Source organism: Asterias amurensis, chromosome 3 (assembly GCF_032118995.1).
Source record: "Asterias amurensis chromosome 3, ASM3211899v1".
In the NCBI taxonomy this organism is placed as follows: Eukaryota; Metazoa; Echinodermata; class Asteroidea; order Forcipulatida; family Asteriidae; genus Asterias; species Asterias amurensis.
The window spans coordinates 26,098,195-26,223,411 of NC_092650.1; the positions used below are offsets into that span (position 1 = coordinate 26,098,195).

The 125,217-nt window shown below is 39.0% G+C and overlaps 2 protein-coding genes across 3 annotated transcripts; both read right to left on the reverse strand.

Annotated features, from left to right (window-relative positions):
- Positions 1 to 15,522: 15,522 nt before the first annotated feature.
- Positions 15,523 to 46,731, reverse strand: LOC139934801 (uncharacterized). The gene is made up of 10 exons (XM_071929204.1): positions 46,584 to 46,731; positions 45,089 to 45,153; positions 39,674 to 39,952; positions 39,003 to 39,188; positions 33,961 to 34,023; positions 32,322 to 32,375; positions 29,944 to 30,033; positions 27,666 to 27,767; positions 16,627 to 16,638; positions 15,523 to 15,666 (listed from the first exon to the last, which is right to left on the reverse strand). The coding sequence occupies exons 1-10, from the start codon at positions 46,726 to 46,728 to the stop codon at positions 15,523 to 15,525; spliced, it is 1,140 nt and encodes a 379-aa protein (XP_071785305.1). The 5' UTR covers positions 46,729 to 46,731.
- Positions 46,732 to 47,679: 948 nt separating this feature from the next.
- Positions 47,680 to 55,160, reverse strand: LOC139935368 (iroquois-class homeodomain protein irx-3-like). Of its 2 annotated transcripts, none has more exons than XM_071929915.1 (8): positions 54,848 to 55,160; positions 53,405 to 54,020; positions 52,646 to 52,885; positions 52,114 to 52,175; positions 51,130 to 51,476; positions 49,896 to 50,504; positions 48,993 to 49,083; positions 47,680 to 48,304 (listed from the first exon to the last, which is right to left on the reverse strand). In XM_071929915.1, exons 2-7 carry the CDS (start codon positions 53,438 to 53,440, stop codon positions 49,061 to 49,063), a joined length of 1,317 nt encoding a protein of 438 aa, XP_071786016.1. In that variant the 5' UTR covers positions 53,441 to 54,020; positions 54,848 to 55,160; the 3' UTR covers positions 47,680 to 48,304; positions 48,993 to 49,060. The 2 variants fall into 2 exon arrangements, with proteins under 2 accessions (XP_071786016.1, XP_071786015.1); XM_071929914.1 differs by having other exon boundaries at positions 53,405 to 54,023.
- Positions 55,161 to 125,217: the final 70,057 nt, after the last annotated feature.

The window sequence follows — 125,217 nt, forward strand, 5'->3', positions numbered from 1 at the left end:
AACCTCTCCCCGTTACTTGTTACCAAGTAAGGTTTTATGCTAATAAATATTTTGAGTAGTTACATGTACCAATAGTGTCCACTGCCTTTAATCATATATAAATGTAGATATATACAATAAAATCATTCTGTGGGAATTCCATATCAAATGGTGGTAGCATTTTTTTGAGACATTATCGTAATTGGAAGAAAACACAATCTGAGAAACGTTTTATGCAGAAACATTTCTAAGATTGAAATCTTTTTTAATCCCTCTTTATAAAACTACATGTACATTCCTTTGAAGGGTAGTGCTTCTTAAAATAACATACATTATCAACATACTTCTTATCAAATGCGTTTTTATGGTCATTCATTTTTGAAGAGAATTATCAAAGGTACACCTGCCCTTTAAAAACATTTCACGAAAACTTGGAAGTGTTTAGACCTACCCAACTCAATTAAAGGTTTTTGTGTCAACAGAGCTGCATTGACCACTAACGCTTAATGGCAAAAAAAAAAAACTTCAACATGACCCTGGTCCCCACGGTGAAATTACCTGAAAGCGAGGTCAAGCCAAAAGTCAAGAATTTTATCTGGGGGGTACACATAAATGAAGACTTAGGAAATAAGGGGTGACTGGGACTGTTTCTTTTCACACAAAGAAAGTTATAGACTTTGACCTAAAAGTTTTGGCTGACTTTGATGTGAATTGGCGCTGACAGTCGAGAGGAACCAAATGGGAAGAGAAGGGGGCTGGAGTTTAACTCCCCCCAACAACAAACCAAAGGTAACCAAGGACATGTGTGTAGACTTAGAGGGGAGGGGGAAAGACAAATCCAATAAGGCAAATGCAGTGTTGTAATCATTAAGGGATCGACCGAATTTCAACTTCAACTCTCAGTGTACCTCAATTACACCCACTAAGATATAGGATTCAAACTGCCTCTAGCTACTGGGCACTTACTAAGTGGTCTAGTTGGTATAAGACTGCTCTAAAATGTCAAAGGTCGTGGGGGCTCGAATCCCACCTGAGTAATGTGCTTGTGATTTTTTTAAACAGAGCTCAAGAAGTATACAATGCACACATCGGTGTAAATGGCAATATATGGGGAAAACCTAAACTAATACATTGCATGACCTTTCTCGAGTCTTGCACACAAGGGGGGGGGGGGGTCAATTCATTTGATTTGTGCTCATCTTTCATTTTTCTGTCACAGGTATGTTTCAACGTCTTAATATTTACTCCATCGTTTCACCGGCAAAGAGCAAACCAAAACAGTCTTTAACAGCGTAACATTTTAACCGGTGAAATATTACACCTTCATCAAAAACTAATGTAAGGGCTTTTCTAAATTTAAACAGGCCCGACACTAAGGTATGTTGCGTGATATTTAGATAGAGAGTCATTTCATACGCAGAATCAATCATCATGACACGATGGGTAAGCAGTGAGAATCTACATCCTCTCTCAACAAATGTCATTCCGCCAGGTAGATTTTGCAATCAGGGAAAGACAACATGAAAGGCCTCACCGAGATTCATTATTACCGTTACATCCGTTACTACGCTCAGTCAATCATCTTTATGTCATAACAATTCCATGTAAGAATAATTTGATAAAACGCAGAGTTGTAGGTGTGACATCCTAAGTTGAATCACTAGAAAGATTTGATACTTGGTGGCAGCAGATATACTACGTAAATTCCCAGTGTTTTATGTAGTTCTGAGCACGCGCAAAATATCAGGAAGAAAAATTGTTAGCGACTGTGACACGCTCAATCATTTTGGGTTCAAAAGATCAGCATGAAAACACTGTATCATCCAAAATTCACACAACATCAACTCCCAAAATGGCTCAAGATTAGAGGTGTACGTTATACTGCTTTTGTATCTGAACCCATCCAAAGGGTGTTTCAACAAATGAAAAGAATGGCAGCTCAGTTAGCAGAACCATGGAGATGGCAGAGCCGGGCATGTAAACCTGGTGGTCACAGGTTCAAATCCTGTCTAATCAATGTTTCACAGTTCACCTGTCCAAACAAAATCTATACATGTACATGTAAGCTTTGGTATGAAACTTAAAATTTACTTCAAATGTGCTGTATGTACAACATACTGTAGGTGTACATAGTGACCATAATCAAATATTCAAATTAACTAATATTAGTACTCGTTTCTTCAGAAAATTATTTTTTTTTTTCAAGGGGGCGGGGACGCGCGGGAGGGGGGGATATGAATGAGAGATGTATAGCGGATTTACAGATGTAAAGCACATCTTCACGAGGGAGTTTGACAAAAATTTTGACATTACCATTAATTACCCACACTGGTTAACAGCAGCTCAGTTCACGCAACAGACATCCACAGATCAATCAAAATTCTTTGAATTTCTACTAACGCCGTCGGCCGAGGTTCATTGTACTTTAACACTATTCGGATATTCCAAAGTCCGTAATCTAATTTCATCTCTAATACTGGCATCTGTATGACGCTGAAAACCACAAAGCCTGACAATGTTTGGTAGAAGGATCAAGGATAATGAGTTCGGACTGCCCCGTTGCCCGCCCCTTTTTCCTGAAGTCTGGAAAACTCATCTATATGTATTTCTATAACCCATGAGATTTCCTATCATAGTGCACAGCAACCCCAAATAAAGTCCCTTTTTACTTCGGTCCTATTGCGATGATTCTCATAATAAGGTGTTCCCCGAAGTGCAACCGCCTTTTTACCCTCTAAATGAACCCTCTTAACTCAGACTCCTAAACATATATGGAGCCATGGAGGAAGGAAACGTCATAGAACCCACCTCTGTTATTCACTCAAGTTTAGAAACACCTACACTAGGCATGATTATTGGTCAGTGAAAAAAGGTAGGAACATTTTATCAAGTACAAGAGCTAAAATACATGTGAACATTGTGTAGGCTTAAAGTCACCTGTGGTCGATTTCACAAAGAGTTAGGACTAGACCTAACTTAGGACTGGTCCTAGGAGATATACAAATTTCATGGATAGTCCTAAGTTAGGACGAGCAACTGGTCCTAACTCGAGATAAGACTAGTCCTAACTCTTTGTGAAATCCACCCCTGGAAGTGGTATTTTTTCAAAATAAAGCTTTTGTCACTAATATATGTGTTTTTGATGAGTTGATGAGTGGAATGTGAATAAACTAAGGTTTAAAAAAATCAGTTATGTTATTTACAAATTTAAGAGTAGACCCCGACCCGAGAGGGCGCTGTTTGTGACGTCAATCGAGGCAGACTTTGCCTGTAATGCGTAGAGTAAACACAATTGCAAAGTACATGTACGGACCAAGGCGTGAGTTTGTACGTTTCAAAAAAAAAAAAAACCCGACCAGGTGTATTGCTGCTGAATGCAGAAAAACACTTTTTGAAATGTACCAACTCACGACTTGGACTTACATGTACTTTGCACGTGTGTTTACTATACGCATTGCAGGCAAAGTCTGCCTCGATTGACGCCACAAAAGGGGTAGGCGGAGTCAGCCCCCCAAACAACTTTATATATTTTTTAAACATATAAATTGTAACAAACAATTACTAAAAGAATTGTTTTATTGTTCGTAAGCATATACTCTTATGTTTGAAAGAAAAAAAATTCTATTTCCAGGTGACTTTAAATAGACTTCTCAGACTATTTAATCATAGTTTTCACAATTTATCCAAGGGCCCCCCAAACCAGACTCAAGTCGGAAAAAATATCATGCCTGGAAACACCCATGAGAAGCTCTCCTTTTTTGTGTACACACCATCCATTCCCACAGGCAACGATCGAACAGCACTGTGCCATCTAAAATCTCATGAAAAACCAACTGGCAATACATATCCTAGGGTCGATTCACAAAGGTACAAATGTACACATGTAGTCCTAACTTAGGACTAGTCCTAGGAGTTCTGGGGTCGATTTCACAAAGAGTTAGGACTAGTTCTAACTTAGGACTAGTCCTAGAAGATATACAAATTGCATGGATAGTCCTTAGTTAGGACGAGTAACTGGTCCTAACTCAAGATGAGACTAGTCCTAACTCTTTGTGAAATCCACCCCTGGGGTCGATTTCATAAAGAGTCAGGACTAAGAAATATCAAAAACTCAAGGCTAATCCTAAGTTAGGACTAGTAACTCATCCTAACTCGAGATAAGACTAGTTAGTCTTAACTCTTTGTGAAATCCACCCCCTAAACCATAAGCCATTTTATGAATGCAATATCACACTAGTACATGTAGCAGGAATGGAGTTACAATGAGACCACTGCCTCTAAGTGAGACCACTGCCTCTAAGTGAGACCACTGCCTCTATTGCCCCATATCTTGGCCTTGGTGCCCCTTCAGTTCAGGAGTTTCCCATAGACTTGAAGCTTTACCAAGGAAAGGTGCCCTTTGCAAAAGGTTTAACAGCCTTGTCCAAAAAATGTAATACAAAAAATAAAAAACCATAAAAAAACCCATAATAAATATATAAACATAAATTCAACTTTTTTTTCGTTATTAAAAAGATACAATAAAAGATTCATGTCAATAAAACCCAATTTCTGCTCCCGTGGTCAAACTTGCATGAATAATTGTGGAATTGCTCATTGACTGTGTCTTTGCAGCCTGCATTCAACATGACAGAAAGAAGTCTGGCAATTTATATGTCTTTATTTTGCGGCGGGCAAAAATTGGTTTAAAGTTTCCACAATAGGATGGCAACATTCGTGCACGTGTCCCAGAAGTTGATGCAAACATTTCTCACCCCCCTCCCAAAAAAATATATATATAATAAAAATAATAGTAATAACAATAGTAATAATTAATAATGAAAGATTGGAAAAAAATCAGGTGAAATGGGGGGAAAAAAAAGGATAAGTAACTCCACATTCAGAAGAAAAAAAAATTATCTGAACAAAAAGGCAGTGAAATGATGTTTGCAACATGCATGAGTTACTTCATTAAAACATGGGGGTGGGTGCATACAATTAACAATGGAGCTTCATTGCAAGATACATGAGTTTATAATCCGGTAATAATGCCTTTATAATACGCCAAATATCAACATGAATAATAACAAAGAACGGCGGTAGGGAGGGCAATGTCATACGCACCCAACTCATGCTGGGTTACCTTTGCCCCATTATCACTCGGGCACAGTGGGTGTCGCAACCCACAACAATAGCCCGGGATTTGTGACCAATTTCAGGGCTGTATGGGGGAACAGAACGAAGGGCGTATGGCAACTCCAAATCACCAGACACAAATTGCCCTGCATTGGTGAGCGAAACAAGTGAAATGGTGGATAGCATGCTGGGTTGCCATTGTGCGCTCCTTCAAATGTTTATGCACAAAAGGAGGTTTGAATCAGGAAGAGCTAGCTGCGGCTCGTGGAAAGAATGGCCTGTCGGGACTCACGCAATTAAAATTCAATTTATGCCATTTTTATGAGGCCTATATTGTCAGTATTTATTGATTTTTTTATTTTGGGCAAGTTTGGTGAAGGAAGATGTTTGTTTGAACTGATCGTTAAATGAAGAGAATGGATTCTGTGAATCAGATTGGCTAGGACTTTCTTACAATGCAAACCAAGACATTGCGAAGCAGGCATAATATCGAGTCCTTGAAAGAAGGAGGGACGTTTGATTGAGTTCAAGTGCTGACCTACATGTACATGGTGTAGGCTTTAGAAGAGTTTCCAGGCTATTTAATCACAATTGTTTCACATTTGTTCTAGGTAAAATTGGAAATCAGATTTGAAGGCAGTGGACACTATTGGTAATTATACTCAAAGTAATTATTAGCATGAAACCTTACTTTGTAAGGAGTAATGTGGAGAGGTTGATAGTATAAGACATTGTGAGAAACGGCTCCCTCAGAAGTAACGTAGTTTTCGAGAAAAAAAGTGATTTTCCACGAATATGATTTCGAGACCACAGATTTAGAATTTGAGGTCTCGAAATCAAGCATCTGAAAGCACACAATTTTGTGTGACCATGGTGTGACAAGGGTGGTTTTTTCTTTCATTAATATCTCTCAACTTTGACGGCCGATCGAGCTCAAATTTTCACAGGTTAGTTATTATATGCATATGTTGAGATACACCAACTGTGAAGACTAAGTCTTTGACAATAACCGATAGTTTCCAGCGTCTTAAAGGTTTTCAATATCTCCTCCTTACTCTCTGTGAAATCGACCCCTAGTAGAGTTAGGCAAACACTACCTCAGAGACAGCAATGCAACGGATGGAGTCAAATTAGTTAGGCAAATTACAGCTCCTTGCAAAGTCAGAGTCTGCGGTTAGGCAATTTATCAAACCACTGATAAAGTGTCTGCTGAGGAGACTTCTCATTGACAATATTATTATTAAAGGCAAGGTTTACCTTACTTTTTTTGAACTACTCAAATGTTTTATTTGTATATAAATGTATCTATACAATAAAACTAACATGTGAAAAATGAATTTCAAAGGGTGGTCATGATTTTGCAATGTCGCCGAAAATCCAGAAGCAAGTGGCATGTCATGGCCGAGCGGTGAAGAGCATCGGATTCAAGCTCTGGTGTTTGATCAGCAGAGTGTGGGTTTGAATCCCGGTCGTGACACTTGCTACATAAAATTGGGGAGGTAGTGCTTTCTGCTCTACCGCCACGCAGGAAGAATAATCCGTTATGGTAATACAAAACCTGTTTCAGATTAGAAATTTGTGCCATAAAAAAACTTTTAACATGAATACAATGCTTTGAGTGAAGTATTTCTCCAAATGCTTTTAACTATCAAAAGCTGATGTAGGTTATTCTAACCCGCAGTTTTATTGCCACTATTATTAAAAGTGAGTACCCCAAAAAATACCTTGCCTGAACGTGAACAAACAATTGAAAAACAGAAAAGATTATGTTCCTTTAATAGAATAGATTGGTCAAAAGAAAGCTTTAGTTTGACTTCATGTCTAAAACACTGGTTCCCTAGGCCTTAAATGTATAATAAAACCATCATAGATGTTTAAAAAAAAGAAAATCAACTACTGACGTCCTCTCCCATGTTTATCACTAGTCAATAAATCTTCTTATTAATTTTATTTAAAAAAAAAATGAAAAATTAAGGGAAGTTCCCAATCACAAGTCTGTAAAAACAGGTCACTCAAGGCAATGGCTTATAATTGGGAACGGAACAGAACAGGAAACCAAAAAGTAGAAATATTGATATTGCGTTTGATTTTTTGATATGTCATAAGAGCTGCAGGGAAGCAGGAGACAGGAGTTTAATTCCAAAGTACGTGGCAGTCCGTGGCAAGAAGCTTGATGAGTACCACGGCAAATTAGTTTTGCTGTTAGGGTGGGGGTTACATCAGTGATCAGGCATTAAAGGGAAGGGTGTACTTTTGATAATTACTCAACTAGTTGATGACCATAAAAAAACTTATTTTGGAAAAGAAAACTTGAGAGCTGTTGATGTTATAGAAATTTAAAGTTTAAAATGATTGTAAGAAAAGACACATTGTAAGAAAAAACCCAAATTAAAGTGATTTAGTTTTAGAGGAAGATGTAATTTTTCACCCCTTTGAATCACAATAAAAGGCTTTAGGCGTTAGACGTTTTGTTCAGTATGCTCTGATCGTCTTCGGGGATTCTAGAGAAAAGCGAAACAAAGTTGATTTACTTTTATCCCTGGAGTTAAAAGGAAATATCTTTTTACTTATTTTTTTTATTAATAACGTTCTTTAAAGCCATTGGACCCTTTCGGTACAGAAGAAAACAAAAAAGTTCACAGATTTACAAATAGTTTACAGACTTTACAGAAGGTAATGGTGAAAGACTTCTCTGGAAATATTAGTCCATGAAATGCTTTACTTTTTGAGAAAACGGTAAAACAATATAAATTCTTGTTAGCGAGAATTACGGATTTGTTATAAACACATGTCATGACACGGCGAAACGCGCGAAAACAGGAGTGGGTTTTCCCGTTATTTTCTCCCGACTCCGATGTCCGATTGAGCCTAAATTTCCACAGGATTGTTATTTTATATATAAGTTGTGATACACGAAGTGTGGGACTTGGACAATACTGTTTACCGAAAGTGTATAATGGCTTTAAAGCCAGTGGACACTATTGGTAATTACTGAAAATAACTATTGGCATAAAACCTTACTTGGAAACAAGTAATGGGGAGAGATTGATGGTATAAAACATTGTGAGAAACAGCTCCCTCTGAAGTGACCTAGTTTTGGAGAAAGAAGTAATTTTCCACGAATTTGATTTCGAGACCTCAAGTTTAGAACTTGAGGTCTCGAAATCAAGCATCTGAAAGCACACAACTTCGTGTGACAAGGGTGTTTTTTCTTTCATAGTTATTTCACAACTCCGATGACCAATCAAGCTCAAATTTTCACAGGTTTGTTATTTTATGCATATGTTGAGATACACCAAATGAGAAGAATGCTCTTTGACAATTACCAATAGTGTACACTGTCTTTAAAAAGAAAAGAATTCAGCATTGAACTCCAAAATCCGATTAGCAGGTCTAGACTTAATGGCTTGCCTCTCAATCGTAAATTGTCTCAGAGTATGTTTGGATCTTGCCTTCATAATATTTGTGGGGATACTAAATAATTCAACTGCAGTTACACATAGAGCAATGCAGTTAAGGGTGTTTATAATGCTGTGATGATGGATGGGTGAATTGCATGCAGCCATTAGACGGTAACAATTTGCGGCTATAAAGAAAGGAAGAAAGTTACAAGCAACTTTACATGACAATTAAATTATTTTCTATGAATGATATTACACAATTGAGGAAAGTGTATATTATTACAATATGTATCTAGTGAATGTAACAAAATTACTGTCAAATTTCTCTTCATACAGTCAAGCATACTCAATCATAGTTTGTCCAAGAAATTTAAAAACATATAATTTTCTATGACATCACACAAATTTGCATTTTTCTGTTGTTGATGTTTGAGAAAGGCTTCAGGCCTGAAATATTTCTCAGGTTTAAATATTTTAGTGAGAAATCAACTCTTTCTCACGACTATGTTACTTCAGAGGGAGTCATTTCTCATAATGTTTTATAATTATCAACTGCTATCTGTTGATTATAACCAAGTAAGTTTTATGCCTATACTTTGAGTAGTTACCAAACATTTCCAGCAGCCGATTTCAGAAAAACAAATAGGAATAATCCTAGCTCGAGTTAAGACAAATAATATGTCTTAACTTAGGAATGTTTCAATGCGTCTTAACGTCTATGGAAACAGCACATCTTAAGTTCGGAAGAGTTTGGTGAAATCACGGAAGCAGAAATCCTCAATGGTGAAATCAACAGCAGTGCCTTTAAAATCTAGGCCCTAGGAGAAGGTTTCAAGACTGTGTGTATGTGATAGAGGCCAGCATTCATAGCATTGTTGGGCAGTATGGTTTGTAGTATCTGTATCAAAATGCCTCCAGGGTTAGGACTAAACTATAAACACTTTGATCCGACTAGGCATAACAACACTGGCATGCTTGACGTGCTTTTGGGTTTGGGTAGGGCTCTTGTTTTAACATCCCAATTCTTTATTGTTACTCTGTCTGGTCAGTGAAAACAAAACCAGATTGGGATGGGGAGGGGGAGAGGTGATTTTGTGGTTTGAATTAACAAGAAGAGAATCTTTCAAGGGTTTGGGTAGTTGTACAACACAAATCGTCTTACACATTAAACTTACACGGTTGACTTGCTGAGTCAGTCTCTGTAGTTTTTGAGAAATTAGTATAACCCTTCCTCTATGGTATAACAACTTCACACAAAAATTTGTGTCACATTGAGAAACAAATTATTTTAGCACGTACAACGGATTTACACGACTCTTGTGAAAACATTGCGATATGATTTTCACTTATATTTTTGCAAAGCCATATTTTGACAAATGTGGACGATAAGTGCTAACTAATCTTATCTAACCTACCCCCAGTAATAAGTTCATATTACTAGTATTTACTTGTTCCCATGTAATTTTGACAGCATCAAGCACGTGTGCCTCACATAAAAACTTTTTATTTTATTTTTTACTGCGCCTAGAACACCCAGCAGGGTGGATACGTGCGCATTACAAGTCTTATTATTATTATTATTAAAAAGTTTAGGGTTTAATTCCATGAATTGCTTCTTTTAAAATGTTCTGAAAAACGCAACAAGAGAGGGTTCTAAATGGAATGTCTGCTCAAGGAAATCTTTGAATCTCTTACTTCACACAAAACCGTCCAACCCTAACCATAGTTTTGACAAATCAAAAGTGACTATTTCCCAAAGCTGACCACACTTTCTGCAACCCCAGTCTGCTTCATTCTCCCACACCAAATTCCATGACCAGACAGCCTGACAACCCCCCCAAAATAAATCACACACATGTTTTCAATTTGGTCCAGCCAAGAAAGACAAGAGAAGAAAAACATTATGGAAGATATTTAATCCCAAGGAGCAATACAACAAATTAAATGCTCAACTTTACACATGTTTCCCCTTGGAGATAATAAGCGATTTCCTTTCAGGGCACCATCTTATCTTCAGAACTAACGCTTCCATACCCTTGGTTGGTTTACCTCACAAGGCCACACTGGTGTTGAGTTTACACCGAACAAGGGACCCACAAGATGGTCTATGTTAAGAAAACTTGTGAAAACCTGGCACCTCATGAAATGGTATCCTTCCCTTAAAAGCGCCGCCCAAGCTTTAGCCGCTGGGGGTTTTGGTGAGGTATCTGACATGTACACCTGACAGGGGATTTAAAATAAACTAAAGCTTCGCCACCTCAGGGATCAACTGAAGTGGATAAGGAAGTGATTGGGATAGAACTTATTCTGGGATAACATCTCCGACACCCCAAGCGCCTTTGGAGTCATGCGCCAGGGAGGAAAAACGAAACAAACTTATTGACATCAAGAGGTACCTTCAAAAGATGGAGTTCAAATATCTAGGTTGTGTAACTGAGAAAAAGTTGACCCAGAGCAGTAAGGACATGTTAAGGTCCTTTCAAAAACTTTTATTATCATAATTTAGATTTGGTTCTGGGAAAAACCAGCAACATCCGTCCCCCAAAACACCAATGATTGTCAACTTGTCAATGTCAAGGATTGTCACTGTTCTCTTCAGCCCCCCTACAGAATTCCTTGTGCTGTTGGCCGTATCGATACCTCTCATCACTCACCCTTGAAAGAAAAGCACTGGAAAACAATGCCAATTGGCTAACCAAACTAACTGGTCATCGCACACGCTTCTTAAACACTTTTAAATACTTGTGCAGTGAGACAAAAATTATTTTACACCACTCTCCTGAAAACTTTTAACCACAACTGAACAACTTATAATTGAAGCTGACTGAATTTTCTAAAAACTTGATCTACAAAGGTATCGAAACCCAATAAGTCCTCAGTGTGCCTATAGATGGTTAGACACATTCACACTAAACAAAGCAAGTCTCTTCTCAAAACTTGTCTTATGTCACAGGTTTTCAATGACTAATTTTGTTGTGTCTGTTTTTCTTTGTGTTGTGTTTTGTTTTTTTGTTTTGTTTTTGGTTTTACTGCGCCTTGAACACCCAGCAGGGTGGATATGTGCGCATTAAAAGTCTTATTATTATTATTATTATTAAAGCCAAACTAAACTCCTGGTTTCGCTTTTGCAAGTAACTCACCCCCAACAACTTCTTGGTGTAAACATAGTAACCTTTGCGCCGCCCGAGGCAAAACTTGCCAATAATGTGGAAGTGTTAATCGGTGGCCGCATGTACCATGTATGTGCACATGATTGATAACGACTGCCTAAGGAACATTTTCAGGAAGTTGATGCATGTAGAATGCAGATGACTTTCACACATTCATGGTTTGGTGCCTCGCCTCTTCAGCTTTGCGGCACCAAACTTTTGAGAAATAATCAATTCAAGACGTGATGATGACAAACTTGAAGGGACACAATGAAACAAAAAAGAAAGGTCTAATACTTACAAACTGTTGGTCGAAGACGTTCCAGTTGAAGAGTTGATGAATTCCAGTTGCATACACCGCAGAAATGGTTCCAGAAAGGTCACGTTTGGAGAGGGGGGGGGGGGGGGGAGAAACGATAAGAACAAACTAAACTTGAACCTGAACTCTTTGATGATGTAAAAACCTTTGGGCCTTTCTTTGGCCCCTGGCGGCAGTCCAGATGGTTGAAATCAGTTAATAAAAAAACTTTAAATTTATAAAAACCCAAAATGGCCGTGTGGGATTTGTTCCCCTCTTTGATGACAGGGAACGAATGTCAGGAATTTTCTGGCAGGCTAAAGCCTACACTGCTCATATTATGAGAATTAATGCGGTTTGTATCATAATTCCCACATCAACTGGAGATGGAGAAACATGGGCTGAACACATTTTTGAGATGTGTCCTCTTTCTTCACTGAAAGTTGATAAAAATCATTCATATGAAACTTGAGTTCAAATTTGAAATGGGGTGCAAGTGCCATGACTGCATGTCTATTACCCACACTCTGCTGCTGACAACATCAGAACCAGAACTAGATTGCTTGTCCATGACTTGCGCTGCTGTGATTTGTTAATGGCTGAAGGTTTGAGCAACAGTGGATTTGAATTGATCCTTGTCTTCTTATGTCTTTGTTGCAGTGTGGGAGGGCGATTCAATCAAGTTGGGTTCTTCTTGGCGTGAGTGGGGAATCATAAAGAAAAATTTGAGAAAGTCAATGTGGCTTACCCCCTGTGGTGATGAGACCATGAATGGAGTACAGAGCAGCATCCAGAAGGAGCGAGGAGCCAGGTCGGAGGAAGGTTCATCAAATGAGACAGGAAGAAAGAGGAGAGAGTTGGTTCAAGACAGAAGGAAGAGGGGGAAGAGGAAGATTAAAAGGGGAGGGGGGATAGTTCAAATGAAGCAGAAACATACAGGATAGGTTGTTGGATGGATGGGAGAGGAGAGAAAAACAGAAACAGTTAAATAATTACTGGAAAGTTTTCTCAAATATTTTTTCAAGGTTTTGGGAGTCTAAGGGTAATTTTTGTTGAAAGGTTATTATGAATAAAATCCATACCTGCTTTGGATATTGAAAAATAAATGATTATTTAAAAGATAGTAGTCTTAAAATTAAATATAATGTTAGCGGTGAGTAATTCTGTTTGCCTATTTGCTTTGAAATTATTGTTTCATTTTCAGTATTGGGTTTGCACACTTAGTGCAAACCAATCTGGATCATAATTTGGCTTGTCTAAAGGCTTTTTTTCCCCCTTCTTCCCCCCCCCCTTTTTTTCAACCCAAACTGAAAGTGCCATTCACCTTTCCTATTGAGACCACACGACCATGTGTACTTTTCCAAGCCCCCCAAAAAATATACTTTAAAAAAGAGAGAATAAAAAAATCAACAACATCCACGATAAAAAAGGGACCTTTTGTCAGCTGGCAAATAAAAAGTCATGTCCAACAAGCAGCTGGTTAGTTTCCCACATTTCAGACTGAAACGAAAGTACATGAGCTGATACCGTGTTTACTAAACACAAAGTCACAGGGATTAACACACACACACACACACCTCCAAACCCTAACCCAGACCGCCTTGCCTCAGGGCCCCATCCCCCTGCCCCTGCTTTGTCCCTGTAAGTGTGGATTAACACCTCTACGCCACTAAAGCAACCTCTCTTAGATCCTTTAGAGTTTCCGCCAACGCTCTGAATCCCCTCACTCCGTACCACCACCTTCCTTCCCTACACACACTCCCTGATACCATCAGCCCTGAGCCCTGGTAGAGATACCATCACTGTAGTGTTTGTGTTAAGCAATGGGGCGTACAGACATTATACCCTTATCTATGACTAGGTGCAAGCGATCTATGTTCGCAGCCCTTCAGTTGCCTAAACTACAGATGTTGCGCCATTCAGAAGTTGGCTTTCTTTTGTAAGTCCACTCCTAGGACAATATTTCATAAAGCTGTTTAGCAGAAAATATTTCTTAGCAAATTTGTTTTCTAAGCAACAAGTGAGTGGGGCACCAGTTGAAAAAATGTAATCAAACTTTGTTGAATTTTGGCTGGTCACTAGTTTCTGCTGCTTGATCCAATTCTCCGCTAAGCAAAAATTTAGGGGGGGGGGGGCAACAGCCACAACAATGCAAACTTAGTACAGGTTTTGGCTGGTAACCTGTTTGTGCTATTAAGCAATACTATTCTGTGCTTATGGAATTGGGCCTTGGCTGGTATAAACCAGATTCTGTTTTGCAAGATTTTTCTGCGCTTAGCAAGTTCGTATGCTTACTGAGTTTATGAAATTGAACGAGAAAAATATTACTGTGAGCCCACGTATACATGTAGGGTTGTGGGCTCTAAATAACATGTAACATGGTTCTCTGTGACATAAGGGCCCAACAATTTCATGGCTTTTGCTTTTTACCGAAGGCAAATAATTAACGGTACTGGAAGCGGATAATTTTGCGCATACGTCCAGCGTGTTGCACAGGCTGGCAGGGAATTTTTGCTATTGCACATGCTACTTCAAGTAACTATATAAGGCATTCTTTGCTTACACAGCTCGCGCCGAATTTCAGCGATTGCTTAAAACAGAAAATGACGATTGTAATTGCAGAATTCCACAGTAAGAAGAGCCAAGAAATTGGGTCCAGGTTTTTTTTTTTTTTTTTTTTTTGCATTGTGTGCAAACAGAAACAAAGAGTACATCAAAACAAACAGTTGCAAGCATGTCATTACAATGTACACACAAGCAGCCTTGTGTCTGGTGCACCTGAACATACACTAGTTATTCATTTGTGACTGTATATTTAATATACACTGACTCTCTACGCTTTAAAGGCACTGGACACTATTGGTAATTACTCAAAATTGCATAAAAACTTACTTGGTAACGAGCAATGTAGAGCTGTTGATAGTATAAAACATTGTGAGAAATGGCACCCTCTGGAGTAACATACATGTATGTTTGAGAAAGAGGTAATTTCTCACTCAAATATTGAAACACTGCAGGCCCGTCTGAAGCCTTTCTTTAGGCATTTGAAAGCACACAAATTTGTTGAACATTGGCATGTTTTCGCTGATTATCTATTGCGACTTTGATGACCAATTGAGTCCAAATGTTCCCAGATTTATTATTTTATGCAGGTTGGGATACACCAAGTGAGAATACTGGGCCCAATTTCATACAGCTGCTTAAAGGCACCGGATCAATTGGTAATTGTCAAAGACCGTTATTCTCATTCGTGGTGTTTCCCAATAGAAATGCATAAAGCAACAAATGCGAACATTTGGACTCAAATGGTCATCGAAGTTGCAAGAGAAAAATGAAAAAACAATTCTTGTTGCAGAATGTTTGTGCTTTCAGATGCCTAAAAAAGGCTTCAACCCTGAAATCTTTTATCTGATTCAAATAATTTGAGTGAGAAATTACCGTTTTGTCTAAAACTATGGTACTTCAGCCGTTTCTCAGATCGCTTAACACTCAACATCTCTTCAACGCTTGTTACCAGTTATAAGTATTTATGCTACTAATTATTTTGAGTAATTACCGATAGTGTACAGCGAAGTAATTACTACACCCATCTAGTTCCTGGACTTCTGTCAGTCACATTGATTGGCATGCTACTAATGAGGTATATGATGAGGTTAACTGCAACCTCATACTGAGGCACCAGGGCTTGAGGCAGTATGTGGTTAACACCAGGTGCACCTGGAGGCTCTAAGAATACCCAAATTCTTAGAATTTCACGATCTAAAGACTCACCTTCTGACCCCCCAAAGGGAGGGTCATGAAAGGGTTCTTGTCAACGTAATGAGGATTTTAATGCACATTACTCGTTAAAAAATTTGACAATTTCGCTTTACTTATTGGTGAAGACCATGTCGCGTTGGGGTGTTTAACTGGATGATAAAGACATACTGTTTTAAGACCGGCTAGATTTGCATTTTGGCCAATTTACTTACGCGGAACACAATTTATTTTTTAATTTATGAAAATGTACCAACTTCAAACATTCACCTCAGTAAATGGGTGTTTGAAGCTTTGCATGGTGTGGAGAACACGAGTAACTATAAATATGAATAGTAAACTTGCGGGTACAACCATGAGTAAAATCTCTTTTGAAGAAGTGGTGGCTCTGAAAAAAGCCAGTTTGGTCTCATGGACGTGCCCGCTATAGTTTACATTACTATTCATGTTTATATTTATAGTTACTCTTAATAACTACAGTATCCACAGATTGTCTTTTTTGTCTACAATTGTAATATGTGTTGTTTGCTTTGTAACAAAAGAGCATTTAACTGGGAATAAAAGAGTAGTGACTTGTACTTAAACGAATGTTGAGAAAATAGAATTAGTTGTTGTAAACAACTTACCAACCAAATGGACCGAGAGTATAAATGCATAAAATAGTTAATGGCCTGACGTTTCGACCCTGACTCTGCTAGGGTCGAAACGTCAGGCCATTAACTATTTTAAACGGATGTTGTTAAAAGAACTCATCGCAACTCTTTTATTCCCTCAATTAGGGCCCATATACAAAGATACAATCAAAGTCATGGGTGAAAGTTTCAACTGGATGAGAAAACAGCAACACAATTCACTGTATATTTTCAAGAGCGATTTATTTTTATACAAGTAGTTTAATGCAATCATTGAAGTAGAATAAAACACTCACCGTGATGAAATCCTGGCAGAAGAAGTCCGTTTTTGACGAGTAGAGGAACACAACGAAGTGATGGCGTTTGTTGATGGCAGGGAAGTAGCAAGAAATTGGTTGAATGATGCAAAAAGAAATCAAAGAAAAGGAAAAGTTTAGCTATCAATTTGAGTTTACATTTTTTTTTTTTTTTTTTTTTTTAATGCGAGTTGCCCGCCGAATGAGGCCATTTAAAAGCCACTCTTGGTAAATGGAAAACAAGACGAAACATTTTTAAGTCTAAAAAGTAACTAATGGGATTTGAAGCTAAGAATTGACAGTCGAGATTGTAGGATGGAAGGAAACATGCACCAAAGAGATGTAGTACGAGAGTAAAGGCCCGGTCCCACTGCAGCGATAACGAGAATGATATCCTTTAAAATACCTAGAGTGCACATTACACTGATGAGCAAGAAAATGAAATAATGTTATAACATGCCAATGATATCAATCTTTGATTTGATGTATAAATTACTTTTTAACCTTTTATTTGTTTCTGGGGAGGGGTGGCAGTTGGCAAAGCGAAGTCACCAATGTAATATTTTGTTAACATTTTCACAGAGTGCATTGACATTGAACAACCATGTCGAAGTTCAATGTAATATTTTCATAGCCAGGGATGTGATAGGCTGTTGAGAAAAAAAAAAAAAACTCTAAGCGCAAAGCACAAAAGCACGCGAGCTAAACAAACTTGCATAAAGCCAAATTGAATTATTCTAAAGCCCTACTCTGCAACATGGGGCCTTATTATATGGTTATGTGTATATCTCCATTTCACTTAGAACTTGATCTTAAAAAAAAAAAATGGGGGGGGGAATAAAAAACAAAACAATTTTTTTTTTAAGGGACAACAAAAAATGGAATTCCGTTTTAAAGCCATTGGACCCTTTCGGTAAACAGTATTGTCCAAGTCCCACACTTCGTGTATCACAACTTATATATAAAATAACAATCCTGTGGAAATTTAGGCTCAATCGGACATCGGAGTCGGGAGAAAATAACGGGAAAACCCACTCCTGTTTTTGCGCGTTTCGCCGTGTCATGACATGTGTTTATAACAAATCCGTAATTCTCGTTAACGAGAATTTATATTGTTTTACCGTTTTCTCAAAAAGTAAAGCATTTCATGAACTAATATTTCAAGAGAAGTCTTTCACCATTACCTTCTGTAAACCCTGTAAATTATTTGTAAATCTGTGAACTTTTTTTTTTTTTCTGTACCGAAAGGGTCCAATGGCTTTAAAACTGAGAACCACATCCCCGCACAGCACTAGAGATCATGTTCCGCTGAGCACACTACACGCAATTATTACTACTGATGATTTTGCAGTTTTGTCACTATTTGGTAATTTGACACAACCGCTGATTTGTGCACAGCCATATCCACCGTGTCATCATGACCTCTTTGATTTCCGTAGCGACCGAATAAATGTTAAAGAAAATATCACTATGAGTTGTACTGATGTAACACAGGCGAGCAACAAATGCCAAGATCACACACACGAAAAATGATTTATGTTCCATAGAAATTACCCTAATAATAAAAAGTGATGTGGTTATTTATTTTTTTACTTAAGGTTAACATCATGTTACGGCTGACAAGATGGGGGCCTGCTTATAATTTTGTTTGAAGGAGTTCCAAGTGGGGAGCTAGAATGGGGGTTGCCCCCACCCCCAAAATAGCATTTGCAAGGGGTCAATGGACAAAGCCCCCTCCCCTCCCCTCCCAGGGATGCAAGAGGTCCAATTGAAATATCTACATAACCCAAACCCCTATGGGGATCTCAAGGTGCCAAAGGTGGACAAACGCCTGTTAGAAATGCAATGGACCAACAGAACATGACAAATTGTCATGCCCCCCACCACCTCGGGGGTTCCCAACCCCATGGCCTGCCCCACCCCCAGATAGGAGCGCCAATGGTTCAACAGAACATGACCAACTTTCATGCCCCCCCCCCCTCCCTCCGTCCCCGGTGACAAGATAGCTTCAAGATGGGGGGGGGGGGGGGTCTACCAGGAGTCAGTACCCAACCCCATGATCCGCCCCACCCCAAGACAGAAGTTGCAATGGATCAACAGAACATGACCAACATTCATGTCCCCCCTCCCCTCCCCTCCCCGGTGACAAGATAGCTTCAAGGGGTCTGCAGGGGTACTAACCCCATGCACCCACCCCACACCAAGTTGTTGCAATAGATCAACAGAACATGACCAACATTCATGCCCCCTCCCCTCCCTGATAACAGGAGAACTTCGGGGGGGGGGGGGGGTGTCTACTAACCCCATGCACCCACCCCACACCAAGTTGTTGCAATAGATCAACAGAACATGACCAACATTCATGCCCCCTCCCCTCCCTGATGACAAGAGAGCTTCGAGGGGGGGGGTGTCTACTAACCCCATTCACCTACCCCACACCAAGTTGTTGCAATAGATCAACAGAACATGACCAACTTTCATGCCCCCTCCCCTCCCTGATGGCAAGAGAGCTTCGAGGGGGGGGGGGGTGTCTACTAACCCCATTCACCCACCCCACACCAAGTTGTTGCAATAGATCAACAGAACATGACCAACATTCATGCCCCCTCCCCTCCCTGATGACAAGAGAGCTTCGGGGGGGGGGGGGGGGGGGGTGTCTACTAACCCCATTCACCCACCCCACACCAAGTTGTTGCAATAGATCAACAGAACATGACCAACATTCATGCCCCCTCCCCTCCCTGATGACAAGAGAGCTTCGAGGGGGGGGGGGGGGTGTCTACTAACCCCATTCACCCACCCCACACCAAGTTGTTGCAATAGATCAACAGAACATGACCAACATTCATGCCCCTCCCCTCCCTGATGACAAGAGAGCTTCGAGGGGGGGGGGTGTCTACTAACCCCATACACCCACCCCACACCAATAGATCAACAGAACATGACCAACATTCATGCCCCCCTCCCCTCCCTGATGACAAGAGAGCTTCGAGGGGGGGGGGGGTGTCTACTAACCCCATGCACCCACCCCACACCAAGTTGTTGCAATAGATCAACAGAACATGACCAACATTCATGCCCCCTCCCCTCCTTGATGACAAGAGAGCTTCGAGGGGGGGGGGGTGTCTACTAACCCCATTCACCTACCCCACACCAGGATAGTTGTTGCAATAGATCAACAGAACATGACCAATTTTCATGCTCCTCCCCCACCTAACTTCAAGGGGTCACAGGGGGGAACCAACCCTATGGATCCAAAAAATATCCCTTCATGAGGGGCTAATATTGTTTCCCTATGAATCATACCCAGATAAGCCATCATAAATCAATCACACGTCACAACCACCCATCCTTAGTGTAATAGAGTAGTACGTGAGGAGAACCATTCCCCCCTAGAGTGGCCTCAACAACTGTCAACCAAATTAACTTATCAGTGTTCAATATCTGTAAAGTGAAACCCAACACGCAGATATTAATTGAAAAAAGCACACTGTATCCAAAATAAACCACATGTATCTGGTCGCTAGAACAAAACGTACATGTAATGCACTAAATAAATTTCTTCATAAAAAAAAAAAACAGGAAGAAAAGAAAAAAGACTAGTGGGACTTTACAGTTTTTTTCTTTTCTTGTCATTCTCCAGCTCTTTGCAACATTAGGAAAAGGTGCTACAATCAATGGTGTTATTATTATTAATAGAGCAGAGTCTCATCAGGTGTTCGGTTCTGGACTACAACACTGCTTTTTCGAGGGTACCTTCACATTTAAAGACACTGGACACTAATGGTAATTGTCAAAGACCAGTCTTCTCACTTGGTGATAATCTCAACATGCATAAAATAACAAACCTCTGGAAATTTGAGCTCAATCGGTCTTCGAAGTTGCGAGATATTAAATATTGAAAGAAAAAACACCCTTGTCACACGAATTTGTGTGCTTTCAGATGCTTGGTTTCGAAACCTCAAGTTCTAAACCTGAGGTCTCGAAATCAATTTCGTGGAAAATTACTTCTTTCTCGAAAAATACATTACTTCAGAGGGAACCGTTTCACCTCTCCCCATTACTCGTTACCAAGTAAGGTTTTATGCTAATAATTATTTTGAGTTATTACCAATAGTGTCCACTGTCTTTAATAGCCCTATTTTACTTGTGTCTTCCTTCTTGATAAAGATGGAAATAAATGTTGCTATGAATCAAATTGAAGGCCCACCATTCTTCAATACAAATATTTGTGTACATTCACCGATGCAGCTCTTTTGACACTTGTCGCAACGAATCTCAAATCAATCACGACATTCCTTCCCTCCCTCGTCCCTCTCCCTCTCTCTCTGACTTCAGGTAACGATTTGATGCAGTCAGGAAAGTCAGAAATTACCCCCCAGTAGTCGCTAGTACACCACGACACGTGTTTCCACAAGCCCTTTGTGGTGATGTCTATCACAAACTTCAACCGTGGTTCACCCCCTTGCAAGACTTTAAAACCGAGAGGAACTCGTCAGCGAGCCAGACGAGGGGACACTCGAGAGAGAGAGAGAGAGAAGCCCGGTTTATTGATCGGATTCCCGCAGTGAAAACGAAAATCTCAATTCAGTCTATGGCTTAATTTCCTGTTTTACACTGAGAGGAGGGCTATTCCCTTTGCCTGATTTGCTCATTAATGAGGTGAAATGCTTAGATTAGAACCAATCGATTAGCTCAGAGGCATCAAAAAAAAAAAAATAATAAAAATCATTTTCATTTTAACTGGCTATTTATCCAAGGACACCAAAGCAATCTATAATATACCACTAGTCTGGACTTATCAACACAAGAAATCCTGTGTACTGTGTATCATGCCTATAAACCATGCAAAATCAATAGAGGGCGCTGCTGAATGGTCCACTCGGGAGTCAACAACTGGGTCTTAATTAGGGCAATTTTTAGTGGTCTCAGGGAATACAAATATTGTCGGCAGCTATTGTGAGTAGATTGTTATTGTGTTCCTATTGTGCGATGGCAACGGACCATGATAAAGTGTGATGCCTACCTCAATTACGTGCTGCAATTCTGGTCTGGCTGTCATGACCCTTCAGACCTAAGATGGTGCAGTCAGCGTCGTGGTCATATTTTGTGATAATATTATTAATAATAACAATCATTATAAGCTGGTCATATAGAGATCTTTTTTTTTGAAAAGCGTGAGGATTTCCAACACAAATTACAGAAGAAAACAGAAAAGAAAAAAAAACATGGCCCAAAATAAAAATGAATGTCGACAAAACAGGTGGGGTCTTTTTTCAGCAGTCTCTGCATTGATTTAAGTGAATTTGCTTTTTTTTTTTGCAGCTGACATTAAGTGAACTTAAAAACAAAAAACCTAAATTTATAAGTACACGAGTTGTGTTGCGGTGTCAGACAAAACCAATGACAAATATTTAAAGACCTGCTTTTTGTGAGACAATCATTTTGGCTTTGAAAAAAATATACGGGTACCACTTGCAAACGATACATACATGGCATTTTGGCTGGTAATTTTTTGTTCACGATTCAACCCAATTTCTTTGTGTTCGCTTTAAAGTTGATGTGCTAAAGAGCTTCTTTGGTTTAAAAGGCACTGGGCCTGTAATATGTTTCTGAAACTAATGTATGTTCTAAAAAAGAAAATTGAAAAAATGTATGGCACTTACAAAGGAGCACTAACTTAAAAGAAAATGGTGGGGGGGGGGTCTGGTGTGGACCGATGATGTATATTGTGACCTAATTTAACTGGTCATCTCTATTATCATGCTAACCCCCGCCCCTCCAGCAGTAACACATATGAGAACATGTTATACTTCATCACTTCACTTAAAATTCCCTTATCAGCGTGTGCCAACACGACGCAATTTGCCCGCACAAACGGGTAAGCCGGTACTCAACCAACAGTGTCCAACCCACGAGGAACAACGGCAAATATTGCACTGGTCCGCCCCCGTCCAACTGGCCTGATTGGATTTCAAGCAACCTGGCCCAAAAAAACCTTCAGATTAAACCCCCGGGTCAAATCTAACCCCGCTCTTTGTTTTCCCTTCGTATGGGTTAGTCCCCAGCAATCCACAAATGAAGACTCAGTCAATAAAGGTAAAGTTTGAAGAGTGGATTACATACGTACATTCTTTCCTGCGATAGTACGTTGTAAAACTCAAGGGACTTCCAACGGGCTGATATTGAGGAGGAGCCAAGAGATTCTTCAGTTGATGATAGCCTAGACCCGTCTAATCACGCTCGCTGGTACAAAGAATGAACGCATAGCTTTAATTCCCAATCCGCGGCGGCAGGGTTAAAATTCCTCGAGACCTAATATTTACTCTTTGAAGTTTCAGACAAGGGCATGACGGGATGTCGTTCGTTCTTTTGATTATTTGCTGGAATGGAAACCAATAAGCGCCTGGTTCTTCCTGTACTACAATCAGAATGTCAAGATTCCCTGAGGAGTCAGGGATCCAGACCAAATATTTGCTGTCCACCTCCCCCTTTGACTTTATTGTCCCACCTTGTTTAAAAGAAAGGAACGTTCTGGTGCTGGTGGACAAACCTTCATCTGCTCAAAAGTTCAATAAGGACAAATCAACATCCGAAATAAAATTCAATGAAATTTGAGAAAACAATCAAATTCAACTCACTACCACAGAAAATGTGTAAATACAAGCTTTTTTTCTTATTTATTTATTGTAACTCCCCGAGGATTGTTGGTGAATTTATATGAACCCTTTTCATCGGGTGTTGTGGATTTTTTAATCTCCTGACAATACATGGGAGTAAATGATTAGGACGCTCAGTGGAAAGATATGGTTGCTGAGTCTTGTTTGTAGGCCTGGAATTAAATCAAGGCACCCTAGGGGATTAACGTATCTCTGATGATGCAAGGCCCCTTGCTTTTTGGTGCCCACAAAGTAAAAAAAAACACAATATTTTCCTTACAGAAAAGACATTAATTGCTGTACCCCTTCAGGACCAAGTTTAAACCCTGTTTCTGTCTGGAAAAAAAAAAGTTCCCAAATTTTAAGACCTTTTAGCAGGCAATTTGGAGGCAACAAACTAACACTTCGATTGACATTTTCAAAACTCAATTGTTGTGCTTTCGGATACCTGCGAAAGGCTTCATGCCTGATGGATTTTTCAGATTTTTATTTGGTTTGAAAACAAGTACCTCTTTTTTCTAAAAGTACATAAATCAACGGTCATTTCTAACAATGGTTTATATTATCAACAGCTCTCCTGTGCTCTTTACCAAGTTGAGATAAACAATCAGTAACTTGTGGAGTATTTATCAAAAGTACACTCTGCCTTTAAAGACAGTAGATAATATTGGTAATTGTCAAAGACCAGTCTTCTCACTTGATGTATCTCAACATTTCTGCACAAAATAACAAACCTGTGAAAATTTTAACCCAATTGGTCATCGAAATTGCAAGATAATAAAGGAAGTAAAAACACCCTTTTCTCACGAAGTTGTGTGCTTTCAGATTCTTGATTTCGAGACCTCAAAATCTAATTCTTAGGTCTCAAAATCAAATTAAGGAAAATTACTTCTTTCTCGAAAACTGCGTTACTTCAGAGGGAGCTGTTTCTCACAATATTTTATACTATCAACCTCTCCCCATAACTCGTTACCAAGTAAGGTTTTAAACGCTTATAACTATTTTGAGTAATAACCCATAGTGTCCAGTGTCTTAAGGTGCTCAAGTTAACTCATAAGTGTTATATGTTGTCACAGCCCATGTTTTGCCCCCGACCCATGGATGTAAACACTCAAAACTTACTCCCCATGGAACTTCGCTCTATGATTTACATCAATTCACTTTGCTAATTTATAATATTCCTGAAGGTCAACTCAATATCCTGTTCTAATCAAAATCTTGCTAGTTTCCTTGGAGTCTAAAACCACTGGCAGGATATTGTCAGAAAAATCTAATTATGTAACCATAGGTTTGCTTTTTATGGAGATGTTTTTTTTTAAAGAAATACATACTTTGCAATATTTTTGACGAATTTAGTTCAACTGCTTTATTTCTTCATAGTTTGCCATTTTAGTTCTAACATGAACATGTATAAAGCAGAGTTATGCCAAATTATGTTGACGACTTCAAAATTTTGTAGTAACCAAAAGTAAAAACGTTCAAAAGTTAAAACTATCTTATCATCTCCAGCATCACTTTCAACCTAAAAAAACATTCTGAGCAAAGTGTGAAGGGGGAAAAAAAAAATAAAAAATGTGTAATAGGAAACAATCACAGTTTCAGAGTATTTAAAACACAGCAAATCATAAGGAAAACAGTGTACGGTACATCATTGGAACATTGGCCCCAAGAAGACCTTCATGGGGCTCGCTGGAGTTCAGCGATAAGGGAAAACCATTTGGGAAGGGGGTAATCCTGTCTAGAGTCAGGGAGTCTAGCACTTCACACTGCCGGCTTCCGTTAGCGTTTTATACAATTACCACTCCGTGACACAAGTCATCAAGCATGGCAAGCAAGACTTTGATGAATGTGATGAAATGTTGTGGTCTTGTCTCATGTCAGATTGGCTCACATTCTACGCCTGTATTTTCAACCCCCCCCCCCCACAAGATCCACAAGAAACATCTTGGAGGAGGAAAAAAGGGTGGCTGCACTATTAACACAGATGGTGGATCTTCTAGAGATGATCAGATGTCATTTTTTATGATGTTCACGAATAAGCCATTTCCAAGTTAGATTTGAATAGTATTCGGTACAATGGCTTCCTTTAGGAACAACCGAGTAACAACTGGATATGTTCACGAATGAGCCATTTCTGGGTTAGATTTGAATAGTATTTGGTACAATGGCTCCATTATGAACAACTGGCAGTTTCAATTTGAATTCTTAACACTAACCGCTTTATATCAAATGGTTCAGATGGGCAAACCCTTGGTACCACTGCGCCATACAAAATGTTGCATGGTTGTTCGCCATCTCTTGCGTAATAACCCAAATTTTATATTTAAGGGTAACTTGTAACTGAAGCAAGTCGAAGCACCAGACTTCATTAAAAAAATAAAAAATATTACAATTACCGGTCAACTTTACGTTGTTCAATTATCCATTTTATATTTCAGAGAAACCAACAGCTAAAAAGTACAGCTGCAGAGTGATATACATCATTTCCTCATCATCAAATGGCACTAAATTGAAATAGCACGAATGGATTCATGTTGGACGACGACTTAATCCCTTTAGATCTGGATTAAGCATTAATCTCCTCCAATATCTCACTGATCCTTCCAAGATATTCGCAAGAAAATACACCAGGGAAATTTACCCGATGCCCCCTCGCAGGGTGTTTACCCAAAACAGGTCCATAAACCGGAAATAAGGGTCGTGAATAATTAATAAGGGCAGCCAATCCGAAGAGAGACTCCCCATGAATAATTAATCCCCTCATGAATAATAAATCCATTGTTGCATAATGGGACCAGCTGATCAATGCATTCATTTAATCTATACCATTCAAGTGGTGTGTTTTTGTCTGTCACTTAACTGCGTGTAATGAGGGTTGATGCTGGAATGCACGTTCAACTATTGATCGGAAAAAGGGAACTTGTTTGTCAACTCCTGAATTATTTGCCGCTTAACCAAACTCTGGCTTGAGCCACATTTTTCTTTTAACAATAAATCCAACAGGTTCTGATCTGTGAAGTGTCTTTATTACAGTTTAAGCCCATTAGTTCATATGACGGCACACACTCTGTATTGAGCAATGACCAGTGATGTAGCTAGACACCTTCTAGTGCTGGGCTCTAAATCCAATTTAGTCCACCAAGGGCAAGTGGTTCAACAGAAATTTTCATGTTCAGATACGGGGGCAATCGTTGTTGAAGTGCAATCTGGGGGAAATCTGTGCTGGGCACCAGCACAGTGCAGAGAGCTGGGCAAAACTATAGAGTTCCTGAAGGAGCGGAGCAATTACTGTTTGAAACATTGAGACCACACCGGTTTTTTTTACTCCCTCAAAAGAAGTTTTAGACATAGTAGTTGTACCCGCAAGTTTCCTGTTAAGTACACATGTAGGTACTTCTTGATAGTTCCCCCGCCGGCCTGCCCGGCACTGCCTATCGTGGCTGTAACACTGGCAATGACCACACTCCCATATATCTATCATTTTAGCCTTCGAAGACTCTGCTAGGGTTGAAGTGTCAGGCCAATAACTACTTTTTGAATTCATACCATACATAGGTCCTTGTAGATGGGTGAGCAGTTTGCAAACAGCTAATTCTATTTTCTTATCTATGATGATGAAAGGCCTTAAACTGTTTTCCATCGGCGCCAACCCAAATTGTCTTGGGTTGTTTGGTTCTATACACTGTGCAGTCCTGACTAAAAATGATCGCTTCGGCAGAGGCTTTCACTCCTTACATGTAGGTCAGATTGCTGAAAAGTGTTCTTCTTCAACATAATATTGTTGTCACTGCAAATCTTAAAGTCTACGTGAAACATTTGAAGGGGCACCAAGGCCAAGACCAGGGCAATGAAGACCATAGCCTCCAAGTAATTCAAGTCCTGTCATCTACTTTGTTATTCTTATTTTAAAGGCAGTGGACACTTTTGGTAATAACTCAAAATAATTATTAGCGTAAAACCTCACTTGGTAACGTAATGGGGAGCTGTTGGTAGAATAAAACATTGTGAGAAGCAGCTCCCTCTGAAGTAATGTAGTTTTTGAGAAAGAAGTAATTTTCAACGATTTTGATTTCGAGACCTCAGATTTAGAATTTGAGGTCTCAAAATTAAGGATCTGAAAGAACACAACCTCTTGTGACAAGGGTGTGTTTTTTCTTCTTTTATTATTACTTCGCAACTTTAATGACTAATTGAGCTCAAATTTTCCCAGGTTTGTTATTGTATGCATATATTGAGATACAGCAAGTGAGAAGACTGGTCTTTAACAATTACCAATCGTGTGCAGTGTCTTTAAAGAACCACCAAACCCGTCCATCAAAACTATGAAGAAAGGGAAGACTTCAGGGGTGGGGGCTGTACAAACAATATTTAATATATTACCTTTTTCCCTGCCAAGGAAATGTCCTGTTTGAGCAGATTTGATAATGCAGTTAAGTTTGCCTTGGCAGCTTCCATCATCCATTGGTGTTCCAGGGGCTCCAACTGTAAATAGTTAATTAAAGAAGCTCTTTAGCACACATGGATTGGATTAGCCACAACCTCATACCCAATTGGGGGATGAGATAATAATGGCTTGTGCGTCACTGTAGAAATTGGTTACAAATATACTTTTATCGAGGTGCGGCCATCTTTTTTGTTTTCCCATTCAAACAAATTTTTCCCAAATTGAGGCTGGAATGAAAATAGTCTGGTAACTTTATATGAAATGAGAATTAAACCATCAGTGTCATTGTGGATACAGGGAATCCGACAAACATAGCTGTAGTATGATAAAGTTCCACTGAAAAAACAGAATCCAAATAACTCACTAACAACAATTTTGAGTCATCGAAAAGATACCCGGACACGTATCAGAACAAGTCAATAAATAAACCCATATCAAGAATCGATGTAAAAACAAGATTAATGTTTGGCATCCCAACTCTGCAAAAGCATAAACTGCAACAAGCTGGTGGAGCTTTTTGTTATTAAACAAAGCAGAAAGTGAAAAAGTAAAAAAAAAAAACGGTGTCAGGTATGTCGAACTCCAGGACTTGTAGATTCTAGAGTCACCTGACACCAATGATAGGGCAAAAATCCTACAGAAAGAACCACTTATTTCTTGGTGTATGTTATTCAACTTTAAAGGAACACGTTGCCTTGGATCGGACGAGTTGGTCAAAACAAAAGCGTTTGTAACCGTTTTGTATATAATGCATATGGGTGGAAAGATGTTTCAAAAGTAGAATACAATGATCCACACAAGTTTGCCTCGAAATTGCGTGGTTTTCCTTCTACTGTGCGAACTAACACGGTCGGCCATTTATGGGAGTCAAAATTTTGACCCCCATAAATGGCTGACGTGTTAGTCAACGAGGTAAAAGGAAAACCACGCAATTTCGAGGCATGTTTGTGTGGATCATTGTATTCTACTTTTACAACATCTTTCTACCCATATGCATTTTATAAAAAACGGTTACAAACGCTTTTCAAAGACCAACTCGACCGATCCAAGGCAACGTGTTCCTTTAAGGAATGTACCAATGCAAAGTTGCTTCTCACTAAAGCCTGGTTCATACTTCCTGCGAATGTGAATGTGAAGCGATTTTTGGCGTCACATTGATGTTTTCGCAGCGAATGTTTCACAGGAGCTTAGCACAGGTCAACTGACGCGAATTATTCCTTGCGAATTTGTGGCGTCAAAATTCACATTGCATACACAGAAATTATAAACCGGGCTTCACTCAATTACAAAAAATTTGAGAACACCTTACTTGTGCAAAATTATTCACCACTATGCAAGCACAATGAAAGAAAAGTATACAACACCAAAACAAGCTTGATGATACAGTATCGGCAGGTTTCAGAATCACAAGTTCAACACCCCATCTGCAATGTTCTCGATTGTCCTTTCTGTGAACATCCATTACTGATTATTGTTAGATGATTATTTGCAGAGGAAGAACTAGGGCAATGCTTGCTCTGATGTAATGAATGATGAAATTATGAGCGATGAATTATGAACGATAAAATGAAGCAAAGTCAAAATCTTAAACATAGAGGTCACACTAACATGCATTGTTTATACCTAAGCGATAACAGCATGTACATGTAGCAACAATGGATGGAAACTTGCATGCAGTGAACAAAGCGATTTAAGACCTTATTGGCGTCATAATGCCACTATCTTAGATAAAACAATAGAAACACAAAGATACAAGTTCATCTGTACACACAAATAGACCAATGAGTAACCTCATTTGGAGCTCGCAGTTAATCCAAACTGCAGATACACCATGTGCATGTAAGGTCTATGAGGCCTAAGTAAACCCTGGTTTAAATTCCTGCGAATGCAAATGCAATGCAACTTTTTACGACACATTTTTGCTATGAACAATTTGGTGCTCAACTCTTCTGAAACATTCGCAGCGAAAACAAAGCTGTGACGTCGAATCCGCTTCGCATGAATCATTCACACGAAAAATGAACCAGGCTCAACAATTTTATTTATTTAGTAAACAAGAAAGCTAGAAAGATTTGCTCAAAATGAACAAAGAGTACAAGAACAGCTTCGCATGCAAACACCTTAAAAAGCTAAACCAAATGTGGAGGGGGGAGATGCAGCCACAAAAAACATGGATGGGTGGCAAGTTAACAGTGTCCGAATACACAGTTTTACCTGTTGCCAATGCATTATGGTATCAGTACTACAAGATGTGCTGGCTTCACTGCTAATGGATTGCATTGTACCACTGGACTGGAGTCCAGGCTACCACAATAGGTAACAGGACAGAAAAAAAGAGAGAATGGTTATGGGGAACAATCTAAAATGAATCATTAAATGGGCCCAATTTCATGACACTGGCCTGTACATATGCTTCGTTTCAGTGCGCATACAGATCTTAGACTTTCACAGTGTTGGCTATAGCAAAATATTTTTTTCGCTTCTACGTCTGCCCCTCAAAATTTTGCAATGATGATCCGGAAAGCAGAGCATAAGTACCCATGAAGCAAGAAGTGCCACGAGATTGGGCCCTGGAATTAGATCTACACAAATGAAGGAAATTAAACTACTCTGTAAAAAACAACCAGTTAAGATTAGAGAAAATAATATTTCATACTTTTACTACAAAAATAAACAGCAAAATGCATTCTTCATTTTTGTAAAAATGTTGACAATATGTACAATGAACAAACACATACATGTACATAGAATGCCTGCTAAATGAACAGGCAAATAGACCACAGACTGCACAAATCTCACACATTTATGGACCCTTCTCGGCACCATGCGTAACCCAGCACATTATTTGAAGTTCTAATTCAGCTTTGCGATGCACTCATTTTGCACTCAAGTTGGGAAACAAATTACAATCAAATGATGGAAATTATTTGATACCCTTTGAGAGCAAAATTTGAAGAACAAAATTGGTCACATTTCAAAGAGGTATTAAAGCTCAAATGCAGTTACATGGTCAAATCCAATGCAGTTTGATTGGAAACCATCAAAATAATATAGGAATTAAAAATGTTCCCACACAAAAATGTAGAAACAATTATTGGATTGTTATTGTAACGTTATGACATTGACAATTTTTTTATTAAAAAGCTACAAAGTGGTTTTTTTTTTACACCAAAGTGGTATTTTACACCATTAGATCAGAGGCTCAGAGCCTTGTAAATTGTTCTCATTTTCATGAGTGGATCACAAAACTCAATTTGAGCTTAGGTCGCTCTTTAACGCCTGAAGGAAACAAACAACACTTTAAGTGATACTTGACAAGCAGTTTCAAGGAATTGAATCTTATGATGTATGCATGAATATGAATTTTAGACATGCAGCATCAAATAGTTAAAGGTTTCAAAGCCGTTTGAATGTAATGTACAGTTTCTAAATGTACTGTCCGACTATGGCTGTGGCTAACTATGGCTAGACTAAAACAAGTCTATTCTTTAGCATTACCAACGCTGAACAGCAACAGCCGAATAGGCAGTCACTTTAAATCATATTTATGCTAAATTTGCATTGGAGAACTGGTTTTTACTGATTTACCCATAATACAACTGTGTTTGCTTGAAAGAACTACTGATACTCAGTACTTTCCCTGTGAAAAGAAACATCACAGCTAAGCTTGTAAGGTGGGATTCGAACCCACAACCTTTGCAATTATAGAGCAGATGTCTTAACACTTGACCACAGCGCTTGCACAGGGTGTTTTCCAAACCTTGGCTTGGGCTCAGGCTCCATGATACATTTAGAGTTTGAAACACTGTGCAAAGTATACACTGCTTAAAAGATTTCAGACAGATTTCAAGCTGGAGCTGGAGCCCAAACTGTGGTTCCGAAAATGCCGATGTTTGTCCAAAATTCCAGACCATTGCAATGAAACCGCCAAACAGACCAAGCAGGAAATGTTATACGTAATGCTCTGCTACATGTAAACAAGGAACTGTTAACTGTTGTGTCCTGTTTACTCATTTGTTCCAAATAAATATGTTGGACGAGTTACAAATTAACAATCAGCAGTTTTACAATTTTGCATGCACCAATTGAACACAACATTTCGATGGGTCTTAAAAATAGGCGGGAAAAGTTATAAGGTACAAACAACTGGATCACACTTTGGTAATGACCCCGGAAAGAAAACGTTTTTATCCGAAAGCATAATGTACTCGTTTTAAAGACAATGGAAATAAGCATCTTGAAAAAATGGTTTTGTCTGAAGTGCCCCATCGGTAAGAAGAAATCAATAAAAGTATGTCAACGAATTTGAATCTCCAAAGATTACATGCACGGGTGTCTTTTGGAGATTTCATTGGTGTACGTCTGAATGCTGGGCTCAATGCAGCATGAGATGTGGTTGGTACTCACTCTCACTGAGATTAATATTACATTCTTTAGCTGTTTTCTCAACAAATAAACATTCTATTGTATCTTTCTTGACAAAAAAAAACGAAAAATGATCAAATCTTTTAAAACATCAAAGTTAATGAACAAACACTACCACAACTATAAAAACACTATGATTATGAAGAAGTTGCATGCTACTGTTTTACCTGTGGTACTAATAATGCATCCTCACAGTTAAGGCTGTTTCTGGAAGAGTCGGGCTTTTTTCACAAAGGAAAAAGTGGTAACAATTCCATAAAAAAGTAAGTTATCACAGTTGGCTGATTGTTTTCCTCTAGGGGCTTGTGTTACCAATCAGGCTTTGGTGTTTAATTTGTTGAGACAATCTTAAGACAAAATATCAGTTTTTATTTTTGGGATTCTCTGAATACGTAAGCCATGAGAGAAGATTGTTTGCTTACGACGCGCAGATCCATAATATTGGGCCCCACTTAACTACGGCTGCTTCCGTAAGCGCAGATTGTTTGCTTACGGAGCGCAGGGCCATGACATTGGGTCCTGATTAACTTGAGATGAACTTTGTGGAATGACTCGAAGAATCATCATCAACACTTGAACATCACACTTTCTGAAACTCATCAGCGTTCCTTCGAGACCCAAAAACTTTCTAACCAACAAAATAAGAATACAAATTCCCCACTGACAGTCTGATTTCATACTAACATCGTCTCAATCTAAACAAGCCGCTCCTAACACGTGTTTCGGCATGTTCTGACAAATGACGACAACCCGTGAGGTCCGACACATCAGCGATGCCGAGGTGGCAATTTGAAGTAACGCTAAGAATTGAAAATCACGCGGTGGGCCCTGGGATGAAGGCACTGGTACGAATCGAATTAGGATACAAGTCGTAATCAGAAATCGCTGGAGTGTAACGAGACAGATCTAGGTGGACTCCACCACCGGGTCCCCCGATTATGACGAGAGAATGAGAGAGAGGATGAAGTCAGACCTACAAACCCGCGACTGCTTCGAGAATGGTGTGAAACTGCCACCATTAATCTGAGTGTGTTCACTTCATTATGGCTTATTGGGACAGTCATTTCATTTCGGACGAGAATAAATATACAGTTGGAACATCGAATGAATACTAGAGTGCCTCGTAACATTTCCCATGGGGGTCTCATTATGATTCTACAGTGATAGAAAAGGAAAGGCTTAGTTGGAAAGTTATTGGTATTTCATATTCAGAACCTCAGGCCTAATTCCCTCGCTCGGTCCCAGCGCTTGAACCCAAGGCACTTGGGATGGGCTGCCTTAACGGCCTACTCATGCTCATTAAACCTTTTCCCATCATACAAAAAACTCTTGTCGCCTGTTCCTGCTTACAAAAGTTGCGACCACACTTTAAGTATTTAAGGATTTAGGTTTTTCTTGAAGATCAGCATTTTACCACGTTGGCAAACTGGCTCCATTGATTGTCAAAACCGAAAGGCAAAGCATTGAGCTAGCTACATGAAGCAAGGAGGATTCTTCCTCCATGCATGAAGCAAGCCTTTGAGTAGTGAATAAGGTAATTTGTGGACTTATAAGTTATCAGAACTATAATTTTTTGTCACAAATCTCAGTTTCATAGTATGCATGTACGTGTATGAATGATGAAATGGGTGATTAAAAAATGTGTGTATTTTAACATTATGTTTCACTAAAATAATACATAAAATAAATTGCTTGATGTACATGATGTATTATGGTGCTTAATCAGAAAAAATTGTTTAACAATTTCCCACTTAGCAGAAAACGAGCAGGATACCGGTCATAAAAGAATTTTAAAAAGTAACTCACCGAGATAATGGCCGCTGTATCGTCATCCTTTAATGAGCCTTGCCCTTCCTCTTGCCTCGTTGCCTGAAAAATAAATGCGGACCCCAAAAATGTCAAAGTCTAAATGTTTAGGTGATAAGAAAAGCCTCTTAAGATTCCCAGATCCTTTATATGAAGACACAATAGGGGGAAGGGGGTACACCATGCCACATAGTGTAAAGTGTAATTTAACAGAAATGCACAAATTTTGAGTAAATCTACCTGAATGTCGTTATATGAAATCATGTCCAGAACACGTCCAGCCCTGTTTAAGTTGTAAAGTGCTTCCTGGTGTGACTATTTTGTAACTTCTTTATGTAGGAAGACCACGCCGTGATTGTAATAAATACACACTGGAAATCATATCATATTATAATTGCAACCATTGCGGACATAATATGTTAAAGATATACTCAACGCAGATTTTTAAAAGAGTAAATCAGTGTGCCATTTAATAGTGGTCCACTGTGGATTAATTACCAGAAGTACACCCTTCATTAATACATTTGAAATTTTGTAGGTCTTCAAATGCAATTTTCTTGACTTTTACGGCACAGGCCCAGCATTCCATCTTTGAGACGGCATGTCCATTTTCATTTTGCAAGGGCATTTCCATTGGAAAATCTCACAAAGTATGGGTAACTTTTGAAAAGGCACCAAGGCAAAGATCAGGGCAACAAAGGCCATTGCCTTTTTTGCTCTGCGTAATTGCAAGCGCAGTGGGACAATGGAAGTATTGTTCTACACAGGATTGGTCTGAAAGTTTATAATCAGTCAGCTTTAAAGGCAGTGGACAATATTGGTAATTACTCAAAATAATTATTAGCATAAAACCTTACTTGGTAACGAGTAATGGGGAGAGGTTGGTAGTATAAAACATTGTAAGAAACGACTCCCTCTGAAGTGATGTAGTTTTCGAGAAAGAAGTAATTTTCCACGAATTTGATTTCGAGACCTCAAGTTTAGAATTTGAGGTCTCGAAATCAACCATCTAAACGCACACAACTTCGTGAGACAAGGGTGTTTTTTCTTCCATTATTATTTCGCCAGTTCGATGCCCGATTGAGCTAATATTTTCACAGGTTTGTTATTTTATGTGTATGTTGAGATACACCAACTGCGAAGGCTAGTCTTTGACAATTACCAATAGTGTCCACTGCCTTTAACATTAAAACTACATGTAACATTATTTAGTTATTTGATTGTGTTGACAAGTTTAAACACGGACATCAATCCAGACGCAGGAAATACAGACAGTGAATTGTACCCAGTTTCCTGAGCTAGACCAACCCACCATCTGAACTGCACACCATCTGCGTCTATCATCACGTCAGGTTACTGCACTCTCTCCAACCGATCACTATCACTTGTTACGTCAAACCCGTCATGCATACATACAACCCTGCCAAGCGCTGCATGCAGTGCCTAGGTGTTTATTAATTCAATAAAAAACGACTTCTAACTGTATAAACTAATGATTACTCAAACACAGAGCCTTCGCAAATAACCCCCCCCCCCCCACACTGGACTGTAACTAAGAAAATACAAATAGCTTTCAGGAATCTCTGGGGATAAGCAGTTCCCTCATTTAGTATTCATAAGATTTCACACCGTGTAGATTGTGCAAAACTCCGAAACGACCGATCCATCTCGACATCTGGCTAGCAGAGGTAATGGCTTACCCTTCTAAATTATTATTATTATTATTTTTTTTTCTTTTTTTTTCCTCCTCATAAAGATTCTTTTTATGCATGTCTGGGAAAAATGTCGCAGGTAATTACATCAATAATTACAAATTTTCTGGTGTTCTGGTCTTCCCGAGTTCATTATCTGTGTGTGTTAGGCCAAATAAAAAACAAAAACATGTTTAGCATCCTTTTAAAAAAAAGGAAGGAGGGCCTTTTTTTCTTTCAAAATGACCGCCCGACACATTCCTCAATTACAAACAGCTGGGCTAATTTTCAAAATGATTTATATTGCTGATAAAACATTTTTTTTTATCAGAACAAAATATTTTTTTTTTGTAAAGAAAACAAACCCCAAAACAACCTTTTTTAAAGAAAGCGGCCTCTAAAAATGGACCCGGACGAGGAAACTAAACATACTTTTATTTTTATTTGGCCTTATCTGTGCAGTTGTGGTTGAAGTCACACAGAGTGACTTGCAACAGCTGTGTTAAAGAAAGGCATCAAAGATTTATGTTCACTGGAAGAGGTCCGCCATCAATATTTGATTGGGTTGTTGACGCTGAAAGATACGCAGCTTCATCCTGCATACATATTATGGAGCAATCCACTTTGTGCAAAGTGTTGATTTTTCTACTAAAATATGGAGTAGAGCATCACACGCTTTTCCCATTAGCGGCATATGAAGAAAACAAGAGATCAAACTTCTTTTGTTTCAAATGCCTGGTGGTTTTAATTGAGAAGCTTTGATTAGGGCATTGAAGCTGAAAGAGGGTGGTTGCTTGGTGTGGAGCAATCCACTTTGTGGAAATTGTTGATTGGCTAGAAGAACAAGGAGTAGAGTGTCACATGCTCTTCCTATAGGCCTAGTTATTTATAATATTTTGTAACACCATAGCGCCAACAACAGGAGTATTGAATATGACGTCATCGTTCAAATATCTGCCCTTCAAGATGGCGTCTGTGTGTGTGTTTTGTGTGTGCGTGCATATGCCGTAAATATCAAACCGTTACTTCAGAGGGAGCCGTTTCTCACAATGTTTTACACTATTAACCTCTCCCCATTACTCATTAACAAGTAAGGTTTTATGCTAATAATTATTTTGAGTAATTACCAATAAGTGTCCACTGCCTTTAAAGGACTGTCCAGCCCAATACATTGCACTTTACTATTCAGCTGGGGTGAACCCTCCTCTTGGTGAACATGTGGCAGTCACATTAAATAGTCAACTAGTAAATTCAGCTGGTGACTAATTCTGAAACTAAGACATCTTTGTGACCTTACGAAAAGTATAGAGCACATTGTAGATGAACTCTAGTGTGGTTGCAAAAGGGTGGATCCACGGATTGTATACAACTGAGATTGCCTGCAGATGTTACCTTTTTACTCTATTCTATACCTCCCCCCCTCCCCACCGATCAAAAAACTAGTTTTCTCACAAAAATCACACCACAAACACAGAACATGGTATATCACACGGAGTGATAAAGAACGAAGAAGAGAAATAATCAAATTATTCCAACGACTTTGGAAGAAACCGTTTTATTTTCCCCCTCCCGCCAAATCAATCCACAAGATCCTACACTGAATCTTTCAACCCCTAACTACCCCAACCTTCATAAATCTTCATGTAACAACATATTTTGTTTGAATCTGTTAAACCATAAAGGAAGAAAGAGAAGGAGCTCGAACGACCTGCAAAACCGCAGAGTAACAAAAGAATACCTTGACAATGCCCGTCTGACCAGTGGAAAAAGATAAGAGACCCCTAACTACCCCAACCTTCATAAATCTTCATGTAACAACATATTTTGTTTGAATCTGTTAAACCATAAAGGAAGAAAGAGAAGGAGCTCGAACGACCTGCAAAACCGCAGAGTAACAAAAGAATACCTTGACAATGCCCGTCTGACCAGTGGAAAAAGATAAGAGACCTCCAGCTGGACGGCCGATTAACGAGCAGGATTAGATCTCTTTGTACAGAAGGTGTGGTACTGCCAGACTGCGCCGTTGCCTTCGTGTAAATTTGAATCATTGGAGACAAGAATTGTGAATATACACGTTTTCATTTACCGTTTGTGGTGTTTCACAGAAACATCATGGCATATTTTTACATTTTTTGCAACTTTCCGGTCACTAGCAGTGGATCAACATTTGGGTATTAGCACACGAGGGTAGTTGGTATTCAATTGTGTTTTTCGATTTGGTGGGCAAATGTGTACACAATTTTTATCAGGTCTCCAAAAATGTTTGTTTTTTCTGTATTATATACGTACGACATACGACACCATAGTTGAGTGAAGAACCAAGTGTGCACCCGCAAACTCACATACATGTACACCAGGTCGCCCATTGTCTGTATCAAGCAGGCATGCAACTGCCCGTTGAAAAAAAAAGAGGAAAATTTTCAAAGGCACAACGCAAGTGCGGAGCGAGGCAGCCGAAACGTCACGGGACATGATACCCACAATGGTACCCTAGGAAATGTTGAGGTTTATTATGCTCTTAGGTGCATTTTTAGCATGTACTAGGCTTATTTTATATGATTGTAGCTGTACACTGTTAATGCAAGGCATATATTAGGCTTAAAAAAAAAATAAAAAAAATAAAAAAAGTTTTTTTTTTTTTTTTTTTTTTTTTTTCCCCCGTTTTTTTTTTTTCACGTAAAAAAAAAAAAAAAACGCGGAATTAACGCGGAAGAGTTGCATGCCTGATCAAGGTATGTGGGTGATTACGAGGTGTCGTGAAACGACCGCGGTACGACAGGTTCGACTTTTGAATTCCCTTCGTTCGAGCTCCTTCTCTTCCTTCCTCCATGATTAAACTGAGGACTGCCACACTAGTAAACTGATTATACTTTTAACATGGGATCAGGCATAATCACCAGAGCCTAGCAGCTTGGGTAATGAGATCAGACACAATTTCATGGAACTGCTAAGCACACAAATTTGTTTAGCAATAGCATGAAATTTCTTCCTGGATAAAAAGAGGATTACCAACCAAATTTCCATTTGTCGCATATTGCTTGTGTCGGGTATTTAGCTGTTGTTTGCTTATCCTGAAAATCACGTTAAAATTTGGTTGGTAATCCAGTTTTATCAAGGCATAAATTTCATGCTAAGCTAATGTTTGTGCTTAGCAGCTCTATGAAATTGGGCCCTGGTGTTGAATCTTGTAAGAACGAAAACACAAGATCTTTGTAAATCACTCAGAGGAAGAATAGGGATAAAGCAGATATTCTGTTGATCCCTAAATGCTCCAAAATGCACCAGCACAGAGAGTAAAGTACTGAACAGCCATACACCCATAGAGTAACAGACACAAAACACAATACTTACACTGACCTCCCCGTTTTGTTCAGATGTTTCTCGTTTGTCCGCCGTCTTCTGAGGAGATCTCATCGGTGACTTTAACCGATCCACCTCCTCTTTCTTTGATTGCACCTCTTGGTCGAAGATATCGGCAAAGCTCTTCACGCTCTGAATCTGCCTCTTCTGGTCAATAATCCGCTCTCCTTCTTTGGTCTGAAAATCAAATTAAATAAGACAATGGATGTTAAATACACAGCAGCCGATTTCACGAAACGCTAGGATTAATCCTATCTCGATTTAGGATGAGTAACTCATTATAAGTTTGGATTAATCTTAAGGTCTGCATGCTACAGTGTAGGTTTGGGACTCGTCCTAAGTCCTAAATAGTAAGATTAATCTTAAGTTAGGAAAAGTTTGGTCGGGTGAAATCGACGGCTGGGCACTTAAGCCTCTGATTCCCTTCACCTTGGTGCCCTTTCAAAATTTTCCCATAGACTTTGGGATTCTCCAATGGAAGTGCCCTTTGCAATATGAAAATGGACTTGCCCTGTCAAAATTAAAATGGCCTTGCCCTGTCAAAAAAAAAAAATGAAATTCCAAGCCTGCAAACTGGACCAACTATTCAATTTAGAAACTGGGAAAAACTACGACCCAATAATTCTTCCTTGGAAAGAGAAGATCTCAACTGAGAAACTTACACTTAAGACATCTCCTTGCTCTCTAGGTCCTGTGTATGCCATCCCATCATCCGTAACCGACGGGCCAGTAACCACGGCAATGGTTTTATTAGCATCATCACTCCTCCTAGGGGGTCTAGCTGGTTCTTCGGTCGGGTTCGGTACCATGGGTATGGGATCCGAGATGACCGGGGTAAGTTGAGCTGGGTTGTCCTTGAAGATCACCAGCTTGGGATGATCCACGAAGTCTCCGTAGTTCATTTCTTTCTTTTTCCTCTTGAGAACGACAACTTTGTCATCCTGAATAACAAAGAATGAAGATCATTTTGTTTGTCAAATCCCTGAAATCATTACAAAATATGAGTCATTGTTGTTATTAACTATGGCTGTATGTTACTAGTAATGAAACCAATGGTGCATCATAAGTGAACTTCACTGAAGATCGCAAGCCTGAGAAAACCTATAAACACAATGTAACAAGGGTGTTTTTTTTTATTCAAACAGTACAGACTCGACTTCCACTCAACTCAATTTTGTTTACATCAGATAACAAACATTACAAATTGAAATACTTTTTCCTAGCATACTCTTATTATTATTATTATTATTATTATTAAAAAGATTTATACAGCGCATTTCCAAAATAGACCAATGCGCTTTACAATAAAAATTGAAATTAAATTCAATAGAAAGCAAATTTATGCACACACATAAAAAGCACAAGAAATAACAGCACATAAGAAGAATATTAAAAATTTGCAACATATAAAAACCTACGGGAAAAGCTTTGCAAAGAAAAAATAAAATAAACCAGCAACATTAAAATTCCTTTGGAAAGAGGAAAGTTTTTAAAAACTTCTTAAACATTTTTACACTAGGGGCATTACGAGGGTTTACAGGGAGACTGTTCCAAAGTCTCAACCCTGAAACAGAAAAAGACTTGTCCCCGAAAAATCTTTCTCTTAACATTCAAATTAGGTTACCAACTGAAAAACACAATCAAAAGAGTATTCTTCAAAAGGAAAATATCTTGAACCACACAGGAAAACAAAAGCCAAGAAATAAAACATTGTACACACATTTGCACTTACATAGAGGTACATACATGTACGTAAGGGAATAAAAGGGTAGCGACGAGTTCTTACACGGCTGTTTAAAGCCGGCAGGGTCGAATTGCTGTGTGATAAAGGTCCGAGCCGAACTTTTAGCAAGGTTTAAACGGACATTTAAGAACGAGTCACTACTCTTTTATTCCCATTCATAAATGCCCTTTTGTTAAATAACGTTAACAAAATACAATTACAGACACTTTGACAGTTTAAAATTCGAGGTTTGACATGTTTTTCCAAAACTTTGTGAAGTATCTGTTCGATGCGCGTGGGTTGTTTGTACGCGCGTGCGCTAAGATTATGCGCGCACTTAGATTACACGCTGTTACTATAGCTATGAATTGCATTCCACGTGATGATCTTGCGCACCCGACAGGCGGAAGCCAGCTTTTTATAAACAGCTCCAGCTGGTCAATATCAAAGGTTTAAACATCCCCACGTGACACTCTCTCCACCAATAGGAGTAGAGAAACTATGAATGTATATTTAAACCTAAAGTAGAGGAAGGTTTTTGAAAAGTGGTTTCAATCTTGGGCAGTAGTAAAGCACAAGACTTGACAAGTCCAGTGTTCCGTTTATCAATTCAACATTTTTGTTTCAAAAGAATGATTTTCAAATGTTGAGTTTGAGTCTCACGGATGTCTTTCGATACACCCTTAAAACAGTCAGAGATAAATTTTCTCTGTTTAAATTTAATTAAACTGTGTTCTCATTTGGATTCTAGTCTCTTCACATTTTGATTCTCAGTAAAGATTATGAGCTATACTGCTACGGTCTTGTGGATTTTCCCTTCAAATACAAGCCCTGTTGCAAGTCTACTTAAAGAAACACGTTGCCTTGGATCGGACGAGTTGGTCTGTAAAAAGCGTTTGTAACCATTTTTTTAAAAACGCATATGGGTGGAAAGATGTTTTAAAAGTAGAATTCAATGAAGTAGGCCTATGCCTCGAAATTGCGTGGTTTTCCTTTTTACTGTGTGAACTACCACGGTCGGCCATTTATGGGGGTCAAATCTTTGACTCCCATAAATGGCCGACCGTGTTAGTCGACGAGGTAAAACGAAAACCATGCAATTTCCAGGCATGTTTGTAAGGATCATTGTATTCTACCTTAACAACATCTTTCTGCCCATATGCATTTTATAACAAACGGATACAAACGCTTTACAAAGACCAACTCAACCGATCCAAGGCAACGTGTTTCTACAAACTAACAAATTAGAACCTCCAACAACTTCACTGCACACATTTCATAAAAGCCTTGTATGATTTGATTAGACATCTCCTGACAAACAATATTTATAAAACAAGGAAGTACTACCGACTACACTTCACGACATGAGTGGATTCTTGCCGCATGGTGCCACACACCAGGCTGTGAACTTAGCAATCTAAACCATCGGAATTAAACAAGCATCAACAGGCTCCAGTTCGACAAATAGTTTAATCCCGGGATGAGGATAGAGGGGAAACTGATGGGCTCATTGGAAGGCTGCTGATTAGCATTGTCTTACCATGTTCGGCTCCTCTGATGGCTCTCGGCTACACATCCTTAGACAGCTCAACCACGGTGTAACGCAACACTCGTAGAAGCTAGGCTTTCCAGTCAATACATTGTACATTGCTTTGTGAATTGAATACCCACCCGTGTGATATTGATCAAATTTTACATGATAACTTCCTTATTTTATGACAGAGCCACTTGATGAATAGAAACAGAAACCAAAAGCCTTCTTTTCCTTTCTGGTAAAAAATACTTCAACCTTAGAAGTGCAGCTTTACCTCAGTACAGTGTCTTCTTTCTGTTCAAATTAATCTTAACTGAGGCTGGACCGGAAGGAGGGATATTAATTTCTGATCCTTTTTAGGTATTAATTTATTCATAAATAAACCAGACAGTTTATCCATTTTGATTTGTTGAAAGAAGATCACCTGGCCATTAAGACATGGAGAGACATGGGAAAAGTTTGAATCATACAGTTGTTGGCAAAAAAAATTTGAAGCGCTTTTTTACAAGTACGCACTTATAAAGTCCTTGTCGCGATTCTTTTCTTCTCTCATTTAGATTGTCATTATTCAACAGTCAATGGTTCTTCTTATATTCCTCCTTCTAATTGCATCTTTAAGTTTTAAAGGCATTGGGCAACTTTGGTAAAGTCTTTCAAATACCAGTACTCTCACTTGGTGTATCCCAATACATGCATAAAACAACAAGCCTGTGAACATTTTGGCTCAATTGCTCATCGAATTTGCAAGAGTACATCAAAAGAAAAAGCACCCTCGTTGCACAAATTTGAGTGCTTTCAGATGCCTTAAAGGCAGTGGACACTATTGGTAATTACTCAAAATATTTATTAGCATAAAACCTTTCTTGGTGACGAGTTATGGGGAGAGGTTGATGGTATCCATCTGAAGTGCCATAGTTTTCGAGAAAGAAGTAATTTACACGAATTTGATTTCGAGACCTCAGGTTTAGAACTTGAGGTCTCGAAATCAACCAACTATTCTAAACGCACACAACTTTGTGTAACAATGGTGTTTTTTTCTTTCATTATTATCGTGAAAGTTCGATGACCGATTGAGCTCAAATTTTCCCAGGTTTTTTATTTTATGCACATGTTGAGATACACCAACTGTGAAGGCTAGTCTTTGACAATTACCAATAGTGTCCACTCCCTTTAAAAAGGCTTCAGGCCTGAATATTTATTTTTTGAGTGAGAAATTACCTTTTTCTAAAAAACTATGTTACTTCAGGGGGAGCAGTTTCTCACAATGTTTTCTATCAACAGCTCTCCACTGCTCAATACCAAGTAAGTTTTTATGCTAACAATTATTTTGAGTAATTACAAATAGTGTCCAGTCCCTTTAAATTTACAATCTTTAGACAAAACTCCGTAGGTCAGTATCAAACTTTTGCACATGACAGGTGATTTTGACCTGGTCACTGTCTGTCTTTTTTATTTTGAATTACGCACACCAAATTGAAGTCTAAAATAGACAACATCAGCCCGTAACTGCAATGCGTGTCCTACAGTCGGTCAAACCAAAATGGGTACAAGGACTGGTATCCTGCCTGTCACAACCAATCGAATGTCTCGTATATCCTTCAGAGTCCCCAGACCAGAGAGAGTAATAAGCGCCGTCGATTATGGCGTCGTTTGGACACCATCCAGAGCTGGGTAGTTTAGTGGGGACTTCCTCTTTTGGTTAAAATCCCGGCCAGTCCGCCTGAAACAGCTATTCCACCACCAAACACAGCACAGGGAACAGGTCAATATCAACACTAAAGCCCAGTGTTAATGACTAGTGGCATTGAAGTGGAGAATAGACGTGTCAATTTGATCTACAAACAACCCCCCCTGCGAGGAACTTCAGTCTGTGTGGATCTTCAGCCCATTTGTATACAATGTGTAACATGAGTCATATAAGTTATTTTAAAACAGCTGAAGGAAGAATTTGGGCATACAGCTTTGAACATTGACTAATCAGAGCATGGACGGGCGTTGATTTCTTCAAGTACACAATGAACAGTGGCCCCTATAATGTGTTAATGCATCACTGCTAACACGCTGGGTCCTCCCTAGTCTTGGTACAAGACAGTGGTGTTATTCACTATCATTCAACTATCGTGATCCCCCATGCCGCTTCTCCTAGCCGTGCACAATACTTTCTAATAATAGCGAGCGTTGATGAAAAAACTTCCAGATCACCCCACCACACCACATTCCAAAACAACTCCCGGTGGGATTGCGGCTTACAGAAACGCCCTCTATCTTCGGAATAGTGCAACATGTGCAGCCTCGAGTGTGCATACATTACATGTATGTAAAGTGTAGGCAAACAAGAATGTCTTGTACAAGACTAGGTGCTCCCTCAATGGGCTGAAACCTGTAAATTGCTGCCCGAGGGTATAGGCAAATTGTGGCCAATATGCAAACAAAATAACAGCAAAAAACGCTATAGGCCTAATAGAATATATAAAAAAATAAAAGACTTTTTTAATTTCAGAATGCTTTGACTGAACTTGTAAACAGGTGGGTCAAGATTGCCTCACTGTTTTGAAAAATCTTGAGGAGATGCAATGTGTGCATGACTGCTTGATGCTGCCTCAGGACCAGGCCAGAACCACAGAGTGCAACACAACTTTCTCTTCAGTTGTAGTGTGGTACCCACTTCTAAAATATAGGATTCAAACTGCCGCTAGTGACCGGGCAGTCCTGGTGGTCTACTTTGTACACGTACATACAATAAGACATACTGGAATTCCATAGGTCATGGGTTCTAATCCCACCCGAGTAATTGCCTACAACTAATGTTCAAAGCCTCACCTTTTCATCTTTCTTTATTACCGCAACTTCATTCATGTACTCTCTAAATTTCTTCCGGTTTGCCTCTGCCAACAAAACATAAAATTTAGTTTGTTACAAACTTCTTACCAACCAAAATGAAAGGTACACGTGTTGCATATATATGCAAGGGATTGGAGTAGTTTCCCCTCTAGAGTCTAGCAGGCACAGACAGGGAACAACTTTGTCCAGCAATTTTAAGGCCATACCCCCCCCCAAAAAACAGGCCTGACACGACAACAGGGCTTGTGTAGCTCATCATATTTACAGAATTTTGTGACAAGATCAACATTTTAATTAAAAAAAACAATACTTCATATTGAGTTGTAACAATTTTTTTTTTAATGTTTTAACTTGAAAAAAAAACCTTTAAATTTTAATAGAAGATTTATCTCAATTGGGTAAAAAGTTAGTATTCTTCAGTTATCATTACTATTATAACATCCCTTACAAATATTCTGCCTTTTCATTGGTTTAGAGCGTGTCACATGACCTACATTGTGTATGTCTTAGTTTTACTATACGGCGGCCGTGTGATTGCATCTCGTTTGCAGTGTGATAGTCCGATGTCTATCACACGGCGTGCAGGGTCCAGACGTCTTTTTACCCACCTCAAATCTGATGGGGTGTTATAAAACAAATATCGACTGCTTTAACTCGTGCTATGGTTAAAAGTCTGACTCCCTCGGGTATCCCAGAACCTTTCCATTTTCCCTCGGAACGCTCCGGGGATCACCTCTTGAGTCGTAGTTTTAAGCATAGCACTCGACGCAGTCAATATTTATGAACTAGAACTACGTATAGGCCTAATACTACTGTCATGACTGTTTAATAAAATATACGGAAGCGATTTGCCTCGAATTTAGTTAATAAAATTACACCAACAGGAGGTTGCACATTTCCGTAATTGGGAATACAGTAGGCCTACTAATGTTCTGAGGCGAGTGACAACTGGGGGAAAAGTCTAGGCATAAAATTGCAATGCATTATTGTGGGAAGGAATATGGGGCGGTTTCTATGCAGTTTCTATGACTCCCGCACGCAACGCCTATACCTTTGTGTGGGTTCAACAGCGCCCTCTCTTGATATTTTGCTATTCGCGATATAAACCTTTAATATCATGTTCGACGAGTAGGGCCTAACTAATAATTATTAATAATAATTATTCAATAATAAAGAAAGGACAGTATTCAACTTTCAAGTAAAAAGTACATGAGAACAGCTTATATATATAATATTGGCACTGTATTAATAATAAAGTTTTTCACTAATATTCAAAATTTTCACTGCCGTTGGTGTCTTGTCATAATTGGGTGTGTCACCAGATTCAGTGCTCCCGATTCAGTCACACTGAGTCAGTGCTCCAGATCGGAGTCACAGAAATGTCAGACGTCAGACGAGCCGAGTAAACAAACAACAAAACTTGTTCAGTCATTTGTGTTTGTAAACATGCATTAAGGTGATCCTAGATCCATACCTTTAACTTCCTTGTCGGGGTGCCGTAGATAGGCCATGAAGTGTCCCACCACGGCAACATTGCTGACTTTCCCACCATGTTTTATAATAAAATCCCGCACTCCTTCAGCGGAAAAATCCACTTCCGGACTTGCAGCATTCGCCATTTTGAAAACTAATTCGGAAGTACGCCCTCTGTTGATGATGAGCGGCGCCTTGTGTCGTACACAAGGGGCGTGTTCTTATGGAAAGTGGGAGGGACTATAGACCAACTCACAATTTCACAAAAGTAAAACTATCTAAAACAGATCATGTGGGGGTTGGGCTGGTTAAAGAATCGTAAAGGGTTGGTACTGTGATAGTTTTCATTTAGCCATATTTCATAAAGCTGTTTAGCAGAAAATACTGCTTGACCCATTTTTTGCTAACGGCAAACTTGAGTGGGGGCACCAGTCAAATCAATGTAAATTTAATGTAATTTTAGCTGGTTAGCTGTTTCTGTTTAACAAATAATTTATGTGCTTAGCAAGGTTGTGCGCTTCCGGGCTTTATACATGTACATGTATATGGGCCCAGGCTGAAAAACTAAACGTGTTTTGATACAACTTCGGCTGGCGAGCGGCCATAGGGTTACCCCCCCCCCCCCTCTCCCCCAATAACACACCCAAGCCTAGCATTTTACCCCCCCCCCCCCCCCCCCCCCAACAAAAGATATACATGTATATATACAGACAAGAGTTCATGAGTTTTCCATGACCGTATGAAGTTGTTTTGTGGAAGTAGAAAATGAATTAAAGCAGCAGTGTGTGAGCTACTCGTCGTGGGGGAACATAACCCAATAGTTACAGCGAGTTCTTGTTGGCCTACATCCCAAACTTAATGACAATTGGCTTGCAAAGCCATGTAACAACTCAATAAATAAAATGTTTCATAAAGTAAGGTTGCATTAAAGGAGAAAGGTCCATCTTTAGAAGGATGAATGACTCCCTAGTTGAAAAAGTAAACACCAAAATACAAGCTGACACGTACAAATGAAATTCAAATACAGGTTATATTATTTTTTGATTTTCAATCATATTATTATTATTAACCAAACAATTATGACAACATAAATAACTTATATAAAAAGATATTTTTACAGAAATTAATTTTCAAAAAGAAGTTTTTTTTTTTTACAAAAGGCCCTTATATATTGACCTTGCGTCTGATTTAGATTTTATTATTATTAATATTATTATAAATCAACACGCTTGTACCAACTTTTTAAAGATATATTTCGACTTGGCTATCTTCGGACACGAATTTGAAATTCCATTTTATTTGTATAGTATTTTTGAATAATGTTCTTCCGGTCGTGAGACGACAGCAAATACAAATCTAATCCGAACATCAAACATTGAAATAACAAAATGAAAGAATGATTCGGATTCGTGTTGTTTCATTAAACGATCAATTATTGTTGGTGGCTTATTAATAAAGTCCATTATTGATGACCACATTTGCGGACGAAACAGTCAAATTGAACTATTAATTTTCCTAATTTCGAGTAAACGATCTAAACAATATTGTCACTTTTTTACTAAAAATAAAACACTTCGCAAGTTATTTTCGTCAATTAATGTTCTTCCATGGTACTCTGCGTGCGTTGGTTATTCATCGATGTCGGTGTTAAAAACATCGTCCGTTGGGGGCGTAATGTGAGATAATGACGTCCTCATCATGGAATGGCACACCGAGGTTGACCTGGAGTAAAAAATAAAAGATATAAGCATACAATGAACATTTTTCATTTGGGATTTATAATAAATTGGTTCTTTTCAAAATTGAGAAGTCTCCTGAGTTCCGAGAATCTACTCCGCTAATACAATGTAAAGCTAGACAAGTTCTCAAAAGAACATAATCTACTTTGCAAGTAGATAGGCCTACGTACACACACGTTACCGCAAACCGATAGGCCTAACATTGTTATCAATAAGTTTTCATCCGGAAGTTGCATCTTCTTATTGTTTGGACGTATCAAAATTTGAATAATAATGGTAAGGCTGGTGATAGGCTTATATCAAAACTGGCCTTTAGGGGAAAATGTTCGCCTTGAAGAATTCCGAATGAGTGGTTACTGCGGAAATGATGACATTCCCGTCGAGTTCAAGTTTGGCTTTAGTCTGAGAATTGAATTCACCGTCTTGTGAGAAACAACTGTTTTCATTGAGGACTTGTTGCACTCTCTTCATAAACAAGTCGGTGCCGAAACTGTTTAAGAAAAAACCAAACTGGCATCTGCCTTTCTGTCTCAGCAGCGGAAGCTCTGTTTAAACGCAGCCACCCCAGGAAAAGGCTCTTTGAAGTGATATTGTTGATGGTGTTAGGCAGGGATTTGAGGCAGGTGTGTCGGGGTAGACGGGGCGAGGAGAAGGAGGGGTGTTATGCTTACCTTTTACCACCTCGGTGCGGGCTTCGACACTCTTATTGACGGCCTCATCGGCCTGGCGTGATGGCTCCTCATCTCGTGTTAACAGTGGCGGCTGCAATAGAAAGACAAGACAGTTAAAGGTAAGGTTGATGTGTTAACATGAGTTAACAGCCTCACTGCAGCAGCTGAAATTGACTTCACACTCCCGTCTTCTGCCACGTTTGTGTCAGGCCAAGTTGGGGGGCATCAAACGCATATCAGTGCGGGGTGATTTCAGCCATATCGCCAGGCGACACCCCGCTTCGAAAACAGGTGTCCCGGGTGCGTCCCGGGTTTGTTGATGAAAGCTTTTACGGAGAATGATTTCTGACACCATGGGCGGTATCAACTCAAACGGTGGATCATAAGGGTTCGCAATAATGATGTACAGTTTATTATTACTAAAACAGCGTACAGTAAATGCCGGTGCCATTTATCTTAAGATTATTCAACCTGTTAGTGTGTGTGTAAAAATAGACGCTGACGAGCCTGGACTTAAAAAAAAGGTCACCAACTTCGCAACTTACTTACACTTTCACTTTTGCCGATGAATGAATTTAAAATAAACTGATCAACAACTTATCGACAACGTAATCAATATCGTGAAATCATTACAAAATGATTGGTTATTGCTATCGGTTATTCAAAACCTTTTACGTAAAAAAGGGTGGATTTGACAAAGAGTTAAGACAATAATCTCGAGATAGGACGAGTGAGTTACTCGTTCCACAGTGACTGTCCTTTCTCTAACTTGGGCATTAACCTTAAATGTTTAATACCTCACATAACGAGTCATAAGGGCTAATCCTAACGTAGGAATATCTTTGTGAAATCGATCCCAGGAATAGCAATTGTTTTATAATATTATTTGAAATTGTCGCTTACCTTTCTGAAGGAGCCGCATGTGGTCGGACGGTCCTTTGCTCAGGGTTGACACCGTACCGAGGGGAAATCCGTATGAGATGAAGGGCGGTAAACTGCTGGGGACTGGGTGAGTTTGGTATTGCGATGAAGAGTGTTGAACCACTGGATGTCTCTGCATATTGACGACAACACTACCAGAGTTGAGAGGATTATTATAGTAAGAGTCTGATGTAACATTGACGTGGATGGGTTTACGGGTTCGCTCGGGGCTCTTAGATAACGCTGTATCTGCAAGGGACCAGAACTTGGGTTTCTCCGTCTGTGCTTTAACACACGGTGGGGATCTTGAGGTGAGACGGCAGGTTGCTTTGATGAGAGATGATGGAGGCAACGGGACCGGGCTGGGACTTCTCCTGATACAGAGAGGACTAGTGTGCTCCGGTGTGTGATGCGGGGAGTTCTGATCTACGCTAAGTCGGTCGTGGCCAACCGCCAGGTAGTCGACGGGTACCCTCTGGTCACTGATGACGGGTGTGGTGCGGGTACTGTCTGTGGTTGGCTTCTCGGACTCGATTTCGCTTTTATCGATGGGAATCTTGTACTGTTTCTCGTCACTTTCAATGTCTGATGCTAAAAACAAAAACAGGACAAGGAAAGAAATTATAGCAATGCACTATTCGATTCAGGCCTGTTCAAAATAACAGGGCAAAAATATATCTATCACACAAAGACATAGTCAAACACAGTCAAGATTGACTTCTTCATCGGTAAATACAAAGCTTGAATAGAATAGAATGTGATCAGATTTTATCCAACTCTTTTAAATAGCAGCGCCGTAATGATTCGCAATCTAATAATTAAAAAACTGTGCCCAGTAGCACACGGGCACGCCACAAGCGGAAGCAGCCTTCCGTCCGTCGCCGAGATCATTCTCTCGGCATGCTTTTTACAGCTTGACACGCTCCTGCCGTGGTAACGAAAAATTAATCAAGGCAATTTTGTTTTGCGTTTCTTCTTGACAATCGGTTTCTGTTCGACCATTTTTTAGATTTAATGGTGGCAGTGCGTTTTGTGAATGACGCAGAGGACAGTTAGCAAATTAAGTTGTTTTTAAGTTTTCGATTTTTGTGTGTGCAAAATCGCCCCAACATAAGGCTAGTCACCCCAGATGTCGACTTTTCGTCCTAAGGATCTTCGAAGGCTAAAACAAAATTAAAATTAAACAATCGCGGAATAAATATTTATAAAAACTTACGTGGTCCGCCAAGGCTGCCTTCCATATCGGTTCCCAAACCGTCCATGTCATCATCGACGTCATTCCCGTCACCATCCTCAGAATCGTAGTCTTCTTTCCCGCCGTCGCCGCAGCTATTCCTTGGTGACCAGGTCATCTTCTTGTCCTTCTTGAGGCGTCTTCGGGCGTTAGCGAACCACGTGGAGACCTGAGTGAGGGTCATTTTGGTGATAATGGCCAGCATGATTTTCTCTCCTTTAGTGGGGTACGGGTTCTTACGGTGCTCGTAGAGCCAGGCTTTCAGCGTACTCGTGGTTTCACGCGTTGCGTTCTTGCGTCTAGCTCCGTCGTACTCGATTGCACCGTAACTGCGAACATCAAAAACAAAGGCGAGAACATGTTAAAGATGTTAGGTCCATTTCCAGAGAAACTTTTGAACGTGTTTAAAACTTGTATTTGTACAGATTAGTCAAAGTTGTATTACTAATAAGCTTTCATTTATTGCATGAACATCCGCGAATGATAAGTGGTAATTCAAATTAAATGAAACTAAACAGGAATTATTGTTGCCGAAATCCCGACTCAATTCCATTAGTATGCACACAAACTTTTGAACAACTGCATGATGATTTTGTGCATTGCCCGGCGTTTCATAACGCGAACGTTTTTTAAGTTTTTTTTTTAAATTTTTTTAGGGCAACTATCGAAAAATTCGTTCAGAAGAAATTAATAAAAAAACAATAATATACAAATATTTCTGAAAAATCGGTTCATGCAGCTTTAATTGTTTTAAAAGAATTGCAATGGGAATTGTTAACAAAGTAGCAAGAATAGTCGTTTCAGCATGTTTTGTTAAGCAATCTTCTCTTTAATGTGGTCCTCATCAGTAAATGGTAGGTTTGTCATTTTTTTTATAAACCGCCGATCCAAAGAGGAATAGTTCCGTTCTGCAGTCATCTTTTGTGGAAATTTACCAATTATTTATTTTGTACACTTAATATTTACCTGTTTCCGTAGTATTGGTACTGGCCCAGGTCGTACGGATAACATCCAGCTCTGCTGTTTGCCTAAAAATAGAAACAAAGCAATTTATTATTTTGGGAAATACGTTTTTAAGTGTTCAGTTTATGAGTATTAATAACGTGTAGAAAAATCCTCCCATTAAAAAAACCGGGCCTACATAAAAAAAAAAAAAAAGTTTATATACTTATTCGTTGTCGATGGGCAACAATATTTAAGACTAAAATTTTGTAATGACAGAACACTTTTCCCGAAGTAGAAACTGTTATGTCGGTTTTCAAAAGGTGCTGCTCGAAAATAAATATTAATAACGTAATTCAACGATAGCCTATTATATTTACACAGGACGAATGTTCTATCCAAAGCTTGAGAATTTAATTGAGGTAATTTAACTGTTCCAAACACCCAACCAACTTGTCATGATTTATAACAAAGGGTTTAATGACAACAGTAGTTTGGTGCAACTTCTGGACAAAGAATTCCACCTAAATGGAACAAGACCAAAGCATGCACTTACCATAGCTTGTGGATAATACATCGACGAATCAGCCGCAAACCGCAAGTAGCTTTTCTCTGCCGTGTGAGGTGATGGGTACATAGGCGAGAGCCCGTGCGTAGCTCCCGGGTGCAGCAGCGTGGCCGAGCGATTGTCCACGGGGGAGCAACACACCGATTGCCCGGTACAGGGGTCGACCATCACCGGTCGACCGCTCTCGTAGTGCGGTGCTACGGGGGCCGTTGCGGACATTGGGGATCGCTGTGAACATAAACATACATTTTGTGTTTCATTGTAAACTCGGTTTTAAAGTTAAACAGTAAGGGGAAATTAATTATTAAGCGTCTGTTATCAATACACAAAGTAGTGTCGGCAGATCAAGTGCCAAAAAGTCAAGTGCAAACACGTCCCCGCCACAAATATTATTTTTGATATAATTATTAATCATGTCAGAGCAATGATGACTTACAATCAACATCAACAATACAATAATTATTACTTCAGAAAGCGCCATGAAGAAAACACAACAGAATCATATTCGTCTCTATCCGTGTTTAAGTTATATCCAATGTACCGTATCATACAGAAACATGACAATTATCAATTTAGGAATGATAAATGGAGTCAAACTTTATGTTTGAAATTTACCAACAACGATCCTTCATATAGAAAAAACGTCACCATTTTAAACCGGAGAGCTTCATCAACACAAATACACGGATGTAGAAAATAAAATATTATTGACATGTTGAAACGATATGAAGAAAAAAGTGAACTTACCTTGCCGGTAATCTGGAACTGTGTCAGTGTTGACATGGTGATTGCAATTAAAAAGTGTCACCTTTTCGCCTGCAACGAACTAGAAGAAACACGCAATGAATTCGACTTGTTGGAAAGTGTCTAAAATTAACTCTATCTTTATCCGGTGTAGATCCAAAAACACATGCTGCAGAAAGCGCTATGAGGTGTTGGTGTATTTTCTCAGCTGGTGTTCGCCCGTAAATTCCGTAGGAAAAATTATTGTGGAAATCCGTCGCCCGTTCAAGTCTATGTCAATGACGAAAGTAAATCGAGTTGTGGCTGTAGTGCGGTTTTTCGCTACCGTGCGACTTTAATGACCGTACTGCACACAGTACACGTAAGGTCAGCAACAAACCCATTAATTGTATGAGGTCACGAATGGGCGGAGCTACACACACGCGCTGAACCAATCGGATTAGTCAGTGTGTTGATTGACGGAATGTCCTGGTTAAGAAGACGCCCTGGTAGCTAGTTGACTGGTGATGGTTCTGCCTACTGATGTCCACTGTTGGTCCGTGGTCACGCCTTTTGTTGCTTCCCAGTTTACTACTGCCAGTTTTCCCTTAGAAAACAACCAGGTTTGTTGCCCGTTGTTCTTCTGGAACAAGAACAAAGCATTGTATTTTTGTTGTTTTCTCTCTTACTTTTCAGTTGTGAACATTGTTCTCACATTGCGGGGGCAACACACAAAGAATTAATCAACACATGTGAACCAGAGCTTTTGCCTGGTATGCACAAATTATTCTAAAGCGTTTTTGTGACTAACAAAATGGTCCTATGCACAGCATACTATACTTGCCAACATCACCCAAATACCACCTTCCACACAGTATGCCGAGTCGATTAGAAAGCTGTACCCGTCAGTGGGGAACTGCGCCACCAGCGGTGACTTATGGTGACTCAGTGATTTTGTGCTCATACAATAGCTGCACAATTCACTTTGAAGTAAATACTTTAGTTGAATGGTTCGTAGCTACAGGCTTGTGTATTGAAGTGCTTGATGGAAAAACTGATTGTGGGCCATTAAATGTAAACGTACAATTCTGACAGTCATGGGGAATAACAACAAAGAAGTAAATAAATAAACCGACGTGTATTAGCACTGTATACTCCGTACTTTCCCGTTCGTGAACACAATCACAGGCATAAAGTACTTACAGTGCTTATAACACACATCGGTGTACACGGGTAAAAATAAAAATAAAATACAAAAAGGTATTGTTCACCTCATGCAAATTTAACATAAATAAATAAGTACAACATGATACAGGCCTATTATGCTTATTAACTTAGTAGTTTGCTTTTGTTGTCCCTTGCCCATCTCGGGGTATAATTGTAAATGTATTTTGTTTTATACTGTTATGGCAAATGAAATAATAATAATAATAATAATAGTTCTAACATAACAATCGTCATCCTCACCATACGATGTGTTGATCCAAAGCATTACATGTAGCCATCCTCAATGAAAATGTCATTTATTTGTTTATTTTGCTTGCAGTTCTGGTCCATGTTGTTACTGAATATACCATGATGTAATCTTCCCATCTTCGTCTTTGTCTACCTCTTTCCATTTCCCATGTCCTCGGTTGCCAACCATTATCATTTAGAAGAACATCACGCTACACAAACCCAACGATGAACATTTTGTGTGGCGTGTTGATGCGTGTTGTAGTTCTGTCAAAGTGGAAGCACGAGACCATCCACAAGAAACAAAATCACCGAAAGAGACAAAACTACAACTATGTGTCGTAAATGTAGACTACAATGATACCCTTTTATAGTTTACAGCACGTGAACAACATTGGTTGTTGTCCAAAACCAGTATTTTTGCACTTTGTATGACCCAACATCCTACATAAAATAACAAACATGTGAACGTGTCAGCTCAATAGGTCATCAGAGTTACGAGCAAAACAGGGGGAAACCCCATTTAGTGTATTTACTATTTTCAAGCATTGAGTTTTGAAGTTGTGAGATTTTTGTTGTTACACATTTCTCATCACTTTTGGGGCAAACTGTTGAGTGGGGTTATCTAATAAGATCATCTTTATACCCTACAAGCTGTATGCACATCTGTGAATATTTCAAACCTTAAACAAAGTTTATGCACACCCCGAGATAATTATGTCGATAGTGAAGTAAATAAATTGTGAGAAACGATTGCCTTAGAAGTAGTGTAACTTAAGAGAAATTAATGGTAATTTTTAGCCTGATTGTGAATCTGCTAAAAGCTTCGGGCATGAAGTCTTCATCGGAATCTAAAAGCACGCCACGGTGTTTTGTTTTATTATTTTTTCTTACAAAATGAGCCAAACTTTTCACAGGTTTTTGTTTTATGCATGTTGGGATACACCAAGTGAGGATACTTGTCTTTTACAACTACCTTAGTGTACCCTGTCTTTGAGTTCGAAGTCGATAACAAAATGAACTAAACTGATTACACACGCAAGCAAGAGAGAAAATGTCATGCCGTTGACAAAATGAGTATTCAATATGGTCTGAGTCGGAATATAATGACTCATTAATTCATAATGAAATATTAAGTGAAGTATATTTTTGTGGGAAAAAAAGCTTGACCACATGCACACAACACGCTTGATTTGAACTATCAATTAATCACACACCATGAATTATCACACGATATGAAATCTGAAGTATGACTTTTCTTTAGAGAGTGGCACGGTTGAATTGGTGAGCTGTACGGCGGCGAGGCGTATGGTGTCGTCAAGTGATAGCGGGGAGTGGCAGGCTTCAAGTCGCCGACAAAAAGTCGGTCAGTACGGCTGTTGTTCCCGCGAGAGTCTCGCTATGCTCCTCGGTAAACAAAAAAAGTATACCGGTGGCGAAATGAACTTTGATATTAATCACTTGATCCGGATCATGATATCTTCGTGGTATGCATTATGCTTAAACAAAAATCTCTTTTTAAAGGCACTGGACGATATTGGTAACTACTGAAACAAAATTTTTATGACAACAACTTATTAGGTAACGAGCAACGGAGAGCTGTTGGCCGTATAATAAAACATTGTGGAAACAGCTACCCTGGAGTAACATAGTTTTTGAGAAACAAATGGTAATTTCTCACCAATAATAATAAAAAAACGTAGGTCTACTGAATCCCTTTTTAGCCATCTGAAAGCACATACATTGTGCAACATGGGTGTTTTCCTTTCATTATTCTCTTGAAGATTTGATGACCAATATTTGAGCCAAAATGTTCAGAGTTCATTTGATTTCATGCATAATTATGTTGGGATACACCGAGTGGGAATAGAGTCCTCCTGGTCTTTGACACTGGTATTCAGTGGCTTTAAAACAGACGCTTGCTCAGTGGTGTTGGGTGTTGAATTAAATCATCTGAAAGCAAGTTATAGGCGTTATGTCGTCAACATTCTGAACTGCAAATCATTATTTTGGTTCGCACTGTTATGATTCTTTTCTGCAAGTAAACAATCGTCTGGTGTCGAGGATTCTTCCAATTAAAGTCAAACTTTCAAAAGAAGGGTTTTCAAAATCCGTAGTAATCCTTTAATTCATTTATGTCTGTTTCTTTTCCCATGTCTGCCTATTCCCATCCGTCTGAGGTTGCCCTTTTCTTGCCCGAGACTATCCAAGACTGTGTACCGGTCATTGTCTCTTTGGCTCGCCCGTCTGTCTAGCACTTTCTCCCCGTCTACTTTGTCTGCCGTGCGCGGTAATTCCACACAACGCAGTCGACGCTTTTAACCATTACGAATCTAACATGCAGTGCTTCAAAGGGGTTTGATACCTTGTGTAGATCACGTTTTTGGTCATGACATGAATCCCTACTCACTGGGAATAAATATTTGTGTTTTATACTTTACCTGCAGAAGATTCAGCTTCATTAGACGTCACGTTTTTGAGAGAGAGAAAAAAGTGAAAATTACAATGTTTTCAGGAGAGTCGCGTAAACCCATTGTACAATGCTAAACAAAAGTTCGCCGAATTATTTCTCAAACTCTACAGCACAACATCAAGTAACACATCGTTATCTTTATACCGTGTGGACATTGTGCGTTTTGTGCTGTACAAAAAGTAGACACATCTGCATAATAATGGTTTTGGAGAAGTTCACCCAAACCAGTTATTTGTTTCACAAAACTAAAGTAACAGGTCACATTTCTGCGAGATGATGATACAAACAGCTGTTAACATAATTACTTAGTTTCTCGACGCATCCATGCACGTTTGAACATGTGCTTAAAAATGCAGTGGCGTTTTTTTTTTATCGAAACATAAAAAAACATGTATATTTTTTACCGGACAAGTTTAAACAACATTACATTTCACAAGCATTTTGTGTATAAATATGGCTGTTGGTCACGTTAGATTTAATGACAGGGCCGAATAAACCGATTCGCAGTATGTAACCAAGATGACGGATTTTTGTTTTCATGAGGAAAAAGCAGGCAATGCATCACCATACAAATTTTATCAAAACAAACAAACCACCAACAAGCAATGAAACACAACAAACAAACAAACAAACAAACAAACAAACAAACAAACAAACAAACAAACAAACAAACAAACAAACAAACAAACAAACAAACAAACAAACAAACAAACAAACAAACAAACAAACAAACAAACAAACAAACAAACAAACAAACAAACAAACAAACAAACAAACAAACAAACAAACAAACAAACAAACAAACAAACAAACAAACAAACAAACAAACAAACAAACAAACAAACAAACAAACAAACAAACCAACAAACCAACAAACAAATAGTAAACAAAAAATTGCTTTTGACCAAAATTGAAAGAAAGAAAAACACATAAAAATGACCAACAGTAAACATAAATCGAAACCTTGCTTATAAAATGCTGAGTCCGTTGACTTTAAGAGTCTAGGCTTGTAGAATTATAGGAGCACTCAACAACCAAAAGTTTTGCTTGTTGTCACAGTTCCAGGAAATCCTGACTAAAAATGTTGTTGTCATCCAAACCGATTACGTGTTGAAGCTAACTGCGATAGGCGCTGCAGGGAGTGCTAATGAGTCAATGTCTTTGCGCCAATACTGCATCAAACATTATGGTTGAAATCACTTCATACCGCTATTTTATTTTAGGCTGACAGTATTAGTTCAAAAGCCTTTTGATAACATTTGGGGTATAGTGAGACCTTTTAATTCTGTTTACAATTCAGGCTGTACTTCGTGTGGCTGAACATTGCTTTTCACACAGATTAGTTTTGAGAATTTAAAAACAACAACAACGACGACGACGACGACAGCGACGACGGCGACGACGACAACAACAACAACAACACAACAGCAGCAACAACAGCAGCAACAACGACATTGAAATAGGCATATATTTAAATTGACAAACAGCAAGGCTTCAAAACTATCTTTATGGAGAAGAGGGATTAGCGGTTGCAAACTTGTTCCAACCAAAACCGCCCAGTTCCTTTAAGAATATAAAACGAAGTTGACATGGAATTAGCCATTGCAAATTTCTCACCAAGGACATGTGGTAAACAAAAAGTTGAAAGTTATTATTTTTTTAAACGACCCCACGTTGTGACCCTATAGCAGCTTCTTGATGAAAGACATTGAAAACACACCACATACAGATATGTCATATTTTGTGACCATTTCCGGCTATGTATTATGTATGCCGCTGAAGTTAAACGTGTAGGAGTGATGCTAAGAGATGCAGAGTAACAAATGGGTGTTTACAGTGCTGCCAAACGGGCGCGTCGCTTGATCAGAGATTATATAAGACAGTCTTCTTGGCTCTGGGCACTGTTTCGTTGTCTTCTCTTAAGATCCGAGGTGACAGTGGTATGCCGATATTGAGCGGATTTGTACCCACAACATGTGTCTATCCCTTAGTCTTCATTGTGCCTCATCCCAACAAAGCCCAAAACAGATCGAACAGGATTAACACGGGCTTGAAAACACACACAAAACGGAACGAAGAACGAGAGAACTGTGTAGACTAGCCGCGGATTAGTTACTACCAGTACCTGTTGTGGCGCAACACGGTGTTTCTGAATTGTTACCGGCGATGCTGCCGGGTTGACTGCCGTCACAAGCCGCTAAACTACCCACTGCCGAGTTGCCCTCACGCCACCCTGACGACAGGACCACCCCATACAATAAGATGCAATCAAGATCCCTCCTTGGGTTTTTATTCTGGTTCATCAGTTAAAAGAAAAACATATTTTCTGGAGCCACAGATTTAGCGCAAGCCGGCAGAAACAAAACGTTGGCTTGTCACCAGTGGACTTACAAATTCAACAAGAGACAAAACAGAACACTTCAATTCAAGACGAACAGATCCCTCTATTCCAAGGTTTACAATCCGATTAAACCTATAAAGAAACCAAAACTGAACTTCCTTTTAACTACACCGACGTTTTTGGCCATTTCCCATGATCTGCTTTTACTGTTTAAAGCTGTAAATTGTAAAATATACCCTTCATTCAAGCATAGAGAAATCAAGCAAACTGTACCGCGAGTTTGTGTTCCTCCTCCATTGTTTGAACGGATGGTTTTAGACCTCTACCCCAATGTGAGAAAATAGAATTAACTGTTGCAAACTGCTTACCTACCAAAGGGCCCTATGGTATAAATGCATTGAGTACTTAAAGGCAGTGGACACTATTGGTAATTACTCAAAATAATTATTGGCATAAAACCTTTCTTGGTGATGAGTAATGGGGAGAGGTTGATGGTATAAAACATTGTGAGAAACGACTCCCTCTGAAGTGCCATAGTTTTAGAGAAAGAAGTAATTTTCCACGAATTTGATTTCGAGACCTCAGATTTAGAACTTGAGGTCTCGATTTGAACCATCTAAACGCACACAACTTCGTGTGACAAGGGTTATTTTTCTTTCATTATTATCTCGCAACTTCGATGACCGATTGAGCTCAAATTTTCACAGGTTTGTTATTTTATGCATATGTTGAGATACACCAACTGTGAAGGCTAGTCTTTGAAAATTACCAATAATGTCCACTGCCTTTAATGGCCTGACGTTCCAACCATTCCAAAGTCTTTATCGAAGGCTAACATGACAACATAACAAGCAATAACAGGTTAGACAGGACTCAATGGTTCAGATGTCATCAGTCCCACCAAGAAGTACGGGGAAGAAAACATCCATAGAGCTATTCCTAACTGTGTAACACAAAGACTTTCCTAGAAGCAAATGAAGACAAAGACAATTTACCCATCTCTGGTTGCTTTTTGTTTCTATAACAGACTACCATTAACATCTGTGGGCATCCCCTTAACGAAATCCCCTGTTACATACAAAACACCCCAAATGCGCTTTAATTGTGCAATTAATAACACAACAAACAATACAACCACGATTACAATCGATAACATTGCACAACATTAATCCCCCATGAAAGTTAATTCCATTCGAATTCATTTTAAATTATACACAACAACAAAAAATCGGTATTTAATTCCCTTTCCGATTGCAACCGGTTGCACCTGCCATTGGCGGGACGGACAGGCTCATTCTAACCCCGGCTTCCGGCTCTGTCGGCCCCACCAGGACAGATCGATAAATACGGTCGCGAGAATCAACCATCGGAGAAAAGTTGGTATCCTTTTTTTTCCACCACCCAGTACCCGCGGTCGTTACACAGAAGCGAAGGGGGTTTTAATGCGGCAAGTAATAAACACGATTAAAACCGGGCCTCCTTTGTCCGTTTTTGAATAAATCAAGATGTTGGGTACAATATGTAGGAATTGTTGAATGGCACGACGAGGCACATACTCAATGGGATCATCCTTTCATCCGGAGATAATCTTTCTACACTTCAAAATAATGACAATTTGTAATCCGCTTAATGTTTTATCGGCCCACACGCCACTATACAGATCCATAAAGACAGCTTCTTCCATCAATTCAAAGTTTCCACATAAAAACACCCTTTTATATGAAACCAGCTTATTAACATCTCCTTTGTAACGAAAGAAGAGGTAACTCTTGTTTTCGGGATGTTTTCCACAAATGTTCACCATTAGGTTTTACCTTGAAGTGACTGAAGATAGCTGAGGCGCATCATGGCAGCAGTTGAAGCGTCAAACTATCTGTTGTGATTGCCAATCGGCTGCCATAGTAACTATCTATAGGAGCCAATGATCCGACGATTATGACCAAGCAGTGCCGTGGTCCAGTGCTGTATCTGCTGTTGTTGTTGTTGTTTTTGTTGTGTTGTCGTTGTTGACTGATGTTGTTGTTGCTGTTCTGGTTAGTGTCCATGTTCTTGTTAAAGGCAACGGAACCTAATGGTAATTACCCAAAATATTTAAATAGCATAAAAACTTACTTGGTAGCCAACAAAGGAGTTCTCATGCTTTAAAAATGCGTAAGGAAAGGCTTCAGCTAATGTATTTGATTATTTGAGATAGAAATTACCTCTTTCTCAAAAACTATACGTCACTTCAAAGGGAGCCGTTGATTGTACTATCAACAGATCTGCAATGCTCGTAACCAAGTAAGTTTTTATGCTAATAATTATTTTAAGTAATTACCAATATTATCCAGTGCCGTTGAAGCAAAATGAAGGCCTACAGATATACACCGTGTATACAGAATAACGGCATCGGGACCGGCGACGTCATGGCCGCTGGAAAGCTATTCTCTTCGTGCAAGCAGCCTCATTTCGCAAACCATGGCATTTATGTGAACCTCTTTCAACCTCTGATCTGTTTGTACTAAAAACAATGCTGCACAGTTCCTTGCAATAATGATAATTTTTTTCTTTTCTTTTTTTTTCATGAAAAGCGAGAGAATCTGTTTCCATGGTTTAAACAGAAGACTTAATGATTTTAGGCCTACTCTACACACAAGTTCCTCTCTGATCTTCCAACACATGCATGCTACAGGTCACTAACAAGTCATGGGGCGATAGGTCATTTTCCAATGCTGGACCCACACTCTGGAATGACTTCAGATCCGCAATACTTCTAATTTCAATACTTCCAAGGTTAAGTTGAAAACCACATTGTTTAATCTCGCCTATATGTAATTGGTCTATTTGTCTTATTTTCCTTGCTGTGTGTGGTTCCCCCTCCTGTGCGCCTTGAGCACCCCATTTTGGTGGATTTTGGCGCCCTATACATATTCTTTATTATTATTATTATTATTAAGTTCCTTACAAATGTATCCATGTCAATATTTATCATGGGCATAATTGCTATGTAAGTTGACGATGCATGCCACGACACTGTTTAGAATTTGGTTTGTTTTTTGCGAACACAACAACCACTTTAAAGCATCATGATAAACTTTAGACCAATCACGACTAATTGGTTGATGACGTAGAACTGTGGCTAGGGCCCAATTTCATAGAGCTGCATGAAATTTCTTCCTTGATAAAAACAGGATTACCAACCAAATTTCCGTTTGTTGCACATTGCTTGTTACTGGTACTCGGCTGTTGTTTGCTCATCCTGAAGATCACGTGGAAATTTGGTTGGTAATCCTGTTTTTATCAAGGAAGAAATTTCATGCTTAGCAAATTTGTATGCTAAGCAGCTCTATGAAATTGGGCCGTGGTGCTTCAAATTCATGACTAATAATAGACTTCGGCTTCGTTTGTCTCTTTGAGGCAACGGGTTGAAAGTGCACGTTTTGAAATCTACACGAAACCTGAGCCTATAGAGACATGTTTTCGAAAAGAAACAGATATCTTACTTTCAATGTTGATTGGTTGATTTATTGATTTGTTCGGTGAAAATACAGCAAATGCTTAAAATACAATGAGAAAATACAATGAAAGAAGATAAACCAAAATAGAAATACTGCACAAAACTATCCAAGGATATCCCCTGGAAGCCAAAAAAACCTTGGGGTCCATACCAAACAAACACACGCCAAAGACACCAACAAGAAATGGAAGTACTAACAACAGACAGACCTAGACAAGAGCAAAACAGAAAAAGAAAAAAAAAAACGAATCATGGAAAACAAAGCAAGAGAACACAAGGGAAAGTGAAAAGGAAAACACAAAAGCTTATGTGGTGGTGCTGTAAGTGATGACTTAATAATTACCTACTTAGGAATGCCTGGCCACCCTGCACTTGACATTGTGACTGTGGTAGTACTAGTATGCATGCCTGATGCCGACTGGCTTTTTCTTCACAGACAGTGTGAAATGTAATGAATACTTGATAGTCGCGTAGGGGTCCAGGGGGAGTGATGGATGTCTATGGTTTGATCATCATTAGTAGAGGTTTGGTGGACCTGTGTTTCTACTTTCTGTTGGTATTGACTCTAGGGTGTTATCTCACTGAAGTGACATGAATCCAATCGACCTGGCCAATATGAAACTGTTAAGCAATAACTGCGTGACACATTTCTTAAGCAAAACTTGAGTGCGAACACCAGTCACAACAATGTAAGCTAAATGTACACTGGCTTATTAACTGTTAAGCAATACTTTTTCTGTGATCAGCAAGTTGTTGTGGTTACAGGCTTTATGAAAATGGGCCGTGACCGAATCGGCCTCAGATTGACTCTAAACACAAATTGGGTCAGAGTACATGCTGGCACAAAGGGGCCTGATTTCGGAGTCGGGCTTACGTGGAACCGAAGTGTTTTTTTTTATATTAATAATATGAGGTTTTAACTCGTCAGTTTAACCCAGCTTCCGGTCAAACCGGAAGTGGGTCAAGCTCCAAAGAACTCGGATATGTGTCAAATCTGACGGGGGAAAAAACCAACACGTGTTTTAATATGCAAATTCACCCAAACAAGGCTCATAACAGCCACTCCTGGTATGGGCCTAGTAGAATAATACATATTTTAAGTGAAAATAATTTAGGAGAGCTGAAGGTAGGAATTTATACTCCTCTTTAAACAGTCGAGATTGTAGGATGGAGGGAAACATGCATATACAGGGAAGGAGTTCCAAAGAGATATAGTACTCGAAATAAAGCTGTAGGAATGGTTCATTGTTCTACAGTTCTAGTTCTACCTCCATGATCTCAGCAAATCAAGAGCGTATGGGTGAGAAGAGGCAGAAAGTCTGGTTTCACGCTCAAAAGTTCTGATAGGAGGAATTGGGTCGGACACACTGATAGCACATTTACCATGAAAATATCTGTAGAAAAGACTCAGAGGTTGGCTGGCTCCGAGTGAATAACAACATTTGAATTCTGATGAGGTCTTGACCTTGACATTACCGAGAGCTAAAAATCAAGAGCCTGGGGAGAATAGCTCCCATCGTCCATACCTAACCCCACCCTTTCAAACAATGTTGTTCACTGCAACATCAGTTGGAAAAAAAATAATTATTCAGGAGGCGGGGCAAGGGGGGAGATTTAATCTAATGAATTATACATAAGTTACCTGAAGATCTTCTTTGGGAACTTACAGGGAGTCATCTTTGGTCACAGTTTTTTTCCACGAATAAACGATTGGATTTTAGGGATAGGTTTTGGCTTAGGGCTTTGATGGGTGGGGGAGGGGGGGGGGGTTGTTTAGTGTATGGGTTACCTGGTAGGGTATCAATATGACTACGGGTGACTGGATCAAACAAAAGAAGAAGTTCTATTGTGATGAGTTGAGCCAACTAGTATCCTCTGGTCCTCATCTCACCCCCATATCCGGTTTATACCTCCCACTCATTGTGCTCCTTTGTGGATAGAGTTCAAAAGAAACAGTTCAAGTGTAGTCACGTGGTTGAAAGAGAAGGCTAGAAATGAGAAGAGTCGGCTTGATCCTCTTTCGATAACAGCCACTGTTGGCACAACACAACAAGGCTGTATCATTCCACCCATGATGTAACAGCCACTGTTGACGCAACACAAGGCTGTATCATCCACCCATGATGTGGGCTACTAGGGGGAGTGTGTGGTTTACTACATGTCAGTTATCATTACTGTGGTTTCTATGAAATGTCTGCTTGATCCTTGTTAATCAGGACTGTGATAGCACCAACAAAAGCCACAGGTGTCTATAAGTGTGTTGACTCTATCACTTGGACACAATAGCCTATTATTGTTAATCAGATCAGTGTATTGTTTTCTCTGACAATATTGGTTTACTTCATTTGTATAGTAATTACTGTTTGTTCATGTTATCTCCTCTTGTGGTTTATAATGAGTGTCCAACAACCTTAGGGGTATGCCAGGCAGTTACCTTTCTGCCATGACAAGGCAGGATTTCAAAGTTATTAACAAATCGGCTGAAAAGTGAAGCTGAAACCTGTTTTAAAGTTAAGACCCCAACCAATTCTTATAAAACATGTAACTGCTATTAGGCCTATGTTCTAGCTCCATGGTTCAACTTATTCATAAACTACGCACTTACAAACTTGTAAACGGCATAGTACGACTACTTGACAAGGCAGTAAAGCGCGCAACTTTAAACCAACTTAAAGGCAGTGGACACTATTGGTAATTACTCAAAATAATTATTGCCATAAAACCTTTCTTGGTGACGAGTAATGGGGAGAGTTTGATGGTATAAAACATTGTGAGAAACGGCTCCCTCTGAACTGCCATAGTTTTCGAGAAAGAAGTTATTTTTTCACGAATTTGATTTCAAGACCTCAGATTTAGAACTTGAGGTCTCGAAATCAACCATCTAAACGCACACAACTTCATGTGACAAGGGTGTTTTTTCTTTCATTATTATCTCGAAACTTTGACGACCGATTGAGCTCAAATCGTTTGTTATTTTATGCATATGTTGAGATACACAAACTGTGACGGCATAGTCTTTGAAAATTACCAATAGTGTCCACTGCCTTTAAGAAAAACTTCACTGTAAGTGGGAAGAAGAAAATCTTAACACCCCGCCCTAAATCACATTCTCCTCATCAATTACCAATAATATATATTAATAAATTATGTTCACATTCATTTCAAAGCCAATAGATTAAACAAGCATAGTCTGAAACGCTTCCCAACCAAACTAAAACACAGATGACGTTGATTAAGTGTCTGTATGGAAAGTAGATTGCGTGTTAGGAGAGCAAAGAATAAACGTGACTATTTAAACTGACTAATCATATTGTAAATAACTTTATATGGGTCAACAAATTATTAGTATTTTCTTTTTTGAAAGGGGGAAATGAGAGAGGAAGACTAATATCAATTTAACTTCTTTTGAGATCGGCAAAAGAATTAGAGAAAACATTGTCGGAAATAGAGTCCCTTTCTTGTTAACATCAAACTGTGACATATATACACCCCTGTTATGGTTTGTTGAACCAACTGACGGTGGGTATTTTCACCTCTGTGGAAAATCCTACGTGTATAATTATGATATATGACGGGTTAAGTGTTAACGGAAGCTGTAAATGTATACCACAGACTTGCTGGCACTGCTTGGCAGCATGGCCCAATTTAAGCACAAAAAGTAGCTAAATAACAAAATTACGCTTACCAGAATAAGGTTACCAGCCGAACTATGCCATAAGTAGACTTTGCGATCGTGGTACCCTGCTCATTTCTGCTTAGCAGAAATTGTGCAGCACTATTCTCTGCTTGTAGCTTTATGAAATTTGGCCCAATGATAGGGCGTTTGAGAGGGGGAGGGGATTAGGGAGAATTTTGGGAGGTAAACTGTGGGGGTTATTTGAGGACAGAAACAAAAATAATGTACATGAGGGTTGAATTATGTCGAGGTGCCGGCCAAGGGAGGTTTCCTTCCTGTGTAAGAACATTTTGTGATGTAAAACTGTTCTGGAAACATTTGTACATATCCATGTGATTGTGAACAGTTCATGGTGAGTAAGCCACGGTATATGCCACCAGTCGTCGTACAATGTTTTACAGTATTTTGTGCTGTGTAGGTCAAGAGTTTGCATTTTGTTTGCAGGTTTTTTTTGGGGGGAGAGAGGCAGTAAATCCATCTCCCAAAGTGATGTAACTAAGACTTAACATGGGTGATGACGTTTTTAGAGGAAACAAGACTTAGGGATATCATAGTCTTTAGAAAGGCAAATTGGTGGACCTTTTGATATCATAATAATAACTGGATTTATTTAGCGCCAAAATATCAAAGGATGAGAGGCACTTATCAGGAGAAAAGAGAGACCAACGTGATGTTGACAACCAGATACAGATTTGAGAACAGGTTCGTCTTGATACCCTATCTGATGGACTGCAGTCTGAGCGTTTTGTGGACGAGAAGACAGTTCCATAGGCGAGATGCAGCAGTGTAGAAATGAAATTGATAATGGAATGGATAACAAAGTCTTTAGTCTTTAGCTGCACACCCATCCCTTAGTGTGATACCCCCCGTTTGACACCTAGACTCCACCTAGCCATAAACCCATAGTGTAACAGCCATGGGGACCGTAATCTAAAACCACCTTACTTGATTCAAAATGAGACAAAAACAAACGTCCTCTGTGTACTGATGAGGGACCAGGCTTAGCCAAAGCTTTAAACTGTGTCCGCAAACAACGGATGTGTCCAGAATTAATGATTAAACAATACTTTAAATGAGTCATTGAATTAATGATGGGATGGTTGATCAATCATTCAAGAAGAGACGGTTCACCATCAAACTCTGAGGGAGGCTAATACCTATGGGAGAGTGTGTTACAGTCAGACTCTGATGGTGGCTAAGGCATGGCTGCAAGGGAAACTTACACTGTATTACAACATATTATCATGTAGTCTACTATCTATAAGTGATCCTGCTGAAATCTGAAACTCTATCGCCTCTTGTCACGTATTCTGAGGTAATAAGTATTCAAGGAGGCAGAGGTGCATACTCACTGGCTAGGCCGGGACGTGACGGGCTTACCTGCAATTTAGGTCCACATGGTGTTGAAATGATTAAGTTCCAAGTACGGACAGGTACGCTATAAAAATGATGTAGAACAAAACATGGGAAACGAGTTAGGAACAAGACAACCATCCATTTACTTAAAGACACTGCAGCCGATTTTACGAAACGCTTGGATTAATCCTATAGGACGAGTATAGGACGAGTATTAAACTCGTCGTAACTTAGGATGGGTTCAAAGCGTCCTAGCGTCTGGTTACAGAACTTAAAGCCATTATACACTTTCGGTACAGACAAAAAAAAAAGTTCACAGATATACAAATAATTTACAGGGTTTACAGAAGGTCATGTTGAACGACATCTCTTGAAATATTAGTCCATGAAATGCTTAACTTTTTGAGAAAACAGTAAAACATTATCAATTCTCGATAGCGAGACTTACGGATTTATTTTAAACACATGTCATGATACGGCGAAACGTGCAGAAACAAGAGTGGGTTTTCCCGTTATTTTCTCCCGACTCCGATGACCGATTGAGCCTAAATTTTCACAGGTTTGTTATTTTATATATAAGTTGTGATACACGAAGTGTGGGACTTGGACAACACTGTTTACCGAAAGTGTATAATGGCTTTAACTCGTCCTAAGTCCTAAGATTAATCCTAACTAAGGAAGAGTTTGGTGAAATCGACGGCTGGTCACCTTTTTGATAATAGGCAAAGACCAGTATACTTGGTGTATCCCTAATGCATAAAATAACAATACGTCATGATCATTCCTTCTGACTAAACCACCAATGAGTGGAAAGCAATCACAACCCATCAAGCCTCGCTGATTCCTTCCACTCAACTTGACTTCTCTATTGCATTCCCCGATTGGCCCAATGCTGCTAATATACCATCTTCACTGTCTAATGAACCATTCACATGCTGCGTATGATCTATCCCGGCGAGGTAACACCTCGGGAGGAAATGAATCCGCGGGGATGTGTGGTGTACCCCGATCGCTGTGCAAACAAAGATCAATAATATACCTCCACATAGGAGAAAACGAGGCATGTCTGCACTCCTCAAGAACAGTCGGAGAATAAAAAAAAAACATTTTTTATAATCAAATTAACAAGCACTTATCCGTTCAGAAGTTGACTAGCAAGTTCATTAACTGTTTTCCATTTTCTGTTTGATATTTAATTTGAAGTTACAACCCCCTTTCGGTTGAACTGAGCTGTGGATTATCTCTGAAACTGTTTAAACAATCTTTGTATATAATGTTTACGACTTCAGACTGGTGTCAGAAGTACAACCAACACGAAACAAATTATTGTGCAGTAGATTATATATAATTAGTTCTTTTTATAAATAAACGGGGAAAAAATGTATATCTATAATTAAAAACTAAAAATAAATCTTAATCATATAGTAATAACATAAGGACACAACATTAATGAAATACAAAACTTCTGATTCATGATGGTAAAATGGATCGAGAGTTGGCCAGCTACCCCCCACCCCCACCCCTCGGCAACTTTCTGGTGCACCCTTTGTTGAGAACATACTTTCCAAAGATCCTAAAATAATTCTCCGATGAACGACAATGCAATAAATTTCTCAAGTTGGTTGATAAAGTCTAACCAAATAAAATAATGTTTTGTTCAATCCCAAATTTATTCAAAGATTACCCAGTCAATTTCCCTTGTGGTTTATATTAACAAATAAATAATGCCACGATTGTTTTTATCGAAGCATCTAATACTTTTACGATTCTCCCCACACACCCATCCACAATCCTTAATTTATGACCTCCCTTACTGATGTCTCCCAACATTTCCGCAAAGCACTGCCGTTTGTGCATAAATTCGACAAAAGCTGTTTACCGTTCCCAGGATCGCAGTCATTAGGAGGAACAGTTTAGTTTGCTCTCCTTCAAGTTAATCGCTTTGTGACTTCCTTTTGACTTGGATGTTTCTCTCATCCGACACGAACTAAAGCTGACTTCCTCTTCAAGACGCTGGGCCCACCTTATAAGGTCATCTCCTGTTATTAATCGTGATTTCTTAAGGAGGTCGTTGGCAGTAATTGCTGGTCGAAATCTCTTCATTAAAACTGCCTGAGTAGAAATCAGGCCAATTAATGACTTGATTGGTTTGAAGTAGTTGGACATGAGTCAACTTGTAATGAGCGATGGGGTACATGGTTGGAGGATGTGAGGTGTAGAGCTGGATAAATCTTACTCGAACACCGAGGAAAAGGTGGAAATGAGACTGAAAGTCAACAGGGTTTTCTCATAGACCTTTTTTCTTCTCGAAATCACGGCCTCGGCTCCAGATTCGACTCAGGCTGGCCCCGCAGTTGTTTTAACAGTTATTGCGCGCGCTTTGCGTACGCGCTCAAGGCTTCAGACCAGGGCCCAATTTCATAGAGCTGCTTAAGCACAAAATGCTGCTTAAGCAAAAGCTATCCTTGCTTAGTAAAATCAGATTACCGGCCAATACTCCACTCAATTGTTATGCTAGGTAAACAACAGCTAAATACCAGTCACAAGCAATGTATATGGCATGAATTTTTGGCCAGTAACATGTGTAAAAAGAGCGAGCTGTTTTCGTGCTTAAGCAAATTGTTTGCTTAAGCAGCTCTATGATATTGGCCCCTGAGAACGGAGCCTGAAGCCGAATCCAAAGCCGAGCCATGGATTCGAAAAGGGTCATAACCCAATTTCACAAATATTGCATGACAATTATCTCATGAGTTTATACGCCATTCATCAAAGCACAGTATGCATCAGAAATAAAGAGACAGTTTTGAAAAACACAACCTGTGCCGGAAACGGCTCGAAAGCTCCAAAGCGTCAACATTTTCACAAAGATCGCAGTTTGTAATCATCACTTTGAGATATGACCCATGAGAAATGTGAGAAGGTTGAACGTGTGAGCTATTAGAAAGACATCTTTACAAACGTGTAGACATTAATAGTACAAGTGGGGAGCACATCATATTGCACTTTATCAAAACATGAGAAGATATCAAGGAAGAACAACGATGAGAACTGCAGAGCCGCTTTAAGCTGAACAAAAAATTAACACCTAAAATTGTATGGTGGTACACTGGTGCACAGCTAAGCAAGCTATTAGAAGAAGGTGTACGACATGGGAAATAAAGAAGCCTTACAGCTTGCAATCTATGGAGAACAACCCACATGAAAGATGAATACCCCTCTCGGCAGAGTTCCTCACACAACAGCTTACTGCACATTTTAGCGCTAATTGTTTCAATTGGGAAATAATATCACAGGCTGAGACTTTCATCAGAGTAATAAGAGTGGCTTGGCCTAGGGCTATGAGGCTTAATCCAGTTCTTGTGTATCAACGGCTTCGGTTGGCAGGTTCGGTGCGATCGTATGAGCTCGCTCGAACCCCCCAAAAGAAAGCTGGCAGGATTGACTAGAGCCGGGGTTTAGGAGGCTCCGGGGGAAATGTAACATGGGACGGATATTAAGACGACGTGAACTAATACTTGGTAGAAGGATGTTTTTGTTGTCCGAGCGCGTGGATCTGCTGGGGGTTGTATATGGTTAACACCCTATCCATTGCCTGATCAGCAATTCTAATGACACAAGCCTCCTGGTACACTACACAATGAAGCCTACCCCCCCCCCCCCCCCACCCACCCCCATTGGTTCCTTACAAGGCCCGCTAAAGTCCCCAAGCCATAACGGCTGCCAACTGCCACCATAATCATCCATCTGATAATCATACTTACAAAACAATCACCCAAATGGGAACTTGAACCGATTTTGATGAATTAATAAAATTCATTAATTTGTGGTTTAGTTTTGATGAGATGAAGTCAAACACGCTTGCTGTCAATGGCGCGAATATTGAACCCGCTGGTGTAGAACGTGGAAAGGTTTTCTGAAAACCTTCCGTCGGGCAATATTGCGAAAGAGGGTTGGAATTATTACTAGAAGAGACACACGGTGCCTCCATATCTGAAATACATCGATATACCCGACTTTAGAATCTCGTCAAGGTGGACAGGGACACCTCTGCCATTACTCATTCTACAAAAAGACGAACAGTGGGACTTTTAAACTTTCAAAAACACTGGTTACGCAAAATTTGCCTTGAAATTGACCGACATTAAAAACAGCGCATTTTTAAGTATTTGGAGACAAATAATTAGAAATACTTGATTTTTTTTTTGAAAAAATGCTATTTTATGAATATTTCCAAATTGTGTCGAGGAGTGTAGCATATTGTACACCAATACAAAATTCTTGCCTGAATGTAAAAAAAAAAAAAAAAAGTTTACACAATTTTCGAACTGTGCAGAAAGTTAACCTCTGGTCCGGTAAACGAAATGCTGGTCCAGAACATTATTGTAATCTACAAGACATATGGTCTTGGGTCTTATGGATTTTTCCAAGAAATCCACTTTCAACTGATTTCAGTTTACATGAAGTTAAAGGGAAGGTACTCGTTTGGCAATTACTCAAAACAAATATTAACTTAAAAACTGACTTGGTAACAAGCATCGGAGAGCTGTTGATAGTACAAAACATTGTGAGAAACGACTCCCTCTGAAGTAACGTACTATAGTTTTTGAGAAAGAGGTAATTTCTCACTAAAATAATAAAAGACTTCTAGCTAGAAGTTTTTTATTCTTATCTGAAAGCACACAAATTCGTTAAACAAGGGTGATTTTTCTCGCAACTTCGATGATCAATTGAGCCCAACTTGTCACAGGCTTGTTATTTTATGGTTATGATGGGATACACCAAGTGATAAGACTGGTCTTTGATAATTACACGTGTACCTCCCCTTTAAACAAAACATTTCAAGGAAGTTCTATTTTGCTTTAACGGTTTTGGCGTCTTTGCTGTTTTTCTTGAATGTGGATTATAATCCACACAGCATTGGACTTTAAGATTTCGACTACAACACTGTGGGACTAAAACAATCCAAATGTTCAAACATCATGTTAAACAGTTATCATTACAAATGTAAATATAGCTCCCCTTTAAAGGCAGTGATGGACACTATTGGTAATTACTCAAAATAATTATTAGCATAAAACCAAACTTGGTAAAGAGTAACGGGGAGAGGTTGGTAATTTGGTAGTATAAAACATTGTGAAGTACTTTCCGAGAAAGAAGTAATTGAGACCTCGGAATTAGAATTTGAGGTCTCGAAATCAAGCATCTGAAAGCGCACAACTTCGTCACGGTGTGACAATGGTGTTTTTTCTTTCATTATTATCTCGCAACTTCGATGACCGATTGAGCTCAAATGTTTAGGTTTGTTATTTTATGCGTATGTTGAGATACACTAAGTGAGAAGACTGGTCTTTGACAGTAATCAATAGTACACACAGTGGCTTTAAACTAACTTAAAGAAGTGTACAGATTTAGTATGATCTAAAACTGTGCATAGTGGGAACACGACATAGAAAAGTTTGCGGTAACACCATGTAATTGCCAACCATCATCTCTAATTGAGTTGGGGGTGGTTCTGCAAAGAACCACTGGTTTCAACTCGACGTTTCGATCAGTATGCTCTGATCGTCTTCTGGAGTAAGCAGATATAAGTTGATATAAGTTGAACGAGTGTTTTAACGAAGTTCTATTTTGCTATAACGGTTTGATGTCTTTGCTGTTTTTTCTTGCATGTATGTAGATAAGAACCCTCGTGTAACTGGCTTCAGAGACATCCCCTTACAACACTCTCTACAACTAGAAACAACCACAGGCACTAATAAACCTGGATTCTTCAAAATGTGCAAAACTAGAACCATACAGCACCTCCAGCACTACAAAACATCACAACGTCCACATCACCAATGGCTGTTCAGAATAAGAATACTTGGAACACCATGGATTAAAAATGCCTTTCTACACGATCTTGTAAGACAAGCTTCGACTACAGGAACGGGACTTGATAGAATTAAATGCGTCTTCGGGGAAATATTGATAGGAAATAAACTTCTCTCCTCTCTCCATGCCTAAAGATCACTTTGTCGCGCATACAACCCCCCCCCCCCCCCTCTAATAAGCCGGGCAAACGAATCTAATATAATGTGCGTCTACTGGGAAATCAGGGACTGAATTAAATCCGAGAAGGGTTGCAGTAATTTTGTTACTCATCGCTAGCTTGGTGCGGTTTATGTGCAGTCTGTGTCTCGAATGAGATTACAATCGTGCGCTTGTTGTTTACAGACACTCGCGCCTGTTTTTCTTCTCATGAAATTAATCATTGGGCCGTGTTAGCTACTTATGTTTGGCTTCCATTACAGGAAGATGGGATGCAACTTACATGCTACATATGCAGGTATCATTGACCTTTAATTATGCGTCTTGAGAATTGAAATGTTTTGTCTTCTTCTTCTTCTTCTTCTAAATCAAAGACTGTTGATGCACTCTCAGGAAGCGCAGACTCTTTAAAAATGTGTTTATGACTAAACTATTATTAGTAACAAACTTTCATTCTTTTCAATGTTCGTTAAAGCCATTGGACACTTTCGGAATAGAAAAACAAATAAAAGTTCACAGATTTACAAATAACCTACAGGGTTTACAGAAGGTAATGGTAAATGACTTCTCTTTAAATATTATTTCATTAAATGCTTTACTTTTTGAGAAAACAATCAAACAATAATTATCAATTCTCGACATCGAGAAATACGGATTATAAAAATAGTAAACAAGGGTGGGTTTTCCCGCTATTTTGTCCCGACTCCGATGACCGATTGAGCCTTAATTTTCACAGTTTTATTTTATTTTTTATGTGCGTTGTCATTTTAGCTTTTGATAAAGACTAATGCAAGTGTCGAAACATGAGGCCATAACAAAAATAATACACTCTTTTACAATTGGTTCCTTTTAGTTGGTGAACAGTATTCAACAGCTAGTTCTATTTTCAAATTAAATGAAATTTGTTTATGTACGTTGTCATCTTCTTAGCCTTTGAGAAATACTCTGTAAAATGTCCAAACTAGAGGCGGTTAACGAAACAATGGATATCATGGTTCATTTTGGATGGTGACCAGTTTGCAACAGCTAGTTCTATTTTCCAATCAAAATAAAACACAAAAATAAATACATATTGACACCAAGCTTTGCGGTTTCAACGGCTGCTTCAAATTCATCTCTTCATAATTAATAAAATATCCTTTCCTTAACTCCCTACCAACAAACTGTACTTAATGTCAGTTGATTTTTTTCAATATTAGCCAATTATGTGATAAGATCAAACTGCGCTGTTTTTAAGGAAGCATGAAGCTTGTGGTATATGAGTTTGCTCAAGTTGCAGCATGCTTGCCTCAAGGGTGGGACTATAGTAACCGGCTCAGCCTTTAGGAGCAAATCCTCATCAAAATACACACAGCTAGAATATACATCTCCACATCTTCATCTTTTACATCTTAAGATCTTGATACCAGAAGCAAAGTAGAGAGAGAGAGAGACAGAAAGAGACATGGGGGTAGAGAAAGGCGTGTTCCAACCAGTCGTGCCTTGTTGCACCATTCTGTGGTTACAGGAAAAAACACACCATCTGTAATCTGCCAGGGCTTGGCCCCCAAATTATTCATGGTGAAGGGGAAATGGGAATTTGAATCAAAGACAATTATCCCTGTTGGGAGTAATGAAAAACTAATCTAATTGTAGGCAGGCTGTGGTGATTGAAGCGGCACATTATGTGGCTAATCCCTTCAGAGGGACCGACCAGGCTTCAGGACAAATGCCGCATTCGGGCAAGGGGTCTCTCACCGAGTTCGCCAATCAAAATGTCATAGTACGTTTCCTCATTGTCTCTACATCCATTCACAACACAGGTATCTTAGGTCATAAAGTTTCCATGGCCCGACAGAAGATTTGATGTCAAAAGAGAACAAGCTACAGCGATGTTAAGTCAACCACTCTGTCAGCAACGGGACACCTTTTTTCATGTTCACAGTTGTATGGTCCCATTGAATCCTAATCAAAGAGTACCGACCCACCCATTGAAAAGCATCGGTGCTGTTTGGTGTATAAGGACCTTTACCATAAGCTTACCTACCAAGTTATTGTTCATTTTGTGTACAAATTGGCCCCTGTGCAAGTGATACAGGATTAGCACAGCCAAGTACAACGATTGTCCAATAGTGGTGTTGTATGTACTTTCTCCCTTTATTGTGGTTTGACTATTGGGCAAGGGCAAGTGTCTTTTGTCTGTTTTATTGCTTTTAGCCACAGGCGAAAAGCTTAAGGATTTTTCCATGAAAAGCTGATTGATCACTGTGGTCCAAATCTATGGGATTTTGTTGTAGAAAACCTAGCAAAAACTACCTTAAGTCGATGGAGAAATCATACAAAAAATGAAAATATTGTTCTGCCCCAGAACCACCCCACATACTTCATATTCACATGAAGTATTGTAATGTGTTGTATTGTATATGAATGCACATCTAGTTTAACTTTAATGATGTCACGTTGCAAACTGCTGACGGCTAGTTTAATGAACACATGGTGAAGTCGTGGGGCACCATGTTCTCTGCCTGTGTAAATGATACACTACCAAATATTATATTTCATACTGAAGTGTCCTTACACCGTCTCCTTTAAAAAGACAGAAGTTACCATCTTTTTAATCAAAGACCAGTATCCTCACTTGTTGTATCCCGAAATATGAATCATTATTGACCGACCTGTGCAAATTTTGGCAAAATAATGAAATAAATAAAACCACCTTGTTGCGCTTAACTTTGTCACATCAGATTCCCGAGAAAGGCTTTTCCAGATTATTTCTACCTCTTTCCCTGTAACTTCGTAAAGAGTGTCCTTTCTAACAATGTTTTGTAGTATCAGCAGCTCTCCAATGCTCTTAACCAAAGTAAGTTTTTATCATATTTAATAATTAATGGTTACCCTATTAATGAACAATAATACATATCTATTCTTAGTTTCATGAAAAATCGGAAGAGAAATAACCATGAGTGAATTGAGTGAACCACGCCTTTTCCCCACTCTTTACATCATCACTCATGCTCATCAACTAAATGATTCTAATTGTTGAATTGAGCATCAACAGCAAATCTCACTTTTTCAGACCATATATGGGACCCTAAACCTCTAGGGTAAAATTGGGTTAAGCCACGGGTAGGTTTCAACGTCAGATCAGGGGGATTTCAGTGACTAAAGTCTGCCCAGATTGAATTTGTTTACGCCTGTTGATCCCTATTGCTAAGCCTGTTACATTCTGTAATCTCATTTTGGGCTTCTACCTCTCCCTCTCTCGACCCATCTTTCTTCCTGTGGTTCAGCTCTTCTGTGATGGAGGGTGTATAGCCACAAATCCAGTGGAACCCTGGCCGAGTTGTTGAAGCAGAAGGAAATGCGGCGTGCATGGCTTGTGGTAGTATTAGACACAAACAAGATCCACTTTTTCCACTGGGGGTAGCGGATTGCCCAGGGACAAAAACAGCCTCGATTAAAATAAATAGAAATTATATGGCAGCAGAGACTCAGATATGGCATACAGGTTTTGGGGGATGAGGGGATGCGGCCGTCACATACGATGGAGGGGGAGGGGGATTGGGCTATGAGGACGAGGAGGATTGCAAATGTGATTGTGACTTGATTTAGAGGATGATTTTTTTATATCACAGCCCCAGGTGTGGGATTAAGGAAGAGATTGTTGACAAATAAGAATAATGTAATATGGATATGGTGCTGATTTGACGATGATAGCGACAGTGCATCTAACCCTAGCAATCAGTGGCACCTTCCCCGTGGTCTAGGTGATGGTGACGGTACAGCTAGTACTCGTAAGTGCCCCTCACTATGAGGTACAAGTAGCACCACGGAGCATGCACACAGTCAATAAAATGCAACTTTCAGACAGTTAAAGGATTTGATACCTTTTGTATATCAAGTTTTTGGTCATGACATGCATCCCTACTCACTGTGAATGAAGATATATGCCATATAAAAAAAATAAAAAATCAGCTTCATTAGTCGTCAAGTCTTTGAGAAACAGAAGTGAATACCACAGAGCGATGTTGTCAGGAGAGTTGCGTACATACAGTAATGGTAAATACATGTACAAAGTACATTCTAAAATAATTTTCGTATCCTGGGACGAGTTTTCTTGCACCTAGTTACAGTTTAATTGTATCAATGGAAAAATTTGATATTTTTGATAAAAACATAAACAATTTACTTGTTTGCGTCACGTCAAACACGCCCTCCCGTGGAAATACTGCGAAATATTATGTTTAATTTACTAAGGGAGTAAAATTATATTGATAATTGAAACTGAGGTATACAATTTACAGAAAAATAAGAAGTTAAAAAGTAGAAAGCAAAAACAGAAGAACAATGTGAAACGTTAATAAATACGAGTGGAGTAAAAGACTTATCCATCCAGAGGTCACATGGGAGCGATTTACTATAATAATCCATAACCATTCCGTAACTATTCTGACATTATTTCCTTCCTCAAACAAAACCCTCTCACATCCTGCCCAAAAGTGCATTGAATGTCAAGGTGAATCACTCACATTATAAACCTCTTCACACCTCATCAATTTCATATCATTACGCCTCCTCCAAAGCACAATGAACTATAAACCATGGTAGAGAAATCAGTGGAGAGAAAAAAAGCTAATCCTAATAATGTAGACAGCGTAAGTTGATGAGCATGCTTTAATAATTTCCAGGGATATTATTTCGAGTTAGCTGTGATCCAGTGTGGCTTTTTATAAACCTCTTTCTATTTATTTATTTATTTTGTTATGTTGTCTTACTGGGGTGTTTTGTGGCACCTGACTGGACACGGCAATCAATCGCTGATTGGTTAAATCTGGGGTTGAGTAAACTGAAGTGTTGTTGTATAATAGAGTCCGGTGTCGAGATGTTTAGAGCTCTTTGGTTTAACGCGAGTGTATCGAGATGAGATTTGATGAATGTGATAAGTCATTGGATTTAAGTGGGTACCCAATGTTTTCCTAGACATAGAACCTGGTTCCTCATATAGATCCAAAACAAGGTTCCACACACATTGTCTGATGTATAGAACTAGGTTCCTCATATTCTCTGAGACCCAGAACGAGGTTCCCCACTTCTCATTGAGACACAGAACCTGGTTCCTCATATATAGACCAGCTTTCCCCCATACATTATCTGATATCTAGAACCGGATTCCCTATTTTTTCTGAGACCCAGAACCAGGTTCCTCATATTCTCCGAGACTCAGAACCAGGTTCATCATATATTGTCTGAGACCCATAATCGGGTTCCCAATAATCTCTGAGACACAGAACCAGGTTCCCCATATAAACCAGGACAATGTTCCCCATAAACTCTCTGATATATAGAACCGGGTTCCCCATATTATCCGAGACACATAAACATGTTCCTCATATTCTATGAGACCCAGAACCAGGTTCCTCTTATCAGAACCAAGTTCATTATATTCTCTGAGACACATAACAAGGTTCCCCATATTTATATAACCAGGTTCTGCACATTCTCCCATAGACCCAGAATATGGTGTCTTTCGCTTTAAACCCACCACATTGTAGAACCATTTTATAGACATACATCACTTGACATTTCAATTATATACAGCAGTTTGTTGACATGTGCACCTCTAAACAAAACGATGTAGACATTACTTCGTCAGGGGTGTTCTCTATTTCCCGTAAACACAAGTTCGTGAAAACAATCCTTCAGCGGCATTTGGGAGAGAAACCCTTTGAAACTTAAGCTATGTTTTTGTAGCCACTTGCAACCAGGATTGTAATTTGAATTTGAGCTCTTCAGATGTTTATTTGTTGTAACAATAACAAACACAACACCCCTGCCAAAAAAAGGCTCTAGTGATGAAGACTAATCAGGACCCAATGTAATGAAGCCGATAGTCAGACAATTCTGCTTAGCCAATTTCGTTGATGTACCCGTCCCAGCAAAGGTAACTGGAAGGTATTCTGGCGGGTAATCTATATTTATAGGCAGCTGATATTTGTTGTATATTTTCTCAATAAAAGAAAAATACAAAACAAACAACAGTCTGACGTTGTGGTCACGCACATTTTTTCTACTGTGTTTGTCTTATCTACGGGCATGGCACTGGCATGTCTTGATTGTTCCAATTCTCATCAGACCCTGCTTCCGTCCTCAAAGCTTCTTCTTGAAAACCAAGACGTCTGAATCTGAATTCAAAACCAAGACGTCTGAATGTGAATTTAATAGTCGGCAAAGCATCCCTATAATGGAAACATCACATCAATTTGTTTATAAAGAAGACATTGAAGACAATTCATTTTTTAATAACCGTTAAAGAGGAAACTCACGCAGCAAAAACCAATTCCTTCTAGTCTTGGCCCGAACCGGGGCCCACAGAGGTGAAAGGCTTGGGGTAAAATCGTCTTCTTTATCTGCCAACTCGTATTTCGTATTATTTTTAAGTCTCGCCATAGGTTTGTCAATCTTGTTTGCAAATCTCGCGTTAGGTTGTCTAATCTCGCGTGTGTAAGGGGAAAGGTGAAATCATTCACAAACAGACCATGAGATGAGCCAAAGATCAGTTCTAAACAAGACATTGTATGTTTGTGTAGGTTTTTGTATGTGTATAGCCCTGCTTTGTCTGTTCAAAATTTCCAATTTCTGAAACCATAGATAATGCAAGGACTGAAACCACCGAGCCAACTCGACTGCTCATGGTCTTTTACCCTGATATGATAATGATGAAATCAGAGCACAATAAGTTCACTGACAGACAGTGCATCAACACATTGGAATGCCACACAGATTACAAGCAAAACCTATCAATTTCTCATCCTAACACACCAAAGATTAAGCTATGACAAGTTAGAAACTTAAACCCAATCGCCCCCTCTGGCTAAATGACACTGATACATAGGGTATAACCAACAACTTCCCTGCTGGGACACAGACTACTGATGAAATTGTCTGTGGTCTGTACACGGAATCTAAACTGGACCACACCTTGTAGTTGTTGACGAAATGAAGCTTCAAGCATGGCAGTTGATTCATGATAGAGGGCCACTGGCTGTGACCTCAGAACCCTTCTCAATCTCATAGACCTTTTCGCAAATACCATTGCGCAAACGCAGACTGTTGAATGAGGTGCATTGTGGTCTAGCTGGTGATCAATTAATTTGATCACCAGCTAGACCACAATGCACCTAATTTCAAGCTTTACGCGCGCGCCCCAGTATTTGCGAACAGGTCTATGAAGCCTCTCTCCAACAAAGGTTATACTTAAAGGTAGGTAATACAATGCAATTAACACCCCAAGGTTTTGTTAGAACCGTTCAATTGCTTTAAAGCCACTGGACACTATTGTTAATTGTCAAAGACCAGTCTTCTCACTTGGTGTATCTCAACATATACATAAAATAACAAACCTGCAAAAATTTGAGCTCAATTGGTGGTCGAAGTTGCGAGATAATAATGAAAAAAAAACAAAAAAAAAAACACCCTTGTCACACGAAGTTGTGTGCTTTTAGATGGTTGATTTCGAGACCTCAAATTCTAAACTTGAGGTCTCGAAATCAAATTCGTGGAAAAATACTTCTTTCTCGAAAACTATGTCACTTCAGAGGGAGCCGTTTCTCACAATGTTTTATACCATCAACCTCTCCACATTACTCATTACCAAGTAAAGTTTTATGCTAATAATTATTTTTAGTAATTACCAATAGTGTCCACTGCCTTTAAAGGTTAGTTTCAAAGCCAAAGTTTACACATTTTGTTAACCATTCAATTGACGGGATATCTAGTGTAGATTATACATTAAATCTTACTAGTGAGCATTTCATTATAAAAGGAGAGGTTAGATCCACGCTGGAGGAATACTCCGCAAATGGAATATGCGATCTGAGAAACGTATCTGATAGACACGCTTTTCATACTCATATTTTGTTTGTTTACAATAATCTGAGCCTGCGTCTTGTGTTGGTTTCGGATTACAAACATTTTGTGCTGATGTGACGATTGCATATTGGCACCCTTGTGTTTCGTGTCTTCTATCATGTAATCCTTTATGCAGAGAAGCAATGATGGTCAACATACCACCCTTCATCCACTTCATGCAAATGCGCAAGCCATTTTGCTAGATTTATCCCAACCATTAAATGTAGTTTTTATGTATTTTCATTGTAATGATTGTGTATGAAATATTTACTGTATTATTTTCGATGATAACCATTTTTGTATGATGTAATTCAAAAACTTCAAACTCCTGTGGTTCCTTTTGATCATTGGCTAATGAACTACTCTATTCTATATCACCCAGACTACTGAATAACCCCAATGATATAATCCTGTATAATACGATTTATACAAAATCTGAAATGATGCAATATTTTCACACACAGGCCGTCGATATTAATTGATACTTCCCATTTTCTTGATGAAGCTGTTTGACGTATGTTATGACAGTTAGATGATCCTAGTTTACAACTTAAGAACCATCACTTCCCTAACGAGGGCATAAATTTTCAGGCTCCAAAAAGACAAGATCCTCTCCACCGACAACTCCAATTCTAGGACACCATTCAAGACTCCATCTATCACGATCCTCACTTGATAACCTTTCTACGATTTATATTCTGGGACTGTCATCACGGAATTCTAAGTGTACCGTTCCAGAAATAAACACGTTTCTCGAATCGTGTATTTAGGACTGAATATAAGCTTACTCAAGTAGCACCAAAGTAAACCCGGCAGAATAGTGCACTGACGTTATTATAACATCACTAGAAGAAGAACAAATATATGAGAAATTAATGTGGTCCAGTAGCCTGATTTTTACAGAAATAATAAATCAGTCTATACTGAGAAGATCATTTGTCTTTATTAAGTTTGGAGTACAGCTTTTCTTTGCAGTCTAAATACTTTAGTCCACAAGAATTTTAGAATGTTCAAGTGAGCAGTGGATGTCCATGCACTTTTGATTCTTGAACTTTTCACATAAAACCAGAGAAACAAAAAGTGGGTACACTGTCTTGTAAATATAATAACTTTCTTTTATTTATACATTTGTTTTTGTTTTATTCCCAAATCAAAATTGCCAAGGAAAGAACAAATACTAAGATAAACGTGAAATTAATTGAAATGACGTATGCAATAAAAAAGATAACCCAAAACTTGATGGGGTTAAATCAGGGTCATATTAAAGGGAAAACGTTTGGTCATAAGCTATAACAATTGTTGCCAATGCTACCCTTTAAAATAATAAATAAATAAATAATAAATAAAATATATATATATAATTGTACGTAAATTAAATTAAACAAAACAATTGAAGATATTTTCAGCAACTGTCTGAATAATTATATTTGTTTAAAATCACACTGAAATCACTGCGGCCTTTATCCAATAAAAACTACCAAATGCTAGTAATTTTCATGGCAATAAAAAAGAAGAGACAAACATATGGAGACCGCGATTAATTTCGCATCGCTCCATACAGTGTCTACAGCCTAATGATTTCCAGCAAGGACTTATAGCTGTCTAGAAACATGCTTACTATGATAAACCCGAAGCCTTTATCAGCCAATCTTCCAAGCCCCTTTTGTTAAATCTGCCTGATATGAACTTGTCTTTTATTAGTATTTAATTTGAAGAGCAGGGTAACTGAAGCATTTCACGTCAAATTCAATTATGTAAGCCATATATGAACCTGGAGGTCTTCTTAATAATGTGCCAATGTTTTTATATGTAGAGTATTGTGATGGCTTCATGGCTGCTTGAGTTGACTCTGATGAATTAATAGCCAGGGTTGTGTTTGTCTCCTCTTAGACCACGGTTTCTTCACACGACACCACATTTTGATTAGCGCTCTCTCTCTCTCTCTCCACAGACCCTCGACGATGTTTAACCCAAAGCCGCGGCATCTAACAAAAATGGAAAGCTTTTAAATCGATCTGGCAATAAAGTCTGGCCGCCCAATCAAAGCCAGTCCTAATTGTTGCTCCAGTGCCCAAAACACACCAATCAATGCAACTGCTGAGGCTCATGTAGCCAATTTGCTTCTGGATTTTCATTAAGAGGTTGGAATAATTGTAGACATGGATGTGGACATAGATGAGACGGGATTGAGTTAAGTGTTTGCTGGCTTTGCTTCTGCTGATGGGTAAACGGCCATGACCGTGCATGCATTGCCTGCTAAAACACTACTCAAACACATCTCATCGCAACATATCTCGGAGAGTTAATGCATTGGGTTGCATGTGTTTGTTTTACAATCCCGAGCCTGTTTGTGTTTGAATTGAATTAGGTGGTTATTATAACCAGGAAAATCATGCTTGACCTCCCAACAGCAACAAAATACCTTGAAGGAGTGTTCTTGAAAACTAAAGATGGCACACAATGTTTGCAACCAACACAATGGACAAATCAAATTGTAAGGCCTGTTAATTAAGTACTTTATCTTAGTCGCCAAGTTTGTGATATCAGTGAAAATCACAGAGCAAATATTCAAGAGAGCCCTATTTAATTTTCTTTTCACAGACGAAAATTGTGTGTGTGACTTTGTTTTACTCATTTTCTCAAAAACTACGGCACCTCAGTAAGTAATATTTTAAAGCCATTGGACCCTTTCGGTACAGAAAAAAAAAAGTTCACAGATTTACAAATAATTTCCAGGGTTTACAGAAGGTAATGGTGAAAGACTTCTCTTGAAATATTAGTCCATGAAATGCTTTACTTTTTGAGAAAACGGTAAAACAGTATAAATTCTCGTTAACGAGAATTACGGATTTGTTATAAACACATGTCATGACACGGCGAAACGCGCGAAAACAGGAGTGGGTTTTCCCGTTATTTTCTCCCGACTTTGATGTCCGATTGAGCCTAAATTTCCACAGGATTGTTATTTTATATATAAGTTGTGATACACGAAGTGTGGGACTTGGACAATACTGTTTACCGAAAGTGTCCAATGGCTTTAAGGGAAGCTTTCTGCCATCATTATCGTCAAACCGTGTAAGTTTAATAAGTCAATCTGTAGATATTGTGTTTTTTTGACCTACAAAAAGTAACCAAACCCTTTAAAGGCCACCATTAACCCCTCAACCTCATCTTGCCTTTCCCCCCATTTTTGATAAAAACTTGACGTCCGATCTCTGCGGTGTGTCATCCGTCAATAAGCAGCCAAGCAGAGTGACAAGATAACAGTAAGTGCAGATGTCTAAATGTGATATGATCACTCTCCAATGTACATCAACATACCATGATCTATAAGTGAGAACAACAACATGTGCTCAGGGAAACTTGACTAAGGTTATATCTTGTACAAAAATGTTCGATCTAACCCCCAGCGAATACGCTGCTGGCCTTGATAGTTAATAGTTGACAGAAATAGCTAAAGCTAAGGTTGATCTTGCTGATTTTCTTTTTTTTTTTTTTTTTTTTAGTGACATATTTTTTTTTCTTCTCGTAAACTCACTCACACCCACAGTCAGGCTTAATTAAATCTGTCGAAACTACAAATGAAAAACGTGTTTTCAACGGAGAGGCACTGGCCCGTGTAATTCTCACTGATCTTAATCGTTATGAGCCACATATAAAGTACAGTGCCCTTTGGAAATTTCTTCAGGATTAGTTTTAATTAAATATTTGAGGGCTTGTCTTCTCTCTAACTTCTGCCCCTCCCCTTCAGCTAGACGTAAAGTCTGTCTTGAGCCAATATTATGACCGGTGTTATCCGGTTTCTAAACGACAGAAAATATTACTATCCCCCCTGGACAGGATGCAGTCCCACACAGATATCCCCAGCTCCCATCGGTACCCATTCGTACTCCTGGGTGGGGAGAAGCAACTATGACAAAAGGCCTTGCTCAAGGACACGAGTGTCGCTCGCGGATGACCAGGCCAAGATTCGATCGAGCACACATTCTTTAAATCTACAGAACTTGAGTCATAGACCGCTATAGACAACCCATCACAGGTAAAACATACAGGAAAACTAAAAGGGCGGGTAAAATTCTTGATTGGAGTTTCCCTGTTTTAGTCATCCCACTGCCATGTACATGTTACACGAAGGCAAGAAGTATTTGTATGCTCTAGACTTGTACTTTGGTATCCCTGTCACATATTTAACAAGCATTTCTCTCCCGTAACCAAAACTGTTTAGGCCGAGGAAAAAAGTGTTTTTAGCGTCCGGGTTCCTGAAAAAAAATGTTTTTTATGCCATCTTTTTTTGTTTTCAAAATGGACGCGATTGGTGTTAATTTAAATTTAGCTACCGAACTAGAAGATCGATTTTCAGAACCACCACTCAGCCGCGACACATTTAAACATAAGGGCCCATGAAAACGACCAGAAACCCGTAGCCATAAGGATAGAGAAGGTGACAAAGAAACTAAGACGTTGTGTACGTGGGAGGAACATCTTTAACGTGTGAACCCCCACCCAAATCGTCAGTGTTCCTCTCCGTTCCTGCTCGTCTTCTCATACAACACTTGACCCAATGTCTTGGGGTTGACGTCTTGTCTCCAGGAACACGGTGCCACTACTTAGGCATCTGTAGCATGTGTAATAAATCTATCCCACAGAAACAATGAACTGATTTTAGTGTTGGTTGTAATTAGTTGTGACGCCCCTTCTGATCTCCGAATCCCAATCACCTGACCCAAATGTCTCTTGGTGATTTGGGGTTAATAGTTTATCAGGGTCACGCCTGTACCAGAACTCTATCCCAAATTTTTTTGTTTTGTTTAGTGTTAATTGTAAATAACACCCACATCCTCATTTTGTTGTCCCTATCAATGCACTTGACCCATATATGTCTTAAGGGTTAATGTTCCAGCTTCACGACCACAGTGTTGCCGTGTATAACATTGCACACTAACTCTGTCCAAAAAGAAAACCATGTACAATTCTTCAGTTTGGGTTTGTAAATATATCAGCACTTGATGAGGGTTCCGCAGCCTATTGCACCTGGTAAAGTGTTTCCTTTTATATTGGTGTGGAGGGAGATTTATCCGCAGGCCCCTGACGCTCATAAAATGAGGACATTCTAGTTGGGCAAGGGTCTTTTTATTGTAAATAAACATCATGGTTGAAAGGTCTGTCTGACCATGGTCAGACCGCAGCCCTTGAAGGGCAAACATTTGCCATAACTTGTGATTTATTTGACCCAATGTTTGTGGTTGTTGCATTATTGGTCTTGAGAGAACCCCCTTAGGTTGGGAGATAAAGGATGCATTGTCTGGCATGATTATTGTTGTTCTGGAAAGTGAATAATAATAATAATGAAAACTTATAAAGCGCACAAATCCACAGAAGTGCTCATGGCGCTAAAATACAAACAATAGCATTAATTAATATACAATAACAACAACAAAAATTAAAATGTAAACCAAAGTTGAATGTGTAGTTTCCTTATGTAATTAAACTTGAAGTAATAAACCAAAAGGGAAATCGACTGGGTCGATTTAAATAATTTGGGGTTGAACCGATGGTAACTTTATTTGAAATGGATTTTGTTGTGTTGGTAAACATCTACTAGGCCAGCCCTCCGTGTGACGGATTACATAATAGTTTGCTTTCTATCAATTGAAATCTACAAAAAGAGAACCCTTTCTTTTCCCGACTGGAGAACCATTTACTTTTGTTGTCTTGGATCGTTTGATGACAGTCAGATAAATTATAACCCGAATTGCCCAAATGGTGTTGATCATGGGACCTCATCTGCTTCCTTTGGGGAAAAGCGTGACCCTGGAAATTTACGAGTGCAACCAGATTTAGCTTTAACTTGTGTAACCTCAATAAGTTGGGACTCCTGTTTGTTATTAACATACAAATCAAATACTTGGCATTTACTGATTACTGATTGGTTCCACACACAAACCTTGATCTCTAGACGGCTCCCTGTGCTCACACATTTCGGAGACGCATAAATAATATTTGAAAATTCGTCCCGCGTGGGGTTGTACGGAGAGGTTACCCCGAGCCCGAATAAAATAACAGTATTTCACTCTCATAGCCGGGTAATACCACTGGGACAAGCACTGGCTTTGAACTTGAAAGCTGGCAAACAAATTCTTCAACGTCAGAAAGTTTGCTTGTTTGGAAGACCCCTGCACCCTCAGACATGTTCCAACCGTCACCTGTGGCCGTTTTTCATGTGTCGCACATTCCTCTTGGCTAGGAATCTCAACTGATGCGTTCTTTATGTGAAGCTGGTAACTGGGCTCATGGGAACCAGTTTGTGCCGTGTCCATAGGAAATGGTTGATTTACGTCGGAGGGAAATCACAGCAAAAAGATTGAGTACAGTTTGCTGTTGGTATTTGTGGAGTAAATCTTTGTATTATTGGGGACTACAGCGTGATCAACATTTTTTCCAAATACCTCGTGTTTTGGTTGATGGCTTCTGGTATTATTTCGAGTCCGAACTTTGTCTAAAATCCTCCAAAAGCAATCGGTAATTAAGTCTCAATACCAGTGACTTTAATTTATTTTATTGTCTACTAAATAAAGAGGGCTTTAAATGTAATAATCTTTACCCAGCAAGCGACAACCTGTTCCAATACTTCAAATATTAAGGTAAACTGCTGGATTTTTAGAAGAAGAAAAAACACAAGACAAGTTTAGGATGAATGAAGTATTCTCATGAATTTTGTCACGGGGGACTGATGACTCGTCTATTCATAGATTCTGATTCATTACCACTTACTTTTTTACAGCCCATTTTTATGTTTTATTGCTCCAACTTGGCTAGCTCAGCTTGAGAGCCCGTGACCCTGTCAGGACAACATAAAACTCCTGATGATGTAGATTAAAAAAAAAAAGGAGTACATCTAGATTTGTCGGTGAGCACTTGTGCACAATCACTCAAGCAACTCCTGACGCCAGGCTCCAAACTTTCTGCCGGTTGATGTTAAACAGAGCTGGCCCCACAGCATCTTATAAGGCCATTTAACTGTCAGTGATGTAATGCCATAGTGATGAGTGTAAAATCACAGCTGGTATCACAAGATCATGAACTGGTATCGTGTGTTTAGCGTAGTTAGATACATGTTATTGCATTGCACCCTATGTCACACCAGGGAGCCAACAATATAACTATCCCCTTTGTGGGTTAGCCATGAACATGCCCTACTGTGAACCACAACATCAATGACTGATGTTCAACATCATTAACCAGTTTCAGAATCACGGTTATTATGGTTTGGTTTCTTTTACCGTCCACAGTCTCCCGAAAGGTGGCTTGTGGGGTCTCTCTAGCAATCCTTGGAGAGGAAGTATAGTTGCTTGTAAACAACATTACCCTGCCTGACATGCCCTTATTGAAGCAGGTGCCGCTATCTTAGAATTGATGGTAGCCATCAATTCTTGTCCGAGGTTGGGGAGTCAGGAGTCTGCCCCAGCCAACCCTTCTTACACTCTTCCCATTCTGTGGTCATCAACAAGCCAGTGCTTCGCCCGTGAGTCCACTGGGGACATTTCACTGTAATCCACGGCCTTGTGGCAGCTCCGTGCCCATGACATTGTACCCATCCTTCCAGACATGGCGCCACTCTATGGTTGTTAAATTTCCATCTGGGAATTGGGGTTTTCTTGCTAAACAGAACTTAATGACACAGTTGTCAGAAGACTGCAAGCTGTAAAAAGTATACGATCACCAAAAATGTGTAATTGGGGGCCCCATGCTTTGTGAAGTTTTGGCGGAGTGTGGGAAAATTACAACAGCTGTACTTACAAAATTAGCTGCTTGCATTTTTGAGATGTTTGATAAGTTACATACACAATGTTTTCACTCATCTCATGATTTTTCATTAACAAGTTTTTGCAATTATAGCTTGGTTCCTTTTTGGTTGGTAAACAGTTTGAAACAGCTAATTTTTTTTTCTATAACGTTTTTCATGAAAAAGGGTAATATTATTTAGTTTTAGTAAAATATCGCATTCAACAATTTTGTGATGTGGGTTTGTGATAGAAAAGTATAAGAAACCTTTCCGCCTTTCTCAAAAAACAACGGGGGTTGTTGCAACAATGTTTTTTCTTCAAATATCAACAGCTATCCGGTGATCTTAAATTGGAAATGGAATACGTTGAGTTGGATCGGTCGAGTTGGTCTTTGAAAAGCGTTTGCAACTATTTGTTATAAAATGCATATGGTTAGATTTAGAAAGATGATTTAAAAGTAGAATACTGAGTGGTCCACCAACTCGACGATCCAAGGCAACGTGTTCCTTTAACATTTGTTTTTACGGTAATTGTTTTTTGAGTAATTGAACCAATCCCTCCCTTTATAAGATGATTCATCCACGGGGTATTAACCTGCGTTTTCTTTTAAATCCAGATTTGATAATAGGTCTGTATTGGTGTTGAAAAATTTATCCCTTCATATTGAAGGACACACTCTATTTAAACATATTATGCATCAAATAACAAATCTGTGAAGATTTGGACTCAATTGGTCATCGAAGTTGCAAGGGAATAATGAAAGAATGAACACCCTTGTTGCACAATGTATGTGCTTTCAGATGACTATAAAACTAACACGCCCGAAGTATTCTAATATTTAAACGAGAACTTACCCCATTCTCAAAAACCTATACGTTACTTCTACTAGCAACAGCTCTCCACTGCCCGTTTATAAGTAGGCCTAAGCTTTTATAATAACAATAATTTTGAGTAATTACTAAAAGTGTCCAGTGCCTTTAAAGATAGTCAATGTTTCATAGTTCAGTCTTTTGACACTCCACAAGCGACGAGACTCTGGTCATCAACTCATCACACCCTAAGTCATAAATTGTCACCCAATTTAACACCACATTAAGGTGCCTCTACACTGGCGTTATGCCTACACTAAATACTCCGCCGGTATACCCACTGCAAGATATCTTTCACCAAGACCATTCGCGGCTAACCTTCGGTTCCTTGCGGGTCATGTATGTTGATGCAACACTTAAGTAGAGGGACAGCAGTTTGGTTGTGGCGGGTAATACCCAGGGGTGTTCTACTGGGGGCTCTGTCTGAAAGCTCTGGCTCCGGGGAAGAAATGATAATTGTCACTGGGGAGAAATGGAACTTTAACTTGAGAATGACCTGGGCCAAATTTTATGGATTGAGTTCTTAAGCAGAAAATACATCTCGACAAATTTCTTTGGCTTAGCAAGAAATTAATGGGGCACCAGCCACAACAACGCAAACTGAATGTAATATTGGCTGGTAACATGTTTCCGCTAAGCAATACTATTCTGTGCTAAGCAAGTTTGTGTGCTCAGGATTGAAGAAAAATTACTTAGAATGTGGTTATTTAAAAAATATATAATTAGTTTTGCCCTAAAATTTGAACCTGAGAAGTGTTACTGCAGTACCGCTCCTCATATTGTGCATTTCTATTTTTTTTGCGATTATTCTTCCTGAGTGGACATTATTTTCTTCGGATTTTAGGCGGTAACTAAATTGTACACATTTTTATTTATTTATTTATTTATTTATTTATTTATTTATTTATTTATTTATTTATTTATTTATTTATTTATTTATTTATTTATTTATTTATTTATTTATTTATTTATTTATTTATTTATTTATTTATTTATTTATTTATTTATTTATTTATTTATTTCGGATGAAAACAACCAAACGGTTTCAAAAATCAAAAGGGCCTTTACCTTATATGCCTACATTGCCTTTTTAATATAATCAACTCTTTGAAATCGAGCCCAATATTCTAAACCATCTAGGTTATCAATCAAGTACCACTCATCATTCAAAGATTTGTATTTTTCACCGACAAAATCTCTACCATATTTATGTTTCTATTTTGGGGTATCGAAATTATAATAACACAATTGAAGTTTGTGAAGTTCGATTTAATCAAAAACCAGCCTGAAAGCAACTGCAGTGTCAGTAACACAAAATATAAATTTATTTTCTTTGACCCTTCGGTTGTTCACTATTCCCCTTTTTTGATAAATGGAAATCGTTTATCTTCCTTACCAGTACCTACCTAATCAATTTCCTTGGTTTGTAGTAAATAAAACAACAGCACAACCCTCCTTGTGTTGTCTTCGTGTGGTCTGGTTTCTCTCAAACCCCAACCCCCCCCCCCCCCTTTCTTGCCAGCCATCACCGTCTAGCCCAGAGGCGCCCAAACTCCCCCTCAATGGTTCCCAGTGGGTCAGCTATAAGGAAATCGGGTCTTCTAAGGTTTAAAATCAATATTGAAGTCACAACACACCAAAACTATCCACATTCCCCCTTTTTTTTATCAAGTGAGGCCATTGTGAAGTGGCCAGTTACAAGCCATTCATCACTGTCAGTCAGTTCTTTGGTGGCTTTGTCAGATTTATCAAACCCATGCAGACTTTCAGCTTCATTGAGGAACCTTTCAGAGTTGGTTTTTAAAACTCTTCCTTAAGCTCTTTGTGTTCCAGCATTTCATTTGAAAAATACAGTCTTTTCACCTCTGCGTCAAATACTTCACACTTTAAAGGCACAATACACTATGGTAATTACTCAAAATAATTGTTAGCATAAAAACTTACTTGGTGATGAGTAATGGGGAGAGGTTGATAGTTTAAAACATTGTGAGAAACGGCTCTTTATGAAGTAACGTAGTTTTCGAGAAAGAAGTAATTTTCCACGAGTTTGATTTCGAGACCTCGGAATTAGAATTTGAGGTCCCGAAATCGGGCATGAAAGCACACAGCTTCGTGTGACAAGGTTGTTTTTTCTTCCATTATTATCTCTCACTCTTGACGACCGGTTGAGTTCCAATGTTCGCAGGTTTGTTTTTGTGTGCAAATGTTGAGATACACCAAGTGATAATACTGGTATTCGGCAACTACCAAACGTGTCCATGCCTTTAAACAATGTGTGCGATGGAATGTAGGCCTATGTAATTATTATTGATTAATTAGTTTGTTTACTTTTAAAGCTCCATAAAAGCTTACAGTGTCAGAAGATACATATTAAAGTCAGAGAAATGTTGTTTCAACCAGCCCCCCCCCCAAAATTGGATTCTATATCAGCAATGACTCTCCCTCATTGATGACCCATAAATATTGGATGATAACAGCTTTATGTAACTACTTCAAATGTCAAGAAGTACATGTACCATGCACTATTTCTTCGTTGTGTTGGTTGGGTTGGTGTAGTGGTATTTTTTCCTTGTCTTCCACCTAGACCCTGAGGCCAATTTCATAGAGCTGCTTAAGCCAAAAAATTGCTTAAGCACGAAAATAGCTCGCTTGTTTTACACATGTTACTGGCCAAAATTTCATGCCATATACATTGCTTGTGACTAGTATTTAGCTGTTGTTTACTTAGCATAACAATTTAGTGGAGTCTTGGCCGGTAATCTGATTTTACTAAGCAAGGATTTTTGCTTAAGCAAAATTTTGTGCTTAAGCAGCTCTATGAAATTGGGCCCTGGTTCGAATCTCGCACATGGTTTATCAGTCCCTACGTTAACAGGCTACATGGGTTTCCCCTTGAACAAAATTCTCGGAGTTTTCCTCACACATCTAAAACTGACACTTCCCTATTCCTTGTCTTCTCCCCAAAATGGTCCTTGTCAATGTAATCACTTTTCTGAGAGTCCTTGGCTTCACGACCATATTAAATTAAATCTCACCACCATCTTAGTCAAGTTCCCCGTATGTGCGAACAATCAATGCTTAATAATTCAAAAGGTACCAGACTGTTTTCACTTTTAACCTCCATTATGTTGGATTGATTTTAATAGAAAAGATTCGTGGATGAAGGTTAGAACTAAACTTGCTGACTTTGGCTTTTCCAGTTGTCGTATCATTTTTTTTTTTTTTTTTTTTACTGGCGAACAGAGCAGTTTGAAATGCGAACGAGATCAATGGATTTGTGAGTGAGTTGCTTGTCACTGATGAATGATGAGAACATGTAGGCATCTTAAGATACGTAAATCTTCCTGACCGGGTGATAATTTATCACCAAGACCCTCTTAAGAAATGGAGCGGATCAATGTGGTGCTGTTTGTACTAAGTCAACAAAGAGGAGGATCCCATTTTTTTTTTCTTTTTTGAGAAGTGCTTGGACAGTAATGCTGTCAAAATAAATGTAGAGTGGGGAATCTTCACACCATGTCTGTATCTAGGCTAGTGATTTATATAGCTTCTTGGAATGTTTCCTTGGTGATGGACGAGGTACCCTGCTTTCTTGAGCTTGTACTCTTCTCTTCCTGTACTTTGGGGGATGGTTAGCTTAACCAATTCAACCCTGTCTGTAAAGTTTTAAGGGTTGATTTATACCCCCCCCCCCCTCTTTGGATGGCAGTATATCTTGTTCGTTAAGTCCTTACTCAACCCCCCATCACCAATCCATCTTTATTGTTGAATGTTTCCCACTAACAGAAACTGTGCTACCCCCACCACCTTCTCAACAACTCAACATTTCAATCAGTGAGTTCTGTAATGGTCTTCAAATTGTTAGACCGTGAGTTATGTTTCAGAGCCGCCACAGCTTCTGAAAAGAGACTTAGTGCTAGTTGAAACTTTCCTTTTCTTATCTCTGCTTAGTCTGGTGCAAGACATTCTTTCGTTTGTGAGTCAAACCATGCACAGTCAACACTACATTGGGTGCGTTCGTTTAATAGCTTCCCTGGGTCGACCCCGGTGTGTGGCGTTTTTTTTTTCCAGGACCAACGTGTGCAGATAATTACCCACATTCGTCCTGGAAAAAAAAAACCGCCACACACCGGGGTCGATCCAGGGAAGCTAAACGAACGCACCCATTGTTTTATATGTGGTGGACCATGGGAAGATGGGAACAGTCGGTTAACAACACCCACAGCACCGCAGCCATGTGAGGTTTAGAGCACCTGAATCAATCTCTGGTGTTTATGATCAGCAAAGTGCGGACTAGTCCTGGTGTTGGCACTTGTATCCTTGGGCAGGGTTCTTTATACTACTTTGTGTTGTCCTTCGGATGGGACATCAAGCCATAAGTCCCACGATGGAGGAAGAGTGGTACCACGTGCGAAGATTGTTAGTGCACGTAAAAGAACCTGGTGTAAACCGTAGTGTATCTGGTTCACATACTGTACATACAGCACCCTTGTTAACAGTTTTCCTTAGGCTTGTGAGTTGCAGTGATTAAGTTCACTTGAGGCATCATTAGTTTCTTTACCAGAAATGTGTAACTGTAAGTCAATAAAAATGAACAACAACGCATTGTACCAAGACTAACCTCTGCGCTGAAGAGCAGCTCTACTTATCTTGTCTTGTTTAATCTAACGGTGTTTCATCAATCTGTCTATGACCAGATATAATAAAAGGAAATTTTCTACTAGTACCAAGTATCTCTTAAAAAGTTGTGGCTGCTCTGAAATAAAACTCATGGTCTATCAATCTGTCTTTGGTAGAAGTTTTCAAACCAAGGTTGCATCCGGCTTGCTCCATTCTTGAGCAAACCTCCACATTCCCACTTTATTCTCTTGCCGTTTGATTTGTGTGCATTTATACTGGAATTTCTTTGTACACGTTATTCAGCTGTTTAAACACTTGCTCGGTTTTTTGCGAGTACAGATGATTTTGGTGAAAGCTTTTACCGTTCTCCCGCGAGTTAAGAAATCAATGTCTGGAGTAATTGAACTGAATGGAATAGTATAGATAGTGAGATGATGGTTATGTAGCAGAGGATGTACAATTCGAAGTCTTTGTGTTATTCAGAGGATGTGCTTTTCTTTTAAATAGAAAGTGGATTTACTTCATGTTTACTGACACCTATAACTCATCAAAAATCTTCAGTGTACAATCAGTCAATCAATCAACAGTGCCTTATTTCATAGAGCACATGAAGTAGCTAATCACAAATCACTATTGCTTACCAGATCAAGATTACAGCCAATATAAATTGCACTGTCTGTGACCGTAGCTTATGTTTGCTTAGCAGAAACAAAATATGTTAAGCAGAATGTTCTGCTTCAGAAGAGATGCAACCAAAGTGGCTAAACACAGTGCAAGAGTCAGTGACAAGCAATGCCGAACAAGTGTGTTTTATGCCCAGCGATTCTGTGGCTGATATAAACTTAAAATTCAACTCGAAATCAAAAAACATCAACCTACTCGAAACTTGGCAAAACTATGGAGGAAGGAGCAAAACCTAAGGCTCTTTTCGCAGAAGTTTCTTTGTATCATCCTAGCAAAGATCCGTGCAATAGATAATGTATGAGAAGGTCTAGATATTCTGTATAGCTGATACATTTAAAAATTCAGCTCAGAAAACTCAATAAACCACAATTCGAAACTTGGCAAAACCTCAGAAGTTTATTTTATCATTCCAAAAATCCCAGCGACCCAATTGCTGCTAGTCCTTGAGTGAAATTCCTCATCTGCAACTACCAGTTCAAAAGTTTATTTTGGGAACGTGCCCGGAGTCAGTTTGTCTAGGTAGGTTCGCTTGATCCTACAGAGAACTTGGAGTGGTTCAACAACTAAAACCAACAGTTTTGGGAAGTGTTGAGTGGAGTAGGCAAGCTGGATGGTTTGTGGGGGCATTTTTCATCTTGTATTTTGTGTGTGGTTTGGGAGCATCCCCTGAGATTCCTTTAGTTGGCGTTGTGGTAATGGATACTGACTAACCAAGATGGGATTTTGTAAACAATGTGGGGATTTATCCCTGAGATTCTGGTCATGTTAATATCACACAATTCCAATCAAATGAATGTCATTCTGAAAGAAAAACCACAGAAGGAGAAATCTTGACAACAAAAATGTTTTTTTTCTTTCATTACTCTCTTGCAACTTCGATGACCAATTGAGTAAAAATTGTCACGCAGGTTTGTTATTTGATGCATGTTGGAATATATACACCAAGTGAGAATAATGGTCTTTGATAATGACAGAAGTAAAACCTCAGAAGGGGAAATATTGGCATCGTCAGTGATATGTTTTTTGTTGTATCCAAACCTTAATGTCAGTCTTCTTCATTCAGGACCAGTGCTTTAGTTGCCATTATTTAGCATGTATGCCTATGTAGTTCTGTTCAACATATTTCTTGATTTTGTTTTCTTTTTACTATAATCTTATTTGCAATTAAATGTATATGTATTGTTGTTGTTATTGATGAAATGGCCGAATAAATAATAATAATAGTAATAACAATATGCGAATATAGTGGTTTCTTAATCAGTTGAGCGAGAGCATGTCTTTAGCCGACGCCTTAACGGGGAACTCTGATGGTCGTCTTCCACGCTTCCCGGGTTCTTAATACTTTTTAATTTATCATCTTGAGAATATTCCTTAATTTGTAATTTTGATTCAATTCCCTTTATTTCTTCGCTACTAACCCTCTTGTCTAAACAGAATACATCACATTGTATCATGCAGCATTACTAAACATTCCCATTTCCTGTCCCTCTTTGTATTTCACTTTCATCTCTTTCTAATAGTTATTTTTTCTTCTTGTACAATCCTTGTGTTTACAATATTTCCTTGGGATAACCTTGAGAGAAAGGTTCAATCATAGTATCAAGCGATCCACAGGGACTGAGTAGAAAACAAGCCCATCCATAAAGATGCTCTTGAGGTCTTACACAGCCAAAGAAAAAGGAGACTGGTAGTACAAGAGAACAGCCAAGGGACTTACATCTGCTGAAGACATTAACTTCACATTTGTTACATCCATAACAATGTCAGTCAGACTTACTGATTCCATGCTTGACAAATGGATTACCCAGACAATAAATCTTTCCATATTTTTTTCAAGCAGATTTTTGATGTGGGGTTTAACCAAAATTATTAATTAAAGGGGAGGGATATTTTGTGTTCTTCATTCAATGAAATAAGTAATTAAAAACCACTTATTTCAATCAAACATAATCTCAACTTTTTTGAGACGAAGTTTATTCCTACTTATTGCCTCAAGGCTATGTTCACAGTTACTGTACGAAAGTTTGTTTAGGCCTAATGCAATATAAACTGAATCTAGTTGTAGTCTGTGTATTCCACAGCCTCAAGCAATCGACAAGGTGTGGTCTCCACTTCTCAAAATCAAAGCAATCTATCACAGAGATCGTCTCAGATCCTGTACATCAGAATCAACGAAAGTCTACTCCAGTCTCCTTCATAGCCACACATAAGCTCACCCTAGAGGTAGATCTATTTGTACCCAGCAGAGCTTGCAGAGAATTAGGACTGTGGGGCGCTGTCTTTGTTTTTTAAGACACTGGACACTACTGGTAATTGTCAAAGACCAGTCTTTTGACTCAACAAATGCATAACAAAAAACTGTCAAATTTTGAACTCAATCGGTCCTCGATTGCTAGATAATGATGAAAAAAAAAAATTGTCACACGAGTCTGTATGCTTGCAGATGCTTTTCAAGGCGTCAAAATCTAATTTTGGGGTCTCGGAATCAAATTCGTGCAAAATTACTTCTTTCTCGAAAACTACGTTACTTCAGAGTGAGCCGTTTCTCGCAATGTTTGATAGTATTAACAGCTCCCCATTACTCGTTACAAAGTAAGGTTTTTTGATCATAATTATTATTGAGTAGTTACTAATAGTGTCCACTGCCCTTTTTTTTTTTTACATGTTTTTTTTACCACGGTTTGTTAAATTTCAGATGTAAACCATAGAAAGTCCAGTCATTTTGTTGTGGTTTACATAGCATGGAAATATAATCAAAACTTTATAAATTATGGTTTATAAACCATGAACTTTTTTTCAAGCACCTTCAAGACATGGTTTATAAACCAACAATTTTCGGCAGCTTCAAAACATGGCGTTTTGTACACTCGAGGGGGAAATGGTACCCGAGGCGCAGTCGAGGGTGCCATTTTCCCTCAAGGGTGTACAAAACCCATGGACCCCAGTCACAACGTGCAACAATTGTTTTGTTATACCTTTGTATAATTGTTATTCCTCTTCTCGAAGTTCTGTTGTCATCTTCGAACATTATTACGACGGACTATTCATTGTTTAATTAACAGACGAACAAGAAACAATTCCCTCGTACCCGCGGTTGTTTCGTACGCAGCGCGACATCGACCAACGCTGGGAACGATCAAGGTGATGTACACCGGTGTACATCACTTTTCATGTTACCCGGCCCATCGAGCCATGTAACATGCGTTTTTGTAGCGCGTCACATGATTGGTTCTCGACCAATCAAACTTCACAGTTTGTTACTGAGGTATAACAAACATGTTTGAAACATGGTTTGACACCACCTCCATGGTGACAGTGACACTAAACTCCAACCAAGGCGGTACAGTTACTACCTCCGTGCTTCCAAATTTCCAGTGTCAGTGTTTAAGATCAGAAACCAGTGCCCTCTCCAATCTAAAATTACCAGAGATAGATCAACTGTCTGGTCCTCACTGTACCTCAAGGAGTGCTATGGGTGGGCCTGGTGGTGGTCCAAGCCATTGACAAGATGATGGTTAACTTGATAAAGGATTTATCTGTCATCAGATATCCCTGCAGCCAATGTAGTTTGGATTTCCCGTTGATCTTTGATTTATTTTAGTGGGTGAGTGTTTCAGAAGGAAGTTCTCCAAGAAGGGCGGTCTCTGTCACCACAGAGCATCTTCTTTGCCTATTTGTTATCAATCTCAGTCTTATATTGTTTTCATAAGGCGCTACACAAATACTTTACTATCACATGACGCCACCTTAGAAAAACACCTTGCAGGGACATGCAAGGGTTGAAGCCATTGGACACTTTCGGTAAACAGTATTGTCCAAGGCCCACACTTCGTGTATCACAACTTCTATAAAAAAAAAAAACCTGTGAAAATTTAGGCTCAATCGGTTATCGGAGTGGGGAGAAAATAACGGGAAAACCCACCCTTGTTTCCGCACGTTTCGCCGTTTTATGACATGTGTTTAAAATAAATCCGCAATTCTCGATATCGAGAATTGATATTGTTTTCTCAAAAAGTAAAGCATTTCATGGAATAATAATATTTCAAGAGAAGTCTTTCACCAATACCTACTGTAAACCCTGTAAGTTATTTGTAAATCTGTGAACTTTTGATTTGTTTTCTGTACCGAAAGTGTCAAATGGCTTTAAGTCTAGATAGACCCATCTGAGTCGCTTGTTTTTTTTCCCACGCAAGGCCCGAAAAACGATACAGCGCTTCTCACAATTGGTAAAATGGTAGAATTAAAACAATACTATATGAGCCGCTATAGCTGTGTTACTGTTCCGAAAGATCGAAGTTTTGTTATCCGACTAATAGACATTGTATATTCTGTCCACATCCAAGTACATGTACATGCCTAGTTAAAGCGCATGAAAATATAGGCCTATGTAGAAACAGAGAGATGGGTTTGTACATTTCTTCTATTTTTAATACACTTCAAAATAATTATTATCTTAAAGTTTACTCGCTTGACATCACCCAGAGTCAGCCATCTTTAAAGACGGTGGAAACTACTGGTAATTACTCAAAATAATGATTAGCACAAAACCTTACTTTGTAACGAGTTATGGGGAGAGGTTGGGGGTACAAACCATTGTTAGAAACGGCTCCCTCTGAAGTGGAGTAGTTTTCGAGAAAGAAGTAATTTTCCACGAATTTGATTTCGAGACCTCAAGTTTAGAAATTTGAGGTCTCGAAACCAAGCATCTGAAAGCACACAACTTCGTGTGGCAAGGGTGATTTTTTCTTTCGTAGTTAGTTATCTCACAACTCCGACCACCAATCGAGCTCAAATTTTCATAGGTTTGTTATTTTATGCATATGTTGAGATACACCAAGTGAGAAGACAGGTCTTTGACAATTACCAAGAGTGTCCACTGGCTTTAATGGCAACACAGTTTGTTTAGTGCTGCACGCAAGAGTGTCATGGGCGTTGAACTACCTGGCTTTATGGCAAAGTACACTCCCGATGCTGCTCAGAGCCAAAGCTGTCCATAAGAATGGCATGTATTGGGGGCGGTGCAACATTCTTTCGTGACATTAGGCTTGGGTTGTTTTACAGACTGGGTCACAAAAACCCAAAGGGTTAAGACATTTTGTTTCACTTCCCCTCAGATGTGGTATGTAAGAACCGAGAAGTAAACAAGTACACTGCACTTTAGCAAACTTAATGATGATGCAAGTATAAGTCATCTGTTCATTTCCCCTGAGATAACGAATCCAGCTCAAGCCCGATTGCTGTATATCATAATATTGACCGACAATTCCAGTCTTTGTCTACACATTATCTTTGATGACATTAATTAAAGCTAATGGTTTATACACAAACCTGTACTCTGTGTGTTGATAGGGTACAGCTAAATCTCCGCCCCCGTGCGTAAAACAAAAACAACTACCCGAATTTCCGGATTATGACCGGCGAAAGTAAAGCGCTTAAAAGATTTTCTTGGAGTGGCTAATCTTTGCAAAGCAGCAGTGAAATTACGTTGTCTTGGCACCATTTGTGTGTATCACATGAATACACGGGTATAATCGTTGTTGTGTTAAGGGTTGATTAATCGTTATTAGAGGCCTTCAGCCTCGCTCAGAGATTATACGGTGTTTTTATTCAAGAGAAAGTGCCTCAGTTATTGTCTTTTCGAAGAGTAGAATCATTCCTAGCCTCTATTTATTTATTTATTTATTTATTTATTTAGTTATTCTTTCAGGCTTTAAACACATCAAAAACATACAGCAACACTTAAAAACACTTGGGAAACAATGAGAGACATTAAAAAAAAAAAAAAAAAAAAAAAAAAAAAACAGAAGCCTATAGGGATTGCCCAAAAGCGAGCCAAATCAATATCCAATGGGACAATCTCTTTAGGTAAATTAATAAGAAATAAAATAAGCAATCAAAACATTTGGCAATAGGAGGGAATTTAAAAATTATAAAGAATTGCATAGAAACACATCAATTTGATTGCTCCATGTGTAAACACACTACAAATTGAACATCATACCTCAATAATTACATGTGAAAACTAACTGTGAATATATTTTCATAGTAGCCTGCATGTAGTTGCCTGAATATTACGTCTAATAAGCTCTAAGATTTCCATTCAAAATATTTTTGAAATTTACCGTGGTTCATACGTTATCCTTTCAAATCCGCCCAGCTTGATCCATTATCCCAAGCACATGTTTATTATTGTGCTGACATTCATTTATTTCAAATGGAATTCCATTCCCTAATACATCACAGGCAGGTAGCATAACAAAATGTTGTCCATTTCACAAAATGAAATAACGCGCAATTTCCGGCCAGCAAAAAAAGAAGAAGATGTAAACACCTAAACAACGCAAAAATAAATTCCACCGATTTCATTTTTATGCCTGATAAAAAAAAAATAAAAAAAAACCGGTGCTTAACTTCCAGGGAAGGTGGATTTATAGTCACGTCAGCTGTATCAAGGAGAAACCATTCCGGTCTATTTGGGCTGCTAAATATGAGTTATAGGTTTTTGATTTATCAATGATTTATCTTAACATCTGTGCAAGTGTTGGCTGTGGCCAGAAGGTGTACATTAGTTGAAATTGTTGTATAACTCCTGGTGTCCTTGTAAACAACCACAATTGACGATAAATCGCAGATAATTTATAGAGGCAGGGACTAGTTTCTGATGGGATTATTTTTCAGCACTTCATGGCAAGGTCTCACCAACGATTTGAAGGAAAACGACAGAGATTTCTATATTTTGTTTTCCCATATGGTCTCCCGATGGACTCTGAAACCTGTTTAGGCAATAAACTGAACAATTTGTGAGGTGACATGAAGTGTCGAGCCAGCGACGGTCAAGTCCATTTAGAAGAAGAATTTGTAATCTTGGGAATTTTTCTTTAAATGTTTATTTGCGTAATGTATTTTAAGATCGCCATTTCTATCAAAACTCAAACATTTTGATAAATACCTCTGTCATTTTACAGGTAGAATCTGTAATCACGAGCAACTTTGACAGGAAACTTGGAGGTAGCCAACTATGGTGCATGCACCAAAACCACTTTGGTACTTAAAGGCAGTGGACACTATTGGTAATTACTCAAAATAATTATTAGCATAATACCTTACTTGGTGACGAGTAATAGGGAGAGGTTGATGGTATAAAACATTGTGAGAAACGGCTCCCTCTGGAGCGGCATAGTTTTCGAGAAAGAAGTAATTTTCCACGAATTTTATTTCGAGACCTCAGATTTAGAATTTGAGGGTTCGAAATCAACCATCTAAACGCACAACTTCATGTGACAAGGTTTTTTTTCTTTCATTAATATCTCGCAACTTCGACGACCAATTGAGCTCAAATTTCCACAGGTTTGTAGGATTTGAAACTTTCACAGGTTTGTTATTTTATACATATGTTGAGATACACCAAGTGAGAAGATTGGTCTTTGAAAATATACCAATAGTGCCCAGTGTCTTTAAGTTAAGTAATTGTTCAATGTCTTACAATTCAGAAGAAAATTATGTCAACATTCAAAACTAAATGGGTTATCTTTTTGCCTGGTTACTGTTGACACGTAAACTGTATCGTGTGGACATGGGCCATTATCATCAATTTAGCGTTTGTCAGGAGTCAGTCATCTCGTCCCCCCCCCCCCAAATACAGTGTCAGATTTAGCGGCTATAGCAGTGGCTGGATAGCCATGTCAATATGCGTTGAAGTATAGGACACCCTTAGCAACGCCCTTAGCAACAGACGCAGCCAGAGCCTCCTATTCGGACACAATCAATGAGCGACCAAACCGATCTTTTTGTGCAATGCGAAACAGTATTCATTTATTCATTTCATTTTAAGCACAATCGGTATCAGACGGAGAAAATGGCATCATTGCAATTATTCACTTTTTTTCCTGATGTGAAAATAGAGTATACTCGAAACATTGATTGATTGAAATCATTTGGTGGATTTTTACGGAAAGCCAGGGTGTTGTTATTGGAAAAATATGCAAAACAACATTTTAAAGCTACACCCAATGTCTGGATTTTGTAAAAGAAACATTGGCTGGAAGCATCCGTTGGATCCGTTTAAAGGGTCTATGTACTTTTTTTTAGAATGAATAACACAATGTCTACAGATTTACACTAAACTTACACAGTTTGAAGATAATGATAGTATAAAGCTTCCCTGAAAATATTACTTGCTGAGGTGCTGTAATTTTTGAGAAATGAGTAAAACAATGTCATGGAAATAATTTTCGTGTCACTGATCACGAGACGAAAATTTTTTTAGCTTTTAAAAACGTATTTTCATGACATTGTTTTACTTATTTTTAAAAAACTACAGCACCTCAGCAACTAATATTTTAAGGTACACTTTCTACTATCACTATCTTGAAACTGTATAAGTTTAATGTTAATCTGTGGACATTGTGTTTTGTGTTAGAACAAGTACCCAAATCCTTTAAAGTCATTGGACACTTTCGGTAAACATTTTTTTTGGCTTTTATTTAATAACGTATTTTCATGATATTGTCCAAAGGCTCACACTTCGTGTATCACAACTTATACATAAAATAACAAACCTGTGAAAATTTAGGCTCAATCGATCATCGGAGTCGGGAGAAAATACCGGGAAAACCCTCCCTTGTTTCCGCACGTTTCGCCGTGTCATGACATGTGTTTAAAATAAATCCGTAATTCTCGCTATCGAGAATTGATAATTGTTTTAATGTTTTCTCAAAAAGTAAAGCATTTCATGGAATCATATTTCAAGAGAAGTCTTTCACCATTAGTTATTTGTAAATCTGTGATTTTTTTTTCTGTTCCGAAAGTGTATAATGGCTTAAACAACTAGATACATCTCCGTACAAGTCACTGTAGTTTCCCCTCCCCCCCCCCCCGTGTCCAGCCACCCAGACAAGTCCTTCCTGTTTGAAAAACAAGTGCTGCCCCCTTCCCCTGGTACCCACTTCCCCTGACGCAGTCTGTTTGAGAAATAAATAACCCATAAATTACTTTACGAGTGACAACCTGTAATTGTCCATTCCTTTTTTTGTCACCACCACTCAGGGATACCTCCTGTTAATGTCACGGCGTCCTGACCCAGATATGAACCTTGGGTCAATCTGCTGCATCATGGGAGAAAACTCAAACAATGTGGTTTTCCCGAGAATCACCTTTTGGAAATAGTTGTAAACTTTAAAGACTCTGGACACTATTGGTAATTGTCAAAGACTAGTCTTCACAGTTGATGTATCTCAACAATTTGAGCTCAATCGGTCGTTGAAGTTGCGAGATAATAATGAAACTGAAAGAAAAAACACCCCGTCCACACAAAGTTGTGTGCTTTCAGATGCTTGATTTCTAGATCTCAAATTCTTAACTTGAGGCATAGAAATCAAATTCGTGGAAAATTACTTGTTTTTTCTCGAAAACTACATTACTTCAGAGGGAGCCGTTTCTCACAATGTTTTATACTATCGACCTCTCCTCATTACTCATTACCAAGATAGGTTTTATGCTAATAATTATGTTGAGTAATTACCAATAGTGTCTTTAATTTCGAGAGTTCGAAGTTTCCCCGAAGGAAATGATTACATGACACATCTTAAGCTGGCCCAATTTCATAAAGTTGTGTTAAGCAGCAAGTAGTTGTTGCTTAGCAATTTTTAACAAACACATGAGTGGGGCACAAAGCTGCAACGTAAACCTTGTAATTTGAGCTGGGAACTGGTTTCCGTTTAGCAAAACTTAGCAAGTTATTGTAATGCTTAGGCCTACATGCTTATAATTAATTTATGAAATTATGAAAAACCCAATCCACAAAAGGCCCCGGTCTAAGCCGGGGTTTGAACCGGGGTCAAAGAGGTGGAAAGCAGAGAAAGAAAAACCACGAGCCAACCTGGGCCCAATTTCATGGCTCTGCTCACCGTAAGCACAGAATCGGCGCTTACGGAAGCAGGGAATTATGTGCTTACGGCAAGCGTATTTCATGGGTTAGCGGCGAATTTGGGCTTCTGCGCGTGCGTACTTCCCGTTACCAGGCATTCTACGCTTACAAGGCTAGCGCAGAACTTCGGCGCTTGCACGTAAGCGGGGAATCGCAATCATAAGCGCAGAATTCGGCGGTAAGCTAGAACCATGAAATTGGGCTCTGGTCCCAATCCCACAAACTAATCTTTAGTGTAAATCAGAGGCTATGATATAATTAATACTCTTTAAAAACACCAATAATTTATCCATTAACAAAAAAACTACAGCGGGATTTCATGCAATTAATGGGCTCTGTTCATAGTCAAGCAATCTTTACCAGAAAAACCCAGGATTCATAACTGCTATTTTGCTATTGAGGGAACACATCAACGTATATGTAGATGATGGTGGCTGAGTTCAAAAAGGGCTTATGATCGGTATAGACCTGTGGTCCACACTGTCACCATGTAGGTCATGTTCCCTGTTTCCAATAACAGTATGCTAACATTCATTGTGCAAACATGGCACCAGACTAATATTTCATCCAGCCTCAGTTCGGTTACAATGAGTTGGAATGGAGTAAAATCAAGATGACCGCACCATCATAAAGGTCTATAAAGACAACCTGAACAAAAGTCTCACTCTCCCCTAAACGGATGAAAGTCATTACTATTGATTGGCTGAACGACGGGCGACAATACCACTTCACCCCACTCACGATCCAAATGAATTTAATATACCATCAGACCATCGTGAACAATCAGTCGACCTTTAAGAGACGTTATGAGCAGTGGATCCATAGCTTTGATTAACCTTGATTGATATTTTAATTCCCGGGACCGCGATGCACTTGGCATGTAAAAACACACATTTTGGAAAAACTGGTTGGGATATGCCTTCGCCTGTAATTGAACACGTAAACAGTCAGCCAATTTGTGGTTTTGTGTGTTTATCACTCTATAATGGTGGGTGGGGGCTGTACAACTAATGTCATCACAGGGCTCCGTAAATTATAAGATAATTTACATTTCTTTACCTTTCTGTATTATGCGAATAAGAGTGTGTTTTATTTATTTTTTTGCTTTTTTGTTTGGGGGGGGGGGGGGCTGAGCAGTTCGGTGACTATTCTTGGGTGAGAACTGGGCACACATTTGTAGAGTAGCTTTAGCAGAAATTATAAAAAATCACTGCTTGGCAACAATGAACAGAATACAAATCGACGCATGACATGGTATCAATTTGGCTGGTGACCTTATTCTGGTAAACACAATTTGGGTTTGCTTAGTTGCCTTTTCTGCGTCTATAAGCTTTATGAAATTTGACCTTTGGTCCAATGTGTATGGCTTTGCTTATAATCGAAGCCTCGAAAGCAGTGAATTCTGCCATAAATCCATTTTGCCTTATTATCGGATCATTATCTTGATTTTGCGTCTTGGTTTTGAAATTGGAGGTCTTACGCATCAATACAATAAATTATTTCATCAAATCATTATTGGACACAATTATTCCCTTAAGTTCTCTCTTTAAGATTGTATACCCATTTATCTGCAGTAGCTATGATCAGTTTCTCTCTAATTCATGTTAAGTGTCAAGAAGTACATCCCCACATCCTGATGGCTGATCCTAAACTATCATCGACTCAATCTCTCTTTGCTTTCCTTCTCACAACACATTAAATCTCACCCAATTAGCTAAATTGACAATTCTCCACATGACCTCCAATATAATTTACTAGATAATTACAATTCCACATATCTGACAAAACAATTCTATATCACTCCCATCCCTTAAACCTCTTCTGACACTAACTATAGTCTTCCATGGATTAAACGATGGGGATACTCAATTTAGCATCTTGATATTTATTGGAATTGAAGACCTATAAATCGCTGGCTTCCCCCTCCAGGGGGAGATGCCTAGATCAATGCTAATTGAAAGTCGAATTAAATGACTACCCCTTCATGTTTAAGAGGTTGTGCTGCTGCAGCATCAAAAGCCAACGTACTTTCTCCTCCCCTCGTCCTTTTCTTAGTCCAGTCAGTGTGTAATGATAAGGATCATAGGATGTTACGCGTCAACACACTGCATCTAACAATTACGCACAATACTTTGAAAAGTAGTGCCTGTTTTAATAGCGGGGACCTCATTTAGAAGGAAATGACTCCTCACCGATTTATTCAAGAAAAGAACTAAGAAGGGAGCAGAATTGAGAATCATTGGATGTGATAGCTATTGAAAGGAAATAGGCACGGCACTCCGCCATGTTCAATTGAGTGTAAATGCACTTTTAAGATTTAATTAAAGAGGTTGTCAATGAAACATTTTGATAATAGGGTATAAGGGGGTATTTTTGTTGTTTGGCTAATAATTGAACTAGAAGGAGGTAGTGGAGTCGGGGATGGAACATGAAATTGGATAGGCCGTGGAGACATCAATCTTGGGGTGTCTGAGATCACGGAGGACTATTTTTTTTCCCTCCATGAGATCTTCAGCATCATCTGATCAATGATTAGATGACTGATTATTAGTTGTTCTTTGTGGTTTTTTTTTCTTTTGTTGTGTGTGAGATGCTTCTTTCATGTCACCTTTTAATGAAGTACACGTTTTGAGAAGCATGATCAAGTACTTTCTGGGGGGGGGGGGGGGTTCCTGACCATTTTGCAATCATAAGGTGCTCGATTTGCGGCACACACACTCCAAAACTACCGGGTCACAATGTTGTTTTGGGTCCCATGGGGGCCTAGCTCATTACTTTGTCTGTATAGCATGGAATCTGTGTCAAAATTGCCCTTAGATAGGTTAAATTGAATCCAACATAAATTCAAATTAATTTTCAACCAGTTTTTTTGCAGGAAACCTTTGAGGATGTTTATGTTTTATTTATGTATTTACATATTAAAACCTGGGGGGGGCGAGGGTAAAGACATACTTTTGGGGCTGTTTGACGTTTTATCATAATTTTGTCATACCAGTAGGTGCTTTTTGTAAAGCTTATTTTGGGGCTGGTTATACGCCACTGTGCACATAGTATTGGGCATTGATGCCAAATCTTATCATAGTTCGTGTGAAGTCAAAGACTGAACCGCCCTTCTCCTCAATTTCAACCGCCCTTCTCTCATCCGAGGATGGTGGCTCATTGATTTTGTTTAGTCCCCTAGGGAAGTCTTTTAGTCAATGGATGCTGGATGTAGAAACAGGCATGTGTTTGTACACTGCGTTATCTTTCAATACTATACATGTGTTTGAGTAGTGTTTTAGCAGGCAATGCATGCACGGTCATGGCCGTTTACCCATCAGCAGAAGCAAAGCCAGCAAACACTTAACTCAATCCCGTCTCATCTATGTCCACATCCATGTCTACAATTATTCCAACCTCTTAATGAAAATCCAGAAGCAAATTGGCTACATGAGCCTCAGCAGTTGCATTGATTGGTGTGTTTTGGGCACTGGAGCAACAATTAGGACTGGCTTTGATTGGGCGGCCAGACTTTATTGCCAGATCGATTTAAAAGCTTTCCATTTTTGTTAGATGCCGCGGCTTGGGGTTAAACATCGTCGAGGGTTTGTGGAGAGAGAGGGAGAGAGAGCGCTAATCAAAATGTGGTGTCGTGTGAAGAAATGGGGACTAAGAGAAGACAAACACAACCCAGGCTATTAATTCATCAGAGTCAACTCAAGCGGGCGATGGAGCCATTTTTACACACTCCTTCCATGTCAAGTACAATAGAAAAACCTTCGCGATTAACACAATATCAAATTATTGTTGCTCTAATATTAAGTGGTGCGGTTTAGCACGGCAAGGTTGTCGTGGGTGACATTGAACTAGATGGCAACATCAATGGTTTTGAATTGGAAGATAATTCAAAGCTAAGGAAAACTGTCAGATTAATTGCTAGCTAAATAACCACCGAGGGGGCTGTCAATTAACAATTTTTATGACAAAGGATGGTTTCATTACCATCGCTGACAGATATTGTATAATTTGCATCAAACAGGAAGACGTGTCCGTGAGTTGACACTAATGAAGAAGCTATTGAAAACTTGCTGAAAATTCGTCAACAACATGTTAAAATATGATATATTTTTGAAATCATGTTTTTTTGGACAACGATATTACTTATATTATGGGTAATTAGGTTATTTATCGTTTTATTAATTGCTTTATATTGGGAGGGTTATCAGTGAAACCATATTTTAGTCAAACGTGTCAATTAATTAATCACTGTCTAAGTTATGCGTTCGTGTGCATTATGAGATTAATAATAATAATAATAACGAAAACTTATATAGCGCCAAAGTCCGCCGTAAAAGACACTCAGGGCGCTTCACAGAGAAACAATTTAATAAGCAATTAAAGGCTAAAAAACACTTATCAAGTAATTAATCACTAATAAACATTGGTAGTTTTAAAGACCAGTCTTCACACTTGGTGTGCGTCAACAAATGCATAGAATAACAAACCTGTGAAAATTTGAGCTCAATTGGTCGTCGAAGTTGCGAGATAATAATGAAAGAAAAAACATCATTGTCACACGAAGTTGTGTGCTTTCAGATACTTGATTTTGAAACCTCAAATTCTCAATCTCAGGTTTCAAAATAAAATTCCTGGTAAATAACTTCTTTCTCGAAAACTACGTTACTCCAGGGAGAGCCGTTTCTCACAATGCTTTATCCTATTAACCTATCCACATTACTCGTTACCAAGTAATGTTCTATGCAAAACAATATTTTGAGTAATTACCAATAGTGTCCACTGCCTTTAAAGGGTATAAAATATGTATTTTTTCCTAAAAAAAATACAATGTCCACATATTTACATTAAACTAACACGGTTTGAAGATTATGATAGTAGAAAGCTTCCCTCTTAAAATTTTACTAACTGAGGTGCTGTAGTTTTTGAGAAATGAGTAAAACTAATAATTTTTGTCTCAGTTTTAGCATGTAAAAAAACAACGTATTAACCAGTTATGCTATGGTTTTGGTATAATATCATAACTGGTTTAGGGGATTTTACATGCTAAAATAATTTTGGTCTCATGAGACCAAAATGATTTTGTGACTTGTTTTACTCAATTCTCAAGAAGTACATAACCTTAGTAAATAATATTTGAATGGATCCTTTCCACTATCATTATCTTCAAACCCTGTAAGTTTAATGTAAATCTGTGGACATTTTCAAAAAGTACCCGAAGGTTAGGCACATTCCACTTATAGCTCAAAACGTGATGCAGTTCAAGCATGGAGGAGTTAGGCATTTCTGGTACACACAACACAGTGCCATAGCGTGGTCCTTGTCTCTGCTGCATCATCAAGAGTGAATAGTGGCTACTACTTGTATCAGTCATAGACAGGCTGAGAAGAATCAGCGATCTGATCATAGACTTGAACTCAAGTCTCCGTAATTCCACGAGCAACATGCATGGGCAATATATTGAGGGAATTATGACAATCAGTGAATTGATATCAAGTCTATGGGTCTGATACTATCACTATCAGATCCATGGTGATAATGACCAATCTGTCTTATAAGATATTATCAAGACCTTTGGGATTTTAGCATCTAAAGCATGGAGGTCACTAATTAATGTTGACCTTGATCAGAGCTTTGACCCCGCCTGACCTAAATGGCCATTCTGATAAAGAAAGTCAGTGCTGATGAGTTGGGCACATATCCTTATTGCTAGTCACCGTGGTCAAGTGGTTAGACTGCAGGACTTGCAATCGCAAGGTTCTGGGTTCGAATCCCCAGCTAACCGCTGATTTCACAGTGACTGAAATAAATATTGACGTCTATTTACTGAATCATAATTTCTTGATTTGTGTAATTCATAACCATAGACGTTAAACTAATGTTTGTATGAGAGATTGGTTGTTGCCCCAGCTTGGTGTTTACATCCTCTTGTGGGAGTTTGCCGAGTTCCCTTGATGGGAAGATCATCTTTAGATCAACGTGTACGGCGCTCCACCAACCGATCTACCTATAGCCCTTATGTTGGCGGTTTCCCTATACTTGTCAATATCTTCTTAACGACAGGATTGTATTCATTACCATTTAGTGTCTGTTGTTATCCACTTAATTAGTTAATCGTCTGGTAATCAATTATCGAGAAGACTGTTTCTTCTGAATTGTACTTGCATATTCTTAGATATAGGTTATCTCACTGCTGGGACTAAGGTAATGTGTTAGCACAATGTTAAAGGCACACAGGACACAGTGGGAAATACTCTCAATAGTTGTTAGCGTAGAAACGTTATGCGAGCAATGGAGAGCTGGGCCCAATTTCATGGCTCTGCTTACCGCCGAATTCTGCGCTTACGATCACGATTCCCCGCTCACGTGCAAGCGCCGAATTTCTGCGCTAGCCTTGTAAGCGTAGAATGCCTATAGGCAACGTGGAGAACGCACGCGCAGAAGCCCAAATTCGCCGCTAACCCGTGAAATACGCTTGCCGTAAGCACAGATGTCCCTGCTTACGGTAAGCAGAGCCATGAAATTGGGCCCTGTTGATAACACATTATGGGAAACGGCTCCCTCTGAAACGTAGCTTTTGAGAAAGCGGTAATACCTCGCTCAAATATTAAAAGACTTCAGGCCTGAAGCGTTTTGTTCTGAGGAGAGCACACACTTCTTCAACAATTGTTTTCTTCTTTCATTACTCTCTTGTATCTTCGATGACCAACAGAGTCCGCATTTCCATAGACTTGTTATTTTATGTTTTATAATAGGATACACCAAGTAAGAATACTGGTCTTTGACAATTATACCAAAGGTGGCCAATGCATTTAAAGGCAGTGGACACTATTGGTAATTACTCAAGACAATTATTAGCATAAAACCTCACTTGGTAACGATTAATGGGGAGAAACGGCTCCCTCTGAAGTGCCATTGTTTTCGAGAAAGAAGTAATTTTCCACGAATTTGATTTCGAGACCTCAGATTTAGAACTTATTGTCTCGAAATCAACCATCTAAATGCACACAACTTCGTGTGACAAGGGCGTTTTTTTTTCTTCTTTCATTATTATCTCGCAAGTTCGATGACCGATTCAGCTCAAATTTTCACAGGTTTGTTATTTTATGCATATGTTGAGATACATCAACTGTGAAGGCTAGTCTTTGACAATTACCAATAGTGTCCACTGCCTTTAAGTACATCACAGCTTCAATAGTCTTCTGCAGAAACTCTTCAGCACATTGATTAACACACGGAAACAGAGCTGACAGCTAAAATGGAAACACTGTCCACTAGATCGCCTTATTCTCAGTGATTTCACTTCCTTGGACATAAGCTTTTAAGCCAGCCAATTAAACAAAACTAAGTTGACTCATGGTACAAATGATGGTCAAGTGTGTCATGTTTGTGTTGTGTTGTGTATACACGAGTAGTTATAAAAAGAATACAGGTGCGCCCGCAAATCTGTGAAGTGAAAGTTAGGGCTCGCAACATGAACTTAACCAGGTCATCACACCAAACACATCCACTCCCTGAACTGCACTTCTGAAGGTACCCCTTGGAATGACCTCCTTCCCAACCAAAAACTCCGTTACTTCAGATCGTAGCCGGTTCTCACAATGTTTTATACTATTAACATCTCTCCATTGTTGGTTGAGTCGTTACCAAGTTAGTTTTGATGCGAACAATAATTTTGAGTAATTATTATACTGTCCAGTGACTTTAAACAACCATTGTCTTAAGAACGCACTCAATATACGGGTTTTGACTTGAAGTAACCCCAAAGACTTCGTATCAACACAAAACAGAAACTTCCTACTTTGGTTCCCTAGTGAGTCTCAATTCCGAACAGTTGGCAAACCGGTGGGTGGTGCTGTCTTTCGAGAAAAAAAAAATGGTTACCAAATCCTACTTGGAACCAATCAAACAAAAATTCAAAATTTACTTAGCAATCTTGACAACTAATTGTAACGAAAAAATAAACGGAGGTGTCAGCTCACAGATGGCTTCTGGACTTGAAAGAGCAAGGGTGGAGAGCAGTGAAAAGACGGCAGGGGTTTTGGTAATGAGTACATGAAACCACTACGGGGTCCCCTGGTAGGTTTTTGGACCGATCCCCCAATTAACACATTTTGTTGGGGAATTCAAACCCAGAAGGCGGGCCTGGCCTGCCGGCACTGACCTCAGCGGGGACGCTCTCCGGACAAGCTGGAGTGAACCACCCAATTTAGCGGTATAAATTATGTTAGGAATTGCTATGGAATCTGTCCTTTTAGTTGAAAATATATCCTGCAGCCTCAATGAGTGTGATTGTTTATAGTACGTGTCACATTATCTACCCACAAGACAATGTCATTTTTTTGTGATGGGGCCGCCCATCAAGTTTAAACAACGCTCCAAAAAAAGTTATGTTTTTACAACAACTTTTTTTAAGTTCCTGAGTTTTTGTTTGTAATATATACTAGGACAGGCAACCAGTTGATCAACAGAACTGTCTGGCAAGGTCACGTGGGGTCAGCGGGTATTACAATATTGGTCAGCATGACACCGTGGTATCAGTGTCACTTACCCCAGGGGGGACACCAGTTTCGCAAGGAGTGGAAAAACCTCTTCTCTGTCTTGCCAGACAAGATGGTGTCTGTCACAAGGAGTATAGACTTGTGGACAAGTCGTTGATAGTCTGTCGCGGTGATAGTCGAGTCGTAATGATTCTAGTCTCCGCGATCGAATACTGCTCTCGCGATCACTGCTCTAGCCACGAAACTGCTGGCTGCCGGGCGGGGAGACTGTACAGCGCGTGAGCGGTATAGGGGGGCCATAAGTCTCGCGAGAACACCGCCAATGTCGCTGGAATCGCGGAGAGAGTCCGAACGCTATCGCCAGGACAGACGTTTAACGACTAGTCCGCAAGTCTACAAGGAGCAAGGAGGAGACAGTCAACTCTTGTTCAAGACGTTCAAGACAAGACGCATCTGTCGGGTCAGGCCTCTCTCTCTGACTGGTTTCATGAATGCAATCGAGTGGTGCTGAGTTTCAGAGGCTGTTGTTATCCAACATCGACAAGTCTCAGTTGGAAACATTATTGACTTCCTCATCATCTACTTTTGCTCTTCCACAAGTGAAACAGCCACCCCTAGAGTTCAACACTCATCAAGTCAAAGTTTACATTTTAAGACTAGAAAGTTTTGCTGTAGGGTAATGATGTTTTTTTATAATGTTATTATTACATGGATGTATAGATATTTTTACACGAGTGTTTATCATTCCATCTCAATCAAATAAGTATCACAATATTTTAAATGTTTTTTAGACTTGTGCAACTCATGAAATTCGGGCTACCGGCTGCGAGAATAATTGTGTATTTCAATAAATAATGTCAACCAAACACTCATTCAATAATATAAACCAATGAAGTCGCTATGTAAGTCTGCCCTGCCCTATGATCTGCTGTATAGTCCAATGGCATGGTAGAAGAAAAACAAAACATAACCGAACGGGCAGAGTAGGCCTAAATCACAGCTGGTCGACAACAAGATATGTCCGCGTTTTACAACAACAAAATAGAAAGAAATCCCCACTGGCCGAAAAGCAAACAAGTTTTATTGGTCGTTTTCATCCAAGTTTCATATGTCAAGTATTTCCAAGAGGTATATCCTTCGACAAGCAATGCGAGACGTCCGGCCTACTGACGCTTGGAGGGTGTGAGTTTTGAAAACCAATAGCTAGGCCTACATTACACTGCTACACCCAAGTATAATATCAAATAGGGGAGTCTAGTTAAGCTCTGATGTTATAGTTCGTGACACGTTTACAGGTCTAGTCTTGATGCAAGACGTTGGTGGTCATTATCACTCATTTATCACGAATCCCCGCTGAGTGTATGTATTGTTTTACCAACACAACAAGAACATCTTGCACTAAGACTATTACCGGTCTAGAGAGTGAGGCGTTCCCAATTCCTATGAGACAAGTACATGGCTCCAACCGTCTTGATGGAATGCATGCCCTCTCGAACATTGTTCGTCTTTTTGTCACCCTCTTTCTCTCTAGCTGTCTTGGATCACGTCTAGCCCTTCTGGATTTAGAGAAGACTGGGAGGCAAAGACTGTGCGGCCGATGACCTGAATTCCTCTGCAGAGAGGTGTTAGTATTTTGGGGGGATATTTAGGTTTTAGAATTCAAAGGCTTCAGGTGCAACACATGTTGCCGGCTAATTAGAAATCTGTCGTATATTCATCCCACAGGCGGAGACAGAATTTTTACACAAATTGACAAAACACAATACGTTTTCCTTGAGCTTTATGGCGGTCACAAGGCAAATCCCATACCAATTGTTTTCTTAAGCATAAGAACGACGTCTTAACAAAGTTGCTTAAGAGATTTGCTGTGAAAAACTTTAATGGTATTGGTATTCAAAAAATTGTCAAGTTTGATAGTGTGGCACATTTAATCGAAAAAGACAGCGATTGGTAGTGAAACATGAGCAGCGATATCATGATATTCAAATGTTCCTAAACATCAAAAGATGGTCGCACTCTTCATCCACTTCAATCATAAAGCAACGACTCATCTGTTTGCCTCCAGAAGCACACGGTCTTATTTTTACAAAATGCCCTAATACAACATGTATAAAACTAGACCAGAATCTCAAACTTCAACCTGCTTGATAACAACAAGCAAGAAAAACACATATTCAAGGATCAATATTTTGTGTATCTAATTTTCGGAGAATATATAAAAGGCCTGTTCAATACTTCCTGCGAATGAGAATGCGATACGAAGTTGCAGCGGTTGACCTGTGCTTAACTTCTGTGAAACATTCGCTGCGAAAACAGTCATGTGACGCAAAAATTCGCTTACATTCACAGAATGAACTCGTCTATACTCAAAACAGATAGGATCGTCCGTAATATATATACCTTTGTTGTATCATAGCTTCTTCAACCATTCTAACATGCTACAGGGTATCCTTTTTTATTTTATTTTTACAGTTAACCATTGACAAAACTACCCAAGCCCTATTTAGAAGAAAAATAGTTGCTTTAAGCCCGGTTCATACTTCCTGCGAATGCGAATGCGAAGCAACGAATAATTCGCAGCAGTTCAACTTTGCTCGACTCACTTGCGAATATCGCTGCGAAAGAAGGGTTATGACGTCACATTTACGTCAAATTCGCTTCGCATTCGCATTCGCAGGAAGTATGAACCGGGCTTTATGCGTTTAAATAAAATCGCGAATATGCATCATAGGAGCTTTGAATAAACAGGGTAGAGGAATCCGACGAAAGAAACCACATCTCCTTACCAAGGCAAAGTGACACATCTGGCCCCGCCTACAGGCACCCCCGCTAGCCCCAACCTTCGATGTACAATCATTAATTGAAATAGAACACCAAGACAAAACCAGGCACCCTTTGAGATCCCCCCCTCTTGTTCCGCCTAATTACAGCTCACCTGTAACCCTGAAAGGGTACACTGAAAGGGAGTAACATCGTGGGCTACCCTGTGAGGTTGATGTTTGAGCTCCTTGTCATGTAGTATAAGAGGAGTGTCAGGAATGTGTATTGTGACAGGCTGGATGGGGCAACCCACTGTGCTCCTGTAACACCAAGGTGAGGAGGTGCTGCTGGGGTTACTTTTCATCCCTTGCTGCTCTGACCAACAAACCACATTGTTAAAAGGAGGGTCTAATTACCACGACACAATTTCATTCAATAGTTTTTTTCCAAACAGAACATTATGGCTGAGCTAATTAATTGGTTAAGCGAATAGTTAACATGGTAAATTCTACATTGTTATTATTGTAATATATTTCTGGTAGTGAAACCAAAGATGCCTCATTAAAGAACTTAATCACTGAATAGTTTGCAATCCCGAGGAAACCTGTAAACAAAGGTGCTTTAAGAGCAGAAAATATTGTTAAGCTAATTTATTGGCTAAGCGAACAGTTAGCTATTTTATTATCATATATTTCTGGTAATTAAACCAATGATGCCACATAATCACTATAGCTCGCAAGCCTGAGGAAACCTGTAAACAAGGATTCTTGCTATGTGAACCAGAAACACCAAGTTTGTTTCACTTTTACGATAAGTGTTCTGAGTCACGCGCACTGCCAATCCAGTACAAAGGACCGATATTTTATTTAATTTCCAATCCGAAGGACAAAACAAATTATGGTAAGGTAAAGTTATCTTGATCAGGGTCACAAGCGCACACGTATGGGACTTGAACCCACACCCAGTGACCCGGTTGTTAAGCATTTCCGAAAATCCATTACGTCTTTAGTGCTAAGCAGTTAATGTTTCTACTCACCAGCTTGTTTATTCAGCCTCTTAGATTTGCTTTAGCGCAGCCACAACAAAATGATGCATACAAGTAAGGTTGCTAAAATACTACGTTAAATGTATTATGTGTGACCGGTACTCTTCTCACTTCTGCTTAGCAGGAAATTAGGTCAAATATTAGTCTGCCTTGGCAAATAATAAATCTGATTGTTGTTTTAGAACATCCCTAAAATGCAGATTAATGTTTCAAGGGGATCGGTTGTATAAATATCAGCGAAAAAAAAAAAAAGTAAAATGACAACACCATCACTTCAATCAACGTATGCATGAAACGTGACATTGTTATGTAAAGTAGTCACATATTGAACTTGGAGAGCTCACTTGATCCATGTTGTAACAACAACAAGAACAAGGTGAAAGCATTGCTCAATGGTGGGTGGAATGAACAAGGGTACATTCAGTCAACATACAGTACATTACATAGTAAACATCATGTCTACACGTTGTAGTACACGCCGACCTCTGACGCAACTGGTGCGCATGTGTCCGTTACCCGGCCACTCACACCCCTACCCCCCTATCCCATTATACCGCTCCAACACACACCATAAGTGATGCTATTTTCATCCATTTTTCATTTGTAAAACACAATAAAGTTTAATCAGAATTTCAGAGCGCGAGTTTCCTGTGGTTGGATCACAGCAGGCTCGGCCGAGCACGGAGCCCCTGTGTTATAAAACAAGGATTATGGACAAACAAGTCTTGCGGAAAATCAAAAATATGGAGCCGCTACATTGGAGGTATTCATTTATTATTCTATTATTACATCCTTTGTTAGTATGGCACGAATAGATCAATAAAGGGTATGGGGTGATTTGGTATTTAGCTGGCCATACTTCTCATTACAAATTTGTGTGTGAACTTGATTTTCTCTTCCATGCACTAATTGAATGGACCTTGCGACTAAGTCATTTAATGTCGGGTGATTAAGAGTGCATTGTGCTCCAGCTAACGCACGATCCGTTTTCTGTACACGAGAAAAATCTGTTTAGAATAAAACGAGGAGAGAATTTTGATTTTTAGATTGCTTTTAAAATGGTTTATTTAGAAATAATACATATTTATATATTTAGCTTCCAATGAGAAGTCAACAGGATTAAAGGCAGTGGACACTATTGGTAATTACTCAAAATAATTATTGGCATAAAACCTTACTTGGTAACAAGCAATGGGGAGAGGTTGATAGTATAAAACATTGTGAGAAACAGCTCCCTCTGAAGTGACATAGTTTTGGAGAAAGAAGTAATTTTCCATGAGTTTGGTTTCGAGACCTCAAGTTTAGAAATTGAGGTCTCGAAATCAAGCATCTGAAAGCACACAACTTCGTGTGACAAGGGTGTTTTTTCTTTCATAGTTATCACGCAACTCCGACGACCGATCGAGCTCAAATTTTCACAGGTTTGTTATTTTATGCATATGTTGAGATAAACCAAGTTAGAAGACTGGTCTTTGACAATTACCAATAGTGTCAAGTGTCTTTAAGAATGACATTTAAACTATGGCAGCTTCAGATTAATGACCCTAATGAAAAATACAGAAATTCAGCCCACTATTCTCTCACGGAGGGTTTACCTTTCGTATAATTAAACCACAAATTAATTAGCATATACAAATTACATGGTAATAAGCACTTGAGAAGCAATTCCCTTCAAATTATTCTGGTTTTAGAGAGAATGATTTAAAAACATCCGCATGAAAGGTTTCTCAGATTGTGTATTCAAACTATGGACTTTTTTTCCTGCGACGTGTGATGGACATAACCGCTACAGATTTCTGATGATCTCAAAAACGTTTCTATCCTTTTTAATGAAAAGTTCACAGGTTATTTTTTTATTGTATATATGCATTTATAAATATGTAATTTATTAAAGTCAGTACACACTTTCGGTAAACAGTATTGTCCGAGTCCCACACTTCGTGTATCACAACTTTTTATAAAATAACAAACCTGTGAAAATTTAGGCTCAATTGGTCATCGGAGTCGGGAGAAAATAACGGGAAAACCCACTGTCGACAATTGATATTGTTTTAATGTTTTCTCAAAAAGTAAAGCATTCCATGGAACAATATTTCAAGAGAAGTCTTTCGTCATTACCTTCTGTAAACCCTGTAGAATTATTTGTAAATCTGTGAACTTTTTCAGAACCGAAAGTGTATAATGGCTTTAAAACAATCAAACGGTTCAAAAAAAAAAAAAAAACCACAAAAAAACGTATACCTTGTCTTTAACCCTACTCTCAAGTCGCTGAGTCTCCCATCATGGGTTTGCCAGAAATAATAATTCAACTATGAAAATACCAAATGAACTTTCACCCTAAGTGTGCAAAAACTCCACTAGAAAGTGTTCTGAATGAGAAGAAAAAAAAACAGTCAGACCCATATAAACTATGATTAATTAAATCTAAATACAAAATCACACAGCAATTTGTCAATGGAAAAATAATACCACCCAAACAAACAGTGAAATCCAAATCAGAGATTAAACCGTGTGATTAAAAAAAAAAAAAGAAATACCGTACTGACGAAAAAAGTCCGGATTTTGAAATTGAAGGCGAGCTGATGACCCAATCCTAAAGGGTTTGATCACAATAGCACTGCTTGAGGCTATTGGAGTATTAGAAGGTTTTGAGATTGGGTGCTATACGCGGGGTTCAGATGTACTTTGGCTGGGTCTGGTGAACAAGAATTGCATTGTACGACAGATGGGGGAACTGTGTACTGGAAGACATTAATATTGAACTGTGCTCGATCATATAAAGACAGAATAATGTGGGGAAAGGGGATGATTTTGTCATGATTTGTGAATGTACAAGATGATGAGACGGACACAGGTTCAGTCAAACAATGGTGTATCAATCATGCCGTAGTCAGTGAACTTCAATCATTCTCCATTTTGGAAAGCAACAAAATAAGACATTGATGCTAAAGACACTGGACACTATTGGTTTGTTGTCAAAGACTAGTCTTCTCACTTAAAACTCAACATGCATACAAAACACAAATTGAGCTCAATTGGTCGTCGAAGTTGCGAGATAATAATGAAAGAAACAACACCCTTGTCACGCGAAGCTGTGTGCGTTTAGATGGTTGATTTCGAGACATCAAATTCTAAATCTGAGGTCTCGAAATCAAAATTAATTACTTCTTTCTCGAAAACTATGTTACTTCAGAGGAAGCTGTTTCTCGCAATGTTTTATACTATCAACCTTTCCCCATTACTCCTTACCAAGTAAGGTTTCACGATAATAGTTATTTTGAGTATTAACCAATAGTGTCCACTGCCTTTAACACAAGAGCATCGTATTATCTAATAAAGGCGGTTGTTTAAAGCATTACACTTTCTTTTGTCTTGAAACGAATAGTATTATTAAACAGAATAAGTGGTCACTGATGCAGGGACACTCATCACACAAAAAGGGCAATGAATAATTCATAATGGAGTCATTATGTTAACATCACCAAACTATAGCAACGAAGACGAATATACCATTCTTGCTAAAAAGCAATTTAACACCCTTTCCATTGAGCCCCCAAACGGCCGGACCATCCTTCCCCTCTCTCCACACACACCCACCCTCCTCTCTTGTCGGACACAAGCCTCCTCTAATCTTCCCTTGATTCTTTATTCATAGCGAGTGTGGGGCGGCAATAAATGTTGATTAGATATTCAATTTGAAAGTCAAATTAAATCAGGGAGCCCTTTATCCTATTATGGCATTAGGAGGTAGAGAGTTCAGCCGCTGGTGTAGATACCGATCAGCCGTAGCTTATTGGGGGAGATTGCCCGCTCCAGCGCTGCCTTCGTCAGGCAGATGTCCCGGTCTTCTGGAACAAACTCCATATTAATTTAGGGTGTGTATTATTGTACGCATGTCTTCGAGAGGACATGTTATAAGGGTGGTGCTTAAATCTGGGAGGTCCCTTTGTACAAACTTAGAACTGGGTTATATTTTTCAACCAGGGGTTTGCACCCTGGTTTTACGTGACATGTAATGAGCTGTCAGGTTGGCGTAGTGGTATCTTTCCTTTCACCTATAGGACCCCGGTTCGAGTCACACCCTGGGAGCACTTCATGTGGATGTCCCTCTATAGGTCCCTTTGTATACAAACTGGGAAGGATTGGGCTATATCTTCAACCAGGGTTTGATTTCAGGTTTCACGTGACATGTAATTGAGCTGTCAGGTTGGTGCATATATGTGTATATTTCCTTTCGACTCTAGGACCCCGGTTCGAGTCACACAGGGAGCACTATACATGTGAATGTCCCTTAAGAGGTCCCTTTATATACAAACTGGGAAGGATTGGGCTATATCTTCAACCAAGGGACAATTTCATAGCGCTGCTTAAGCAAAAAGTTTTCTTAAGCACGAAAACAGCTTGCTTATTTTACACATGTTACTGGCAAAAATTTAATGACATATACATTGCTTGTGACTGGTATTTAGCTGTTGTTTACTTAGCATAACAATTGGGTGGAGTCTTGGCCGGTATAATCTGGTTTTACTAGGCAAGGATTTTTTTTGCTTAAGCAAAATTTTGTGCTTAAGCAGCTCTATGAAATTGGGCCCTGGGTTTGATTTCAGATTTCACGTGACATATAATTGAGCTGTCAGACTGGTGGATAGTGGTATATTTCCTTTCGACTCTAGGACCCCGGTTCGAAACACGCCGGGAGTACAATGTTTGAATTGGGTTTCCAGCCCCAATCTGAACCTGAGGGTTCCCTGGAATACTTCTCTGGTGGATTTCTCCCACATCTATAACATAAATCTGCATAAATTACAGTGAGAAGTTCGCTTTTCAAGATCCTTGCCCGACAACCAGAAACATGAAAGTTTGATGAAATTAGATTTGTTAAGTTGCTTTCTCCAGAAGACAATCAGAGCATACTGGTCGAAACGTCGGTTGAAACAAACGGTTCTTTTCAGAACCACCCCATCTAATTAGAGATAGTCATTACATGGTGTTAACGCAAACCTTTCCATATCGTATTTCCACCATGCAAAGTTTCAAATCCTACTTAAGTTTGTTAACTAACACAAATAGTAACTGCACGCATCATGCAGCAAGATAATCCAGTACCTCCTGAAGACGACCAGGGCATGATGATCGAAACGTCGAGCCATTACAACTTGTTCTTCTCAGAACCTTTCACAACTCATCAAGAGAGATTTGTATGAACAGGGTGTTTCTGTGAACCCCATCTAATTAAATGCCGAATAAATTCATTTGGCCAAGTAAAGGTTCGAGCAAAAATACATGGTACGAGCAAAAATACACAGCTTGAGTTACGGTAAAAGATATAACAGTCCACAGTTGCAAATAACCTACATTGCATGGAGTGTTTCGTGGCGGAAAACGTCATCTTGAAAAAGTTTTCCTTGGTACACATAGATTTGAGTTCAGCGATTAATATTGCTCTCGCGAGTTCAAAACTTGATGTTTGAGTACAGAGAAAACATAACTGGTTTCACGTTTATTTTCTTGTGAGTCTGAACACCAATTGATCTTTTAAAAATGTCCACACGATTGTTTCTTGTTATAAGTTTGGTCAAACGTGGATCCCCTGGTCTTTGAGTTGACCGTTTACCAAAATATGAGCTTGAGGCTTTGAAGGTAAACTCTTCAAGGTGGCGACGGAAGGGGTATGGCAGACCCCTCCAATCATCCCAGAGGTAGAAGCACTCTAGTAACCCCAACCAAAATATAGCTGCGAACTATTTATTATTGACATAATGTTATCAGTATATTTCCATGTTTTCACACACACATCGTATTATTATAGTGTTCAATACAACTTCTCTTTAGAAATGTCTTTCTCTGCTTCAACGTGTATACACAATATTCATATTTATTGGTTATGGAGAATTAGGTATTCCATTATATTCCGGTGAAGGCAAAAAAAGGGGAACCTGTTTTCCTTTGGCAGCTGTGTGTGTTACTACAATCAACAAACAAAATATATGAATGGGGGAGCAAGTTTGGGGGGACTTAACAAGTCAGGCCGATTACTCTCCCATACAATCAAACCTGTGGCACCCAGGGCTTGTTTTATTTTGTCCTGACATAACAGATTAGCACATTGTACGCCGGCAATGTAAGCAGTCGGTCCCGTTTGAGTTTACGCCTCGGTTTGTTCAGGCTTTTGTCCCCAATACAAGAAATTGGCTAGATTTAGCCAGTTCTTGTCCGCATATTTCTTTGGTTGGGTTGCCTCGCTGCGGGGTGTACAGCTTAGTTTGCCCAACAATGCAATGGATATGTTTACACGACTCTTTAAATCTGCACGTCGTTTGTGTGACCCCCCTCCCATCTTTGTTATAAAGCTTTTTTTTTTAAGAGTGGAATAATAATTTGCTTGAGTTCAAACTCTACTGAGTAATAACAGTGGATGCCGAACAAAGTCTCTACACCAGCGAGTAGATATCTTGCTGTGTTGGGTGCCGATGCAATACTTGCTTCTTCAAAGGGGAGTTGCACTATTCTATCAAACCAATTTCCAAATTCTCACTTATTTGGATTGAAATACAAAATACAGTGCTTGCCATTTTTGCAGCTTTTTGGTGGTAAATTGGTATGTGTTTCTTCAATTCAAGTCAATTTATTCTATACTAATCTTCTCGACATAAAACATTCAAAGAACCACATATAAAGGAAACATTATAGTACTGTTTTAGGTAGTAGTTAAAAAGCAGTACAGTTCTTTTCAGAACTGAGAAGTCTCCCGAACTCAGAAAGTCTACTCCGCGGTAGTAGAATATCATAAAGCGAAACAGTTCTCTGAAGAATAAACTCTACCGGGCAAGTAGATACACACATGGTTTTACCACAAACCAAATATTATTACATATTGATACCTAACCATACAATGCCTCAAATCCCATAAAGTGCGAAGATGGAGTGTTTTTTTTTCAACA

Coding starts and splice junctions, on each gene's coding strand:
- LOC139935368 (XM_071929915.1), bottom strand. CDS start 53,440: ATGTCAACACTGACACAGTTCCAGATTACCGGCAAG. Junction 52,176..52,645: donor TGTATTATCCACAAGCTATG/GTAAGTGCATGC, acceptor TTCTATTTTTAG/GCAAACAGCAGAGCTGGATG. Junction 51,477..52,113: donor TACCAATACTACGGAAACAG/GTAAATATTAAG, acceptor TGATGTTCGCAG/TTACGGTGCAATCGAGTACG.
- LOC139934801 (XM_071929204.1), bottom strand. CDS start 46,728: ATGGCGAATGCTGCAAGTCCGGAAGTGGATTTTTCCGCTGAAGGAGTG. Junction 39,953..45,088: donor TAATAAAGAAAGATGAAAAG/GTGAGGCTTTGA, acceptor TTTGTTATTCAG/GATGACAAAGTTGTCGTTCT. Junction 39,189..39,673: donor AGCAAGGAGATGTCTTAAGT/GTAAGTTTCTCA, acceptor TTTGATTTTCAG/ACCAAAGAAGGAGAGCGGAT.